The sequence below is a fragment of the Pseudopipra pipra genome, chromosome 1, assembly GCF_036250125.1.
Source record: "Pseudopipra pipra isolate bDixPip1 chromosome 1, bDixPip1.hap1, whole genome shotgun sequence".
Classification (NCBI taxonomy): domain Eukaryota; kingdom Metazoa; phylum Chordata; class Aves; order Passeriformes; family Pipridae; genus Pseudopipra; species Pseudopipra pipra.
The window spans coordinates 19700342-19844520 of record NC_087549.1 but is presented as its reverse complement, the minus strand read 5'-3'; the positions used below and the strand labels follow the sequence as shown (position 1 = coordinate 19844520).

Genomic DNA, 144179 nt, shown 5'->3' with positions numbered 1-144179 from the left:
TAGCTTGGGTTCACTTTAAGCTGAAAATTATCTGGAACCCACTTCTGGGAAATGCGCCTTGTGAATATCCCCAGGTGTTCCCCTCACCTGCTGTGAGTGTACACAGCATCTTCAGCCTGAGAACTTGCTGTGCTCTTCCCGGTCCATTCCCATAGTTGTGGCTCAGCAGAGAATATTTCCCCTCTCAGTTTTTCTGGAATAGCCTCTTGTACAATCTCTAGCCAGTCTAAGAGTGTCAAAGTGATACCACATATCTCAGGGGGTTTTAATAGTACATTTTTTCTAAGCAGCATGATTTTGAAATGAGTTAGAGCAGGAATAGATGAGCAGCTGGAGGGTGGGAATGCTCAAATCAGGGACTAACATCAGTCCAAAACAAGGTACATGACTGCACCAGGCAAAACTCCAGCCCAAAAATATGTGTCCATGAATCTGCTCCTCAGTTCAGGCTGTGGAGTGAAGAGCAGGAATCCCACAGGCAGCCATGAGCCCACAAGCATTTATTTCCAAATAAGGTTGTTGTTACAGATCTCTTAATTCAGGATCTCACAGAGGCTGCATCCTGCTTTTTAGAAGAGCTAGTTGGGCAGGTGCAGCTCCTCATTATAATGGCGAAACTGCTACCAGTGCTTTTTTAAACTTTGATTTTATGTTCCTTTTGAAATGCCTATTCTCTGTGCATTTGGAGGTAGCAGCTGTAGCTGGCTGCATAATTTGTTGGAAGTGGCATCTCCTACATGGAAGAGGTTATGAAACATAAACAAAGTAAAGTACCTTATAATAGTGAAGAGAGGCATTTCCAGCTTCCACTGAAAGAAGGATGTGATAAATCTGTGCCTTGGGTAGTCACTTCTTGATATCTGTTAGGCACTCAATCAAGACTCCATAGAGAGATATAAAGATCTCATTTTCTTGGGACCAAGTCAGAAGCATTTATGTAGCCATCAATGGAAATCATTCAGCTGAAAATTCCTCTCTAAACTGCTTTCCTGGAGACTTTTAGGAACCTTCCCCAGCTCAACTTACAGGAATAGTTCTCTAAAGCAAACATCCCGTAAGTGTTTTCATAAAACTCAAACAAAACCTTTGTATCATATAAAGATTAGTTTCAGCTGCCAGCACTACATAAAACCTTTACCCAAGCTCAGCAGTGTTTGGATTGGGTTTTTCACTGAGGCCCCTCAGAACCGAGGTTCTGCAACCCTGATTCAGTATGAGAACCTTTTACTCATAGCTGCTGTGTTGCTGGCTCCAGACATACTGCCCATCCAGTGGAGCTCTGCTCACTGGGAGTAACAACCCACTGTCATTATTTCATTTCCTCAGATACTTAGAAAATAAAATGCAATTGTCTTATTTTAATCTAAATTTCTGCTGTAGCAGTAAACCAGAAACAATAATTAAAGCCATGACTCAAAAACAAGGGCAAAAATATTTACAAATGCTGATCTTTGTTTCTTTCCTGCCTCTCTGGAAGCCAGCCACAAGGAAGGACTATTAGTTGTTAGCAGGTCTTCCTTAGGCAGGAGCAGGCAAAGCAGAATACAGAGTGATTTCAATGCGACACGGGGCTCAGAGCTATGAACTTGCTTTGTTCTTGCCACTCACAGATGCCACAAAAGGAAGCAACTTTCAGCATCCTAAAGAAAAACCCAAAGAAACATGCATCCAGCGTGCATGTTACAGTAGTTGAAGCACAGTGTTATGCAAACTGCATTAATCTCAGCATCATTATATGTTGAAATGCATTAAGGAACTAACAGAACAGTAGGATCTCAAGCAGTGACATTTTTAATACTTTTTATGTGCAAGCAAGTTTTGCTAGTCATTCTGTAGGGATTAAGGAAAATGGGAAGAGAGGTCAGAAATGCACTAATTTTGAAACCATCCTTACTTTTTCAGTGCAGGCGGAGGCATCTGTACAGCACTGGCAGACAGCAGAAGAAAGAAACAATAGCCATTACTGTACTGTTGTTCAAATATGTAAACTGTCAGTTCCTCCCATTTCACAGTGGCCAGTAGATGACAACAACAGCAGGGAAATCCAGGAACTAGGCAGCCCCAGCAGCTGATATTAGCTAGAGGTAATATTCCCCCAACAGAGGCTTGTGCTATAGTTTGTGGCCCTGTGGCCTCGGCCACCATCAGCCAGCAGGCATCCACCTTGGTCTCAGAAAATGTGGTTGAACAGTTGTACTGACACAACAGTTTAAGAGAGTGTGCTATGAGGGGGTCACTAAAATATTCTGCTCTAAAAGAACTGCCCCAAACCCCCCATTGACACCAGCACAAGTGGTTGCAGATACAGTCTGACTGTATACAGATGGGGACAGGAAAGCCAAAGCTCACTTGGAGCTGAATCAGGTGAGGCAGGTGAAAACCAGCACAAAGATCTGTCAACAGCAAAAGAAAGACATGGGGAAATGTAGGTCCACTGTGAATGGCAGAAGGGGTCCTGGTGGTGACAAAGGACACAGAAAAGCCCAAAAAACTAAATATCTTCAGTTCTGCCTTTACTTGGAAGACTAGTCTTCAGGAATCCCAAGCCTTTGAGACAAGAACAAGTCTGGAGCAAAGAAGACTTACCCTTGGTGGAGATGGATCAGGTTAGGGAACATTTAACCAAGTAAGTCCGTGGGATGTGATGGGAGGCACACAGGGGTGCTGAGGGTGCTGGCTGATGTCACTGTGAAACCACTCTTGATTGTCCTTGAAATGTCATGGGGCCTGGGAAAGGTTCCTGAAGAGTGGAAGAAAGCAAATGTTATTCCCATCTTCAACAAAACTAAGGAGGAGGATCCAGGGAACTGGTCAGCCTCACTTTGATCCCTGGGAAGGTGACAAAGAAACCAATCCTATAAACCATTTGCATTGAGTATTCAGCATGTATTTACAAAGGGAAATTCATTCTTACTCAACGTGACAGCCTACAATGAGGTGACTAGCTTGACAGATGAGGGGAGAACAGTGGATGCTGTTTACCTCGCCTTCAGAAAGGCTTTCCACTCTGTCCCTGGTAATATTCTCATAGACAAGCTGACAAACTGTGGGGTAGATATATGGACAAGGAGGTAGATTGGAAACTGGATGGACTACTGGGCCCGGGGATCAGCAACACAAAGTTCAGCTATACAGAGTTCACTAGTGGTGTGTCCCAGGGATTGCTACTGGGGTCAATCCTGTATAACATCTTCATTAATGACCTGTGTACCCTCAGGAGCTTTGCAGATGACAGTAACCTAGGAGGAGTGTCTGATACTCCACATAGTTGGGCTGCCATTCAGATTGGCCTCAGAGGCTGGAGAAATGAAAATAGGAATCTCAACTGTCACAGAATGGTTGAGGTCAGAAGGGACCTCTGGAGGTCATCTGCTCTGGAGGCTTGGTCTAACTTAATATGCGCTTACCTGCATCCCTTTACAGAAATTTCCCTTAGTTAATAAGATGAAGGATATGTTCTGCTAAAAAATCATTTCATCCATTCCTCCTATACTAGTCAGAGACTTTTTCCCGTTATTGATGGTTCACTGTATCTAATTATACCCTTACATTATGCATAATTTAGATGCTATGAACTTTGTGCTATGTTCATCTTTCTGTCTGCCAGCTTTCTGAATTTGTTCAGTAGCTGCTTTTGAAAGAGCAGGATTATGGCTGCTCTGTGGAAGCAAAACCTGGTGTTAGCAGTGAGTCAGTGAGACCTGCTACTTCAGTGCTATCAGTACCTGCTGGAAAACCAGCTCTCTGGAAAATTTACATGCAGGGACATTTCAACCAAGGGCAAATAATGTGTGTGCCAGCACTCCGGTAGTTGCTGATTGGACTCTACAAATGTAGAGTCCAAGGGCAGAACTGAGACTGGTGTACAGCTCTGGATCTTCGAAATCAGAGTCTAAATGAAAGTCAGTCTCCAATTTAGAATTTCTTAGGAGTAGTAGGTAGCATCTCTGCAATGGACCCTACCACCTATGACATTTCTGAGAAAAGCAATAGATACATTTTAGTCAAAAAATGGATCTGGAAGGTTAAACATAAACAGTAAAACCATAATTGCGAGTTAGTTCTGAAAGTGCATGAAAAGAGGCAGTTTTTCATGAAGGATATTATTGAAAAGGTATCATAGGTGTGTAACACTCCTCATACTCTTTTTGTTGCTGTTGTCCCTGTGAAGCTGTGTATCAGCATTTAATTCCCTTTGAGTCTGTTGTCCTCTTTATCGGATGATCCTGATGACAACTGAATAAAAGGACTGACTGCTTCAATGGGTCAATCCAATAATTGGCAGGATGTATGTGACCCATTTCAAGTAGGGAGTATGGGTTTCCAAAATTATCTTTCTCCTCTGTACACAAAAATATGCATGCAAACTGTACTCTCTGCAGAAACAAAGAGTTGATTAAAAATAAAACTTTTAAGTGCCAAAGTTAAAGCAAAAGGTCTTCCACATAACAGTTCTACCCTCCTGTATATCAGTTATTTTTATTGTACATAATTTGAGTGTCTTTGTTGTATATTTAAGGTAGGTCTTATTCTAAGGGCCATATTCTGACAGATTGTTTAAAAAATATTTTTACAGATCTCAGTAGGAACATTTGATAGGGTAAAAATGATTAAAGCTTTAAATTTATTTGGGTACTGAATTGCTGCTAGTTTGAATGGGAAGTACCAAAATAGCTAAAATGTTCTAGACCTAAGGCATTATTCAAAATAAAATTAAATCTTTGAAATTTGGGTCCTGAACTCATTTGCTGATATCTATTACTCTGCCAGAAAAAAAGGTGGAAAGTGGCACTTGCAAATTATATACTATTTTGGTCTTGTGCATAAGTTACTTCCTCATGAATCTTTGTCAAACCCAGAACAATTTCAAAATTGTAGTGTGACTGACTCACTGAGGGAGGGTATGGGAAACAAATTACTCATGTGAATTTTTTTACTAGTGCCCATCTTGGTTCCTCACCAAAGTCAAGAGACACACAGCGCTGTAAAGAACCTTCAAATGCTTTACAAGAGTGCCTGTAAGTAACACTTTAAGGTTAATATCAAGGAACTTGGGATAGTAATCATGTACTAAGTTAGCTGTTCTAAGGTAAAAGGACTTGCTTTATGTTAATTATTGTCACCTGGAGGGTGTATTCTTAAAGTTCATGAAACAATTTAGTCCTAAGCTCTTCCAAAACTATGACTATGCAACGTTATTCTGTGTAGGAAAAGGGACTGTGTAGTCTCTCATGTTTCTGTCCATCCCTCACACTGGAATTTTATATGTTTTGTAGAGTTGTTTTTGGCAGTAGGGGAACTACCATTCGGGTTTCCCAAACTGTGCCTCCATTCCTGCTGGTGCTTTAAGGGAAGAATATGCCTGTGAGTTTGTTGCATCACAGCTTTCTAACACAGCCCATAGTGATATGAGAAAATTTGATATCTTGTTCTATGTCCCTTCCATAACTATCCATTTTCTACAGCTGCCCATAACACATTTTCTGTTTCTTGCTCTGAGTGCCCAGCTTAGACAAATATAACCTGCTAGCAACGAAGAAACAAAGGAATAGCTTCATCTCACATGGCTTTGGATAGCTTTGTCTGAGTAATCCAGACACTTTTCATAGTTGAGCTAGAGAAAAAGGTCTTCTAGAATGCAATCCATCCATTTTGGGGGTGGACTTCTAAAACAGGTCTGAAATATGATTCTGGGGGACTGCCCTTTTCTCCTCATTGACATATAGACAGCTCAGATGTGGACATCACAGACTGGCTTGGGTTGGAAGAGCCTTTTAAAGATCATCTTGTCCAACCTCCAGTGCTATAGACATCTGATATTAGATGACATCTAATCAATTTGTAGCATCCTAAAGACTTGTTAATATATTACAGTGTTCACAATTTTCCTGAGCCATCTATTTTCAATACATGAAGAAAAAGAGGTCTCAATCTGTTGCTATTTTTCCTTGTTTGGTTGGTTTTTCCCGTGTATAAATTGTTGTTTTGTTTGCGTTGTTGTGTTATTTAGTATTTCAAGTCCCTATGGATACATATATGATTAGACATTTTAGCCATTGCTTCTGTTTAATGTGTTTAGTACCATTTACTTTTCTTCATCCTGCAGTTAAAAGCAAATAATGTGAACATGAGAAATGATGAGGGGACAGTTACAGTAACATTGATGGATTTTTGGTTGGGCTTTTATTTCTCTGTTGAATGTCCTGCATTGACCAAAGGAAACAATGTAAGACTCCCTCCTGTATTTTTTCCTCTTACTAAACTGTAGTTCAGCATTGGATTTTTTGACGGTATCCAAAAAAGGGAAGTAATTCTCTTACATTTCAATGTAACAGATCCAGGCTAGAAAAGAAGACTGCTGAAACTGCCAAAAAAGGAAATACTTGTTTTTGTATTCTTATTGTGTGCTTTCGCTTCTTTAATTCCTGTATAAAATCCCAGCAGGATTTATGAGGCAAAGATCATTGAAGCTTTAGCATCAATGGCATATAAGTTTCCAATTTAACCTAAAGTCTCTCTTAATAAGACTTTATTTTTATATATAAGAATCCTGCACAACATGGAGGGCCAAGGGCCTGCCAAACTGCCATACTCCTCCTGAGATCATCTGTGCAGAGAAAAGTTGTGTCAGACTTTGTGCAAGGGCACAAAAACTGGATGGTACTACTCAGTCCTAATTCAATGGCTTGTAGTCCTACAGCTTTGTCTGAGTCAGGTCTGTATCAAAATAGAAAGTAGACTTAGGTATCTGACTCTGTTTATCATGCTTTGTGAAATCAGCTGTGCCTCTATTAAAAAGAAGTTAACTATTTAGTAAATCCCATTCTTTTACTCACTATACACTTTTAGGACACACCTGCTTCTTCCATTAATATTAATAATTGGCGAGGTGTTGGCATGGGTGACTAATTCATACACTAGAAATGTAGGCCTGCTGATCATGTCTAAGCAAGCAGTAGCCTGGGTAGAGAATGTTTCACAGATGCTTCCCACAAATGTTAGGCCTTTTGATCTATGGCAGTTGGACTAGATGATCGCTGTTGGCCCCTTCCAACTCAATTTATTCTATTCTATTCTATTCTATTCTATTCTATTCTATTCTATTCTATTCTATTCTATTCTATTCTATTCTATTCTATTCTATTCTAATGTAGCAAGCCATCAGCAGCTGCACAGTGAGCAAGGGACTAGGACAGGATCAAACTGGCAGTAAGGACAGCCACAACTTTTTGGACGATGAATACAGAGGAGTATCCATAGAAGGCAGGGAAGAAATCATACATGGTATGTACATATACTGTATAAAAATTACATAGCTCTAGCACAGAGCTCATGGCTGAGCTGGAAAGACATTATCTAGGGACTCCTGATCTTATACACTTATATTCTGCTTACTCAAATCTATAGCCACATCTGACATATCACAAGCAGGATCATAAAAGTGCTTTTAAATTGTTCTCTTTTATTTCAAAATGAAAATAGAAAAATACCTCTTAATTATGTTACTTTACCTTCAGTACATCACAAGCCTTAAGAATTATGGCCCAATCTCCTTGCTGAAGAGGCTCTTTTTGAGAATTTGTTTTTATAATTACTGCTGCCAGCATGCCATATGGTAGATTAATACCATGCTTCCAGAGTGGCGTAAGTATTTCCTAGAGAGGGAAACTAAGGCATAGAGAGGTTCTCCTTGGACCTTACAAAAAATCAGATTCGGAAGCAGAACTAGAGCAAAGAGTTCCCAGCTCCCCTCTGTGGGAGTTTCTCATCATGAGAAACTATGGTGGAAAGAAAGTGGTACTTGAGAGCAAGAAACTGCTTTCCAAGAATAATTCTTTCCTTATGCTACATAAATAATGGTAACAGCCCCCACATTAGTTCATGTTGCAGGACAGAAGAAAATGTACCTTGCTTCAGACTGCAATTGAAATGAAGGTTTTGTTCTTGTCAACCTCCTGTTAGAATTTATAACTGCACCTAACAGCTTCAGGAGAGCTTTTGTGATTTATGTTTTTAAGAAGGATCATTCCAGAAAGCTCTCAAGGTTTACTATTTCTTTGAGCACTGAATTAGCCTCCTTAGTGGAGCCAAAGATTTATTTCTACCTTTGAGCCACAGTGTCATTTTCCTTTCCCAAGCATTCGCAGCTGTTTAAGTGCCTGCTAATACAAGAAATTTCAGCCTCTACATTTTTTGTATGTTTAGAGTTTTCATCCTTTGAGTGATTCTCCTTTGCTGAATGCTGAATATCTATGCCTGTTGCTGATGTCTTATGTGGGAAAACCTGGGCGTCAGACAAGCCACCGAGATGCACACTTTTACCTGGGAAAGTCTGAGCTCAGAGATGGGCTCTGGAGGGGATGGGAATACTTCCTTCCCAATCTTCAGTGAACATACAGAGACACCTGAGTATCCATGCCACAGGCTTGGAAGTCCACTGGGTCCTTACAATGCCTTTTCTGCTTTAAAGCTCTGGATTAGTGCCGGTTAGGGACAAACCTGCCATGTATGTTCTGAGTACTGCAGAGATCTCGTGTAACAGCATTGAGTCTGCCCAGTAAATGACACTTTTTGATTCTTTTCAAGTTTTGTCCATATTTTGCAAGTCTCCAGCCTCCCAGTCCGGAAGTATGGCTTTTGTTAATTTTAAGGCTTTGTTCTTGACTCTCTCCAATTCTTAGATTCAGTCATGCCAAACTCCCAGTCACATATTGCAGCCATTTACTGAATGCTTATAAGCATTAACCCCAATACACTATACCAACACATAGAAATGCAAAACCTCTGCTTGATAACAACTGCGAAATCGGTGCTGATCAAGAAAACTCAAAATGTGTTATTTTCCCACATGGATGTTTTTGCATAGTATTACAGAAATGCTACCCTTTCTGCATTTTACTCTTCTATGGCTTAAATCAAGAACAGAATGCCAGACATATTCACTGTACAAAGCAATTTTTCTTAGATCTAGAAAGAAGTTGTGGTGGCACATGCTGTTTAGCGACCCAATCTAGGAACTACAAGCTTTGCTGACAGGGTTTGCTGGCTGTTAGATCTGGTTCTGCTTGACTCCAGGATCATGAATATCTCCTTTTTGATTATGTTTCCTAAAAATGTCTTTTACTAGAAAGAGGACAAAGCAGACCATCCACATAAGCAGAGGATATCTCATGGCAAAGCCACCAATGACAAAACTAGTAGCTAATTACAATGAGTAGAAGGGGAAAATGGTGCTGTGAATGCTAGCAGAATTCATAAAGTTAGTAAAATACAATGTATGTACAAAATCATAGTTTAGTTTCTGGCTATGTGCTGTGTTCAAGCTAAGCAAAATTCAAAGTAATATCTTCAGGAGGTATCTTGTGAAGACAACTGTTCTGTATTGAAGATAAACTTACAACTGTTTATTTTATTTAATTAACATCTTATTTGTTCTACTATGTTAAAAGGCTGATATGCATATAAATTGAATCTTTGGATAAATAGCACTATTAATATTATATTGTAAAAGAAGAAGGAAAGATGTGAGCACTGGACTGTCTTCAATCAAACTGAATTGAATCACAGAAATATCCTGTAATTTACATAACGGGCATGTTGGTAGTCAGATGAGATGGTGACAAACATAAGCTATTAGGGTTAAAAAGTGTTAAAAGTGTATAAAACATAAAATTACAGAATGTGTAAAATTGGAAGGAACCATAGTGAGTCATCATGTGGTCCAACCTCTCTGTTGAAGCAGGGTCATCCTAGAGCACATTGCACAGGATTGCATCCAGATGGTTCTTGAGTATCTCCAGTGAGGGAGACCCCACAGCCTCTCTGGGCAATCTGTTCCAGCGCATGGGCACCCGTAAAGAAGGAATGATTCCTGAGGCACACTTTCTTCCCTCTGTATTAACCTACCTCCGTCTGAAAAAGCAGAGCTTCACTCCCCATCCCCGGGCAGTGTGCACAGGCTGCTTCACCCATTCTTTCCTCCCTGGCAGCTGCTCTGGCTGCTCCCCATGAATCAAGCCATGTTCTCCTTCATTGGGGTACCAATGGGAAGATTCCATGCTTCCCTCTGTCCCTTCCTGGTGCCCCTACAAGGCAGGGAGCACTGGGTGCTACAGGAGACTTGCATCCCTCTCATACACGCTCACGCGCACACGTAAATATGAACCATTATGTCTATATAGCTAATCGAAGTGTGCAAAATACAAAAGAAAAAAGAAAACCATTTAGAGTCATCTCTTTAGTGTTTGTATGTGTAATATCAAGGACAAATATTTGGATTTCACGTGTGGAGGTTCGGCCCCACATAAGTCAGACCTGCATTTTTTGCAGTGTGGAGAAGTACAGTTAAAACTGTGAAGCCAGTTAAAAGCAAATTATTGTCAATAGCATGATCCTGTAACTAACAGTATTTTTCTTCTTTCCTTTTAGTTTGAGCTATCACAGTGTCAGCAACAACCAGGAGAAAATGCGAACATTTGTCTCAATAGCCCAGAACACATGGGAAATTTTTATATCTGAAAGGAAGCCTGGCTGGAAGTCTTGGATGAAGCTTTTTGGAGTTTGCTTTGCAGTTGGCTTCCTCTCCAGCTTTCTTTTTTTCCTTGGCATGCACTTCTCCCTGGCACACCACTCTTTGGGTCCCTTACTGATTTCTGGATTCATCTGGATCTTGTTTTCTATCATGCTCTTCTGTTTCAAGCACCTGCGCTGTTTTAGTGTCCTGTTCCTTTTTTCCTGTGGACTGAAAAATGGCAGGAACGCTCTTATTACTGCTGGCACAGGTGTCATGGTGGCCAACAACATCCAAAATATTTTTCACAACCTAAAGGTTCTGGCAGACACCATAACCTGTCATTTGAAGCATGAGCAATTTGCCTTGATAAAATATTATGTTGAGGCAGTGAAATGGATTTACGAGTCAGCCAAGCTTTCCACTGTACTACCTAAAGATATAGTGATCTTAAAGCATGAATTCACATCATCTTATTCGATTTCAGATGATGCATTAAAAAAAGAGCTAAATGACACAAAGCAAGAAATCCAGAGAGTTGCTAACCAGATATATTTTATGCTGACTATACTGCCCTACATAGGCCAGAAAGTGTTGCCTGTCACTGGGATTTTTCTAGTTTCTTTTGGAACTGGCCTCTTTATCAAAAAATTTTTGGGTTCTCACAGTACCAAATTTAAAAATACTTATATCACAAAAGAGTTCATTGCATTTGATGAGCACCAAAAGCAACAGCAAAAACCATGTCTTTTGCCACTTAACAGAAAAGAAAGAAAAGATTATGTGACAATCCCATCTTTCTGCTTCACAAGAAAAGACAGGAAAAAAATGCTGTATTTTTTTCTCCCTGTAATTATTAATCTTTGCATATGGCTTCTGTTTGCTGCAGTAGACTATTTGTTTTACTGGTTAATTATTTCTGTGAATAAATATCTCCAAGAAGTACCGGATCTAGAGATTCAACTCAGCCTCTCTCAGAATGTAAGTACTTATCAGTACTGTACATTTCTTAGTTTAGTGTTGAAAAATTTCCCTTCATCTTCAGCAGCTGCAAGAGCAGACATATAGCCAATGAGCCATCAGTTCTTTCATGGAATATCATTCATTTCAAAAAGGGACATTGCCGTTACAGATACATATGTTGGATGGAACCAGACAGTTTTCTGCACTTTCCAGAGCACTATCAATTTTCTAGAGAATGGTAAATATTAGAAGGACTTTCCTTCTTCCATTTATATATATGAAGAAAACCAGAAGCTTAAAATGGGACACTCGCAATGCTGATATTTGTGAAGCACCACTTTTATAGTCAAAAGTCACTGTGACACTGATGCAATAGATGCCTACCTTTCTTTAGCTGAGTAGTGTGAGGAACTAGTCAGTTGTATGCGTGGTGCATGCACACAAAATAATAGCACATTACTGAAATCTCAAGGTTCTTCTAGCAGGAGCAGCAGTGGCATAGAGAATCATAGAGTAATTAGGTTGTAAGGTAAGTCTGGAGGCCATCTAGACCAACCTCTTGCTCAAAACAAGGACAATTTCAGAGGCAGATCAGGTTGCTCAGGGTCTTGTCTGAATACTCCTAAAGGTGGAGATTCCGCCACTGGAATGTGTGACCCATGTGGTGCTTTTAGTGCAAAGGAAAGCTGTCCAGTTCGATAGCTTGCAAGATCAGGCTTAAAACACTTTCTGAAAGTATATAACCCTTTGATACTTTCAAGATAAAAAGGTTTCAAGGAAATGCTTGACTGTTAGTACAATATGGTATATGCTCTTTCTTCTATAATTTTTTCTCAGCATTTTCTGTTACCTCTTAGATCTCATAATAATGAGTATTCATTCCCATTTTTCTCCATCCCCTAAAAATTAATCAGTTTCACAGAGTAAGATTATTAAGGTGAACAATGCAATAAGTGCATTGCTTGAAATCACAAGCATACATAACAGGACGTACAATATTTGGCAGAGAGATTCTTTGTCACTTTTCCATATGTAACATATTGAACCTCTGAGCTTCTTCAGCCAGGCCACATTTTCTATGACACACTGCTAAACCACTGCAGGTTCAGCTTAGACAGTGTTGTGGCAGATTGGTTGCCCCAGTGTGTCATGGGATGTTCATCTGGTTGGGACTGTGTCATGAAGGGGAGAGGGGATATAGTGCACAGCATCCTTGAGGAAGGAGAGCACTTCCAGCAAATGTGAGCTACAAATGAAACCAGCTGGAATGAAGTCAAGCTGCTGGTGAAATTCTGTCAATATTTTGTATTGTATATCAAAATATCAAACTCTTCCATGGAATAAAAATTAAATTATTGACTAGTTTTACCTTAGCAAAGAACAGAAAAATTTGGTATCTGTATGGCAGTCATAAGCCAAATGTTCACAGACTGTTTCAGTGAAAAAACATCTTTCCTAGGGGATGGAGGCCACGAACTTCTAATTATTACCTTTCTAATTGTTACCTGAACCTTCTTTAAGGAAGGTAGATGTAAAAGCCATTGGATTAACTGTAACTGTGCAATCCACACACATATAACAAATCAGATCCATCCTGCAGATTTCAGATTCTTGTGCAAAAGCAAAGAGGATTTAATCATCTGGTCAGTCTGTCTAATGTGAAATATGTTGAGGAGACTGATTGTTACATGTGCTAAGGGAGTTTTATACTTCATGTGAACCCTACTGCTGCACAGCAGCTGTGATCTAACATCAGCAGCCCAGCTTGTGATATGGTTCTGGTCCCCTGGGGGTCCTTGAGAGAGTAAGGGTTCAGAAGAGCTAGCTGATATTAAAAAATCACCTACTCCAATCTCAAGAGTTATTCATCCCAACTAAATCAAGCAAAGGCAGTGGGATGCCAGCATGGGTGAGCAAGGAGCTCCTGAAAAAAGCTCAAACATTAAAAAAGAAGCATAGAGGAGGTGAAAGAAGGGACAGCTGTTCCAGGAGGAATATAGATACACTTTCTATTGCAGAAGGATGGGGGCAGGAGAGCCAAAGCTCACCTGGAGCTGAATCAGGTGAGGCAGGTGAAAGGCAGCACAGAGGGCTTCTACAGGTCCATTAGCAGCAAAAGAAAGACATGGGGAAATGTAGGTCCACTGTGAGTAGCAGGAGGAGTCCTGATGGCAATAAAAGACACAGAAAAGCCTAAGGTACTGAATGTCATCTTCTGTTCTTCCTTTACTTGAAATCCCAGGCCTTTGAGATAAAAGCAAATCTGGAGCAAGGAAGACTTACCCTTGGCTGAGAAGGATCAGGTTAGGGAACATTTAACCAAGTAAATTCATGGGACGTGATGGGAAACACCCATGGGTGCTGAGGATGCTGGATGATATCACTGTGAGACCACTCTTGATTGTCTTTGAAATGTCATGGGGCCTGAGAAAGGTTCCTGAAAAGTGGAAGAAAGCAAATGTTATTCCCATCTTCAGCAAGAGTAAGAAGGAGGATTCAGGAAACTAAAATTGGGTCAGCCTCACCTTGATACCTGGGAAGGTAACAGAGAATATAATCATGGAGGCCATTTGCATACACGTGAAGGTTAGGGAACATATTAAGAGTATTAAGAATGGATTTATAAAGGCTAAATCTTCTTGACCAATCTAACAACCTATGATACAAACACTGGGTTGCTGGATGAAGGGAGAACAGTGGATGCTGATTGTGCATTTATGAAGTTTTCCTGTGCTGGAACACTGGAAGACAACATCCTTTTGACAAACTGATGAAGTGTGGGATAGGTAAATGGAGAGTGACGTGAACTGAAAATTGGCTGACCTGTTGGACTCAAAAGGTTCTGGCTAGTGGTACAAAGTCACTTCTGATGTCCTCCAGGAGTAGACACGGGATCCTGCGTTGTTTAACCTCTTCATTAAAGGTCTGCACAAAGGAACAGATTGTAGTCACACAAGCCTGCAGACAATATAAAACAGGGAAGAGTGTCTGAAACACCAGTGGATTGTGCTGTCATTCAGGGCGACTTGAAAAGGCTATAGAACTGGGCCAAGAGGAACCTCACAACGTTCAGCAAAGCAACATGCCATGTCTTACAGTCCTTAGAGAGAAATAACTCCATGCACTATACATATTGGGAACTAACTGGCAGGAGGCGGCCTTGCAGAAAAAGGCCCTGAAAGTTCTGATGGACACCAAGTTGACCACAAGTCTGCAATGTGCCCTTATGGCAAAGAAAGTACTGCCTTGGGCTGCAAGATTGAGCATTGCCAGCATTGCCAGCAAGCTCTGGGAGGTGATCCTTCCCTGCTGCTTAGCACTGGTGAGACCCAGTAAAAGAGGGGCATATACTGGAGTGAGAAGTCAAAGAAAGGGTCAAAAAGATGATTAAAGGACTGAAGTATCTGTCACATGAGTTGAGGCTGGGGCTGCTCAGTCTGAAGGAGAGGTGGCTCAGGGAGGTCTCAGTGTACAAAAATATCTGATGGGGGGTTGGGTGTAAGAAAGAGGAGTCAGACTATGGAAGAATTTCCTCACTGAAAGAGTTGTCAAGAACCGGACCAGGCTGCCCAGGGAAGTAATGGAGTCACCATCCATTCAAGAAACAACTTGATGTGACATTTAGTGCTATGGTCTAGTTGATATTCTGGTGTTTGGTCACGTTGGACTCAGTGATCTTGGAGGTCTTTTCCAACCTTAATGATTCTATGATTCTGTGACCCTTCTCATGTGCTGGGAGAAGAGGAAATTGGCAGAAAATAAAGGAAATAATTTTTTTATTTACTCTTCAGGTGATCAAACAATAGAACAAGTTTCTGAGACAGGGTGTGAAGGCTCTATCCCTGGAGATATTAAAAACCCAATTGAGCACAACCCTAAGCAACCAGTTGTAACCTCACTATTCACTGTGTACTGCTGTGTGTGGTTTTGCCTGTGTTTCTATCCTTCGTACCTTGAGGGCAGCCTCTTATCATGGCCTGCCTTGGGTCTGACCCCAGACAGGGCAAAGAAGGAGCTTAGTCCCACTACCCATGGACAGAAGGCCTGAGCCTGACCATGTCATGGGTCTTGTACTATGAATTTGCTCTCTTTGTGTTCACTGTTCACTCCTGTGGAAAGCTGGTTGACTCCCCAAAAACAGAAAATGATGCTATCATCAGACTTTTTCTAGTTCCCCAAGGAAGGCTAGTTACATTAAAATGTAAAATTCAATCTCAACAGATTTGTCATAACAAGCCTCAGGGCTACTGATCTCAGGGAGTCAAGGAAGCTGGGTCAGCAGGACAGACTGAACAACTTCCTGAGATGTTTATTAATTAGCATGAACAACGTTCTTTGTGCACTGGTACCCCTCTTTCATATTGAGTCCCTAATGCAGTTGGTTCAGTTTAGGAATAAAAGGTACTGAGATAGATTCAAACAGGGTAATGTTCAGGAAAGTCTAACAGGCTGAAAATGGGTAGCATGCTTTGGGAACCTTATTTTTCCAATGAGCATCTAGCAGACGTGCCTGGCCTCTGTAGAGTGATTAGAAGAGCTACAAGGCAGACCTACACATCTCCCTGACGTGGTCAGAAAAGAGGGCTGGGTGACTCAGTGTCCCAGCAGTGTTCCTACAGGCAGAGCAGAATGTTGCCTGCTGGTATGAAATACTGATCCCAGCAGCATATCTAATTTACTCTCTCTCATTCAGCATTTCAGTCCACAAGCAGTGAAAGTCATCAGGTCTTCTAAGCAAAGGTGCCTACTGGAGGAAGAGAGGTGGTTTTGTTTGCCTGATAACCTTGTGGTCAGAGCACCTGCCTGGGTTGGTGTGGAAACACTGCTGATCACATGCTGAGACACAACCAAAGGGATGGTAACACTCTGCTCTGCAGTTTTACCCTGGAGGAAGGACCCTCCAGCAGAGGATCTGACCAGAGTCGTGAGAGTCGGAAAATAGTAAACCATTATAACCAGATTAGTTAAATATTTCTCTATCAGAGCCACTGAGAAGATAAGTTCTTAACAGTCCAAAATATGAATATGTGACAGTCTCCCAAGAGAAATGGTGAAAATACAGTCTGAAACATTTCTAAATAGCTAATAAATATACTGTTATGAGCACACCATATACAGATGCTAGATGGACTAGATGACTTATGTTCCTTTGTAAATCTGAATGTCCAGTAGCAGAAATATTAAGAAAGGAGGCAATCAGTACCATAATCAACTTTTTTTCCCCCTTTTCTTGTGCAGAGGAATGAGATTATTATTCATATCGCAAAGCATATTGCAAAGACTGATTCTTTCAAGATCCCTTTGTTTAAGCGTGACTGCATCCCTCATCCAGAGCTTGCTCTCTCCACGGCATGGATCCACCTCGGGGTCATCATCTTCTTCTTAATAACTTTTGGATTATTCTCTGGCCTCCTGACCCAGCTTAAAATACTCGTGTCAACTTCCTTTTATCCTGATGCTGCGATGAAACGGATACATCATTTGCATGCAAAATTACTCAAGAAAAGAGCAAAGGTACAAGAGAAAACTGTGAAGAACATGTTTGCTAGAAGGGTAAGTCATCAGCTCTAGGGAGAAAAATAAATCTTTCTCTTACAGGGCGGTAGCCAGATCCAGGAAATACTTAATAACTTGTTAACTTCAATTATTTATTAGCACATAATTGACTTTCCCCAGTGGTGTCCTGCTCAGGGGGCAGAGACAAGTTACCTAATACTGAGATTAGATCATCTAATTGTTTTGTTCTGTCCTTCAACACACATACCTCAGACATGACATCAGTACATGCAAATGACTGTGTGCTGGTAAGAAAATACTTCTCAGATTCAGAGTTCTCCAGAGGAGAAACTTCATTTTCATGAACATATGAAAAGCACAAAGAGTATTCCTGTGACACAGATAGCAAGTGTTAGGCAGCAAGAGCAGCCTCTAAATGTTGAGAAAGATGTTCACTTAATGCTTAGAAAAACAGAAGGTGATATGTTTCTTTTTAAAACACAGTATGATTGCAAATACCATTAGAAAACAGAACTTTTCTGCCTGCAAGAACATTTATCTTGTATCTATATGTATATATAGACTAATGGAAATAGCAAACACACATTTACCTATGGCAAGTCCAGATAGATAGCTGCAGATACATATAGTTTGTTTAGGTTTCATTTTTTTACAGCCTTCAATAGTGACTATACAAGATATTAGTGTTTGGGTGATCTCTAACTCAGTAACACTATGATCATATTTCTTTCTTTTCAGGTCAGTTTTTGGTTTCCAATACTCAAGGCAACAGAGGCAGTGAGGAAGAAAGAAAGGAGTGTGGCAAAATGACAACATGGTGTGAAAAAGACCGAGTGAATCTTTGGATATGGCTGAAATGCTTTAGCTCCACAGGGACCTGCATTTTGCACCATCTTTCCTATGGAATGTCAATTTTAAAATGTAAAAATATCAAACTCAAAGCCTGAGAATGAGTATTTTTGAAAAGTGTTAAAAAGAAGCCATTGTAGATACTGTGCAGTTCATCACAGATTGCTCTGGATTGCATTAACACTCGTTTTTCAACCTTGGGTCTGCATTATCTGGTACTTTACGAATTCATGGAGAATCTGTTCTTCTATCTAAAAGCAATCAAACAGTTTGGACCTTTTAGAACTACAGCACAAACCTCTTTGGGTTGAGCTAACAGAAGATGTAATGACAGCAGCAGGTTTGTCTTCTTTATTTTGCCAGAGACTGAAGACAGAAGACACAGCAGAGGCTGTCTATTTCCTTCTGCATGGACAAGAACCAGGCCTTAGGTGTTTCTAGTAATTTCTATCTATTTCCCAACTCTCAACTGCCACAAATCCTTCAGCCTGGTTCTTTGCCATCCCTAGCTCCCAGTCTCCTACCTAGTCTCCTACCCAGAATTCCTCGCTTGGTCTTAGTCTCCTACTTCCACATATCCATAGACTGTATCACTAATTCAGATTGTACCATATCTTTGATGATCATGAGAGAGGTGATGTAACATAGAAGCGAGAATGCTCACTCACGAGAGCTAGAATACAGAGGAATCAGGTGGTGTGGGTGCAGGTGAGATGGCTTTGAAGTGTAGGAGATATAAGTAAAGGTGAATGTTTCGAATCTTGAAATCTGAGGAAGCTTGCATAAGTGGCAAAAATGGGCTTAATTACATTGCCTAATTCACCATTGCCTTCAGTGAAATAAAACTGAGCCAATACTGAAGTGCAATACTCAGTGCTTCACCTGTTCAACTGACATTGGTGATGTGACCTTCATATGACACAGGAGCAAATATAAAAACCCTAAAGACACAGGAACGACTGACAAAGTACTAGAGATTTAATGTAGAGCTAAATTTAATGTAGAGCTAAAAATCTATCCAGCAGGCAGTGTACTCTTGATTTTCAGCCACAGCCAGCTCCTTTTTTTAGGTTACATAACAGGAAATTCTACTCTGTTCCTCTATAATACATGCGTGGTGGCAGGACAGCCATTGATCAATGTCTCTGTTATCTGAATGAATAAAGAATGACTTAAAACTGTCTAGCAAGCGTCAGAAGTTATTTTCCACCTAAAAAACTGAAAAACACCAAGTCTGTTTTTCTTTGGGCCTTCCAAAGCTTCACTCTTCCATGGATACAGGTGGTTCAGATTGCTGGTGTGACAACAGTTTGTCTCTAGAAAATGGTGCTCAATCAAAGCATTACTGAGGGTTGTGCTGAATGCCTCCAAGAGGCTTGAGTATATCCTTTTTTGCTGAAGTGGGACAGCTCTGGATAGTAGAAGGGTGTCTGTTTGTATCTCAGGTACTACTGTCAAGGACCAGTAGCAAGAAGCATTCTGGTGAAAGAAAAGCAATTAGAAGGTTGCCCTAAATTTGGATTTACAGACTAGCTATCCAGGTACTATTGACAAGAGGATACACTCTTGTCATTGCAGATTAAAGGGGAAGAGTTAAATGTCAGCAAGAACTGAGCATTTTAGTCAGAGTTCTGGCAAGTTCATTGCTGGCAGGAGTTAGATGTGCTCCTTTCAGTCCCAAAGGACAGGCTGGTGAGAAGCCCAAATCTCCTACTGAACACTATGCCCAAAGGTTGGGGCAAGTCTGAATAAAAGTACTACTACAAAACACCACCTGCTTCACATGGCATCAGGAGGGAAAATTTGTTTTGGAGTCTCTTGCCTTTCCTGTTTGATGGTGTTGCCACCCAGCATACCTTTTCTCTCTATTGTTCTGCAAGGAGCAATCAAAAGCCTTACAGCCCATGAGAATGGTTTATCAAAATGACTCAGATAACGGTCAATAGTTGGGAGAGATGCCTAAATCTGTCAGGACTTTGAGTCTTGGAGAATACTCTCAGGACAATGCCATGTCTGCACTTTTTGTTTACTTAAGGAAATTCAGCCTAGTATGAAAAAGAGCCTTGCAGGATCACAGAACAATGTTGTGTGAATTCTGTGGCTCCCACCACTACCTGACAGGGCAGTTAACTAAGTACTGCTTAGTTTGCCCTTCAAATTGGCAAGACTCATGACAGTGACAAAAGACAATCCTTGGTAAGCTAATCGTAATTCTGTACAATATGTTAGGTTCTGGTAAACATTTTACCTAGATGATTGATCACACTACAAGTGATAGAAGACATGGAAAAACCCAAGGTTTTTCGTGGTCTTAGTCTTTACAGGTAGTACTGGTTTTTAGCCATACCAGGCCTCTCAGACCAGAGGGAAAGGCTGGAGCAAGGAAGACTTACTCCTCATGAAGGATGATATGGCTAGAGAGCAATTAAACAAACAGCTCATACTTAAATCCATACAACATGATTGGAGGTACCCATGGGTGTTGAGAGTGCTGGATGATGTCACTGTGAGGCAACTCTCGATTATCTGTTAAAGGTCATGGTGATCAGGAGAGGTTACTGAGGACTGGAAGAAAGCAAATGACCCTCCCACCTTCTAGCTGGGCAAGAAGGAGGATCTTCTAACTAACAGGTTTGTCAGCCTCATCTCAGTCTGTGGGAAGGTGATGGAGCAATTTCCCCTGGAAGCTATTTCCAAACATAAGGGCCAGTAAATTGACAGGTATATCATTGAAACACAAGAAAAACATTTTACTGTGAGGGTGGTCAAACGGAGGAACAGGATGCCCAGAGAGGTAATGGAATCTCCATCCTTGGAGATACTCAAAGACATGGCTTTGAGTAACTCAGAGGAGCAGGGCTGGAGCAAATACCTCTAGAGGTGTCTGACAGCTGCAGCCATTCTGTGATTTAGTAACTTTTACGCAAAGCTTTGCAGATAAAATATTGGACATTCACAGCAAAACCTTGTTTTAATTTGTGAATATGCTGTGCCAGCAGCAAGGTGCCACCGGACAAATATTGTTACCATTACACTCATACTAGAGTCACATACTTGAGTGGACTAATGCACTCTGTTTGTGTGACCATGCATGTGCATACCTGTGTGCCGGAGATGAGCTGAATGGCAGACAAAGGAGATAAATTTGCTCTTCCCCATCTTCCTCAACCTGGATTATTGGGGAAAGTGGCATATTCTGCACTTTTTTTTTTTAAGTTCTAAATCAAATTCACCTCCTATGTCTCAAAGACATTGAGTTTTATCTCAGTGGTAGGAATATTCTTACCCTTACCTACAGTACTAGTCCTATTTCTTCAGCTGCCCAGTGGTCCTCTTTAGTTGTACAGATGAAAAGGTAGGTCTGTCTCTCCCTTGGCATTACACAGAGACATACTTTTCATTCTCTGCAGATCTTATTGGCTTTTTGTTTTCTCCCATATTTTTCTGTCTTATGAGCAGGGGAAGTCTGGGGATTTGTTTATCTTCAGCTGTCTCCTCTGCAAGTTGTTCAGCTATTTCTTTGGCCTCTCTGTTTACCATAACCCTCAACCTCAGGATTACATTGTTCCTTTTTCTTTAAAAAAAAAAAAAAAAAAATTCTACCAGTTACAAAAAACCCCCAGCATTCCATTCACAATTATTTCTGTTCCTCTTCTTGCCTACCATGTCCTCAGATTTCTTACATTTTATTTTGGCTCTTTTCCTCTGTCTTTGTCATTTATGGTCTTCTTTCCTCTTTTAGTATGTTTTCTTCAGGTCCAATAGAAAATTATTCTCCATACATAAAAGCATGTATTTCTTTTCTTTCTGCTGAACTAAAGGTGAAGTTGAAATTAGGGACTTTATTTATTCATTTGTTTGTATAATAGAATTTTTTAATATCTTTCATGTTACTGGACATTTTCTCTAAATGCCTCTGTAGAAGCTGTCAAAAATGCACTCTGCACTCAGAAGAGTCTGAGGAGAAGTCTGACTCCGGGTTTTGACTCATTCCTCCCTCTCCTTCCCTCAGTTCACAGCAGAGCTCAACTTCCTTTTTAAATGTCCTTCACTAGTGTAGAAGCTGTTTGATTTACTGTGAAAAATCCTCCAATTGGATCAAATCTAGTTTGTAAAATTAATGAAAGGCTGACCTAATTGTCTTGTGAAGATAATTCAGAGAGACATGCTAGTGCTCCTGACCCTTCTGGAGCACAATACGAACAAGGACATTTCCTTTCAGCAACCTTGTTTATGGAACTCTCCTTATCACCACTGCATACCCCCAAACCTGGCTGGCTTCACAGCCAAGCTAAAGGCTTCTTTTCCTTTGTGCTAGTTTTGTTGCAGCATTTTGTGAGAGCAGCTGGGTGTGCAAAGTCAGAGGATGCTGGATTTACAACTGCTTTCTCCCTGACTCCTGCTCTGTCAATATTATCACACTGACTCACTCTGTTTTCATCACAGTTTAAATAGCTCAGAGGTGCAATTAAAGAAGAAATGAATAAGCAAAGCCTTTCCTCTGTTCAGCTTTACATTGCAAAAGTGGAAAGTAAGGATGAAAGGATCACTCTCTGATGATCATGAAATAAACCCTGAAAATAGGGATGTTATTGTCGACTTTAGGGGCACAGATTCCAAAACACGTAAACATGCTTCACGGGTGCTGCTGTGCATGAGAGCATCTCCTTCTGTTTCATGAGATGCTGTGCATGAGAGCATCTCCTTCTGTTTCATGAGAGCATCTCCTTCAATGTTTCATACCTGATACATTGTACCTGCCCTGCCCTCCAGTGGCTCAGTACTGCCACATGTCCCAGTACCGCTGCTCTGCAGAGATCCATCCCCGTACTTTAGGCTGAGGAGAGAAGCACTGCAGATGTAGCTGCACCGCAGCCATGAGCTTTCACAGGCAGTGAACTGAGAGCTAACAACTGGGCAATAAATACATGCTGTCTATATGACGCTTTCTCTGGTAAATGATGAGGATGAAAGCAGTATTATGTGTGTAGGGATCAGATCTCCCAAATTCCTTTTCTGCTCCTTCCCCTGGAATCCACATCACCAGGGAGAATGGAGTACTAAAGATCCCAAATTTCTGTCTGGCAGCTGTAGAGAGTGATAAAAATAGAGTTAACAGAGTTTTTTCCTTACTTTAACAATGCATCTGAATTCTCAACCTTTCCAAACAAGAAATAGGAGGAAACCAGTAGGATCCCAAAGGGAAGACTAAGCAAGGAAAGGTTGTTCTGTGTTTTATGCTTGACAAAACAGGTCCTTGGCTCCTCTATATGGACATGTATTGCTCCAGAGAAAAAGAGGTTTAATGCACCAGTGTCACCTCTCAAAGCAATCAGAGATAGTCTACTCCAGCTGAGCGACCAATAGATTAAAAGAACAATCAAAGAAAGCAAACATTTTTCTCAGTAGGCAGTGGAGAAGCCTGAGGATAATGGCTAAATGAGATAATATTCAAACATCTGAGAAACAGTTACTATCTTACTTCCCCATGAAAGGCTCTAGACAACTGTGTGGGTTGCAGAAGTCATCCCTAAACCACTTTTTCAACCTAGTATGTGGCATCAGTTGTTTTAGCACAACAGTTATAGCACAGACCCAGCAAGAACTTGAGAATGTAATGAGCAATGTAATGATAGCTGGGATGAGGCTGCAGGATGAATTCAGAAGTCTTGTCAGGTTCTAGAGACTGAGGTAGGACTGAAAGACCACTCGTGCTCCTTCCAGTGCTCCAGTTCAGGACCTGTGCTGATACGACTGCAATCCCATTGCATCCCAAACTATATGCCTGCTAAAATAAACCATTCTACTGTATTTGGCTCTGCTGTCATTCACTACTGGTGTTTTGGAATAGGGACCCAGGCAGCCCCAACATTACATCCCTGTGAAGATCCCATCATTACAGCATACCCCACATAAGTGCAAAAAGAACAAGGACAACAGAGATTTGCAGTCTAACAGTCTCAACTTTAGTAGGAGTCCCTGAATAGCACCACTGAAATGTTTTTGATGTCACACCATTCCTCAAGGGCTGTTACTTGGCACGGTGTGGCTAAAGGCAGGATTCAGGTACTAGGGCCAGCATGTGTCGAGGCAAAGCGAATATTCATGAATATCACAAACCTGATAGGCTCAATAAATTGTTGCACTAAGGATGTAAAAATACCACAAATGATTTTGTGCAAATCCCAGTTCACAATATACAGGTGATTTCATGACATCTGCACAATAGTTAAAGAGACATTGGAATTAAAAACATTGGTATTTGTTAAGAACAAAACCAAAGGATAACTCCTACTGGGAGAACTGTCCGTAATACAGAGCAGTAAGTACCAAGATAGGGATCAGAAATCCTTTGTTAATTATACAGAAAGATGCTTACTCATTTCTAATCCAATAAAAATCAGTAGGAAACCTAAAGACATCATACATTTTTCCATAGACAACACACATTCATACTTTGGAGATTTCAATTTACAAAATGGGTGTTTATATAACTGATAAAACTACTTGCTGCTAGCACACTGTGAAAACACCTGTTTGTAGAAAAATCACTTTGTTCCTTTCATTATCTGGAATCTTTTGTATCATTTTGATCTTAGTAGGTATCACAAGAGCCCAAAGGACATTTGAAAGGCTCAGGCATACCCACGGTATCCAAAGGACTGTCATCCTTTACTCTAGGGTATCATTGTCATAACTGAGTCATTTTGGCCAGAGCAACTGACTTAAGCCAACACTGGATGTTGAACATAAGGCAACAACATATATTCAACTACTTGAGTGATTTCAGGTCCTTGAGTATCCATAATTCTCACAACTGTAAACTTCTACTAATTATATTTACTTGTCTCACAGGTATATGATGCACTTGCAAGGTTCTAATAATTGTTAAAACCTGAAGTCTCAGATGAAAGACTCCACACAAATATAAATTATTGTTAAAGGTAGAAATGTATCCTTTCTTCTACCCATTTTCCCCCTTACTCTTACCAGATTTCTCCTCTGCTTCCAAGGTGGCAAAAGATTAATTAGAAAGAATGGATTCCTGGTTGACTTGCACTCTTGATGAGACAAAACATTAAAAAGACAGGCATCCTTCACACAAGAAAGTTACAGTCCTGAGAGGCAAAGGTGGGCTAGGTGGAAGGCAGCTGCAAAGGAGACATCTGCACCATTGGTAGATATGCTATGCAGTTTTTATAGTCAAAGGAGACAAAGTCACATTGCAAGAAAACTACCCATCTCATCCCAAAGGAGAACAACTCCAGATAGATTCATCTAACCTGTGTTAGATCTTGATGCAGAGATAAATAAAATTCCAGAAGCACCTCTTTCTCTGTTGATTGCAGAGGGACACTGGAGAATAAACTGAGATGCAGAACATAGCAGTACAGAAGTCTATACTGAACAGTGAACTGCTTCCTTATAATAGTCATTGTAATAGCACTGGATTCCTGGTTCTGCTGTTCTGCAGCCCCAAAGACAACCTGAGAAACAGGAACCTGTGCTAGATCTTCTGACCATCCCCATGACTATCTTCAATCATCTTAGAGAGAAAATCCTCCTTTGTTATTTAGAGACACAAGAACTACTGACCTAGTAGGAGTTTGTTTCTCATACAAACTCATACATCACTGGATGCCTATGAATATAGTAGGAACCTCAAGTGTGCTTTCCACTATCAAATTAAAAGTTATAGTAATTAGCATATGTTTAATGTGTCTGTCTTAAAATATGCAACACTTTCTGTGTCTGTTTGGTCTGTGAGTTGCACAGTACAGGTTATACTTTTTCCACACATAAGACAATAAACTCACTGTATAGGTGATTTTGTGTTGCCCTCATTTCTTTTTGTGCTGGTTTTGGCTGGGGTAATTTTCTACATGGTGGCTGGTATGATTTGGATTTGTGCTGGAAACAGTGTTGATAATTCAAGGATACTTTTGTTATTGCTGAGCAGTGCTTAGGCTGCTTCAAGGCCTTTTCTGCGTCTTATACTGCCCCATTAGAGAAGGGGTTGGGGATGCACAAAAAGTTGGGAGGGTACACAGCTGGGATAGCTGATCCCAACTGACCCCAGGGATAATCCACACCATACTCAGGACATAAAGCTGGGGGAAGAAGGGAGGGGGGACATTCAGAGTGCTTTCCTGGGGATGGCTAAACACCTGCCTGCCAGTGGGCAGTGGAGAATGAATTCCTTTTTTGCTTTACTTGTGTGCACAGCTTTTGCTTTACCTATTAAACCAGTTTTGTCTCAAATCACGAGTTGTCTCTCTTTTACTCTTCCAATGTTTTTCCCCATCTCACTGAGGGGGATTGAGCAATTGGCTGTGTGGTACTTAGTTGTCAGCTGGGATTAAACCATGACACTCTCTTAAATATTCTCCAGTGCCAGTTGCTTAAAAAGAACAGCTATTACATATGAAAATGCAACTTTAAACAACATTCAAGTTCTCCAAGACAAAACTTGTCTAGGCATGGTAACAGAATCATGCTTCTAAAAACACAATTACACCTCAAAAGGGAAATCAAATAAACTGAGCAAATGAGATTTTTTTTTTCATCAGGAATTCTATCCTACAAACACCCAAAGTATGAGTTACATTGGGAAAAAACTCGCATTTTCAACAAAAAAAAAAGGTTTTTGACATTAATGCATTATGTTTTTGCTCTGGTGATCCCACTTCATAAGCCTTCAAGTGATGGGTGCATGTCTCTCCATAGAGCCAGAACACAAAACAGTATTGTAGGTTTATGAGTATGGTTAGCATAGGTTTGCCTAGGGTGCAACAAAGGGAATACTTGAACACACCAAGAAATGCTTTGTGGTGTAGTTGGCAGGGAAAAAATATATAAAGTTCTTTAAAGACAGTGACATGGAGATGTGGTACCAGCTCTAAAATAATGAGCATTCTCCTGAATCAGCATTTCTCTGTACCTGACCCCTTCCAGGAAGGGAAAATTAAAAACTAAAATTCAGCATCTGCTAACAGAATTTACCACATTGCCAAGCACAACAGAGATCTTCCTAATACATGAAAGTAGAGAATTAGGATTCATGTCCTGTGACCCAACAGAGCAATAATTTAGAAAATGCTTAAAGACCATTGTTCATTGCTTTTACTTTACTGGGTAGCTGATACCTTCTAAAGATAAACAGTAAGAAATATCATCCCCAAACTTACTTACTTTTAAGAATGTACAGAGCTGTTGCCGCACTATAATTGTAGTTATTATTTTATTATTACTCCATTTTCTAAAAAGAATTTTCCAGTTCTTATAACAAAATTACTTTTACAGAGAAATTGCAATGACAACTTTTATGTAGGAAGCCAAGCATAATGCTTATTGGTTACTGTTGTTTCATCTTGGCTCTTGAGAAGTTGATTGTAGATTGACTGTTGGACCCAGAAGGCACTGCTTTGTTGAGGACAGCAGGGTCATTTTCATTTGCTTTTATCTACAGAGAAAAAAATACAATATGATATAATCTTTCGAAAGAAAATCTCTTCTTTGCAATTTGTCACTCAGAGAGGTAATAATGGAGAAACAGTGCTAGGAGCTAGAAAAAATGATTATTGCTCCCTCACTCTATTGAAGCTTTAGCCTTTAGTCCTCTCTATTAGAAAACCTTTCTCCCTTATGACAGAGAAAACAAATGGGATGCTGCACTCTGTTGCTGCTACTGATGCCCTGGATGAGTTTTAAAGGAATGATACAATGAAATGTGGAAAAGCTAACTTTACTCTCCCACTATAGCAGATTTGTTCCTGTGCCCATATTAATTAACACTAAGAACAGGCCCATTTTATGTGAGGTGCAAGCTGGGGCTTTATATTTGTCTGTTGGGAAATCATCCCTCAAACTAGCTGGTGTCATTGCTGGTACACACATGCACCCAAAACCTCAGCCTGGATTTTGTCATGCTTACTGCCACCCACTGTTCCCCCAAAACATATTAATCAACTCCTCTGCTGTAGCAGAAAACATTAAAGCTGCAGTTGGCGTACAGCAACATCATGGCTCAACTGTGCTTGCTGAAGGTCTTACCTAGTTCTTTTACCTCTTCCTGAAGCATTTCCTCTGCTTGTTGAACTGTTAAAGAGTTAAGTGTTGTCACCTCCTCTTTGTCCCCAGCTGCCTTATCCCATCCATATGCTGCACTGTGCTGATCTCTGCTAGGTTCTTCTAGGAGACACTTCAACTCATCAAGGCAACCAAAAACTAACCCAGAAAAAAGAAGCTAGTTGGTTTCTGCTCGCTTAGCAAGGAAGTCAGCTCAAAGGTCTGCCGAGCACCAGGGCATATACAGGTGAGAGACTGTCATTAACCAAGCTACACGCTGTGAACACTGGAGAGGAAGGAAGGGGAGATGCCAGGTGTTATTGCCTTGTTAGCAGAGATGAGCTTACACTAACTCAGCCAGCCATCAGACCACTGCTGTCATTGACTGCAGCACCGCTGTTCATGGAATCGTAGAACAGCTTGGCTTGGAAGGAACCTAAAAGATCATCTGGTTCCAACCCACCTGACATGGGAATGGACACCTTCCACTAGACCAGGTTGCTCAGAGCCCCATCTAACTTAGCCTTAAACACTTCCAGGGAATGGAACATCCACAATTTCTCTGGGCAACGTGTGCCAGGGCCTCACCAACCTCATGGTAAAGAATTTCTTCCTAATATCTAACCTAAACCTACTCTCTATGTAAAGCCATTCCCTCTTGTCCTACTACTACATACCATTGTAAAAAAAAATCCCTCTCCAGCTCTCTCATAGGCTCCCTTTAGGTACCGAAAGGCTGTTCTAAGGTCTCTCTGGAGCCCTCTCTTTTCATGAAGATAGCTTTTGTCCTTGCAAAACAAATCTATCAGTTTAACCCAAACAGCACATTTGTTGGAGGGTTATTGTCTGTAACACGGGGACACCAACAAATTTAATTTTTTACATCAAGTTGTTTTTGTTGGTGGTTCTGGTTTTTTTCTGTAAATTTGCACCCAAACATTCATGTTTTATTTGTACTCCTGTTCATAACTGAACTCAGGTTTTCTATGGGCCTTTATACCCACGGCTCAGTGTAGCAGTTAGACTCCATCTGTTTCTTTCAGCTTAACTTTTTAAATGATGCTCCAGTCAGAAAGATGCTCTCCATACCTGGACTGCCACACTTTTTCATCAAATTTACAGATACCAGGACAACTCAGCTTCTGAGAGGGCTTATTTCAGACAAGCCTGTCACTGCCTAGGCAGCCTGCTACACTTTTGATTTCTGGAAGTTTCAGAGTAGCATTAAATAAAGTAGTTTTCACTAACCAAAAGAGATAGTTACCTGCAAGAGCCAGAACTGGTGAATGAGCACATTATTTTTGCATGATGGATATTCCTGAGACCACGCCTGTATATGGTGCTCTCTTGACAGGAGCAGGCTGACAGACCTGCAATAAAATGTTTTAAATTTTTTGTTACTTTGTCTTCCCCTTGAAATTGCTAATTGGACACAATTAAAATAGCAGTCCTATGATGACCCAGCTTTTTATGTAATGCATCCCAATACTTTCACCAAACTTCTCTCTGAAAAAGATCTCTTGCACTGGGATTAAACTGTTCAATTCTCAGCTTTCATCAAGAGCTGGGTGGCTAGATCTGTTTGACATTGTAACAATGCAATTCTAAATCCATTTTTTTAAAGAAGCAAATGACTGTGTTCTACCTCATTTTATGGATGCTTCTCTTTGTTAAAGTATTCACATTTTCCAGTGATGCTTTTAATACAGGTAAGAGATGTTAATAAATATCAATGAAACAAAGCAAATTCTGCCTTGTGTGGATATTTATCATCCACTATTCCAGCTGCTGGCTACAGGAGGCCAAGCTAGTTGAAAAATCACTTCTGAAGACATGCTGCAATTGATGTTTGGGTCGAGGAAAAATTCTCCTACCTTTGATGGGAAATGGAAACCATTCTGTTCATGGAATTCTTACAAATTGTGTAATTATCAAATTTCTTATAAATTTTAGTTTAGTTTTGATACTAGTTATCTACTAATTATGTGTATGAACTTGTAGGCAGCTCATTACCTCCTGAGAAATTGAGGTCTTTAGAGGAAAGCCTCATTCAGCCACTTTTGCATGCTCTTCTCAGTCCATAAAGACAATAGCAGAAAGAAATATACAGAATTATCTTGGAAGCTTTTCACTGGGCCATATCTCACATGGATGTTAATCTGATTAAACTTTTAGATCCTGCAGTGAATTCCACTGATTAGGTACATTTTAAAATTTACTTACTCTGGGTGCTTTTGAAAATCCTATTCACAGTAAGTAACGCTAAGGACACAAAAGCATCATGAATGCTTGCACAGTAAATAGGCACTAAAAATTCAACCTTCAGGTATTTGCAATATTTCTCTTAAAAAAAATAAATAACAAGAGTTTGAACACAGCTATCTTGCTTGGTCCATCAGTGTGCTTTGTACGTGTTCAGCTTTTAACACACTCTTGCTCTAACACAGCAAAGTGTTTAATATTCTACAGGGTTTAGCTCCAAAGATCCGATCCATGAAAGAGTTAGAAAATTATTGATTTCTTCCTTGATGCAAGACTTCTTGCCACAGATTTTAAGGTTCTCTGATTTTCAGTGAAATCAGTGATGAAATGCAGCAGCTGGTCAGATTACTCAGGAGCAAAACTTTGTCCACTTTTATTGCAAGTGGGACATGTCTATTTTAGAAAGTACTGAGGCTTATTTCACAAGTTGTACAGACTACTGTAAGAGCAGGAACTAGTCTATGATATTTTTGTGTAGATAAAGAGCAATAAACATTGAGTTCTCTAGTTTCATTTCCTCCCACCTTGGCATATTTTGATTAGTAAGGAAAATTACCATTGAATCCCCAAACCTCTCTTCCCAAGAGCTAGTTATCCTCATGTTGTACAAGGTATTACAGAGATTTATTAGTTTAATTAACCTGCTCCCGCTGCCTGACTCGTTTGTAGACATATGGAGGGAACGGTGGACGGGAGACATATTTGCCTTCTCCTGCTGTGACATTGAAAACTCCACCTTCATAAACCACTTTGCCTCTAGAAACTGTCGCAACTGGGACTCCATGGCAGACCATTCCTTCAAATATATTGAAGTTATTTGCCTGGTGGTGCGTCTTTGCAGATATTGTCCTGCGTTTAGAAAACAACACTCAAAATTACTATGATCCTTGCATTTCACTTCATTATAAGCTTTTGATAAATTTATACAGGAAGAAAATTTAGCAACATTATTAAACCATGACACTGCGCAGTACATCATGAAACAGCTTTAAAAATAGGATAGAGAAATAACATTTCATTGAACAGTAATTGGATTTCAAAAGAATAAAGAAGGAGTCAAAAAGACAGAACTTTGCAGCCTTGAAATGCAAAATTTTCTAATAGAAAAGAGATTAGTGGAAAAAAAATCAGGCTGCAATATTTTCTTTGGATAACATGATTTCATTTTGCCTTGTCAAGCAAATATCTATGCACAATTCAGTCAATCTGACCTTTTAGCTGGAATGACTTGCAATTTCAAATTTGAAAAGCATGGCTGCAGTATTTCATGTGTTGAGAGTCACAAATAGCACAAAGTACATTCCACTGGAAAGTCAGCAGATGATAATGATTTTTTGGTAACTCTTAGTGTGAGTTGGATTGACTTGATGATTGACAGCTCAAATATTTCAATGCTGCTAAATAATAATGACAACATCACACTTCTACATACCTTTCCTTCAAGGGTATTAAGCAAATTATAGTTTCAGACCTCAACAGTACTCATTTGAATGATGATATTATTGCTTTTGTACATACAGACCTCATTCTATATGATTACCATTTTTCTATACAACTTCTCCAACCCTAAGTGGCTACATTAAAGGCAGAGTCAGTGCTAGAGCTGACATTAGCATCTGGAAGTGCAGGCTGTGTATACTTCCTTTATTATCTATTCTCCTTACTGAGCTAATGACTGTGTACTGTATCTACAACAGGTCAAACAATTTTGAATTTTAGTTAATTATTTCATTAACTTCCTGTATCCAGTCTACAGAGTTTTTATATATGTATAGTTTGGAGAGTTTATATTTTTATTATTTGTAATTTCTGAAAAGAAGAAAGCTTCATGCTTTTGGCTACCAGTCAGACTTTTTCCAGTATAGGCGCTCACACAATCAAAAACTTATCATGCCTATATTATAATACATATATATGGATTCATATTATTCCAGAGACTACATCTTTTGCAAAGGAATTATCAAAGTCAAAAGCAATATGAAATATTAATAGATTAAAATATTTATCTATTTGGAGAAGAATTTTCTAAAACTTTATTTTGCTTATCAAAATGAGAAAACCACAAAAAATTCTACATCTTACTTGAATTATAGCCATTTTCAAAAGTTATCACATATTAAATATTTCAAATTATTATTTATACAGAGGAAAAAAAGAATTTGTGGAAGGATACTTAGTTTTCCTTTCATATCATTCTGTTGAACTAAGAGAAATTGGTTTGCTAAACGTTACATTTAAATCTTATGGCAACTGACTTTTCAAAGGCTCTGTGTGTAGAAATACTCTCTATGACCAATCTGCCCATAGGAATAAAAACTTTTCCTTATTCAGCACACCTTGAACAGAAAGCTTATGCATGCCTGCTCACCAGTATCAGCATCACCTTGTAGATTCTTAGTGGAAAGAGTTAAACATCTCATTTTCAATTTCAGTCCTATAAATACTGTCAAACATTATCCATGGGTGTTATAATAGCCCTACAAGGCTATTATATGTGAACATATGTGAATATGTTCCCATATTCCTCCAGCTTATTGCATTACCCTTATGGGTCCAATTGCTAGAACAGTAAATAAGAACAACTGTAGTATAATTATCTTTATAATTCTCTAGGTATACATCATCTATTTGCATAATAGCACTGGGACACGAAAAGAAAGATCCAAAAGGTAATTTCAGCAAACAAACATAAAAATAAGTGAGACCCTTCAACTCAACATGTGAGCTGTTTAAATGTTCTAGGGCAGGATCACTAGAGATAAACAGACCTCAGAGATAAGTACATCCTTCATTTAAGGATACAAAATGAATGGAAGTTGGCACATTTAAAGGTAATATCCATTTATACAGCTAAACCTTACAATATTAAAAGATACATTTCCAGAGCTTGTCTCAACAACAAACCTGGATAGAACTCATTTTTAACTCTTCTGTTGAAACAAGCCTTAGGTCAAGTTGCCTTTTCTGGAGATCAAGTTGCCTGCTGGAGATCACCAAAATCTATCTGTGATTTAACCCTTTGACATTATCAATGGGAGGGAAAGTTTCAGGTAGCAAGTGGACAACCAAATAGAACTAGACGGTGTGCTTGGGTTTGAAGCCTACAACTCAGCAACCTTATGCAACAAACTGTTTACTGCTGTGTCACCAATTTCAGTAGCAGGCAGCTTAGCAACATGCTAAAGTTTGCTCTCAGCTAATGGCAAGAACAGTTGTAACCTATTAATAATCCAAAAAAAATCAAGACTGCCACCATAGTGGAGTATAATTTAACAGCTGTCTCCAGCATCCTAAATGATGTCTGACATAAAGGATTACTCAGTGTGAGAGAGCAGATTCTGACCCCAGGCTTAAAAATATGTATTTTATTTTTTTAAATAAAATTTGTAAAAATCTCTATTTCTGGTTCTAATTTACAGTGGCTCTTGTTTCAAACAACTCTCAAATTGAGACTGAGAACAGAATGATTATTTCATAATTTAAAAGAATATTCTCCTCTAGAAAGAGGATAATAATGGCCAGTCTTCGCAAGCGAAGATTTGGGAAAGGTCATAAACCCTTCGAGCCTGCGCAATGGATTTTTTTTAGGTGAGACACAGCGTGCGCTGAACTGAGCCCACCCTTTAATCCTGAGGTTCATCTGCCGGGGCCGAGCAAAGCTTGGACAGTGGCAGTGAGGTCCCCAGGACGTAGCTGGATTGCCATACAAGGCTGACGAGCTCCAGCTGCCCGGGGGGCCGGGAATTGAACCCGGGTCGCAGCGGTGCGAGTCCTGCACTCTATCTAGAAAGAGGATACTGCAAAGACATCAGGTCCTTTATTGTTCCTACTCACATCAGTGTTTCTGTGCAATTCACTTCAGCAGCTTTTGATATAGCTGGCTTGCAAAGATATTTGAAGCTATTAATATAAATGTTGACATTCCTCTAGTACCAAAGAGGAAGACATGCTTCTGAAGTTTTCTTTTCCTCAACAAAGTGCTTCTGTCAAACTAATTTAGAGTCAAAGAGTAATTTAGTCTAAGAGTAATTACCAGATTTTCTCTGTGGCTAGTAATACTGTCCTTATTTATACTTTAAGTAATAAAGGGCTTTACAGACACTCCTAGAATATTATAACTAAATAAACTACAAACTGCAGCTTGAAAATTTGGAAAAGAGCAGCAGATTAGACTAATGCAGCAATATGTAGAATGAAATTCAAGACTCTACAGGTAGTAAGCTCAAAAGTTATGACCTAAAGCTTTGTTAAGGAGTTAGAGGTACCAGTTTTCATCTCAACAAACATCAATGTCTAATGATTTCCCTTCATCCAGGTCCCCCTCCTGCCCAATTGTAACTCACTATTTAGCATTTCGGTCTCTGACTGAGACATAGAAGTGACCTTCTACCTTTCATAATGCATAGATGATGTAGGAAGCTACATCATCTCTAGAACCTAAACTTTGACTGCCATGAGGATTATCCCTTTATTTTTCAAGATGACACAAGCAAATGAAGAATTTCATTACTTTCAATAGAAACTAAATACATACCTCACCCAGTTTTCTTTAAAATTTCAGGTACTGGAATATGAAGGAAAGCTGTAGATGACAGCCCTTAAGGAAGAATAGCGGCTCAATGCCTCAGTAAAGGGAGGACACCTATTTTATAATTAATTAAATAATTCATTTAAAACATAGTAATAAAGTCAGCTAAAATTACATGAGTCCATTATTGAAAACAACTGCTTTGTTGACAGCTGCCTTAGAAAACCAGCTTATGTAAGAGTGACTATTTGAGCTGTAAGCAACTTCTCTCAGTGCTTACAGTGCAATAACTCTAAGCTTTTCAGAGCTGGGTGTAGGTGAGAAATGCCAGTTTGCTAAGGGTAGTACCAGCCTTTGCGAGTTGCCTTTTCACACCACTTTCAAATGCCTTTGAACTCTCTCTCCTGTTAACCTGCTTTTCTAAAATCTAGAAAAAAATAAATAGATCTTTCATTTTCTGTGCTTTCTGAGTCATCAGTTATTTATAATGATAATTAAGACTAAGTTTTATTAAAAAGAAAGGCATAGAACAGGGAAAAAAAAAAGAGAAAAATAAGAAAGTCTTAAAATCTGCGCGCAAAACCACTGGCTATAAGCCTATATGAGGATTAAAAACTCATTTTCTACTTTATATTAAAGAATTGCAATAACTGCACATGCAAATATATTCAGGCAACTATTTGCAAAGTTGTATTCTCAGCCTCTTAAAAAATATCTTCAATAAACATTGCTTTTGAGTAATCAAATGAATTAAGAATTGTGGATAAAACAACAGATGCAAGAAAATGCAGGAAGTTAATTTTAGGAGCTTCAAGTCAAAGGGATTTATCTGAGGAATAAGATCTTTATTTCACGTGAGCATATCTTCTAAAATTTGTTATTTTAAGGGAGGTAGAGAATGATAACAATTTTATTTTTTTTTAATTATGGTAAGTAACTCATTTGTCAAGAAAATTATCAGTCTGGTCCTACCAATCACTCCAAGCTGATATCAAACTGTGGGCAGAAGAAAAACAGCATTGAGAAATTAAGCTTGTAGAAAATCATACAAAGAGAGGAAAACACAGATTAGTCTGTTCAATGACTAAAGAAGATCTTGAAGACCAGGGAGAAAAAATCAAAATTATATAAGAGAAATATAAGAAAGATTTAATTTTTTTTCATAATATTTCTCAGATTCAGTTCCCTAAAGAGAACAACTGACATTTTGGAGACAGCAAGTTACTAGGGAGACGTACATCATGTGTTCTCAGAGAGGCTTATCTTGTTACAATTCACAGAACCAGAGAGTCACTGAGGTTAGAAAGCATCTCTGGAGATCATCTATTCCGAACCCTCTGCTCTGATCAGGGTCAGCCAAAGTAGGTTTTTCAGGGCCATGTTAAATCGAGGTCTAAGTACCTTCAAAGATGGAGATCCACAATCACTTTGGGCAACCTGTGCCAGTGTTTGATCACCCCCACAGCAAAAAAAATATTTCTTATGTTTAAATGGAATTTTCTACATTTTAATTTCTGCCTATTGTTTCTTTCTCTGTGTTTTCTTAGTTTGAGATAGAGGCCTTTGGCAGGAACTCTAATTCTAGTGAATTAGTGTACATTCACACATACACGAAGTTTCACTTGTGCAAAACAATATGGGACTACTGAAAATGCCAGAACATACTTGAGCTATGCATAGATATTTGTATGCCACAGTATTTCATTTTGCCTCATTGTGACTAGATGCAGTTATCCATACACTCAGTATTCAAAATTATGCTCATTCATCAAAAGAGTAAGACAGTTGCAGAATTATTTATTCTAATCTTTTGCTAATGTCTTGGTTTCTTCCTCTCTCATGTTACTAAAAATTACAGGCAGTTGGTTGGTAGAGTGCTTAAATGTTGTAACTTGTCCCTACCTAAGCCTCTGAGGCTGAAGACTCGACTACAAATGAGGCAGACATAGGCTGCAGATTTTGGTTCTGATAAATGCAGAAGATTTATCCATGAACATATCTACATATAAACAAAGGCACTGAGGAAACATATGCCAGCAGAGTGGGGAACTCTGACTTCTCACTGATTCACATCCAGTCTCTATTTCCCCCAAAATGCATAAACACTGGAATCAGGGTAGAAAACACAGCTTCCTATCATTTCATAGCAGGTAGATTACAGAGTAACCTGTCCTTTTCCTTCCTCCTATCCTTACCTCAGGACTCCTGTATCCCTGCTGACCAGGGACCCTGCTCCAGCAGCTGTTTAGTTGGGGTGCAGCCACCACTGCTGTGCTCAGGGCCTGAGCCCATCTCCACCAGCACACGTGAGGCACACACTGGGCCTGCCAAAGAGGGACACTCCAGCAAAGTTGAAAGAGGATGGTGCTACCTGCACAACCAGCTCAGCTTCCTCAGTCAGAAGTATCTAACTTTTCAGCTATATTTAATAGGGGGGAAAAAAACTGGTGAGTGAGGCTTCCCAAACTGCATATTGTTATAATGAAGTGGCTGGACTTAGAAAGTTAAACTCTGTTTGAGACAAGATTTTTATCTTCCCATTTGATCTTGCCTTTGGGGCTTGATCCAGAATTTATTTGCAAGGCTTCAACAGGCTACAGTGAATTTATTGAGCCCTAATATCTGCTGGGGGCTGAACGTCTCTTATGAGATTTTTGGGATCTTCTGCCCCTACTTTACAAGGGATGCTCAGCTCTTTTCACTGCCTGAATTGGGTACTGCAGTATTCAGATTCCTTGCTGAGCATTTCTGAAACAAGCCCTGGAGATTCTGTACTCTTGTTTGCTTTCAAATAGCTAAAGGCATCAGCTATAGAGGACATTGACTTGCTGACAGGTGATATTCCCTTTTCCTTGCTTACTCTGCTCTCTCCTCCTGGAAAAACCTTTAGAGTTGCTTTTGTTTCACAGACATGGGGCTGTTACATTATTTGTGTGCAGCTGAAAGAAGCCAATGAACAATTCTTGATCAAAGCACAGATTAAAATAAGATGGTACAGTGAGTACACATTTGCTGCCTACATGCATTTTTCCAAGGAGTTTTCACAGAACAATCCTGTGTGCACAGGCTGTACTTTGGATGCTGAGGGTGTTGAGGTCTGCAAGATGATGTTTGGTGGGACATGGCTTGCAATAAGCCAACAGGTCCATTTGGTATTTGTGTGATCTTTTATGAATGCAATGAGTATAAGGAAAGTAAGAAATAGACCTCATCTGGCAGGATCCACAACCTGTCTTTTGAAATGCAGTTTCTAACCAACTTGTACATTTAATGTTTCTTACCAGTAATGCTAGCTGTCATGTAGACCTGCTAAAACCATTATTTAGATGCTTTTAAATAGAGTAATGAATGTCATAATTGTTCATGCAGTCTTTTCTCTAGAAATTACCAGAAACTGCTACAGAAACAGACCAGTCAGTGAAGCTGACCCTTAAAAGGAAAGCCTCAGCTGAAGTGGCAGAGTGCTGGAAGCAGAACCTTGAATTGCAATTGCTCCCAGCTTGTGTAGCTGTCACATTGAATTCACTAGGTTTTTGCAACCTAGAAAGAGAAAATTCTGAATACCCAAATAGCACCCAACATGCTGTTATTGTGCAATGATGTGGGAGGCGAAATGCAGCCAATTTTGTAGGGATACAAGTGTTTATATTTTGAAGAGATTCACTACCTTTCTGAATTACTCTAGAATTTTCCCTATAGAATTCCTCTGATTGTGATAATATCAGTTCCTCACAGAAATACTCCAGTAATTATCTAATTATTTAGGCTAGTATCAGTCAGTATTTTAAGACTATAGCAGCACAACATCAAAACAGAACTGGAAAATTACATTTTTCTCTTACAAGATTTAGATTTGCAAACAAGAAAAAAAGGCATGCACAAAAGAGGAAGGACTAAGCAAGAAAGAGGAACAAGTCTATTGTGAAACTGAAAACCACTCCCCAGAGTCAACAAAGCACATGAAGCTGCACCTTGTGTAACATCTTAAATGGCTGAAGTCCATTAGTGAGATCTCTTTTTTTTCTGCTGGGCTGTTTATGCCCTCTTCAGGATTTGTGGTGAAATGAGTAGACAAGCACCAGTGAGATTTATTTATACTTACTCATGTAGTTCACACAATTGTACAAAGCCAAATGGATAAACGATGGGAATAGCACCAGATTAGGGGAAAAAAAAACCCTGTCTGAACTTAAAACCAGCTTGCTCAGTAAGAAAATACAGTTTAATGTTAAAAAAATTACTTGAATTAAAACTGCACCTTCACAGCTGCTGTGGGCAAAAAGGCAATTAGAGTACTCAGGAGAGAGTGAAGAGAAGCAGAAGGAATGTTTGAGAGGCAAAAAAGATAACTACAGGAGCTGACAAAGCACCTTGAGAACATTGTCAGAACTCTGCTATCCTTCTAGATTTATTTGTCCCCAGGCAGAGCAGAAGTGAGGTCAGAAAACAATCCTTCAGGGGTTTTTTTAGTTAGAGTTCATAGCTCCAGTCTCCTGAAATATCTCATTGCTGGTATCTCAAAATATGCTTGCTCAACATGCCAGAGGGCATAATGCACACGAAAATCTCCCTGACCCAGCACTGGGCAGGCCTCTATGTTTATTTGGGTTGAGACTCCTGCAACTTCTTTTGCTGGTGCTGCCAGTTTTTTGTGGGACTTCTGAATAGCAACCTCCATGTCTTCCAACATTGCAGCTTAAGGCAAAGAACACTTTTCTTCACATTCTCACATGTTTTTGGTACTCATTAGTATACTGACATGAGAATTGCTTTATCAAAAATTAAACAATTAGGAGATTGGTCAAGAAGTTTTTGTAAGGTAAATCTAGGATTAGGGGGTTTTTTTTAATCTATTTGGCCACCAAAATCAGATGTGCCCAGGTATGTTTCAAAACTTTCCTCAACCATGAGCAGAGTCTTCAACTTTTTTTTCAAAAAATATGGCTGGAAAGCACCATTGGATGCTCACACTGCTTCCTGAAGTTGACCCCATGACAAAAGCACCAGCCCAGCACATCTCCTGACCTGCTGCTGCTGCTCTGTGCATGAGTGGTCAGAGGTAAGAGTCAGTTGTTAAAGTGCCTGCAGGTTTAAGTTATCCTGCTCAGCACTGGAACAGTGGAGATGCACTCACACAGCCCACAGGCACCTCAGCTAAGAGGGACAACTCCCCAGGTGCTCTGGCTCTGTGACATCCAGCTGCCAGACCATGTCCAGGCAGTTTAAACAAGACCAGAACGGGCACAAGAGCCAGAGCAAAACTCAAGACATATAATTCCTGAAATACTTATAGTGTCCTGAGCAAGGAGCTGGCTGATTCTGTGAATGTACCTTAAGACAGGAATCAGCTGTAATGCACAGTACACTGTGTGAATTAAGGCTCTTAGAAAGACACTGCTCTTTCTAGCAAAAATGTGCCATGGCATCAAGTTATGCAGGGTGAGACAAAAGGACACCTTTTGTGCATCTGTTCTTGGTGTGACAAACTCTATTTTAGCAGAATTACTGTGCACACAATCAGAAAATTTAAATAAAAGCATAAGCATGCACAAACTGAGCTTCAGAAATGTTTCCCAGATTTAAATATGTCTGAAGTAGTTGTAAATTCAAACCACAAGCTTTTAATGGGTCATCCTGCAGCAACACAAGCTCTTCTTCCTGCTCTTTGTAGTGGGAGGAAGACAAACATACTTCAGGACTGAACAGAGTTACTCTAAAATCTCAAAATGATTATTTTTGCTCTGAGGATATCAAGCCCTGGTTGCATAATGTACAGACTTTTTAATTTTTGCACTTAGTCAGCAATCTAGGAGAATACTTTTTAATCCATCTGGGGATTAAAGATCTCTCCTTACATACACTATTGTAGGAGACAAAAAACTTATAATTAATTCCTGTGAGGTGCTGTTGAAAGACATCATAACCTCACCGAAAGGCTTGTTGTTTTACAAAGGCTTTGAGATATTTTTTTCCTACAGAAAGGCTGGATAGGGGGAAAATAATTTCCCATACATACCTTGTAGCTTTAGGATCCCAAATTACAATGTCAGCATCAGAACCTACAGCAATTCTCCCCTTTCTTGGGTAAAGGTTAAAGATTTTTGCTGCATTTGTGCTGGTAACAGCTACAAATCTGTTTTCATCCATTTTTCCACTGTACTACAAAAGAGTACACAAAAACAAACTCATTACTTTTTTAAACAAGGAATGAAAAAACTGTTCCTCTTATTGAAAAAGCTAGAATGAGTGACATCACATCAATTTTTTTTGATGTCATACTGAAGATTTTAAAAGAAGTAAAAATAACAATTTGTCTCAGATGCCCATACTGCAATGTACTTTCACTGAATACCATAACTTTATCTTACTTTATCCCACAGCAAAGAGAAAAAAAAAAAAGACAACTTTAAAGCCAAATGCTCTGTGGATCCAGTCATACGTCAGCTGAAATCAAATGTTTTAGCTGGCTTTAAATCCATACTCCTGTTCAGTAGTTTCCTCAGGAAACATGTCCCAGGTATCTAGGTTTTGGAAAATAGTGAGACAGGATAAAGAGAGTCTAGAAGATGATGAAGAAGAGGCGAGGTACAATGTGTAATATAGGAAAACTGATTTGCAAATTTCTTCAGCAATAACAGAGAGGATAGTACTGTTCAGTAAATGTTGAAATCAAGCAGTATAAGAAACAGATTTGCTGATGTGACACATCAGTAAAATGGAAAATCATAACGGATATATATATGTCTTGGGACTGTCCAGTGCTATGTAATTAATTTAATCCAGTCTCCATGACTGTTGTTTGCTTGGAAAGCCAGCTACACTGGCAGTAATACTGTGCATAGTCAGAATGTCTAGGAATCAGAATGTCACAAAAACATGTTTGTATGTCTGTGAGCAGTCATCTGAGAAGAAAAGCATAATGAAAATGCTGAACACTACTCTTCTAAATAATGGTGTGTGGGAAGGGAGGAAGCTCTCAGACAAACATTACACAGCTGTGTAATATTTTACCAGTGAAAAAAGGGAGGATAATACCAATTGAAGAACTTCTTTAAAAATTGTCTTGCCCAACAGGATACACTGTTCAAAAGCCACACTGATGTACATATTCATGTCTCACTTTCCTACGAAGCTAAATTTCAGTTTACGTCATAAAAAATCACACTAGAGCTATGCCACACCTGAACATAGGCATAAATGTGTGTCCTTTGTATAAAACATCCCAAAAACAATAAACAAGAGAGATCATGGAGCAAATGTTTACCGATGTGTGGGGTAGATAATTCTGCTGTGACCAGTGTAATATGCTTCACAGTGCATTATCAACATGACTTCATTTCCACAAGAGAACTTAATATTGAATAGAACTAGAGCCTCCAGAACTGAACAGGTTTTTATTAGCCAGAACAATCATAACACCCAATATGCAGCAGATCCCTCAATAGATTGCCTCACGTCCCCCAAATCAAACATGGTCCTGAAAAGCACTGAGCATTCTTGTGTTGATGTTGAGAATCTGAAATCAGTGAGATCTGAAAGTGCTCATTTCATCATATCACACAGCTGAGGCACACATTAAAGAAGCATTTCTTAAAACCCAAATTAGAAGTTGAGAGGCACATACCCAGTGAAGAAACTCCTCCAACAGCTAAGTTTGAGAGAGATCAAAGAGGAAAAAATACAGAGCTGATCAAATTGAAACTGTGGGCATCTCTTTCTTTTTATTTTCATTTCATCAGCTGAAAAAAATGCTGCAAGGAATTGTACTGTGCACTACCACTGAAACAATAGCAATGCCTTACTGCTGGAATGATAGAAATGATTCTTTAGTGATATATTTTAAGCACCAAGAATCTTCTTCCATCTTCCAGGACCATAAAATGAGAGTTAGTAATGACTCTGTTACAGTCTTCAATAAAATGAGTTAACCTATGGTAAACAAACTTGATAAAAACGGACAGATAAAAACTGCTGAGAGATTATATTTTTTTGGAGAAATCGGCTACCTCCATGTTCTGACATTTTGATATACTTACAACGCCTTTTTCCCATATGACTGACATTCTGTCTTCCACACCATTCACTCCATTAGGGATTTTTGTGAAGTCATCTTTTCCCAGAGCTTTCTGGCACGTGTCAAAGGTGCAATTGTCAGTCCCTGTCGCAGATAGGTCATCACTACAGAGAAACAAAGTTAATTATGAATCAAAGCATGTACCAGACAGTGGCATATAGGAAAATATCCTTCAAGGAAAAAACAATATGCCCTGCCAGCCTGTCTTCAGTTCCATCTTCCAAGAGCAGCTCCACAGTAACAGAGAGTTCCCCTATGAAGTTTCCTCTTCAGAAACCCCTTGGAAGAAACCAAGCACCAACACTAACATTTTTACTCCGGGTATGTCAAAGGTGTCCCACAAGTGGAGTACTGTTCCACTTTGCCCAGAGCAAGCAGCTTAGTTTCATCCTCGTTTTGGGCAATTTTAGTCTGTGCCACTCCATATGCCCTGTGAAATTACTACAGATCCACACAACAATCACTGAGTGTTCAGGCACACCTTCACAGGCTCTTTGGTCAAATTCAACCCTTTTGTGGAGTTAACCTTAATTGTTAATGAAATACCAGCAAACCAGACATCTTATTAACTGCAGGTGTCTGAAAGATATTTCTTTTTTTACTTCCTTCTGACAGAGATGTTATAAAGTGCATAACTTATATGTACTTTCAGAAGTTAGCAGGCTTATTTTTTGTGCAACATTCAAATTTCAAGTGAAAAGGGCAGCTGACAACAAAACCCAGAAAACTTAGATGTGACCTCACTTTTTACACATTTCCCACTGACTGGGCATGTTGCAATTTTTGCTGCAGTATTAGCAAGACAAGGCTTATTGAATACAATCACATGGGGACAGAAGGCCACAAGAGTTCAGAGAAACAAAATCTGGAAACTGAAATGTTTTTCTTCTATGGTTTCACCTTCTATTTCTCCTTCCTGATAATGTAACATTCTGTACTTAGAAAATCTCCAGAGCATCAACCAGCTATTATATAATCCAGATAGAATTTGCTGTGCACTTGGGTATCAGCTGTCACTGTTCATCTGCTTACTTGGCCAGTAAGTTCATGAGGAAACCAGGAGTAGATGGATCAGGTCTCAGTGGAGGTCCCATCACATATGCTGCAGCATGAGCCCAGTCTTTATTCCAGTAGTTGGTGCCATCAGTGCCAAGACTAGCAGCAATAGGCTCACCATAAACCACCTTTCCTGAAAAATGTAAAGCAATGGTGTCATCATCAAACAACATAAAAATGCACACCTTGTATTTTTTCTGTTGAGGATCTCTTTGGTGGCAATGAATTTAAATTTGAATGAGTGTTTCAAATTAAACACCATCATATGGAAGGACATAATAAGCTAAGCTATAACATAGAATCTTTGTTCTGAATATTCTGCTGGTGATCTTACAATATATTTCCTTATAAGAACATTGCTTGGGCAAGTTTTTTAATTAAATTGTTGACATATATATTACAATGGGTTCTACACATTGTTTACAAGACATGTGATTGAGATTTGAAAAGGAACACCGTCCTCAGTTGCATTAATTATGTTCAAGTTTCATATACTTGGTAGCACCTATTTGGTGCTCTGAAATTACTGACAATATAACAATGTAAGTTAATACATACAACATATAGACTTTGCAAGGTGTTACTTTTAATCGTCAGGCTGCAATTGTGCCAGGAAGAACAATATGGCACCAGACATAAACTGAAAAGTATAAAAGCATTTCCCAAATCAAAAATCATAAATAATTTAATTTTAAAAGTTATGTCCCAAATTTTAATCTTTAATCCTTTTCTGCACAGTATTTTAGTTTCCTAGGAAGAGGACACCAACCCAGACTGGCTGTTAGCCCTTGGACAGAGCTAACATATTTTAACTATTTTTTCCTCCTGGGTAAAATGGGTTTGAAACTCGTCAGAACAAGATGTTTCACTCCCTGAGGAAGTTGTCCAGCCACTTTGCCGTTCTGTAGCTGGCAGGTGGCAATGCCCCCAACTGCAATGGTCACTACAGAACCAGAGTGAGCTGGGACCTTCCGCACCCACTCATAGGCTGCTTGGTTCTGGTTAAAGGCAGCCTGTGCTGGATCCCCACAAGAGTCTTCTCCCTCCCTTGTTCCCTGCAGACTGTGGGCATTTTGCTATGGATCCCAGATTTCACTCCAGGCTCAGTTTTTATTAAAACTACCACTGCATTACCCCAGCAAGGCCTCAGCTGGTAATTGCTTGGTAATACAAGACAGTGACCTTTCTCTATCTTTCTGTGCCTAAGTCACACATTCATGGTACTGTTGGAAAGCGACAAAGCAAACCTTTGCAGATTGTACATTGGACTCTCTTTTAGACTTGAAATCATGATTTAGGCAGTGATTTACTGGTTTTTGCATCTTATGTTCAGGTCTTAAAGCACTGACTACGAAGCCAGGTGTGGAAGTGATATGACCACTCATTCAATGAGGAGGTTTGAGTCAGATCAGTGTTTTCCTAATGCAGAGCTCCTGCAGGAGATCTTGGCCTTCCCTGGGCAACTCCAAGCACTGTATTTGAGGGCAGGCTGCCACAAATGGAGGTATAGAGAGAAAAATTCTGGTATATGTAATTAATCTATCATATTTACATATTAGGCTTTTGGCAGATTTTTTATGATCAAAGCCAGGAGAAAGAGAAGGGGGGGGAAGTGTGTGTGTCTCTCCTACTGCATCTAAACAAGCTGAAGAAACTTCTATTCAAAGTAAACCTGTACTATGAATCATTAGGATATATCTATAAATGATTAAAGTTGAAATGGCAGTAAAAGACTGAGTTTTTAGCTTCCATAAATAATTTTCTTATCTCAGTTTCACAACATCAAAGTGAAAGGAAGTTTCCAATCTCCCGGTTGGATATGCTTAGTTGATTCTAACTCATGTACCACAGCTGATTTCTGCAGTCAGAATTTGACTTGACCAGATTCCTTTGTTCCCATGAGTGGGAAGAGTAGAGTTTTTTTCCACAAGTGATTTTGAGTCTGAACATTGTAGTTTCAATAGACTACCTCTGGACAGTTCTGCTGACTGAGAAATTTCTCGCATTTAATTTGGACCGTGACTAGCCAGACTGAAGGATAAAATAATATCAAGACTCTGCTTTAATCCAAATAACAAGGAAATTCCGCACTGAGACTCTTTTAGCTCGATTGGCAACAAGGATATTCTGCATTAAGGTTATTCAAGCTTGACTGACTTCTGCCTATAGGCATAAAAGTAGAGTAATGCAGTAATAAATCGGGTCTTTCCACTTGTTATGTTTTCCTGCATTCAAAAAAAAACCCAAAAAACTGGAAAGTGTTCTGCTGTTTGGTCTTGCTGACATTTCTGAGATGCTGAGAAATAGCTCTGGATGTGGCAACTTCTTCATCAGATGCCCAAACTGGCTAGCAAGATTTATTTTCACATAGATTACTATATAAAAGAGAAGAACATTCAACTGCAATTTATTTTACCACCTATCAGAACTCACAAAGAGCTACAATATTGATAAACACCAAAAAACATTTAAAAGCTTGAAAATCTGGTCTGTATGTTCTTAGTCCAGTAGAAATTTTAGAAGCACTTAAAGTCATATGGGGCAAGGATACTCACTTACAAGCTATGCTCCGAAAGGCGCAGCACTGCAAGGCAGGGTTTATTAAATCAGGCACAGCATTGCACCAGTTAGGCTTTATACAGTCTGGACCTGAGATGTCCTGCATGAGACAGCTAAAAAGTTGGCATTTTCAGTTGCACTCCTGTGCTCAGAATCAGCTTCAGAGTCTGTATACCCTCAAGTATGGAGATGCCCTTCCTCTCACTAAGAGGAGACCTAATCTGTGACTGATGGTAGGAACCGACCTTGTAAATCTAAGCAAACTTCTTGGAATCTGGCCAAGTACATATTTTTGTATGTGGTTTTTAGAAAAGGAAAAACATTTTTAAAGGTCGACTTTTTTAGCAAGATTTTGCTCTCTACTTCTGATCTTCACTAGAAATTCTCACTTCCCTGGCTGTAACAGCACAGCTAAATGAGCAAAGGGATATAATCTTTAACCATTATACTAGATGATCTTTAAGGTCCCTTCCAACACAAACCATTCTGTGATTCTATGGTCTCCAGCCTTTCATGCACTTAAGACTGAAAGCATTTTTTAGGGGGAGACAGTATAAATCATCTATCCCTAAATCATATTTGATTAGCCTTGCTTTCTGCATAGGCAGTTCTGGTGGAAGGAACGGGTGACAGGGCCCCATTAAGTTTACCTCACCTAGTCCAAAGAAGAGAAGGAGCTGCACTGCCTGACAAGTGCTCTACAGCCCTCTCTTCTCATTGTAGCGAAGATTTTATACAATAGCAGGATGATGATCCTTTTTGTTTTCCACTTAAGAGAATAAGACTGTCATGCATACAGATACATCACACTGCCCTTCTGTAAAAGAATACAGTTCCTCTACCTATTCTATCAAGATTCAAGAACATGTTTCACACATGGATGAAGAAACAGCCCACTGACACAAGCAAGGACAGTTCTCCCTCTCAGTGGAGAACTGATGAACCATTGCTTTTACAAACAGTCTGGTAGGGTACCCAAGAAAGAACAGGATGGGGTCAGGAGTTAGCCTGTCCCTCTCCAGCATAGTCACAATGTGGGAATTTTGGATTTCCAGTTGAATATTCAGCAGCTACTACTGATGTACATGAAAAACTTGCTGCTACAGTCTGGAGGTTTCCTTCAGTGAGTGGTGTTGCTGGAGATCAGAGCAGACATAGATAGTGAAGTTTGGCATGGAGGGGAGAAGGAAAGACTTTCACTCATCTGATTCTCTTAAAGTTTGCTTAATCTAGAATAAGAACTACTATCCCTTTACAGTCTATATAACTGATTTTAGCCTTTAAGATCTGAACTATAGATCATAGAAGACAACAGAACTATGCCTACTGTGTTCAGCAAGCTGTATCAGGTCTTTGGTCTCTAAAATTGTTTCTCACCTTGTGTGTCTAAATGAGAGACAAAGAATTGGGCTCTGACTTACATTTTTGACTAGGAGAATCACCACCCATAGAACTTGAGAAGCAATGCTTCAGTTCTGGTATCACCCTGTCACTCAGAAAATAGATTTCACTGACTGAAGTCCCTCCTTCTGAGGTCAGTGACGGAATTGGAAAGGGATAGCAATCTTCCTCCAGCAAGGGCGGGGGTGAATATGCACGCACATATTGTTCTTCATGCTAAGTGCTTGGAAAGGACCAAGAAAAATGTCACAATCGTAAATAGCAGGAAGCTAGTATCAAGACAGGGAGAAATAATCTTGGAAAGATGAATAAACTCTATTAGAGTTATTTTTTTCAAATGCTTGAGAGCCTTCCAGTATTTTAAGAGTTTACACAGTTTTCACATTCCTGTAGTTTTTAATCTGTCCCAGTTGAATGTCTTTCATCAAAATATTTGAGTTTTATTTATGTCATTCATATAATAGTCTGAGAATTTTTTTTTTTTGGTCTGGAACTCGTTGTTTTCTACTATCACTTTTCACCAAAGAACGGAAAATAACTTCTATTAAAACCAACAATAATGAAATTCTAATTGCCAAAATTTATACAGATCAGTCTCATTAAAAACTATCATTCTTGTAACTACCCTTATTTACCTTTTGAAATTTCTGTTTTTGAGATTTCTGTTTTCTAAACAATACACTTCTATGCAAATAGATATTAACTATGAAGAAATGTTATATGTTGCTGTGCACAAAGGTAAGCATTAATGATTCTGACTGCATCAGCCCAGGAAGCTACAAAATACAATTTGCACCACAATAAGCATAAGTTGTCCCAATTTCATCTTCTTACATATCAAAGAATCATATATCTATCATCAGTTATCAAACTGGCACTGCAGGCTATTCTTATAACACATCCTTAACAGTATTTTACAGTATTTTACAGTATTTACTGTCAGCATAAAATTCTGTACTTGAATAATGTATTATAAAACACCATTTTCTATCTTATCCCTTTTGTGTTCACAGCCAGTGTTTCATCTTTAAGCTGGGTATTTTTACTGTTGTAACAGCTTCTTGTAGTTAATGTTCACACCATGCCTGTGAACATACAAATAACCATGCACTGATGGATATAATCCACATTCCCAGCCGCACTGTCATCTAGTGGAGGAATCTAATATAGCACAGTACTAAAAAATGTGCTTGTAAAATACATTCTGACGAGTTCTTTTATAAACTTGAATTACTTCTAAGTCTTACTAGAAGTCACAGTTAACACATATTCTGCATAAACATATCCATCTATATTAACACAATGACATCACACTGGCTTTGATTCGCCAAGCTCTCATACTCTACATTTTAATATTAATAATCTATGCCCCCTGTGAAGGCACTATCTAAAGTCAAGAAATAAGGAAAATGAGGTCTGTATGCAATTCATGCTAGGTCAGGTGAAAACAAGCTGTAAATGCAAAAGATGTAAAAATGAAGCAAAAAAGACGTAAAAAAAATAATGAGGACAGATATTCCATAAAGTTTTAGGTTTTCCAAATCACGGGCTTTTTTCCTGTTCCTTCCACCTAGATAATGTCTCCTCATAGTGCTGTAGTTCCACAGGCTGCTCTGGATGAACTTATAGATAAGGAGATAAAACATCCTAAACATTTACAGCCTTCAAGCTGCTTCTGCTCTGTCCAACAGATGGTCAAAAAGGTCAGGTTCCCTTGGCTGACCAGACCTATTTATGAATGCTGCAATGCAAACCTGAGAAACCCTGCACTACAGGCAATTGAGGCTTTCAGGCATTGTCATCATCACCATAACTTCTAAATGACCAGTGAATAGGAGTTGTAGTCATGTCATAGCACTGTCTGTAAAAATATGGTGTGGTCTCTGTTGTAGAATGTCTCAACTAAATAGTGGATAAAGTCTTGCAGACTCAATGGGGGGCAATAGCAGAGCATTTATTGCCTTGGACTGGTGACATAATTTCTAATGCAATAATGCTGTCCTGGCCCTCACTTTGACCTGGGAGGTACAGTATGAAGAGAAAACAGTTTGCTCTGGAGAGAAAGCAAAGTCTTAATTCCAGTTGCTGTTATTCCACACTGCTCCCCTTGAGCCCAAGAACACACACAGTTTTGACATCCCACTCCGAGAAATTCACCCATGTTCTGAGGCTTATGGCACTCATGATAAGTAGGACACCAATGCTGTGTTTGGTTTTCCATGGCCCCTTCTCCAGTGTCACTGTCCAAGCATAAAAGGATTAGGACTTTTACCTTCTCTTCGTGCATTACTTATCACCCTTGCTGAAGATTTACTCATTACATGGACTACATAAAGGGGGCAGTTTACAGCATTTGCTATGGTAATTGCTCTTTGTGTAGCTTCAGCCTCCACCTCTTCAGGACGACACAGCTCGTGACCCTCAGGGCCAGTTATTCCCATTGCCAGCATCTTCTTTGCACCCTGAACACCACACAAAAACATGTAAGAGTCAAATAAAGTGTAGCCATGGATTCATGAATGTGCTGCCAGTCAAATGGATTCTAAACCACCCATTGCAGCCAGTTCAAGGAAAAAAAACCAACAAGGCAGTTACAATTTTTTCCTAGATAAATTATTGTTGTTTTATCTGAAATCCAATATATCTCAATAAACGCAGGTCTCAGAATAGCTAAGTAAATTCAGAGAACACACTTCACTAGCTTGCAGGGGTAAATCACCACTTTTGAAAACCCTACTCCTCTCTCACTATGTGCTCTTCAATGATCACAGCCAGTAACTGTGTTACAGTACTAACCCCCACAGGTAAAAAAGAAAAAAAAAAAAAGGAAAAGGAAAAGTCCTTACTAAACACAAAGATACATATTCAGAGCCTCTGAAAACTCCTAGGTTTTAAGAGGCATAAGATTTTGTCCCTACTATATTTCAGTAGCCCAAGATTTGCTGATTTGAGATTATTTAGCAATAACTTAATTTTCATTTTGGGGCCTGGGGCAGAGTCAAAGCACTGTTGACAAGAATAGTTCAAGTAACTATTCCATTATAGCCACTATAGTTATAACTGGTATCTAGTATAACCAGGACAGTTATACTCTCAGTGTCTCCACATAGCACTGACAGTGGCAAGTGAGGCTAATTACACATAGAGAGATGTTGAGACTTTCATGCCCTGTCAGTGAAACTTTGTCCTTACTTCTGGATTTGTTCCTGTTAGATAAGCCAACTATGTTTGGAGAGACCTAGAGTTGGGACCATCTATGTTCCTGACTTTGAGGAAAAAAATGTCATATGTGCACCTGTGCAATTAGCTCCCCATTCTCGGCATGGACTTGAGCAACTGCTCCAAGCTCCTTGCAGCAGGAAAAGGCTGCAAATAACTCCTCATCATTGACCATGTATATGTCTTTATAGGCCATAAACATCTTGAAGGAGTTGACTCCTTTGTTTTGAACAAGATGTTTCATTTCTTCCTTCACCTGAAAAACAGTCAGCAATTTTCAGAATACAGCAATTATCTTTTACATGTTAGTAACCTTGTATGAAGAAATTGTAAGTGTGAAGGGTGAGCCTTCACTCACTCATCAAACATATGTTCAGTATAAGCAGCCCAAGTCACATATGTAAAGACTGACTTCTACTATTCTTCTTGTAATAAATTAATTCTCAAAGTATATAAATGAGTAGCATGGCAGTGCAGATATTGGAGGCGCAAGCGAATAGCATGAAGGGAATGCTTTTTGCAAAAGATACTGAAGCAGAATTTTATTCCAAATAAACCTCCTGATGTTGAAAACACCCAGTCCGATATTACAGTCAATGTATCCAACTCACACAACATATACATTTGTGCAAAACTGATTTTGAAAATTGGATTGTAGTAGGCTTCAGCTTCTGGCAAACAACAGAATGACAGAAAAGATCTCATCTCTTAGAGCTTTGTCCTAACTCGAAACAACACACAGCCTTTTGAAATATTTTGTTGTCAAACAAAATGGTTCCAAAATACTAAATGCAAGTCTGTTTTGTGTGTTTGTTTTGTTTTTCCTGGAGAGTATGTGTGTGTGTGTGTGTGTTTGTTTGTTTGTGGGTTTTGGTTTTTGTTTTTTGTTTTTTTTTTCTTGTATGCAGTCCTTGATAATATGCCCTGCTTCTGCTAGGGTCTATGAAGCCCAGCAAAACATTATGTCCCAAAGAAAGGAAGACACAGATTTTAGTCCAAAGGCTTCTTGCTCAGCTGGTTAGCTGTAACATACATTATGTAACTTTGGCTCTCCCTTCCCAGTAAAATGATGGTGACAGTAATTGACATGAATCTGTAATGCTATTACAATTTCCATGGGATTAATTACTTTCAAAAAGTATTTTGTTTTTTTTTTTTACTTTTCATCTGCTCTTTAATAATCTGGTTGGATCTGCCCAAGAAAGGAGAGATTTATATAAAACTCAAGGAATTTTTTTTAATTTATCCAGAGAAGGAATGAGAGCATATTTTAAGTGGGAATTATCAAATAAAGGCCCTGCTCTGGCTCAAATAAAGAGGCATGTCATTTGTTCTCTTCTTCCCTATTTACTATAAAAAAGGGAAGGCATTGTAAAGAATGTATGCTTTTAATCAATACTTTAAATCCTCAGGAGATGAGAGCTAATCAGAAGGGCATGAAATATTAGTCTTCTTCACCCAGGTCCTTTACAGCTACAAAATATTAGACCTTTCTATTTCTTTCAATCATGGCCTTTAAAAACATTTAAATTCTTAATATAGACCAGAACATTTAATTGATTTACACTTCTCTAGTTTTATTGGATTTTTCAGTACTTCACTGTTCTCTACCAAGGCTGTTTCAAATGCACATTACTCAGACTTCACTGGAGAATTTATTTTATGTCTTTGCTTTAAGCTAGAAGTTGTGGTCAGCCTATTTTAGCGCTCAGCATACAGAATATCAAAGATGTGTTGTTTGCAGAGTGAAGACTTCGGTACTCTTATTTAAAAATGGAAATGACTTAATATATCTGTGTACTGATGCATAGTTCTCTGAGAATCCAAAGTGGTCTTGTAAAACATGGGGCACATTCAGATAGATATCAAGCACCTGAAAAATTAATTAATTCAGTAAAGCTTCCAGGTTATTAGCAAACATTCACTCAACAGGGATGATTCTCCCATACATAAATTCCAAAAAGGTTTTTTAGATAATTTTACATTCAATTTACTATTTTCTCCAGTCCTACTTTACTTTAAGGGGATGTTACTGCAGTTACCCAGGAATAGAAATCTTCCTTTACAAATGAAGTAAAGTACCATGTTTTTCAGATATACCTTATTAAAAAAACCCCAAATACAAACTACCAAGACTCAACAGGAACATAAAATTTCAAGTGTTCAAGTGAAAAAAGGCAAAATTATTGCAGAAACCTCTTTTCCCCTCTGGTCTGCCTAGTCTTGGTCTTTCACAACTGCTACCTTTACCTTTGCGCAGTATTATCCAAAAATACAGACTATCTGCAGACTTTCTTTAGTTTTTTAAATATGTGTACTTTTAGAATGGTGTGGGCTATTTCAAATGCTGTTTCTACTCACAAAAATGCTAACCATTACACTGCCAGCAAGCTATATTTAGCACGTGAGGACTAATTCAAAGCAGGTGTGATACCAATTCATGGAATTGATAATCAGCTCTAGTTTCTACCTTGTTGCTCCACCATGTAACCGCCACGTGCAGCGAATAATCACAGCAGACTTTAGGGTCTGCCCAGCTTTTCCATGTATCAAAGGCCTCAGTAAGAGAACAGCCTTTCTGAGGGATGGCAAAGTCGATGATCATAGTGGTCCCTCCTGCTATAGCAGCCTGAAAAGAAGAAAGTCAATATTTAGCAACCAAGAGAATGCAAATTTCCTCCCACCCTCTCCAACTCCCTGTGCAGCAATTAATCTTGATACATTGGAAAGCCAAAAGCCACTGAAGAGTTTCCCTGAGTGAAGTCTGAACTTGCAAAATGATTGTGGAGATTAATTTCATCTGCTTTGAGAAAGATGTTCTCAAAAGGTATTCAGGAGAATCACAGTGAAATTCTCAGACTGAAAGGAAAAGCTTTCGCACATGTACAAAAACTTATCCTAGATTTGGAGATGAGCCTGTAGCATTCATGCATCACTGAATTTCCTTAAGTGTGTGGAATCCCAGAGAAAGAAGAGCACCAGAAGACCGAGGTCAACTTGAGAAATGCTTCCTCAGAACCTATATAGGCCATAAAGCAAGCCTGTGTGACAGGGAAGTATTAAAGGGCAGATACACAATCAATAAACCAAAACCAGTTCCGTTTGAACATACACTGTAAAAATTCCCAAACTCTTGTCTAACACCAACAGGATTGTAAAAGTGTTTTACAGTTATTTTTATTAGTGGCAGGATATCATTTAGTGAAACTGTATAGCAGATTTTTAAATAGAATGAGGTAGTTACATATTTCATATAAATATTTTCAAGTAATTAAATAAATAACCCCCCCTTACTTTATGAATGCATGAGAATCAAAAATTGCTTTTAACTAATAATTTTTTACTCTCCTTAATGGAAAATTGAATTATTACTTTTTTTTTACTTTGAAGGATTTTTATCAATTACTCAGAGAAATCAGATTCTTGAATAACAGAAATTGATTCAATATAGAAATTACTTTTCTGAAATTTTTGCTCTCTTCCAAATTAGCAAGGGAAGTCCTCTCTATTGCTCTGAACAATATTCCTTTGCACAACCACTTCAGATCAAAATATACATAGTTCAAATTCATGCTATATAACTCTTTCTAGATCAATCAGTCTCTTCCCTCCTGCAGTTCACTTAGCACTCAGAAGCAAAATTGTAAATATGTCAGCATATTTTGCAAAATGAGAGGTTGGGAGAGTGACATAAGTATTTGAAAATCTGTGATGAATTCACTAAAACATTTTCTCCAAGAAAAGTTCTTCAAACTGTCAAATATTTTTCAACAAGACCGTCTAATTTGTTAAACAGGATTTAGAATTAAAGAATATTTATAGACTTCAAGAAAAAAAGATGTCATGGGTTCCACAACTCCACTAAAAATCTCTTTTTATCCCTGATATCTTTTCTCCTCTCTTTGTAAAGAGAGGTGCCTTTACTTATTTAACTGAATGAGTAAATCTTAGCTAATCATTGTAGCATATTTTGCAATAGTTTTAACACAACTCTGTCTCCCTGAATTTCTTGCCAAAATATTTGCCAGATAATGACCTTCAGTGAATGGCTCTGAATGCTTTCCACACTTTGACCTGGATTAAGAAGGTCCACAATATCTAACTAGATATCTGATTACTAAGCTGGATCTAGAATCTTCTTCTTGTAGGCACCAAAGAGACTATCTGGACACTCTGTTTTGTATATGTAATCTCTTTTTCACAGCTTCCCTGTCCAGTATCTCAAAAAGTTATTCAAAAAACAATTACTTTCTGCTTTTTAGCAAACCCCAGTTCTGCTGTGAGAGGAACAGGATATAAAAGCCCTCTAAAGGTGCTGGCTACCAGACAAGCCAAGCAGGGCAATGTGATCCCTTCTGTGAACAAAGATTTCAACCTTCACAGTAAAGCTTTTAGAAAAGTGCCTTAAAAATTTTGGGGAGCTCTGTATTTTGACTGTATGGAGATGACGCATAGTACTGTTAATGTGAGGAATTGATACTCTATTCACATGCAGGGAATATAAAGAGATCTGCTAAAAAGCTAAAAAATCCCCCAACATGCCAAGGGTAAAACTGAGAGAAATTAGGTAACTCCAGAAAGTTTATTTGAACTGGACTTGCACTGAGAGACACACTAAGCTCCGAAGAGAATGACAGAAGAAAAGCGTGCATTCCCCTATGCTAACAGAGGAGAAACAACAGATTACCAGAGAAGTACTCCAATGATGGTGGGGAATTAAAACTGTTGCTTCAGTTAATCTTTGCTCAGAAAAGTATAAAGCTTGATGCATGTACCAATGCATGTTGAGGGTAAATGCCTGCCTTTAACACTTGTCACCTTCATCCAGATTAGTTTCTAAAGGAACCTAAGTAACATACTAGTTGAAGGTGGACCTCTGAGTACTCCAGCTTCTTATGACAATATCCTGGTCGAGGGACAGTAACAATTGCCTGTGCTTGATTCACACTCTCCTTTCTCATTTAGAAGTAATACCAAATAACCAACAGACAGATCTGAGAAAGCCCAAATGCATGCACAGACACACATATGTGCACCCACCTTGGTTCCAGTATAGAAGTCATCTTTTGACCTGCTACCCATAAAAGGGAACTCCATGTGTGTGTGAGTATCGATGCCCCCAGGGATCACCAGCTTGGTGGTTGCATCCAGCACAATGAGTCCAGTCGAGGGCTCTGGGTTTAAGTTTGGTCCCACCTGCTGCACCACTCCATCTTCCACATACACATCAGCCACCACAGAGAGGTCATCATTCACGACTTTTCCCCCCTTGATCAAAAGTTTCTGCTGAGCCTGTTTTTGGGGTGGCATGCCAGCTTAGAAGGTGAGAGTGAGGCCTCAACGCAGAAAGTTGCTCTTGCCTGAGAGTATTTCCCTGCCCCCCCTGCTTCCAGAGCACCAGTTATCTCCAAATGGCCCTAAACACACACCACAATGTGCTCTTTAAACGGACACTGGAACTGCCCTCAGTGCCCCTGGCTGCTCCACCTCCCACCTCTCCTGTGGCTCAGTGAGCTGGATGGGGGCAGAGCACTGGCATCAGGCCCTTTCTGCTCTGGACTCTGCCCAGGGAAAGCGAAGCCAGGCTTACAGGGGGGTCTGGCGGGGTTCTCATGGCACTTGCTCCAGCCTGGCCTATGCACCTGGGGGTTTGCAACATGCTGGGATGCTTTGAAAATGTGGCTCTTCATTGCCTTGTGATACCCAAAGGTAACCCAAGCTCTTTGCACCTGCATTTGAGGAAACCAAGTGTGACCTGAGCTCTCCACAGAAGAGGCTGGGGAGCCCAAGGGTGACCTGAGCTCCCTACAGCCATGTCCAGGGAGCCTGAGAGTCCTGCCTGTGCAGAGTGGCTGTCAGAGTGCAGCACTGTGGTGGTTCAAGTGTCACACTTTCCTCAGTCAAAACAGCAGAGTCAACTCCGGGGCCATGGGACTGAGTCACCACTGGAGGACACTGTCCATCAGGAACTGTGCCCGAGCTGTTTCTCAGAATACGATTTTGACACACAGCCCTTAGGATTGAAACAGAGCTCCCCCCACCCCAACACCACCACTTGGAGAGCACTCTAGCCTGAGGAGGAAGCCATGGGTGTGTGTCAAGGTCCATGTGAAGATTTCGGTAGCAGATGCCTTGTTCCATCTGCCCCACTAGGCCTGTGCTCCCACACCTCCGGTACCACTGCCTGCACAACTGCCTTTGGCCCCATCCAGCCCTGGCAGCAGTCCCCAGGCTGTGCTGGCCCCTTGTGCCTCCCTACCCCATAGGGGCCCTCCTGAGGGCCAGGAGAAAGGGAAAATAGGGCCTTCTGCAGTGGGTTTCACACGCAGGGCTGGCGTGACCTCAGCAAGGAGATGCGCCTTGTGTGTTTCAGGATATAGACCCGGAAAGAGAGGTGGGAAAGTAAAATGAAGATAACTGGAAAATTAGCTAAAAGCTTGGTGCAGAGGAAAAGACCTGCTCTGTACTATCTCAGAGACACGGTTTCTATGGAATTTTCCCACTTCCCCCATAACCCTATGTGTGCATACTCAGCAGTGACATTGCTCAAGCGTGTCCCTAAATCTGCTGAGCACCTGCAACTTCATTCCCTCACTTCTTCCAGTTCAGTGGCAACGGCATCAGCAGGCAGAACATTGTCTCAGGGCTGTGAGAGAGTGCACATATATGCTACCAAAAAGCCACTTTGACAAATAACATGAGATTTGGAAAAAATTCACCTTCCCATCAGTGTGTCACCTTTGTTCCTTGCCTCATGATGGGTAGGAAAGCAGTACCATATATTTGCCTTTCTATCTGCTCATCCCAAAGTATCTTGTCTTATACCTCACCTCTGTGTGGTGGGACAAAGACCCACTAGGACTCATCACACCACACAGCAACAGAAAAGGTCAAAACTCATTTGGAAAAGCAGAGGAGACAATGAGCAAAATGCCTCAATGCTACCGAGGTAGCTGTGCAGTGCTGAACAGGCAGGAAATGGCAACGTGCACCTACCATGTCTGCTGCATTTAAAACTGTTAAACAGGTCAAGGTACTGTGATGGGAATTCAGGCAGGAACTCTGGCTTGCTAATTACAATGGCATTGATGAGCCAGGAACAGCTGAGTTTCAACAATATGATTACTCAGATGAAGAGCTGAGGAATAAAGATGCAAGAGGGAAGTCAAAGTAAGAGAGCAATTGCAAACATTAGAGAGTGAGGACAGAAGAGGTCCAGGTGGGCACCAGAATGGGGTTATAATCTGAATCTCTGCTGCTGCTAAGGCAGTGAACCCACTTTTCCCAACATGCAGATAGGCACCTGAATAGCTGGGCTGCCAGGGATCTGAACATGTCTCAGGTGCAAAAGTTTCACTTTGTATAAATGAAGTGACCTTTGTTAAGTGAGGAAAGCGGGTAGTGAAGTCAGAGGTTCATTCGATCGTGTGCAGTCATGGGGGGTAGAGCAGTCAAGTTCACATGCCTACTTCAATGGATATTTAATGATTTGATGTGGAACAGCCTCAATAAAATTTTCAGTATATGTTGACAAAGAGACTTCACTCTGAAGCTGAAGTTCCGGCACCACCTCACTGCCTAAACTGCCAACCTAAAATAGTCACTTTCCTACCGTTTCTCCCTGGTCAATGAATACTTAGTATTTTCTGTGAAAAGAGTTTCTACATGACAGACTTAGTCACCTCCGAGTATGCTCTTGGGCCAGTGGCAGCAGTAAACTGTTCCTGATCAAATCCTTCTGCCAAATTGGGCAGAGGGAGATTTGAAGGCAAGCCAGCCACATCACAGCAGATCATGGTACGTACATACCAGGATATTAATTTCCTTTTTGTGTATGTTGCACAGGAAAAGCTGACATGACTTTGATACTTAAATGCATGAAGACTAGCACAGCTCAAAAACCTTCCTATCTGAAACTTCATGCCCAACTCAGATCTGCAGAGCTGCCAACAAACGGGCAATGTAACTGAGTGTCAGGTCTTACAATACTGTGCCTAGAAAAACTAAATTTATCCCACAGGTGGTTTTGAACACCTGTATTAGCACATAACATTCTGTCTAAGCAGTCCATTTATTTAATCTATTGGCACCAGCAAGATAATCTCACATCAGTTGTATTTACATATATTTGGTAAATATTTAATATTTCGCAGCTCAGCTATCCCTTGAAAAAATGGCCTGAAATACCACAGGTGGGACAGAAACAATTCTTTTAACACTGTGAGAAGACAACTGGCCCCGTATTCTTAATGCTCACTGAATATGTATTGCTGCTGCAACAAGGCTTCTGGCTCCTAATTCACTCCATTTCCAGTGAGATAAAACTAACATAAAGGATACCAACAATTTTCACTAATGCTGAATGGATAAAGCACTTGGTTTGGAGAATTGGTGCAAAGATGTGTCAGCTTGAGGTGAACTCTGGATTTGCAGATGGGAAAGAATAGTTATCTTTTCCCATATTCAGAAAGTCAAAAGGACTGTGAATACTCAAGTAGGCATTTCTCTGCAACTTCTATAAAGAATCCATAATGCCATCTCACCTGGGATTTACTTTCACACTCCTTAGTGTGCATTTAATACTCATTCAATAAAACCAGATGGTCTACACATAATTGCACCTGCAAAGTCTTCATAATTGTGAGACCAGTCAAGGTGCCCCTTGTCAAAACCTCTCAACTATTTTTCGGAACAATCTGGTGCTGACTACTTTCATGATTGATTTGCAGACACAAATGAGTGGTGATTTTTAAAATCTAATCTCTAAAGCCTTCTTCAGCTGTAAATGTTTTCCAAAACTAGAAAGTAAACTCTATTTTTTTTCTATTAAAAAACAAGGCTAAAAAAATGTTATGAAAGGAATTCAATCCTGTAGTTTCACATAAGTGGTACAATTATAAATATGCTCCCCTTAGTACAAGTACTGGGCCGCATCCAAGATCCTAATGCCAGTCTTTCCTCAAATACATTGGAAGTGATGGTGCAGCCCATTAGCACTCAGTCTCAGGCTCCACATGTGTGACACAAAGGAAGGCAGCCAAAGCTGTGCATGTGCTGAAGACCATCCTACTTTCTAAAGCAATTGTAGGTAGTAACTGTTCGCTCTCATTTTCATAAGGCCAAGTGCCTCTTCCTCCTTGAACTTACTCAACACAAATGATGGACCACAGACAGCAAAACCAACAAAGAGAAAAGAATGACCAGGAACCCAGGAGAGGAACATCTAAGGAACCCTAGTATTGTGCTCTTTGTTCTTTTTACTAATCCTTGGCTCAACAAGCGTCAATAAAATGTCCACTTTCTAAATATCTGTGAGGCAGTTCAACTCAGGCATTTAAGTTCTAAGTTTCAGGATGTTCTGTGAAAAAAACAGACTCATCATATCTGTCAGTTACTTACTGGTGGACAATATCAAAGAAAGAGTTCATAGGTGGGATTTTTCCAACTCCAAGAAAAATAACGACAAAAGCGGAAATTAGCTATGTTTGGAAACAGAACTATAACTGCTGGCCAACATACTAGGCAAAATAAAGCAAAACCGAACATCTCTGTTCCTTGCCATACCACTGCAGAAAAAAAATGTCTGTTTATGACAGTCCTCACTATCCTGTATATTGCTCCAGACTGTTTTTCCTCTGGTGCACCAGAACCACTTCCTCCAACTGTGGCTGTCAAAGGTGGTTGTTAAATAACCACAGGAAAGATGACAAGTTTTAAAAAAATAAATATTACCAATTGTTTTTCCTCAGTTTTATACACCTGGAGAGGTGCTAAAATGTTTTCTTAATTTCTGTTGGCATACCTTTAGATGCACAACTATTTGATTGCAAAGGTATGAATGCAATTCTACTAAACCACAAGTCAACAATGCTTAGACAAAATCTGAGATTTCTGCTCTGAATTCAGACACCTGCCTCTGGTAGGTAATATCTACAATGTATGCTTATTTCGGGGTCAGTTTCTTGTTCCTTAAAATAATTTTATTCCTTTGTCCTTTACATTTTCCATAAGAAATTATTATTTGTTAGAAAGTGCACAGTGAACCAGAACTCCTTTCTTTCTCCAATACATTCCTGATTTGACATGCCCTACATTCTTGGGATGCCATCCTACAATTGCTTACCTAAAAAAAAATAAAAATAATCCTTTGTGCAATGTAACAGATTATAATTATATTCCTTTAGAGTTTCCAGTCCGTCTTATTACAACCCTTTCATCAGACAAGTTCAAAATTCAGTGACTCATCCTTTCATCTTAGTTGGTTTTGCCTCCTGTGTTCCATCCCTTTCTTTCCTGCACAAGCAGCATACAAGGTAACTGTAATCTGAAAAAAAAAAATCTTCCAAATTGAATGCAAGAAAAAAAAATCTTCCAAATTGAATGCAAGTATTTCAGATTGTATCTTTTCTTTTGTTCTTTGATAGTATGATGCCACTTGCTCACAAGGAGGAATTAATGCTGAAAGCTTAATTCTTCTGCTAGATTTCAGTGCGTGTCTGTGGAAATACCACAAACATTAATTTGTACCTGGATATTCACAACGATAGCTAAGTTTTGTTAATGCCAAATGCCTTTTCACAAAGCGTGACTAGGAATCAGTAACCAAGACTGCTTATAGGGCGACATCTCCCATTAACTCCATCACCGATGTTGGAGTCTTGTCGTTCTGAATTCTCAGATGATAATTCAGTTTAGTGAATACTACATTCTCTTCCCTCAAGTTACTATTCACCAGATAGACCACAGTGAGGTACTGCGTGTGAGCGGATGCCTGAACCAGACACACTGACTTGAATGTTCTGCTATAAAACCTCTCTATTTCAAGTCCAGTAATTATGGACTTTAATTTACTTTGATGAAGGAAAGCTAACTACAGTCGTGAAATCCCAACAGAGGATAGAAGGGAAAGAGTTGTAACCATCAGTTTGCTTACCTCTCCATACTTTTGGTGAGTTGGCAAAGGGACAAGACAGACTCCTCCCTTGTCCTTTCAGAACATATCCCATTTTGGGCAACTGAGCTGTAGCTGATGTCCTGCAGGAGTTCAGTTATCAATTGCTTATTTTCAGAAACCCACAAGGGAAGAAGGAAAGAGATACAGTCAAAAAACCCCTGCAAACCAACAGAACACACTCCACAAAAAGGTTCATCCCAATTACAGGAAGATTAAAGCTGTTGACTTAAGATTTATGGGAAATGTGCAGCACTTTCTCAGGACAACTGTCACAGTCAAACAGCTGCAGGAGAATGAAACATTCACTTTTCAGAAAGGAAGCAAAAACTCACCTCAAAAGTAAAAGTTGTGATTTGATCTGCTGCGAGTCTTTAAAATAAAGACTCACTGACAAAGTATTTGTGTCCTAACTTGAACTGTGACTTTTTCAGACTGAATGCAAGTTTTGACACAAGTTCTTGCTTTGGCATTTGGATGGGAAGTGGAACACATGATACTGTAACTAATTCCAGCATCCTCTCCAGGAACCTGTTTTGAAAGAAGAGTTATCAGCAATACTTGCTGAACTTGTACTGAAAATGGACTTTACTTTGGAAAAAAAACAAACCCTCAGAAACTTAGCCCTAAATGTTTCAGTGCAAATCAAATGACAAAAGAAGTGTGATATGTGAAAAGGAGCAATGACAAACTCTTTCCACGCTTAAAAAGCTTTACATGAGGAGAAAACTTGCCTCACAATAACCTGCATTCTTCAAAGCTTTCAGATGAAAGTGATTTATTACAGAAAACAAGGTAATTCCACAGTAAATAATTCTGACTTTTGTTCAAAATGCTCTAGCATTGTAGCACAGCTAAATCAAGAATCAATTAAACAAAACACTAATTCAAGCTCTCCAGAATGAAAAGAAATGGGGTAATAATGACCTATTAGAAGCCTTCATAAAAGCAAACTAAACAAATACAACTCCAACCACTAATACATTAGTCAAAGGAAAAAATGATCACTCCTTTTAATATCACCAAGAAAAAAATCACTGCAACAAATTTGCCTCATACAAATATGAATTTTATTTACAATTTTCCAAATTCTCAATCAAATCCAACTTCTCAGTTAAATGTGTAGCATTTCTCCTTTAAAACAAATTAAACATTGTGTTCTTTTTACATCTGCAATATGGAGTCCATAGGTACATGCTATTTGGGGCATCTAATGGAACAAATTTAGATCACTATGTTTGTTTAACGCCAAAGGTATTCTGTGAAGACTTTCTTCAAAATTTATCTGCCTCAGGGACAAGCATTTCTGTAACCAGTTTCTAATGACAACTAGTTAGGAAGGTTTAAAAACCCAGTATTTTATACCAGGACATACCGTTCACATATATTTCAGGGTGCGTTACCATGTTCCTATTGCAAAGTTGCCTGCTCTAAAAGCAATGCTACTGAAATCAGACTAAAGATTGCCCACAGATTTAGATATTATTCAATGTGAATAAAAATGGCCATTGATGACTTTTACTCGAGTATGTGTAATTATGGGCCAACCTGTACCTGATCTGGTACCAGTGTGATGTGATCTGTTCTGAAACTTGAAACCGCATGGGTCATTATAATAATAAAATTTTTTACAACTGTATTGCACATAACATTCCTCAAAAGCACAAATCTACATAATTGTGTCCTGAACTCAGAATTTACCTGCTAACTGTCATGAAAAAATCAACCAGATGTTAAAATCGCTTATTTTTCTCATCCCAGTGTCTGTGAATGAAGAGAAGAGGGAGAAGATATGTACACTTTGGAATCCGTTCAATTGTTTGTTTCTTCTGCATGTGATTTGTACTTCAGAGATGAGGATTTAAAAAAATAAAAAGCCAGACAGACCTTGGATTTATCTTTAAAAGTACCTCAGAAACATAACAAAAATTCAATTTAATTTTGATACATATTAAAATTTTAGTCAGTTCTGCCCGACAGCATAACACGACAGAAATGCACAAGACTTTAAACATGCTTTAAAATGACATTCAACAAAGTATTTAAAATTTAATAAATAGCATACAATCACACACAAATACATTTCATACTGGATCTTTAAGCCTACTGAAAACAGACTGGCAAAGAATAAATAAAACAGTAGTTGACATTTTTGTTTTTAAAAGTGTAGTTTCTTGTTGTCACACTAGTAGCCACATATTAACCTGCTTATCACAAAATTGGAAGTTATGAGCTTTTTTTCTCACTGATCTGTTTTGCTCCAACATGTAACATCATAAAAAAATACACTAAAAGGGGTTTATTTTTTTTTAAACAACCAGTCTGCAACCAAGTAAACCAGTTTTTAAATACAACGAATAAATAGGGAATTAGTAAAGCAAATTCAATTGCAACAAAAATGCAACACCCCAAGAAAAGAGCCATGGAAATATATAGCCATTGCAATATTAGACAATAATAGTACTTAAAGTGATAGTGCTTGTGCACTAAGCTCATTAGAGACCTTAATATGATTTTAGTGCAAATCCCTTGAGTCCAAACAAGCTTTATACCCTACAGTATTAGGGAAAGATCTATTACCAGTTGGAACTTATTCTGTAGTGTATTTGTACATATCAGATGTTTAAAGAACTAACACATATTGTAATATCTTCGGCCCTTTTTTACTTCAAATCGAAAAGACTAATGACTGGGGATTTTACATACAATTTGGCTGTACCATATTAGACTGCAGTTTAGGAAAGTCAGTGCTATAAAAGCTTTTGCCATCAGTTTATCTATTATGTCTAAATTTCATATATCATTGCATTTTGTACTTCTGAAAGAAAAAGAATGCTCCTGGAGAAAGTTTCTCCTCCCTTTAAATAAGTTCACATTATGATGAAATTTAAGAATATTTAGACAAAGTGTTGTATAAACTTAAAGAAAAGTACATATTTTACATTAACAATCCTTACCAGTACTTAGTATATTAAGTTACAAGTATGTTGGCAATAATACAACAGAGTCAATTCCTAAATGAAAAGAATTCTGTACAAATTCACCTGTTAATATGGGGTTAAACAGGCAGCCAAATGAGTCTTGAGCAGCCGTGTTTCTGGTTTGAACTACAGTACCAGGATAAACTAAATTTGAAACTAACTGGGAAAACTTCGGTTTAAGGAGTACTCTGATTATACTGGATACACACTGTGTATTCAGAGCCATTAAAATGTTCACTCTAATAGTTCCATAATGTCATCCAGTATAAGAAAAGTTTAATCAACCACACAGGCTAAAGTAGTTTTAACATACTGTTGTCCTGGATTTTTTAAAACTAAAAACTAGTTTTAACTGTGAAGTACAAAACAATGACAGATATTGCTCCAACTTGTACACAATCTTTCCTAAACAATCCGTACCTAGCAGAGTAATAATGCCTCATCGTCACTAGTTTCATTTTTCACTGTTGCCTCTAAGCAAGTGTCAGGTATCTGGGCAGTGTGTACGATGCCACAGCTCTCACAGGGGCCATCTCGACTGCATGACCTTACACTGTGATGCGTCGCACTGTAAGGCTGTCTAAGCCCTGGTCCTTGATCTGAGCTGAGATCAAGTAGAGGTCTTGAACAGTCATTCATGTCAAAGTCTGATGCTACATCAGAGACCGGAATTAACATTTCAACATCATCATCCTCTTCTCTTCCACTTACCCCATTATCAAGCTGTCTCAAAGGACTTTGGTTCTGATTCACTGAGCTTGATCTCCCTAAAGTGAAGCGCACCCAGCGCAAGCCTTGAGTCATACGACTGAGTGCGCTCGTGAGCTGGTGACGTGCAGGACTTGTGCTCGGGGGCTCTACACTCGTCACTTCTCTTCCACCATCAGTGTTACTGCCATTGCCACTCTGAGCAGAGGAACTCCCACACGCTCCCACTGTTGCTTCTATTGCTGTTGCAGGAGGGACTTTTTGAGGCAAGGTGGCAGCAACACCACCAACTGCTCCTGCTGTGTCTCTTCTTTCATTTTCTGTGTCTGTATCATCAGATTCAACTGAAAATAAACTTCTGTGAGTATTATTTCTTTCAGTTTCTCTACTAGTACTTTGGTTGGCAACATCATCTCCATCTGCTGAGACCAATGCCAACGATCCAGAATGGCGTGACCTTGCAAAATTAAAAATTCGATTCCAAATATTACTTGATCTGCCAGCAATAGGAAGTCTGATTGAGGTAAATCCAAGCTGAGATCGTACTGCCAGCCTCAGGTTTTCCAGAACTGAAGCCTAAAAGGGAAGACAAGCAACAAGCGTTAATAGTATGTTGGTACTGTTCTAACAAAGAAAGAATGATAATGATTGTGCAAAACAGCCTATAACCACGAAGTAAAATGTAGAGCCTTAAATATTAAAACATGTTGCATCTTTAATAATAAGGATCTGGTAAACGTAGCAATATGCTAGTTGAAAAACAAAGTTGGCATGACAAAAGTCTAGATTTTCTAGAGAAAAAAATATTATGAACAAGGAAATTAAGTGGAAATACATATGGAAGGGGAATAAAAAAGCAATGAGGTATATATAAGGTACATTTCTGCCTAAAACAAGGATCTTTAAATAACAGCAAAGTGAAAAGCAAGGCACTATAATCAGGATATGGTACAACCACAGACCCAATACAGCAGGCATACAAGATCTGTTACAAATAGTCTTACAAGGAAGGTAAAGTAGTCACTGTAAATTTTAAAGAAAAGCACATAAAAACATGACTCAAAAAGTTTAGGATTTGAAAACAAAATCTTTCAGAAAGATTTAACAGAGGTGACCACCTTTCCTTAGCCACTACTATAGGGCTGCCTCAAAGGGACTAAATTAAATATCTTCTCCAGTAGAGTCTTGTAGTTTGATTTTTTTCCCATGTTGGCATAATCAGTTAATTCTGGTTTCAAAATGTTTTAATGCCTCTGTTTAAATAAAGTTATCTTATGTGTTCTAAATCATACATTTTCCAAATTCAGTACGTATTTTCCAGCCATTCAGTTATAGAGGAATGCATGCCTGAATTTTCCTCTTTAAAACTTTGTATAACTTTTCAACTGTAAAGTAACACAAACACATTAACACCTTTGACTTGCAGATCCCTTAGTCAAACTTACACAGAAAACACTGCCTCAGCTAAGTAGCTCAATTCTCAAATAGGGTAGAAGATCTGCCATATGCCCACGATTCTAAAGATATTCATGAATGTGTTTAATTACAGGATAATATTCACAACTTTTAATGAAGATTACAGCAAAAATAAAGAATATTCTTCAGAACAGCCATTTTTCCCCAATTAAACCCTTAACATATATGCACATATTTCCCTTTGTTTACAAACACTTCAGTTGTCTCATGCTGTCACCATCAGCTGCCTACCACCACCCTTCAGACAATACAACACAGTATCCAAACAATACCTCATGCACAACCTACCTCTTCCCTTCCAATAGTTCACAAGATGGCATTTGAATTCAAGCATATAAATACATGTGTTCAGCAGCCTTACTTTCAAAAGCTACTGAAGAGATTGCTACTCATCCTCAAAAATCCAGCTCTGAAGGCATGTATCAGTTTTAGACAGAAAGCATTACATACAGTTTAGAGCACTCAAGATTCCTCTAGATTGAGACTTTGAGAAAACTTGAACTATCTTCACTCCTACTGAGATTTGCAATCTTAAATGTATATATTGCTCAAAACAAAGTTGAACACGACTTAACATTGACTCCCCCAACACTTAACTGTATTAAAAACTAGCGTTTTACAATTTATAGAATTCCATTTACATTGCCTTGAGCTTTTACTTTTACTGATGTTCTCAGCTCTGAAAAACAAAGTTTTTAAATTGTGCAACTTCATTGGTTAAGTAGAAGTTTTTATCATGGAAGCATCAATGACTCCAGAATGACTTTTTATTACTTTTGAAGATGATGGCATGCTCACTACTATTCCTTATTTTTATGCTAGTTAATTGCCCAGTATAGCTACTTCAGTTTTCAAGGCCACAAGTCTTATCTGAAACACTGGTCTTCATAGTGAGAGTTCAGTAACACTCTTTCATTGTTGAAAACTATTGTATGTGCATCAATATTTTTATGGAGTGTTAAATCATAGTTACTGAGAAAGACAATGAATCTTTTGTTGTGTTTAATTACAAAAGATTGCCATATGATTCCATTATACTGTAATTCTGAAAAATAATTTAAAATATATCCAAAGCAACAGTGGTTAATTCAATTAAAGTCAAACTAAAGATAAAAGAAAATTTTAATAATTGCACAGCTTTTTAATAGATCCAGTACCAAACTCTGACTGCCACTACATGTCTGGATTTTCCAGAAAAATTCTATGAGGAGATTTCATCTTAGTAAAAAACAAGATCTTAGGTCACCTTTGTGAGGTTTCATGATGAAAAATGGGTCTGAGCTAGCCAGGTTTTTCCTGCAAATCTTAATTACTACACATGTTCATGTACATCAAACCTGAAGTGTCCCACACAGGGTAGGGATCTGCAGGAGTTTGTTCCAAGTTACCTGTACTAAAGGACTTGCACATCTGGGCATGACAACTGCACTGTCTTAATAGACTTCCTTCAGCTAACCCTGCCTAAAGAGACTTGTGAGCACAGATCCGTCTCAAACTGGTGAAGTCTAATTTTGGAGAAGAGGACAGCAAGCCAAATTTGAAAAGTACAGAACCATTTTGAAACATAAACTTATTGATCTTTATTATAACCACAACTACTCATCCAACAAGAATGAGGGATTCTACGGTTTTCATTTTAGGCATTTATTACTAAGTTTGTGAATGAAGTTTAGTGCTAATTTAGCTCCTGAAAAATCTTTACAGTATATTCTTTCTGACACATTTGCAAAGCCTCTCATGCAAACTTTTCCTCTCCCGAATCCTTTGCGGCCCATCACAGCTGCTTGTGAACATGTATGCATGAAAGAACATGTAATGGTCTTGTAACTATTTTTCTTACATGTTCAGCAATATCTGCTAACAGTAAACTTTGCTGTATTAATTGCAACACATAATACAAGTTAATCCCAACTCTAATACTGCAACAGCAGGATTCTCAGACTAGGACTTTTCTTCTATTTCTCAGAGGAGCTTTGTAACTTTAGTTAATTGAAAATGTCTTTCAAAGTTGTTATGATAGAAACCTCATTCATTAACCAAGTTAAGAATTGTGCTAATCATATATATGAGGATCTGGATGACTAGACACTATTAGTTGCTATTTACTGGCTTTTACTTTGTTACTCGTTCATGTTAATTTTATATATTACAGCCTTGCCTTTTCCATCATCTTTTCTATGGGCATGGTTGTACCCAAGCACATGTGGATATCAACTAGCATTCTGCATTAGAAGTTTTAATTCTTCTTTCACAAATTTCCAAGTGCTATCCTGCAGTCTTAACTTACACAACGTTAATAGAGAACATACAATTAGATCTACTAATCTATTACTTTTCATGCAAGAGGGGTTCTATAGTGTGCATTACTGGCATTCATTATCAGCAGAAAGGCCTGCAAAAAAACCTGAGTGGTGTTACTGTATTGTGATTTTGTCCAATGGCTAATCATTAGTGTAATGTTATTGACTTGAAAGGAAGAAAAGGAAATGCTGTAGAACAAAAGAATGCATATGAAAGTTTAAAAATCTTTATTTCAGTCTCCTTAAAATTTAAGTCGTCTGCCTGCTATTTTGAAAGCTTACCTGATTTGGTGAACAAACAGGAAAATCTTCAACCGGTGGAATTAAACCCTGGGCAATTAATTGTCCATAGGATGGAGGAGCTTCTCTTCTTAACAGCTCAGCCTCGACCCTTGACAAATGAGTTTCAAATGATCTTTCGAAGAGAAAAGAAATTTCAGAATATATAAGACACTGATTTATACATATTTTAAAGATTAAAAGTACATCAGACTATTATAATCTGAAATAATAAATTTCAGCAGCAGAAGTTTTGCTAATTTAATTGAAATTTAATTGACAAAGAATACACAATATGTCCTTTCAGTCCTATGGGTCTGTCCATGGGTCCCATGTCCCATTGCTATGGGTCTGTCCAGCTGAAATAAGAACAAAAAAAATCAACCCAAAAATAAATTCCTTAAAAAACAAACAAAAAAACCAGCCCAAAAATACGGGCTAAATATAAAAAGCACCATGAGAGATGCTCACATTATTTTATAAAAACTGAAGAATGCATAATCCTGGTATGAGCTAGTCTACAACAGAAGAAAAGAAACATGCTGTCAAATACAGAACTGAAACATTAATTGCAATTTAATTAATTGCAGTTTGTCCCACACTTTCTTTTTGGTAACAACATCTGAAAGCTTAACCCTCAATAGATCAGAATATATCCTCTTTTCTTCACTGAGAGAGTGGTCAGTCACTGGAACAAGCTCCCCAGGGAACTGGGTCATGGCACCAAGCTCGTCAGGGTTCAACAAGCATCTGGATGATGCTGAGCCACAGGTCTCAGCAAGGTTTAGTTTTAGATGTCCTGCCAGGAACAGGCAGTCAGATTCTAGGTTCCAACTTGAGATACTCTTATGATTAACTGACCTCTTTTTACTCTCAAAGAAAAATGAACAATGTCTCTAGAAATCACGCACAACAATGTCTGTAGGGTAATAAAACTGCTTCAAGTACAAACAAAAAAGACACAAAACCATTTAATACATTTGAACTCTCAAGACCATCTGTTCTACTTACCTTCGCTCAAACATCCTGAGTGAGTACAATTTACAAGTACATCCCAGTGCAATGACAAGCAGCAATCCACAAATAAGACTCCCAATGACAGCTGCAGTTATCACTCTAGTGGGCACAATGACTGGGCAATTCTCTTCATCGCTGCCATCGCCACAGTCATCTTGAGAATCACAAACCCAGCTCTCAAACACACAGCGGTTATTTTTGCAGTGAAAATTTCCTGGCTGACAGAAGAAACAATTCTTTTCATCTGAACCATTAGGGCAATGGTTCTGGTAGTTGCAGCGATCTGAACGAGGGTAGCAAACACCATTTCGAGAGCAGGGAAACTCATCTCTTTGGCACATGGTGCAGTTGGTTTCATCTCTTCCATTTGGACAGTGCCAGTAGCCATCACAGCGTTGCTGCTCTGTGTAGCAACCCCAATTTCCACCGCATGGGATTTCCCAGGGCAAACAGAAGCCATCTACTTGATAAGTTGCATTGAATCCTCTTGCAGCATTCACTTTGTCAGCACAAAAATGCACTCTTATCTGTCCTGAGGATGAAACGACTGTGAGGGGAGCATGAGAGTCAAATGCTGTTAGTACACGCAACAGCCTCCGTGGATTCTCCTCTAATCCATCATATATTTTAACATAGTCTCCATAACCTGTACCATCAAGTTTAAAATCAGTGAATCGCAAGATTACTTTGCGATGATCACCAGTGTCTATCAGCCAGGTGCAGTTGCTGCCAGGTGGGTAGAAGTCAGGATAGTTGGGAGAACTGAAAGTACCATAAAAGTATTTTAACCACTGCCCACATGTTGGCACAGCACAGTCTATTTCATCTCCTAGGTCAAGACAATCAATGTTACCATCACATTTTAAAGACTCTGGAAGGCAAGTGTAAAGCTTGGTGAAGCGGGAAAGACACTGGAACTGATTGGAAGCACAAGATTGAAAGGAAGTAGCTGTCGGAGGATTAGCTTTGGCACAGATTTCTTCGTCCGAGTTGTCTCCACATTCATCCATATTATTACATTTCCAGCTTTCTGGAATACACTTCCCATTAGCACAATGAAACTGGTCACAATCACAACTTGGTTCATCAGATTTCCCTGAAAGAAAAAAAAAATATCTTAAGAGTTTAGCACTTCCATGGTTTGTGTTGCATACGCATTTGCTGCAGCAGGTACTCCAGAGTGGCAAACCAGCTACTTGAAGTCTCTGTAAAAAACAGCAACTTTCAGTAAATTTCAGGATAGAACAGTTTTTTCAAGTCGAATTTCCATCAGCAAATCTGCATGAACCTTACCCTTAGCTGTTTCCAGTCAATTAACTTTAACCCAATCAAGAAAACAATGCTCATTTATAGCTATTGAGAAATCTGACTTCTAAAGTACTAAAAATAAGTTCGAAAAATACTGTTTCTCTTCTCTATCACTCAAAATACAGAAACATTTTGTGCTGCAGTACTGGTAACCTCCTCAAATTCCTTTCCATTAAAAGCTTTCTTCTGCTTTCATAGGTTTCTATTTGGTACCAAAGAATCTATGGCAAGAGAAAAGCTGACAGCTGAAGATTACATATTACTGCAACCAAAGAGGAACCTCTGTCCTTAAGTCCTCCCACTGTTTGCTCCTGCCTCTCCTCCGGTAACTGAGAGCGCAGCAAATGCAGATGCATGCTTGCCTGAACAAAAACCGGTACTTTAAAAGAATCCAGTAACGGTCCAGAAAATGTGGAGGTGAGGGTTTTGTGGAGTTTTCTGGTCTGGTCTCTTTTTTTATTTTTTTTAAATTATTACAGGGAGAAGAAAATGTCAAGAGACACCTTTATTGAAGAAAATGTGGTCTACTGGCTACTACCGCACTTATAACATCAAGGATATTTTTCAGGCCTTCACTTATTAAAGTTCCAACCATGTGAAACACAGAAACATACCTGAGAACCAAGCTAATTCAGTTCTCCAACATTTAAGCTGAGTCAAATACCACGGTATCATTTTAAATCACTATTATTGCTAAAAACCACAGTACAGACTGTAAAATTTGCTACAAAACACTGTCATGGTCAATCCCCCCAAAAATTTAAAAAACCATCTGCAATGCACATGGTCCTACACAGCAGTAATTCGGAAAATAAATTAGACAAATATATACCCATTCTAAGTAACACTATACTTAAGGCTTTAAAAAGGAAACAGGAAAGACAGCATGATGAACTCACTAAAATCCAGATGTTTTCAGGAGAAGCATGTTCTCTCTTTTTTTACAAGAGAACAATTCAGATTTGAATGAATGTTATGTAATCAAATCACCTGCTCAAAGCAAGGCTAACTGAAGTTATTAGGCTCTTAAGGGCCTTCTCCAATCAAGTATTTTTAAAGTTCCAGTGCTTAAATATTCAACATGATAAAAGTCTTCATAGTGAGCCTGAATTTTCCTTGTTGCAACTAATCTGCTCTGATAGGTCAAGTCATATCATACCTCTGTTCCCCTTTTTTCTACTTTAGTGTATATTAGAAGGCATTAACAATAAATACTGTTTCTTAAAATAATGGTTTTTTAAATGTGCACCGCATTTTTAAAATTTCACAAATGCTAAGGTTTTTAAAAAGTGAATGCAGGAAAACAGGAGTGATAAACATTATAAGCACACTGAAGAGTGTTTAAGTCAACAAATGTGGTGACAAAGAGTGAAAGGAGAGTAAAATGTATGTGCTGGCAGTGATCAATTTACAGAAAATGTTCATTTAACTAACAAACGCGAAGAATAGATGTAGTATAAATGATACCATCTTCTTGTTCTGTTACACATATATACATATTTTTATATATATAGTACACTCACACACAGTTTATAAAATTAGGATGTCAATAGAACCTTGGCCTTGACTTCAAAACTTGTAAAACTGAACTACTAGACTTGTCCTATCTGAATTAAATGACTATGCTCCATAGGTGGAAGTAATACTAGTAGAATATGTGTCATTAGACCTGTTCAGGTACTGATTACATTCTAACTCAATCCTTCTGCATTGCAAAACCTGGAAGAGGTTGAGAAGAAAGTTATAACATGAAGTTATAAATATTGATGGGAATATTGCAGTATCAAAACATGATTTTTTCCCTCTCTTGCCATATTTATCATACTCAGAAGTCTACCTAACTAATTTAATCAACTAATTTTAGTCCGATGAAAACATTTCAAATCTCAAACTCTGTTAAAAAAAACCTTCCAGGTGCCTAGTATTAACAGCTAAATTTTTTCTTCCCCAAATCATTCACTCTGCTTACTGCTATCATTGATTCCCACTTTGAATATTCAAGTTGTGCATGGGATCAAAATACCTTAACTAACATATATTTTCCCTAATTTCAATAAACCTTGAAGTGACTACAGGTATTTCCTGTAAAGGGAATTATCCTCCTACATGGAAATACTTCTTGAAAGATGAAACAAAAAGTGAAACCATAAAATTATACTAGGTATCATTTGAAACATACCAGCAAAGTAGGCTAATCTGAAGCCTTTTCTGGAGATGCTATCATCTGAATGAAACCTGATCCAAACATGATCCTGTGAAGAGATGTATGGTGAGGGAATGGAAGAGCCACACGCTCTGTAGCCTTCAACGTTCTTGTAGCTTCCAATTGTTAACCAATCTGAGCTGCACCGCCGAGATCCCTGAACATCAAAATCTTGAAAGCTGAAAAACAGAAAAGGTCAAAATTGCTACTGAACTGGATGTTACACAACCAAGCTGATGAATTACTACACATAAAAATGGAAATTAGTTGTACGTTTTTTTAACACGAAATAAAAGAGCAGCTTCTCTATCCCTGTAAGAATAGGACTTAACCTTGTGGTGATACTTTTATATTATGAGGACAACAAGAATCCATTTAGTTAAACAAAATATTGCATCCACTACTTAAAGAAGCACAGTTTTTCTACAAAAAACATTAAGTCTTCATATAAAAATAAATTCTGTTATTGAAATTGCTCTTCTGTGTCTCCTTTAATGACTTTTATATATTAGTAAGTGGTTCTGTTTAACCCAAATTCCATCAGAATTTTAGCTAATTCTACACTTATGACAACGATATAATTTGACATTAAAAATACAGCTAAATTGGTCAAAATTATATTTTCAGGTAAGACTTTCTCCCAGTTGCACTACTCAGCTACCCAAACACTGTATTATGGAATGTCATGGTATGGCTACTATACTGTCATGGTAATGAAGTGTGAAGGGGAGACAATCTGGGCAAAACAGGTCTGTACAGACAACAGAGAAGTTTATCAGAACCGAAATGTGATATGAGTGGAAGAAAACAACGTGAAAGGGAAAAGATTAGTTTTATTAAAAATAAACAGTATGAAAAAGTTTAAAAAGTGTTCTAGTAGCTAAATAGTTGTACCCACTTTACATTGCATTTATGCCAGTTGAATATTTAGTAGAAAGATGGTTTAAATTAAGAAGCAATACTTCAAATGAATAACTGATGTCACAGCAAGTCTGTACTGGAAATCGAAGTAAATCTGCAGGTAATGCAGTTTCAAGATCAAGTCTATGAAACGGTATTAACTTGTACCTTGATGCTCAAATAAACCAGTAATGGCGAATGAATCGATAAGAACTTCAATCTACGATACAAATTTTTGACATTACTACTTTAGAAAAGTGACAAGATTTGTGAGGAGCTATGAGGAGCTCCCTGCATCAAAACTCAGCCTTTCCAAAACTGCAGTCATAGCTACTGACTCACTATTTGTCCCTGACATTTTTAAGCACACCATGAGACTTCATAGCAATGAAGCATTACAGAACTTCCTCTATACATTTTTAATGCAAAATTCTTATATTTCAGACACATTAAAAAGAATTCAAATAAATGAGCACATTGAACTTCTTGCTAGGCACCAATTCTCCAGCTGAAAACAAAGGCTACATGGCTGTGTGAGAGCAAATCAGATAACAGGAAAGGCAGAAAACAGACAAAACTGAAATCATTCACTTACAGGAAGGAAGAGAAAAACAGTATACACAGTTGGCAGCTAAAAATATCTAGTTAGTACTTCTTTGATCCATGTGGATAAAACAGGAGCACTGTTACCTTATAGTAATGATCTCCCCTGGGTTGGCATGGATGTACCAGCTACAATTAATTCGGGCAGGATACTCAGAGGGCCACCCTGGACTTGTGATTGTTCCACTTGGTGATCGAATTTGTTCTGGAATATCTCCACAAGCTGAAAAATACATATATATTGAAAGAAATTTTATTAATTCCATTTTTTTTAAAGCCAATAGGACAGAAAAAACCTCCAACCAATCAGCACTAATTAGATTATATACCGATTAAAAAAACCCAGCTTCTAAAGGAGTTTGTAATGGAACATGTGAGCCAAAACATGCTTTTCAACATTGCCAGTGCAGCAGTTCTTACTTATATCAATTATTATTACAGATTAAAAAAACCATTATTCTATACAGACTTTGACAAGTTTAATATAAAGTGAAAGATTCTGTATTTCATAATTTTATTTTTGGCCTTCACAAAGATTCAGTTCAATTTAACCATGAACTTAACACCTTAAACTGACAAGTGCATTGAAGGTACAAAATAACTTAAAGCTAAGTTATCAAGTAGCTGAAATTTCCTGTCTTAGGTAGACCCAGTGTTTGACCACCATTTAAATACCTGCCTCCCAGTTCTTGACATGGAAATGATCTTCACACACAATTCCAAATGCTTGAAAGGCAAAGAGCACTTACTGCAGCACACTTCATTTATAAGTATGAAAAGTTAGGTTCATAAGAGATTACTCTTAAGAGAGAGACTTGTGTTACTACTTTTCTGATTAAGGACTAGAAAGCTTATATTTATAGGTCTAATTATATGCAACTGAAGTAACTCAGCCATTTGTATTCTTTATTATAGAGTAGCTTTCTGCATTGGCCTTAACTCAGCTGCTATTCCTCTTACAGGAGTGTTCTCAGCTCTGTTGATTTTATTTCAAGTAATGTATTTACTGAGTTTGTGGTTTTGTTTTCCTAGTTTTATTCCCCTTAGCAGTCTTATATACAACACCTGTCATATATCTGATTCACAACCTTCACTGTAGACCTTCAAATTATGAGGAAGTTTCAGTGGTCAGAAAACACATTAAAAACAATTGCCCTCTGTGTTTTTATTTTTCAATTTTCTTACTGCTAGTCCAAAACCTGCAAGCTCTTAAAGTTTACTGGTAGCACAATCAGTTTACACACAATAGTTTAAAAACAAGAACTGTAACAAATGAGGAAGCATTTTCATTATTGTCTAATCATCAAAAGCTTCTGGAATTTCTATTTGATTAAAATAAATCAGAACTGATACAGTAAGCAAACATGATGAAAAATGAACTGCATTTAGAACAGTGCGAAAGTTGTAAGAAAGTAATTTGTAAAGAGGATTTTTTTTTCTATTTTTACAATCAAGCTTTCAAAATAATTTTGCAATACTATAAAGACCTGAAATTATTGTCTGGCTCTAATACAATAAGAAGTTATACTCTTAAATTATTATTATTATTATTACTTTAAAATATTTCTGCATGGTATTACAAATACATTTCTAAAAATATGTTTAGAAGTATTAAAAGACAAAAGTGCTGGCAAAATGTCAGAATTTTCTGTGTTAGCTTAACTACAGTAGCAAAAATAAACTCAGTAAGTTTATTGCTTTCCTGTACAGCTGTAAGAGAACATTGCTTTAAATGGTTTTTCACATGCTTCTTTTTAGAGCTTTATTCATGCTGCAAAGTATTAACATTAACTACAGAACATAGGACCTGCCCTTATATCTAGGGACAAAAAAGTCACAAAATACAGAAAGATTGCACTTGAACATGCATCGTTCACTTTCTTTTTAAATTTTGAGCAAACCCTATAGGTGGTGCTCTAAGACCATGATATTTTCCAACACAGCTCCTGTGTAAATGATCTTGTGATACTTTACATTTGTTCAGGCAAGAAACAGAAGGTCAGGAAAGAAAAACTGGTTATTCACTTGTTGAAGTAAAATAGCAGTGTTAACTGTTTCAGAACAAAAATATGCAAAAAACTAGAAGAAGGTATAAAACATTTTGTGCCAAGCCTGCAAATATTGGCAAACATTTCCACATACTACTTGGTTACTACTGAAATAGCGCTCAGCTTAAAATAAGTTACCTGCAGGTGAAATTTATACTACTACAACAATCACCTGATATTAGATATTTACAAACTGATAGACATGATTTTGTTACTGAGAACCTCTAAAGAAGCTTTTAAGTTTGCCTGACAAAGGAAACTTTGCACTAAAATACACGAAAATGATCCATCCAATATATATTCATTCAATTTTAGAGAGTTCACCCCCAAAAAACTTAAACATGCTAAAAATGTAAGTACAGCATGTGTCTGTTGAATAGGAACCTCCAAACACTGCTAGCAACCGTAAACTACAATGCAACTGGCTGGGCAAGTTCCTGTGCTGGCACAGCACTCCCAACAACTCTCATCTGCTCAATCCGACCCCTGCAGCAGCACAAACAGTAACTTTAACGCAAGTTTGAATGGAAGAAATCCTGCACTAAAATCCTGTATAACCAAGGTGATACTTCGAGAACACCATGAAAATTCCCAGTTTTACTCAAATTCAGGATTTTTGTTATCCTTTGTTTGCAGAGCCAGCCATATCCCTATAGTTTTATATTCTTTTAATAAGATGGCTTTTTCTCTCTTTCCACTAAAGCTCACATTAAAGAGCTGAGGGCAAAATATGACCAGTTGCAGCACCACCCAATATGGGAAGAGAGAAGCAGACTATGGAGGGCATGAAGAAGCAAGAATGATCGCAGGCACAAAACAGGGGAACAACACTGTGCTAATGCTGTAGAAGAGAGGAAAAAAATATGCATATGACAAAGTGTGGGTTGAAAAAAAAAAAAAAAGAATGGACTTGAAAAGGGAATTATAGCTTCCTTAACTTCAGGTTAGCTACATATGCTAAATGCACTTGCATACTTGGCATATATTAATGTAATAAACATCTCTTACTTATAACTCAGGAGACAACAGAAATCTCCCCTTTGCTTAAAAAAATGTTAAAAGGTCAAGATGAACTGTGCAAAAGCCACACTTCAGAAGTGCCGTCATTTTGAGAGAGAATAATTTCTCAGCAAGATTTTTTAAATCAAGGATAACCTTTTGAAATAGAACAGTATTAAAGAGAATATACTTGATAAAGATAATAGTGAGCCTTTAAAATCAGTTGCTGTCTCTCTGCCTAACCAGGATGTTTCTCCTAGATCTTTTGGAACTATAATTTAAGATACATTTTATTCATGTGTTTGAAAACATGCAGAATGTGAGCAACATCAAGGACATGGGATTGCAACCAAGGCAGAAGCAGAAGTGAAAGTGAGAAGGTTGCATTGTAGAAAGCAAAGACACCCAGTGATGCGTGTCTCAGATGTTCTCAAGTCTCATGCTGGTGGCTGTAAGATTTGGAGGAAGAACCTTCTACATGGGTGTTGCCTCTGCCTACATTCCTTTCAATGCCCTTTTATTCTTGAGTACAATTCTGCTCATCCATCTCCTACCTGTTTTAAATTCTTTCCTTTGAGAACCTTTATTTTGCTAACAATCTATTTGCAAATTTGTTTGTTACTTTGCTATTACTCTTCAGTACATTACAATACTGCAATTAGGACTGAAGATGTTTCACATACTATAGTGCAAAATAATGGTCAAAAGAGCTGTGCACATCATTTTCTGGTATATGTGGATTTTCCTGTAGATTTTTAAAAATAGGTACAACAGTTTTTCTTATTTCCTTCTTCCTAAAATTTGTTTACCACCCCACATTACAGAACATTACCATAAACTACCTATGGGATGTTAACTGGTAAACAGAAGAGAGCCAATGAAAACTTTACCAAATTCAATTAGCAAGTTATAACACGCAAATAATTAAGAAACCTAAGCAGAAATTCTGTAACAAGATCTAGAGAAGTAAAGTACCTGTAGTAAGTAAGAGTGAACAACATGTCAAGGAAAAAAGTCACTTCAGAAAAGCAGGGAGAGGGAGATTAGGGATTTATCTTCACAGTAATGCCAGAAGATTAGTTGAAAAGATAAAAGAATTAGCTTTCAATGTGAACCACATGATGATAAGGTATGCATTATATTGGACATGGTAAGGACATGAATGCAGCTGGATAAATGATCTGAAGGTGTTTAAAACAGCTTAGAGTAAAAAGAGAATAATATTGTGATAAAGTCTAAACCATGAATAGGGAGGGTAATTATTGCATTGTAACTCTCAGGAGCCACTGAAAGTCTTATTTGCAGAACTACGGGAAAAAGGCATAGGAATCTTTGCCTCCAGGGCAAGCCAAAAAGCATTATAAATCAAAGCCCTTTGCTCAGCAATACAGAGACACACTCAGCAAAAAGAAATAGTTTATATATATATATATATATATAAACAATTGTTAATGAACAACTGTTTACACCAGTGCTGAAATTCTTCAAAATGGAGAGTGAGAGGGGAGACTGGGGAGATGGAGGAATTGGTTTCGCAGTTGGGACAATTATGGCTCGACACACCTCAAAGGCAGACCTGAAAATATTTCTGAATTTTTCAGATTTTAAAAGCATAAACACTTTTCTCTACACAAGAGACAACATTTCACTATTGCTGCTGGTAGAAAAAGCATGCTCATATATTAGAGTACCTGTAACTTGGAAGATATAATATACAGCAGAAGCATAAATACCAAAGACCACAGAGGTCTGTGCTATTAAAACATAATTTAGGAAGGTATGTCACGTAGTCTTACAGCAGCAGCATGACAGAAAATCTACCATTGAGACAATAATTTCATTTTAAATCCTGTCTCAGTAGTAACTGTCCAAGAAAATCACTTGCTTGGTTTCAACACCAAGTGAAAGTTGGATTTAGAAAGATTAAAGGCCAGACGTATTTGGTTCTATTTTACAGAAACTCTGCTTGAAACTGGTCTGCTAAATATAAAGCTGTCCAGGTATGCTTGAAAAACACATCATTTACAAGTTCAAAAATATGTTTGGGGCAATGAATTTATTTAAAAGGAACTAAAAAAATCATGTAATTCATCCCCATCTTTTATACTTGGGCCATGCACTTAACATTTAAGATGTACACACAAATAGCAGTAAGGAAAATGCCACTGGGTCGGGCTACATGCTTTCTTTGGATTGTCATTAACAGACCATCCCCAGATCCATTATCTGAAAATTCCCCAGCGAAGAATTTGCACTTTATATTCAGACAGAAACTTTAGAGTGTGATATTTATTTTTTCCCATCTGGAAAGCTATTTTGGAACGCAGGAACATCAGAGCTACTTTTATATATATTTTCTTTTTTTTTTAAATTTTCTTCTTTATTTATTTTTAAATGGATCTTTCCTCTCAGTAGTTAAAGGTCTATCTACCAGCTGCTGTTATCTTGCGTAGAAAGTACGTTGTGTTCTGCTCTCCTTGGCACTGCCTATTCAAGCATGCTGGCCAAAGTACTGGAAGCAGAGTCAAAAATTCCATTCACCTCTTGCCCAGCAGATGCTTTTCTGCCTGTATTGTGACCTGTGACATGACTGTTGCAGTAAACAAAGGGGTGTGAGGTTGTTAAAACATACCCTGAAAGCTGCATAGCTAGATTTTAGGCTGTGTATCTCATACATTCCAATTCCAGCAACAATTGTTGCAGCAGGGGCAAGTAACTATGCTGATATTTATTATTTACAGTGTGCCATAAATGTACTATATATGATACTTGACGCATTACTACTGTTAAAAAGCAACAACATTTTTCACGATGCAGCACAAGAAAGGATATGAAAGGTCTTCTATAATTAGACTTTTAACAGTGTTTGAGTGGCAAACAATGAAAGGGAAATAGAAAGCAGTAGGGTGTAACAGAGACCATCCACTGACTGTACATTTATCCAAAAACTTAACTGTGAGCACAAGCAGAAATATAATGTTTGAAGCAATACTGCAAGCATAACTACAGTGAGATGTGCAAGCTGTTTTCAAAAAGGACAAGTTTGCATTTTGACTCATTTTAGAAGAAGGGTGTGTGAAAATCAGTTTGATTTCTAGGGATTAGTGCCAGCTTTCTTATGGAAAGAATCAGGCTTGTATTCTTCTACCTGCTGAGGAGTGTTTATCTCCCCATTTGCACATATCCTGAGTATCTGTATCATAAAACACGCCCAGCAGCTTGGCCGATGCTGCAAAACATCTGAAGAACAAAGACTGTACAATGGCCACACAGTCACATCACTAACACAGAGTAGTCCCGACCGTGGCTGCTGCCTGGAAGAGGCCTCAGACTGACTGGAAGAGAACACAGCAACCTTGGAGCAATGTGTGCTGCTTTTATACCACATTCTCCCAGCATCTCAGTCTCTCAGTTTCATGAGTTCTAAAATTCTTTTTTTTTCTTGTATTAAGGAAACTGTGCAGTCAAGTGTACAGTAGTTTCAGTTACTGCTTCAATCTAATCAGGTGAAATGCATAACTCTTGGATTTATATTATTTGACAGTAGCAATGTCCAAAATTACATTTCAGTAAATTTCATTTCACAAAAACTTTACTGTGGAAAGAAAATATCAATTCAACTTAAACCAACTTTTCTCTTAGTTCAATGTTTGTATGGAAAAATAATTAAGCAGTCCACTTAGAAAGGCATAATCTGTTCATGAGCATGCAGGTATCAGTTTTATCTTATGAGAATTTTTCCATGTTCCAGTTGCTTCATTCCTTATTACATGCTGCAAAAGGCAGTAATAATTTTTATAGCCAAATATCTCTTCATAAGATACCAGGTGGCTTTCAATATTTACTATTTAAGTCATGCATGAAATTTAAACATTACAAAAAATGACTTACCCGTTGACACTCCTGAAATATGCACATTTTCAGAATGTTCTGCAAGAGCACCATTTCCTAAAATTAAACATAATGAATAAGCTAATTTCCAAGATAAAATTTGTAGAAATTCTTCAGATACCTTTTTACAGAACAGAACGAACAAAAATGAAGTTATTTTAATTAATATTAAACATTAAAGGTCTTACATTAATTTATGATAAAATTTAAAAGAGAAAACGTAGAGAAAAGTTACTATACAATAAAGAAACCTCAAGTATTGCTAGTTTACTAGGAACAATTAAATATACTAGAAAGTTAAGGAACAAGAGACTTGACAGTGGTAGAGTTTTGCAAAACTATGCATTTTAGATAGTAGACTTGTATGACTGTGCATCAAATGCTATTATATTTTCATGAAGGATTTATTTCAATGCATCTTCCTCATCTTCTCCTGGATCAAGATTTGTAAGTTAATGCTACGCAAATACAGACATCCAGGGGACTACAACCACCTATTTCACAATGAATTGCAGTCTATACCCTTTATCCAGAAAGAGGGCTCAAACACAGCAGGGAACTAGTGACCTTCACCAGTTAACTCCCAGGAGAGTTCAGTAAAACTGCGGACACTTGTGAAGATGAACAAGACCCATGTGGTCATCAAGAGTTACAGACAGAAAAGTTACCCCTCCGAATCCAATACTTTGCACTTCTCCAGAGTAAAAGCAGCCTGCTAAAGCAAGTACCTTTGCTGATAGGTGGTAGCCCTGGTACATGCGACAGATCAAGTTGTATTTGTGCACATTTCTCCCACTGAACAGATTTGTCCTCTCCTTTATTCACCACCCTTTCTTTTAACCTTTACAATAAATTTTTAATAAAATCTTTCAGGCATTTCGGGAGGAGAGAGCCACTTTGATAAATAAGCTCCTCCTTTGAATATAGGCAGTGAATCTAAAATATAAAATACATCACTAAGCAAATCTTAAAACCACAACTCTTAATCCCTCAAAGTTTTGTAATATTGAAGATTTGCCATGTCACACAGATTTTCATGCACGTGAAATCAGTTGTTGCACCAGCATTGCAAAGTAAGTGTGGTATGTCTGGGTGACAAAAACCTTAAGTACACAAAGAAAACACAAATTCCTTTTATACCAATTTAAAGACTGTTACGAGTTGACCTAGAACATAATACACCTAAGCAACCACAGCTCAGTGCTCCTCCACTGCAGTGGTTAAAAATAAAATGTTTCAGAAATTGCTCCCAGGGTTGACACCAAATGCACAAAGACATAATTTTTTATTTCTTAAAGACACTATACAGTTAAAAACCTGATGATCAGAATTTGTAGAATACAGCAACTGTAATTTATTTATTTTTAAAAAAAATAAATTCCTTGGCTCCTGAAAGTGACATGTTTCCCACCCCTTTTTCAATGTACAAATTTCACTGCAGATATTTACTTATCAGGTTGCTTTGTCTCAATTTTTAAAAAAAAATCCACACTGTAACAACTCTCCTCAATGTTCAAAAGCCTTAAGTATTTTAAAACAAGAACTATTTCAAATACTGTATTAGTGAGCAACTATTTTCCAATTAAATTATTTTCTAAGTAAAATATACTTCTAAGTTTTAAAAACCTGTTCTCCAAATAATCCCTCCATTTTGCATATCACTGACATGCCAAGGAGTGCTGCCACTCTGATTTCATGCCTACAGTAAACTCAGCTCCCAATTTACAAAATAAGCATCTTTGCTGCAAAGTGATTTTAATTGTAACTGATTCCATAGAAGCACATTTCTGATTGTTTTCTATTATTTCCATCAGCATAAAAAAACATTAACAGATTTCAAGACCTTTTGTTTTAACCTAAAAATAGCTTACTGATATTTCATCTTTCAAATACATTAGGGATTATTAACCTTTTTTTTATTTGCATGTTTAAGTATATCTATAGTTGTTGTTGAACATTGAAAATTAACACCATGACAAAAAAGAAGGAACTCACAAACATTTAGAAATATGAAAAAAACCCCAAAACCTCAAGTAACTATGCTGAAGACAGTCAATACCTGGGCACTCCACTGATGCTCCCAGAATCTGAATTCCTGACAAGCTCCCTATGCATAACAACCAGGAAAACAAAAACCTCAGAATACTAATGAAATTAGTTCTGATAAAAATATAGTAAGAAAACATGAAAAATACTGACATAACAATGAAGTGATGGAAATCAAAGCAAAGGGGAGAGAGAGAAAGAGAAAGAGAAAGAGAGAGAGAGAGAGAGAGAGAGAGAGAGAGAGAGAGAGAGAGAGAGAGAGAGAGAGAGAGAGAGAAACTATAAATCAGTAATAATGAGAAGCATACTAAAAAGGGAACTCACATCTAAATCTGGTACACACTGACCCAGAATTAGGGGGTTAAGAAAACTTAAGCCAATAATCAAAGATAGAGCACTTGATTATTTTCCATCTAAATATGCCTTACAGTCTAGCAATTAATCTCGAGATAAAGTGATGTCACATTTATTGTCAACCTAACTTCAGTGATTAGTCAGAAGCAGCACTAACATGATGAAGCCTGATTTCAGATCCAATACTATAGTATCAAAATAAGGTGGGTTTTTTTCAAAATTCTTTCCTTCCCAATAATCTTCCATTACATGAAAAATTAATCTGAGAAATCTGTCAGATTATTACTTCCTTTTTTTATTGGAAACTGTCACTGAAACAGAGTGTGTTCAGATGCCATTTAAGTGTTACTAACTGCTGACAGACACCTTTAGGAATTTTTTAGGCAATGATCCTTATATGATCTCTACAATTATGTCACATATAAAGTGAGACTATTAGAATATCAATATATCAGATAACAGATCAGTAATTTCCATTAAGATATGGGAACATAATTATCTTTGAAATTCCTGTTAGGCTATTTAACACAGCAGAGGATGAGTACGTAAAAAAAATTTCTTAGGTCACCAACAACATTTAAAGAAATATTTGCTATTGATTTCCATTTCAACACAGTGCTGGAAGACACACAGAGAAGCTCCTGCCTTCCATTCAGCCTGTGAGAAATCAAGATTGTTTTTCTAAAACCAACATCTTCATTCCTTTTTTTCTGCTGACTTCTTAGAAGAGACCACTTGTGTAGCCAGGACTACACCCATCTTCTTCACATCCTTTTATAAATATTTAGCAGAATTAGGTCACTTACTTTAAGTTGTATTAAACCAAGAAATGTTTGTCAACTTTAGCCCTGCAGCTTAAGATATGGTCAGCAACTGCATGTAAGTTAAATTCAAATGGAAAAGCTCAAGATAAAAACAAGTACTTAATATGCTTTTTCTAAAGAACAAAAAAAACTCCAAATAATGTTTCCTAAATAGAATACAAGATATATTAAACTACTGATAATCTATAGATTAAACAAAAGCATGGAAAGTACTTTTAATGGATTTCTATTGATGTGCACATGAGTTTGTTGCCACCACTCATAGTAATACCCCTAAAGGTTCCTTGACTGCAATATAAAAACCCCAGTCAACTGGTTACTAAAAGAGTTAAGACTCTTGATAGAGTGTTTTACAGCATAGAATGACCTTCCAATTTCTGCCTTTCTGTCTTTGATAACTTTAACAATCTCTCAAATGGTCAAAGAATGGTTATGGTCAAAGTTGTTCGTTGATTCTGACAGATGCATCTGTAAAATTTTATTTTACCTTCACAGCACAAAGCTAGTCCTTTTGACCTTCTTTAGTTTTTTCTATTCCACTCAAATCCCCTGGGTTGCAATGCCACCTCACCTTATGATCAGGCAGAAACAGACAAGTAGTTCCACAGACACTTGAATTAATTCCTTTTGATTCATGCCTCACAACTGGCTGACTACAGAAGAAAACAAGACAACATTAGGTTTGCCTTCAGGTTTTCCAGCAGTTGGGGCATTTCTCCTCTGCAAGTCTATATGAAACAATAGTAAATTCCCCACACCCCACCCTGAAAAGCGAGACACCCTCACATCATCAATTCCCAGCAACTTTGTCCAAAGTCCTACACAGAGTCTGCAGAGGCAAACAGAATTACACAGAAGGTAAAACCCATAGCCTTGGAAGGTATTTGACTCAGTAACTACTTCTGAGTTTCATCACAGGCAGGAAATTAAACACAGGCCAAGGGAGTGGGGCTGGCCACAATGAAAAATGTGGCACCAGCAAACACTCCAAACAAACAGCAGAGTAAAACACCTAGAAAACATGACATATTTGGAAAAAGCGGCCACCAGGTTCTATGTATTTGAAACCCAGCCAGCAGCAGTGATGCTCAGCCTCAGTGTAGAGGCTACTACAATGCAGTTGCCTTCATTTTAGGATGTGATCCCCTACATCTGTCCTTCCCCACAGCCTATACACCACAGCTCTCTCAAAAATGGAATGAGTATCAGACTCAAAGGATTATCTGCATATAACTTTGGAGCACCAAACTACGCCTACAGTCCTGAGACAAGCTTCTCCTTTGAGCTCTACTCAAATTCATGCAGTTTTCAAAAAGGCAAACAGACCCCCAGGCTCCCATAATGAAGTGTCCCTCTTAGTCAAAATATTCAGATTAAGAAAGGGAAATTCTGCACTCCAGATATATATATATATCTGAACTTGAATGCTTCAGACAAAGAACAAGTTTACCTAAATACTGATATCTGAGATAGCAAATAATAACTCTCAAATGAAGCCTCATTTTGATTTTGACTTGACTAAAATTAGTAATACTAATTTAGTACAGTGAAGTGATGAATATTGCAAAAATACACACAAAAATGTGGTACATGCAACTTTGTCCACTGTGATTGTAAAATCAAATTTTATAACTTCGGTTTGACAAAACATCATATATCTTGGGACTAAGCTAAATCCAGATTGTGTTTTACAGAAAAATTAATTTAAGTGTTAAAATGAAAAATTAAAAGAAAAAATTCACAGTGGCAAAGGCCAATTTAAGTTACCTTTATTTCTGCTGTTGCACCAAGTAGTTACTGTCCACAAAAAAAACCCCAAAGCAAACCAACATGCACACCTATCTCCATTGAAGCTAAATTCTTCTTTATCAAGATTAAGCCTCTGCCATTATCTTTAACAGCTAAATTACAATCCCCCTATAAATAGAACTGTATAAATTGAAGAACTGCTGTAACTGAATGGCTGTGAAGAGAGAGCTTTTTCTACACTACCTTGAGTTAAAAGGTACTGTGGTGCATAATGAATGCTACATAAGCAGACTGGACAGGATATTTTTCTTGCACCACAATTATCAGGGACAAGAGATCAACAACACTTCCTGTATATAATGTGTTTCTAAACACCCTTTATCGCGGTACGTGTTCAACTTGCTTTACTTTAGACAATGTATTTCATGACCAAACTTCCTTTCTTCATCCTACTCCCAAAATTCCTTTGCACTCTGTACCTTATGAAGGGTAAACTTAACTTGTTTACTCTGCCTCTTGTCAGCTGAAGTTACTTTGTAATAATCTTCACCAAATTTTGCTTCTAACTGACCAAATGTGGATGATGACACCAAATAAAGGTTACTATATGCTTTCATGAACAATTTGGTGCTGCCTTCCATATTCCCTCACTAAAAAGTGATGGCCTAGTTCAAAAATAACAATATCCTTCTTCATCTACAGAAATGGCAGCTGGAAAGATACATGATGCCTCTGCAACATTCCAGGCTTTTTTGGGAATGACTTCTTTTGTTACCACATTTTGTCACAGTCCCAGCCCACTTCCTGCAAAACCTAAGCACAGCTGTGCAGAAACAAGCTCCCCCTGAAGATGCCACTTTGTCACACAGAACCAGTCTGTGGGAGAAAAGTGGGCTACTGCCCACCCATCATACCTACCTTCAGTTCATAGTTGTGATGTTACATGTAGCTCAGAGCAGGGCATGCAGAAGAACAACAGAAAAACAAGTACTACCACCGTTCCTTCAGATAAACTAAAGGATCTTTAAGGTTCCCCCCAACACAAACCATTCTATGGCAAAACCTTTTGTTCGGTGTGTAACCAAAAATACTGTATTGAATTTACATGTAGGTCACATGCAGTTAATGAGCTAAAAAAATTAGGTAGGAGCCTCGTCCGATTTTTTGGCTCATCAATTACAACTTCATCTCCTGAACACTTATATTTGTTAAATTACTGTACATTTAGAATTAAATGCATTAGCTGTAGGAATTTAATGCTGTAACAACTGCACAGCTACACATCCATAGGTACATGGCCACACTGCAGCCAAGCTCTCCTGTTCTGCAGAAGGAGCAGTATACTGCGAGTATGCGACTGAGAGAAACCACTTTCTGTAATCTCAGATGAACATGAGGTTACAAAAGGGACTAGACTTGTTTTTTCCTCATTTATAACCCAGAAGACTCTCAGAGAATACGGTTTTTCCTGTACTTTCTTTTCCATCTGTGCAATGTGTTCTCCAACCACTGCTAAACCGTATGACAGAAATTCAGATTTTGCCCTCCTCAGAAGACAGGAAGAGCTGCAGGTGCACTTCAAATTACAAGAGAAAAGGAACTGAAAGTGGAGCAAACAGTGGAGAAAAAAACCAAACCAACCGCAGTCTAATCATTTGAAACTTACCTTCCCAGAACAGCCTGTGAAATAAAGAGAATTATTGCTACAGGGAATGCTTCAAATTAAGGTGCAGCAGAGCTGCACACAGTCCACTGAAGCCAGGCAAACATTTGCTACATCTCTATATCCAGTAAAAAGGCAAAGCAGCAATATCATTCCCAGATTTCTACAGAAACCAGTCACAGCCTTTACAAGTACCATCATTTTATTATTTTCTGCCTTCTGATGGCTTAGTTTGCCATCACTACATCCCTTCAATTAGAGATATGCACAAAATAAACTTAGTTTATGCACCAATACATATTTAGATCAAGTTCTCAGGATAAGATTCACAATTCACAGGAATCTCATATTTTCCTGTCTTTTTTTATATAGTGTATTGCACTTTGACCACAAGTTTTTGTCCAATACGCAACTACTGCTACCTCCTTGACAAAAGGTCACACATAATTTGTGCAAAAGACAATAAAAAAAGCACCATGAGAAGGGACAGTACTGACTTTTAGGCATTAACTGATCAATAATCTCCAGTTTAGCTGTAGAATCTTCCCAAGAGTTATTGACAAATTTTGCATTATTTATTTTTAAATCAACAGTTTGGCCTTACTAGTTAAGTGCAGCTTTTTTTTTTTTCCCTTATTTCCTTAGAGTTAGGTACTGGAGTCATAGGAATTTCAGGTGCTCACTTGTAAATCATCATTACATTGTACAGCAAGATGCAAATTCTCATTTACATAATAGATGGATTAAATAACCATTTCTTTTAACACATACAATACACAGAAACATTGAGAGAACGCCTTACTGCTGTGCAGACATCAATCAGAATTCTCTACTAAAGGCAAGCAGAGCAACATAGTGACAAGATTTATTCCAAATCCCTAACAGAAGAACATATGCTACAAAAAAAATACAGTAAATATATTTAAAATTTCAAACAGTGAAAGCAAGTGTTCACAGGAAATGAGAAAGTGTTGTATACTCCAATACTACAATGGCATCATTAATTTCTTTAATTAAGAAAAGAATAAAAATGACTAACAGATGAAATTATAGTGAAATAGTGGCTTATTTAAATGTTTAATGATACAAAAGCAAGTAATAACCACAAAATTTAACTGTAAAGGCAGATAAAGCACAGAACTTGTTTACAATACCCAATGCTGTTATTTTATGTGGTACCATTTTTCTTTTGGACCAACTGTGATGTAGCTTTATTTAGTAAACTAAGACAAGAACTAGAGAATCAATTCTGCAATGGAATCATTTTATGTAGGTTTTAGATTTTTATTTTTACCTTTTACGACAACCAGTACCTACCATTTTGTGCTTAGACAATTATTTCTTGGGTATAAAATAAAGGGTATGATACTGCTAAAAGTCTGCACTGTATACTTAGAACATGTTGTCCAGCACTGTTTTCTTTAAATCACTCTCTTGTTCTTATAGAGTCCTTTCCTCCTCATGTAGGGACTTTAAATGACATGCAGCTGTATGACACTTTCCAAAAACAGGTCTTTATTCAGTCTTGGTGAATAAAACTGTCATGAAACTTCCAAATCTGCATGCGCTGCATAGAGCCTAAACTCAAAGTTAATCACTACTTGAATGAACAACACACTTTCACATTATTAAAAATAGAAATAGGGCCACAAAGATGATCAGAAGGCTGAAACACCTGCCCTATGAGGAAAGGCTGAGAGAGCTGGGGTTATTCAGCCTAGAGAAGGGAAAGATCTGGTGTGACCTTATTGCAGCCTTTCATTGCCTAAAGGGGCTTAGATAAGAGAGCTGGAGAGGGACTTTAGACAAAGGCCTGGAGTGACAGGACAAGGGGTAATAGCTTTAAACCAAGAGAGCAAGTTTAGTTTGGATATCAGGAGGAAACTCTTTACTGTGAGGAACAAGCTTCATAGAGAAGTTGTGGATGCCCCATCCCTGGAAATGTTCGAGGTCAGGTTGGATGGGGCTTGGAACAACTTAGTCTAGTGGAAGGTTCCCTGCTCATGTCAGGGGGGTTGGAATTATATGATTTTTCAGGTCCTTTCCAACGCAAACCATTCTATGATTTTATAATCCTGGTAACACTGAATTAAAAATCCCCAAAGAAAAATATCCTACTACTCTTACATTGTTTAGTATTGCAACATTACCCCCACACCAAAAAAGTCTGCATTCTTTCTTCAAAAATTAACTATTAAAATGCATGCTCTTAAAAAAATCTAAGTTCACTCCGTCAGTGAATTTGAATATTCAGTGATCAGGTCATTACAGATCTATTAGCTTCTCTAACAAAACATAATACATCCTTTACTCCTGATAACTTTATGGTGTTAACTTAGGACTTGTCCACGTTAGTCATTTACTTTGGGTAAGGGGCATGGTTTCTGAATCTCCTGATGCTCTCCACTTCCTGTGCTTTGGTTCACATTACACTGTGGCCTTGAAACCATCAAACTGGATTTCTTTTAGATGATATACTCCTACTTGTAACAGGTACTCAGTTTTTTGGGCCACACGAGAGCTAGTCCAAGGAAAACCCCTTAGAAACACACACAGCACAAACATACATCTTCAGGGTAACTTGTTTTGCACCACAAATCTGCTCCTGCCAGGCTGTTGGACGTGCCAACGCAGACACCCCAAGCATGCTCTCTGCTCCCCACAGCTCCAGTGCTGCAAGGGAGGATCCACCTCAACCTCAGGCGTAAGCTCAGCCTCCACAGTCACTCAGTGGGAGCAAGACCAGCTCTCATTCTGGATTCATTAAGCACTGCACATGTTACTCAGTAATAGTACACCAATGGTCAACGCTGTCACAACACACAAAAGAAAATTTCCAAAATTCCCTATCACCTGAGATGTTAGCATGATGCAAATTTGGCACAGATGCTGCCAGACAGATGATGCTGAACTATTGAAATAGAGCCCACAGCACCATCGGGACACATCAAGCAAACATCTGGAAGATGCTGCAGTCTACAACAGAGTCACATTTCTACTCTGTAGCTGTGGCTTCCCGGTCACTTTCCACTCTTCCTTGCCCCTGGAGAATGTTGTCATTAAAATACACCATTTTAAAGTAATAACTAAACTAATTTGACTTCAGAAAAGGATTTTTGTGTGAAAGTAAAAACAATTAAAGCTCTTCAGTTGTAGTTTTAAAAGGCAGGGACAGGAAAGAACCTGACATTAGTTTTTATTCTCAATCAAAAATTCCACAAACTATTTATAGACAGTTCTAATATACTTGGCAGCAAGCAGTGGAAATTGGAAATCGAGCAGAGACACTGGCTCAGCTTCAACAAGATGCCTGAATTTAAGCACATAAGTAGTTCTATTCATGTCAAATCCTACACTTCTGCCTAGCCAGGTACAAAGGAGGTTACCTTACTGACCACTGCCTGCAAGTTGTACATGTTCTCAGGTGGTAATCTAATAGAGCATTTCAGAATAGACAGAGTAGAAAAACCCAGATTACTAAACCAAATTAGACAGTTCAAACAGTAAATACAGTCTCCTAAATTGCAGCAAAATCTCAAGTAACTAAAAAAAAAAAAAAAAAAAAAGATTAAGGGAAATGAGAAGAAAAATAAGTAGATCAGAAACTAGTGGGGGAAGCCATAGAGACTATACTGCCTATCCATCCTTAAATGTGCTATGTCCTTAATAAGGCTTAGGTGCTTATTCTTAACTGATTAGACTCTATCATTAATTCAAACCTAACAATTTGCCCTCCTATCTGGAAACTTCCACTGCTATATAACTTGAAAAACCCTAAGTTTCTAGTTATTTTAAACAGCTGTGTTTAAAATATTAAAATTCAATACATTTAACAAAAGACTGTTCCAAGCATTTGTACAGGGTTCAGCTGCAGTAACTATTCTTTTCTTCTGAAATTCCATTTCGGAATTTCAAACTACGTCACATTTCAGAAGTGCCAGACTAGGGGAAAATTTCCATGTGTGGGCTGCACCGTGCTTATACAGTAGGGGGAAGAGCATTGCAGATTTGATTAATACTCTTCATGCTTTGTACTTTTACCTACCAGTTTCTTTAAATCACTGCTGAGTTAAAAAACTGGTTTTGATTTTGCTCCATGCAGGTTTAAATTAATCTTAATTCCTTATAATTATAGGAACAAATGTCATTTCACAACAGTCTACACAGAGCTGGTATATTATATTAAAAAAATAAAATCAAACCCCCTAACATCTACAAACAACCAGAAGATTTCATGCCTCTATCACAAGTTAGATGGTAACAGCAGAGCTTCAGGTCATATATTTTTAAAACATAATACTGCTGATTATCCTATCTAGTGATTTGATTCCATACCATCTTGAAAAAGTGCTAACAGAAAAAACAAAATCATTATTAATAAATAATAACTGCAACCATCATGAATCTATTATAAGCTTGCAGAAATGAAAATATTATCTGCTCTTACCCCATGAATCCCCACCAGGAACCCTCAAAACATCCAAGCTTCTAGTTCCTGATGACAGTATGACTCAGACTTACAACTGACTTTTTTTCCAAAACAGACTGAAGTAGTGTAGGAGTACTTGATAGTTGAGGGAGAATCACGAGGGTTTTTGAAAAGAAGAAAAACATTGCTCCATTGCTGCACCTTTATTATTGAAACTATATCTCATGTGACCAACAACTCAAAACAGAAGACAAAAACAGTAGTCATGTTAGAAAGAAATAAAGAAGAAAAAAAAATGCCAGAGATACGTCCAGAGAATGGTTTCAAAATGGAGGAAGCTCACTGGATTAATAAAATAAAGTTACAAAATCTATTTAAGTCTTTATTCAGCAGAAGGACCAAGATGTTACAGTCCAGACAGGGATCAGGGAAGGAGTTTCATACTTCTGATTAAACTAGGGGATTGAGAAATCAAACCATAATTTCCAGATCTGCTATAGTCTTTCTGGAACATTGGCCTGAGCAAACCAGGCAATACTGGAGTCAACAGAATATACCTGCTGAGTTTCAACTCCACCTTTATGAAGGTAACAACAATAAATTAGAATTAAACTGCAACCCATCCCAGCTGCATTCACTGTAGTGACATAACTGAATTGAATGCAAGCAGTTTACTGGGAAAGGCAGTGAATCAACAGTATATTTACAGCACATTTTGCACATACATCAAATATAAAAATCATAAAAGCACTGTATGTTTATTGCATCTAGGAAAAATATTCCCATTTGAAAGATAAAACTGTCTTCTTTCCTTCTTACCACTTATTACTAGAAATAAAACTTTGATTTTGACAACTTTTTATACTCTTTAATGTGTTTTGCTTTCTTTCTGATAGAATTAAAAAGCACTGTAGAGTTCCCAAGAAAGCTTGTTTTCTTTAATGCACAAAAAAAGTTCACAGAAACCACAGACCTTGCAAAGACTTATGCAGACTTGTTTATGCAAAGTCTGGCAGCTGGAGTTTTTAGACCCTATGCACCTTCTGACACTGAAACTGAACTTACAGAAAATGTCATGGTGACTGCCCAGCTAACTTCCAGTTATGCAAGACATAGTCTGAGTCCCTTATTTATGCTCTACTGAACTAAGGTGTAAAAGTAAGCTTGCATAGGGTAACTCGGCACACCATCATTCACAAGGACTGGAATAACACACTGAAAAGCACTGCCAAAGGAGGGGAGAGCAATGCACTTTTTTGTCTGTTCCTTCAACATCTGTAAAACAATGCTTTTTGTTAATCTCACACAAACAACCTTGTGCTAAATAATTTCATTATTTATTATTAATTACTTGATCAAGTTACAGCAGACAGAAGCAGAGATATCACTGAGTTTCAAGGGAGTCAAAACGTGTAGATGCTTCCATTCTCACTACTAAAAAGACATTGAATTGTCAGTTTTTGGCCTACTGTTATTTGTCAGCTTCAAATTTTCAATTGCTATGATAGTAAAGGCTATTAATCAGCTACACAAATTTTCTAGACTTGCCTAAACTATGCTGTTTATTAAATATCCTCAGGACTTAGGAAGAATAAGAGACGAACTTGCTATAACTTGCTGGTCATAATGTATTGCATTCCTCAAAATGCACTGCGAATTGCTTTTAGTAGAAAAAGACAGACATTAAAAGAAGACAGATTGCCTGCAAGATTTGAAATCGATTTTACTCAGATTAATAACTTCTTTAAATAAGAAGCAGATCATAAAATTGCTAAAGCATACTCCTGCTTTGAACATGTGTACACACATACCTGCATGGCTATACTCAGCACCCATGAATTCTGTGTGTGACAGCCTTGATACTTTCAGGTTCTTTTGTTCAAACAGATTTGTTTCATCAAAGCAAAGAAATGAGAAGGGAAATATTCAATAAAATTTATAATTTAGTGAAACTTATTTTCTCTCCCGTGTTTTATGCAAGACCTATGTACACTTTGAGAAACCTCCGCTACAGCTACTGCATTGTTTTGAGTCATTGATGCTAGACAGGAAATTTCAGAGAGCCCCATAGATATTTTAAAGAAGTCTAGAAGAAGTCTATATGTGTTTATATAATTTAAAAAACAATAGACAAAGAGGTGCATATTTTTAAGACCCAAACCCTCTCCCTCTCTTTGGAAAGGAGGTCTTTTTTTTTCCCCTTCTCTTCCATGTTATCTGCTGTCAATCTTGTGATTCTTGTCTCACAAAAATAATGCTGGTGCTGTATCTCATGTTAGCATGAGTACACCTGTTTCACTTCAAACATTATGCAGTGTCTTGGAAATAAATTTTCAAAATAAAGTTGTGAAAAATTCGGTCTTCTTTACTTGGCTCATGACACTCAAAATACTACTGCATTGCCTTTTTATTTTTTCATAACAGCTCAAACTAAGCTTTTCTCATGATTAGAGCTGTATTGGATCAGGAATTGTACAAACAAAAAAACTCTTATTCCTACTCACTACTTTGTAAAAACTGTATATGATACATTTTTATCAGGTAAAGGACCATAAAAAAACCCCCATGATACATAAACCAACTGGAAATCCCAGCCCACCACGTGCCAAAACATAATCAACTGGCAGTGCTTTATATGAACCACAGCAGAGTCAGAAAGCAAATATGATGGCTTCATGTTTCCCATGGACAGAACTACCCAGGTGGCGGGAAGCACAAAAGAAAGAAAGGCTAAACTGGAGTAACGTTAATAAGTGATAAAACTATCAGTACTAAAGAAACACTGAAGATCAACAGGATAGTAACATCAAGTGAGACAGAACTTTGACTTACAGCTATCCTATGATAACCCATTGTTCCTCACCTTCCCCCTCTCTCCTCCAAATCATTGAGGACAAAGTTCAAAAATCTGAACACGAAGGGGAAAGGTTTTTCTATTTCCCAAAGTGGGAACTTTGTGAAGCATTTGGAAAAGCCTGAATTACATTGATTGTGTTGGAGATAGTTACAGAGACTGGAGAGCTCATGTGAAATCAGTTTTAATACAGTAATTGCAACATAAAGACAGTAAAGACTGCTGCCATCTTTATACGCACTGGAAACAAGTGCACTTCTGGCAGCCAGAATCCTACTTCCCACAGTACTGCAGGGTACTGCAGCCTCTTGCCATAGGGCTTCCCAGTAGTTAGAAAAGATAAACACAATCTTCTATGCTCAGAAACTACAAACATGAGTGTTGGATAGTACTGTGATTCCACAACTGCAAAATACTGCAAAAAAAATTAATCCTTTCTGTAGAGCTGAATAAGCATTTGACTTGATAGCCAGTTTAGGCAGCTGCAATTCAGCAGAGTACAGCACAACCTCAAGACAGCCATAGTATATATAACATTGGTCAAAGAGAATACAACAAAGTTTGCTTCAAAACACATAACTGTGTAATTTCCCTGCTATCAAACTAAATCCCTGAGACACATATACTAACCCTGGAAAAACTTTAAATGTGTTAAAGTAGACACACAACTAATTTGCTGTATGGATTACAGTTTTGGCTTTTTACAAGGCAAGTATTAGTCACAGAAACTAAGGATCACAATTACTTGAAGATGCCAGTGTACAAAGGCCGTTTGTGTGACCCTAAATACACTTTCTGTGCCTACTCTCAGGAGTCAATAAGAAAAAGTCTCACATTGTATGGACCACAAAATCCCAAGTTTTATTACATTACTGTAGCTCTAAGCATGCAAGAAGAGACATCATGCAATCCTTCAGCTTTATCTCATTCTTTTATGTAACACAAAATTTGAACTACATCCAGCTTTCCTTCTTAAACGTGCACAGATATTCCTATCTGACCCTCTGTCAACCACATCCATGTAGTCCTGTATAGCAGAACCATCATTTCAATCAAAGTATTTTGCAAGGAATGGGAAATGTCTATAAAATTCATGATATGTGCTTCATTTGTTTATCTCAGGGTCAAATAAACACGAATTTGGTGTCTCATTGCACTCTGAACCTTCATGTTTTCGATGTACTTTCACTGCAATTCAAAAGAGCAAACAGATTTCCAAGTTAGGTAGTTGAAATGGGCAAATTTACAGAGGTGTGAACTGGCCCACTCACTACCCCTTAATGTTACCAACTTAAAGAAAAAGCCCTATGGAGATGAATGACAAAGAAATAAGCTTCCTCCTTTTACTGAAACAGCCATACCTGGAACCATACCCTCTCCCTCAGCCTCAACACAGCCAGCATGAGCCTGCTGATTTCCAACACCCCTGTCCTCAGGCTTACCCACCTGCCAGTCCAACCAGCAGAACTAAGAAAGGAGGTTCACAGACACGTGTTCCACAGACCCTGGGATGTGCACCAAGAAAACACAGAGAGCTTCACACTGCAGTACTTAAACACCTTACCTAACCACCAGGTCCCCCAGGGAGGGAAAAGCTGATAGCTATTAGTTAATGTGTACACAAATACATGCGCATTCACTCCAGGACAGGCTTCCTATGACAAAAGCACAAACAGGAAGAGAGGTTTAAACATAGTTAAGAGGAATGAACACCTTGGACAAGAGAATGTCATCTAACAGGTATTACCAAAATCCTTATCACCATTTACTCTGACATTCATATTTATAATTACCTTCCAGCATGCTATCCCTAAACCTACACCTTATCTCCACTCTTGCCTTGACACAAGCTCTTCTCATCTATGCCTTTCTTGACCAAAAAAACATTCTCACTGCATATTTACATGAGTCATAAACTTCCTTCCTGAGAATAGTTTTAAACAACTTTTTTTTCTTCACTCCACCTTCCTAAAAAAACATATTAAATATATGGGATAACATACAAAAACATGTTTTGACTCTTTCTCTGAGGAAATCCCTGCCAAGAGTCATTCAGACAAAAACCAGATGAATGAGGGTCAAGTTACAGAATAACTGCCAACTCCTTTGTCCACCCAGTTGGCAACCCCATACTACAAAAGCCACTTCAGTTGTTTAGTTTGAGCGTATTCACTGTTAACTGGAGATGTGACCACCAATTCAAGCCCTGTTTTTCATGGATTACTCAGTATATGAGCAGTTGTGCACAGCTGTATATTCCCCACAACTTCCAAACACTTTGGACTATTTCTACATTTGGCAAAAGAGTAACAGTCCCAGAAATCCAGTTAATAAGAATTTCAAGAAAAAAAAAATTCTACTTGTGTTCCAACATAAAGGTTTGATTGTAAATTTCTTATTACTAAATGTAAGAGATTCCACGCAGAATACAGTAGTCCATGATAAAAATGTTCTACCTCTGCTTCCAATAAAAAGGTAGCTTGTCTGAAGGAGGTCTTTAAGTGGCAGCAGTCGATCATCACTAAACCTTTCAAAGCACTCTGCATCCATTCACTTACACAACAGCTCAAATACACAACAGACCGTGTTTCTAAAGAGCAGAAGAGGACTGGCATTTTGGGGATGAGAGGAAATCAGCTGGTAGTAGCATTTGTAAAAACAGACAAGGATAGGAGCTGGAGTTTTAAATAAAGTAGAACAGACACAGTGCTCTGAAAGTAGCCTACTTCCAGTTCCACAACAAAAACTCAGTAACTGCGTATTTCCCAGAAGGGTGCTGTTCGCATTTAAATAATTTAGGACCTCTCTTCATTCTCTGTCTTCCCTCCAAGGGCCAGACTAATCTGCCTACACTGAGAATTGAGACTTCTCTGAAGAGCAGTTTAGATCAGTAAGTCACACTCCTGTTGCCTCACTTCCCTTTAATAAGCCTCTTTTCCCACACTGACTCTGCCTTAAATTAAGCCCAACCAAGACTCCCCACTTCACACTCACACAGAAACAGCATAGGATCAGAAATGTGTAGTAACAAACTCTACTCATGCACAACCATGAAACAGTTATTTATTTTCTGTGCTTCGGCACTGTCAATGTGAGGGTTTATTAATATATCTTAATAATTAAACCTCAGATAAAGAGCTTTTAGGTGACTACACAAAGAATATTTTAAAACAAAAATATTCATTGAAGGTTTGTTTCCAAGTATGTCACATCAGTAGAGCAAAGTGAATTCAGACACAAGTTAGGTTTATAGTGTTCTTTTGGGATAAGCCTATTTTTAAGAAGAAAGCTCAGCACCAGCCTGGTACACAAGTGCTCTTTTACAAAGATGTCACATGTGAAGTAACAGCCAGCTAGGAAAAGAAACCCAAACAGCAGCTATTTGTTGGGATGGTCAGATTCAACCTGTACACGACTGGGGAAAAAATGGTTCTTTGAAGAAAGGGAGGAAGAATGCTTTAGAAAAATAGCTAAGTGAAAAATATATTATTTTTTATGTTAATACCATTTACCAAACTTGGCAGGCAGTTGTATTCTTTTGGATCTAGCCTCTTTTCAACAAGCATGAAAAGCATTGTTACACTTGTGCATTGATGAAAGCAGATTACATCCCTTACAATTCCTTACTGGCAACTCTGTCTAATGAATAATAATAAGTCACAGTTTAAGGGCATTGGCTTCGCTGTGTGTTGGCTATTTGAGAGAGGAATAGGGTATCACTAGAAGAGGCACAGTCCTAGGAAAGAAGTATAATGGAAGTCTGGAATATTTCATGGTACCAGAGTTTTCCATTCCCCATCTTTTATTAATGGTAGATACCTAAATGACTTTTTAAAATTAGGGAGTACTTTCAAGATGACATACAAAACTGAAGAGCAAGGCTTATTTGTGATAAAGAAGATATTGTGGAGACAATATACTTGCAAATTTTTTTTCTGTTTATACTTCACCACTGATTGTTATGCACTTGACTATTTTCTTGCTCTTCCTTTCTGGATCATCTGCAGAAGTTACTCAGAGGCTCAGCGCTGACATTACAAGACATACATGGATTCAGTCACTATCAGTGTTGGGGCACAAAAACAATGTGATTTCTCAAGAGATCTGTGTATTCATTCTTGAAGTATTTTAGCCAGTTCAATTCCCAGAGGGCAACTGTTAGGCTTGCTGTGGCTAAAAGCAACAGTACAGGTGGGATTCCTGTCAGACTTTGTCCTCTCAAAGCAAAACAAACTGTAAAGGTGTTGCAAATAAGTGGTTTCTTTTAAAAAAATAATCATAATCATGCTACAACAGGTAATACACTTCACCTTATACTGCTTCAGAAAGGTTCTAAAGCTCAAATAGGTATGGGTTTCCTTTTTGAAGAGGAAAACGAGCACATTAGGCTTCAATGCACTAATTCAGCTGTAAAATAAAGGGGGAAAAGTACTGATACAGCAGACATTTCACTCTTAAAAGCCAACCTGGTAACAAAATTCAGCACTTGCTCCTACAGCCTTTTTAAAGGGAGGCAGTGAATTTTAAAATAGCAAAAAATGTGACACAGGCATGGTGACAAGTACAAGATCAATGTCAGACATATTGCCTACATGTTCGAATTCCTATTTATCTGCTTTTATATAATGAAGTATATCACTAATTTAAGCACAAATCCTTCCTGTTAAAAGAGCAGATTTCCAGATATAAGGAGAAAAGCAGACCCAGGACAATGGAATCCCATAACCTGCAAAATAAATTCTGATTACATGTCTAAATAAATTAAAATATCATCAGACACTTCAAAAATACATCAAAGTACACAATATTTCAGTAGAGGCATGAAGAAGTTGCTTAATAAGAATCTGATGCCATGATCCTTACATTCATAGCAATAATTTATAAACCATATTCAAGAACTCGCAAGTTTAAAGCTAGTTCAGACCTCCTTCCCATCAGAGAAACTCTTAAAAAACCCCTGTTTGATGTGATCATTTTAGCTGAATACCACACACGCCTGAGAAACTGTGCATGTTTATTTCAAATTAGGTGCTTTGAGCACTTTATTGGCTCCCAAATGTGCAGTACGGTCAGCAAGCAAGATCTCAGATTAAAAATTTAAATTCAACTTTATTTTCATCATCAATCCTTTCTGAAAGCTTTTTCATTTTATGCTGAATTCCTTCATGCCCAACACTTTAAGCAGCTCTATCTAGACTTCATTTCCATCTCCTTTGTAAAGCCACAAGATAGAGACAGTTTGAGAAAACTGATGAAAGAAAGTCAAACGTAGACCTGTTCACTTGATTCTCACACACATCTTCCTGGCTTCCATGCTTTTAATTAACATTTTAAGACAGATGTACAGCTGAATATTTTAAGATATTCATTCAAAAAACCACATTTAGAACACAGGATCTCTTATTCCAGCAAAACTCCTCAGGGACCACAAAGGCATCACATAAAAGCTCTGCAGTTCCAACTGATAGTGGGGAAAGCAGACTGTGCTCCTCACTCAGGGCGAGAAAATAAAGGTATAGTTCTCCCAAGCCTTACTGATCTTACAGTGTAAAGGCAAAAGGCCTGTACAGGCAGTACTGTCCCACATTTCCACAGTGGATGAAGAAAACCAGAAAGCTACCATTGTGGACTTTAAACAAGATAGTAACATTATCACTCAGCTGTGGTATGGATTGTCATTTACATGAGAACTGTGATATCACTGAAGCTTTGTTACAGGGTGCACAGATGACAGACACAACAGATATTTTGAAATAAGGAATTGAAGTGAGACAAACTAGGGAACAGGCACTGGAGACAGCATTAGCTGGATCACCAACAACAGTAACTGGGCTCTATAAACATGCACCTCCCAGGCACATCCTGCAATAAAGCTGCTAGAGTGCACAAATGCCAGTATCAGCCAGAAGAGGGATCACAAAAAAGGATGTTTTTGATAAAGCCATATACTGAATCAAAAAGTGTTCTAAGTTCTCCGTTTATCCACTTACTTTGTAAAGCACAGGTAAAATGCAAGACTAATGTTTCTGTAACATCCCTCTGCCTGAGAAGGGGGCCAGAGAGCAAGACCTCAAGCAATTTCCAAGCTCTTCCTGCACTCAAACTCCTTTTCTTGCTTACCTGTAAGAGTAACCTCTTAGACTTTAATATTAGATGCTCACTCAGCCACCATAGCACCTTTAAAATAAAAGGCTGGTTCCCTTCCTCCCTTCTACGTGCACAGCCTCTCAAACAACAACTCCTCTTGAAGACATCCTGGCCTCCTCTTCCACTCTGAAGAACAGTTCTGCCAGCTTTAGCTGTGAACATGCCTTAACAAGATGTCTCCATCTTTCCTGCCCTGGCCACCCCAGCTCTCCAGTCTTCATGACTATCTCTAAGCATAGACAACAGCTGTACTTTAGCCATGGAACCATGACCAGTGGGAGGTGCTCTGACAAGGGAAGCCATTTCTACTAATTACACAATCACCCCAATCCATCCCAGTCAGTACTTCCAAATGCATGTTGCTATGATCAAGAGTCATGTGTCCGATGATTCTGTCATTCATCTTCCTGACCTATCAATAGGCATCTCTCTCACATTATTTAAACTGATGTTTAGATCATGGACAGGGCATATATTCTTTTGCCATACTTTTAAAAAAACTAACTGGGAAAAAATGAAATATGTACTCTTCCAAGACCAGTTAAAAATATTTCCATATGGTTTAGACATACATGTTGAGTTAAATCCCTATGCACTCTCCCTGAGCACTTCTTAAGAGCAAATGGAAAATTGTAATTGCTTAGGAATATGAAGAGCAGGCTGAAGCAAATACAACAATATTATGAATAAAACAGCACATTAACTAGGACTCTAGAATCAATCTCTCTTTGGAAATTACTCTGTTGAGCTCTATGTGCAGGAAAAAAAGGAGGGGAGGGTTAAAGTCTCCACTTAAAACCATGTGATAAGAGGAACCTATATAAGGATTTGTTTACTGCATGTGGCCTATTCACTATCTCAGTCCCAGTAACTGCAATATCCCTAACTGAAGCTTTTATTTGAGATACTCAAAATACAATTTCATAGAAGGAAAACACCCTACCAAGGTATACTAATTCATTGGATTCTAATACACTTTGTTAAGTGTAGGAAAAAAAGTAATTAACCGGTGTCTTATGAAAATTCATATACAGTTAAAATCTAGAAGTCAGAGTACATGAATATAAGTGTGTGCCTTCCTGCTACAAGACGCATCAACAAGACTTCCATTTCCTGTTCTAAATTGCTCACCTTCAATTAGTAAAGAGTTCTTTCTAAAGGAGTAGCTCCTTGAATGAGTAGGATCAGTAAATTTTTAAGAGACATTGACTACTAGAACAAACTTATTTCTTAGTAACACTGTAAAAACTAGAGGAAAAAGAAAATTCTATTTTTTCCATGGAAGAACTATTATCACTATTACTCTGTACTTTCAGAGGGACCTATATGTGTCTCCCGATAGGTGCATACAAAGATGGAGTAATAAACCCAAGTTACAGGACCCTCTAGAAGAGTAATTTTTTTCTTAACTTTTAAACACAAGCAACTTCATTATAGATTTCCTCTACATGTCAAAGTGTGCTCACACCGCTTGTTAGAGGACCACTCTACTGTTTTCTGGGTCCAACACGCTTTGAAAGTCTGCTCTGGTTGCCCACAGTCAGACCCAGGGGCTTCCCCTTAGCAGAGGAAATATCTCAGAGGTCCAGAGGTAGTCATGAATTACACACAATCAGATAGGTCAAACATGCAGTTCACATCCCACTATATAGTTCAAGTGTACTTTCCACTTACAGAGAAACACAACCAGTTCACTTCCATTGCTTTGCGGAATTTATATTTTACTAAGGGTGGGCAAGTTCAGCTTTCTTGCACAACAAAAATTTCCATAACCAACTGAAGGTATCTGGGAAAGTACTGAAAACTCACAAGATGCTTAAGTGAAAAGAAAGACCATCTTATGACAACTCAAGGTACTAAACTAAATGGTTTTGTGTGACTCCCTTCCCCCCACTTCTAAATATGGTCTACTTGTAAGCTTTCTTAATTTTGGGGAGGCTCCTACTTTTGCTTGCTAACTTCCTGACTAGTTCCAGAAAGTTGTTCCTCACAAAACAGTTGAGAAAGCTATACATAAATTCCCTCATAACCTAAAATTCAGAGTATCAAATAGAACAGAAGTGAAAAAAAAATCTAACAGATAGCTACTAACTAAGCTAGCCTTGACAAAAAGTCACCATCAAAGTGTTAACAATGTAGCAAAAGTTATAGTACATCCAAATTTAAAGTATCCGTCCAGAGAAATAAGTCTGACCCGCAATTGAGATTACTGCTTTTTAAGTATGTGCACTGATCTGTCAATTATGCAGAATTTAGTTGTTTTAACTTAGATACAAGAATCAACACTATATATTTCAATGCAAATGTAAAGCTTCCCGTACTGAAGCATCGGTGAAGTAACAACTGCAGCAAAAAAATCAAGTGTAGGAAACAAAAAAGATCATAGTCAGCACAACACAATTCTTCAGACTATGGTATCATACAGCTGGCTATAAATCACTTTGAGCATTTATTTCTAGTGAGGGGATAAACACAAGGAATCAGATCTACAACCAATTTCCATAGTATCAAATGCACTGGTACCCAGCATTTTCTTACAGCCATGTAAACTACAGAGGTTGAATTTTGCTGACCAAAGGACACCTCAGTAACAACCAGTACTGCAAAATGTTACAGCTAGTAATTTTGAAATACATACAAGCCAAAATCATCCCAGGCTGTCAACAAATCCCACTCTTTCAATTACTGCCTAGCTAGATGTCTCAGCTGTTCCAGCATTTAACATAATTATTAACTATCTGGGACAGTATAAATGGAACACTAAAACTAGAAAATGCAGAGACATCTAAGAAAGCAAAACCACACTTTACACTGTACAAATAAAACTCATGAATTTTTAAAAAACTGTAAGGAAATTAGTGAATTATACTTAATGAGCATGGAAATAATGTCTACAACTTGGGAAACTGAGGTATATGGTAAAAGATAAATGATGTGAGAAGGAATGTACCAAAGACATTAAGTTTAAAATTCTGAGATCTGTTAACAAACTATAAGAATGACCATAATTAAAGTTTTAGCCAGGCCAAGTATAAAATGATAATATTTAGGGCTTACTTGAAAATAATACCCATATAGTTTACATCTATTTGAGACTGAAACTGGAGTGACTAAAGTAAACAGATTCACCTGTAGAGCCTTTCCAACACTAACAGAACAGAGCTCTTCCTCTCCTAGCAATGACAGAAACAGATGAAAAAGCCATGCTAATTACACGCTTTGCTCTGATGACAGGAATGGAGTCAGATGGCTTTTGTCCTGATTCTAGTTACAAGTAGGTCTTTGCTCTTCCTATGGATGACAAAGTTCTCATTTAGTGCATAATAACAATCACACCAACTACCTTAGACTCAATTTTCAAATTCTTTTTGCTACAAGGTTGTCTTGGATGTGGGTTTTCTTCTTCTCCCCTCAAAGGAACATTGCTTTGCATATTGTCCACATGAGCTCACAGATACTTTGACTACAGACCTAATTGTGGCTCTGAACAGCCAGTTGAATATGCATGTACTTGTACGAGTTGACATATGACCAACTTACATACAGTACAAATTTCTATGGCATTAAAATTAGGACATTTTCACTTCAAGGACTACAAAACTGTTCTAATAAATTAAATGCAGTGGTTTTGCCGACAATATTATTTACAGCTTAGCAAAATAAATCTGTTCACAAAAGTGGCACTAAAGACTGGCATTCAGGAGCTTAAAATACAATAATTTATTAAGCCAAGCCATTCCATTAGGACAGTCTGTTCTGGCTTCAGAGTTCAACTTCTTTAGAAAATTAAATAAACTGTCTGGCAGACCTTATTTGCTTACATGATTCAGGCTATTATTTCAAACAAGGTGAATGGATCCAAAGAACTATTTATTGTTCCTCATCTCATACAATCATTAGCAAACTGACATGCAAGTAAAATTCAGGTCCTGACCAGTGAACTTTTATGACAATTTTACCCGTCTTACCTAAAACTAAATGAACAATGAATTATATATATATGTTCCTGTTATAATCTCAAATAACATCCGTTCTACGGAAACGTGGAATGATTCTAATCCATAACCAAGTCTTTTAAAGCTTATATAAATGTAGTATTTTTTTTAAAAAGGACGAAATAATGACCGTAGCACTGCTGTCTCAGTAGTCCAACATACAATATAGTTTCCACCACAATTTTTGTGAATAATAATTTTCTGACCTCCCCCGATGTTTCTCAGCCATTAGTCCTTCAAAGGGTACTCACTAAAGCCAAAACAACACCGGAGATAAGGACAATTAACACTGATCTCTATCTGCCCCCACTTCTACCCTTGAACTCTTTTAGTCTCCCTGTCCTACTACTGTAAGTATTTCTCTTTGATGCACCTTTACATCTGGTGAAGCCGGAAGCAGGGAGATTTACCTACTGTACCACTGCACTGACTACTGCCAACTGTACAGAACTCTGTTAAAGTTTCCTGTAGTCTTCTGTTCAGTGGGAAAGAAATTCAAATTAATTATCAGGGCAACAAGTGTAGTTAAGACTATAAAAAATTTGAATTGCCATTAACCTGAAGAAGCCAAATGCCCATGCTTCTAGACTCCATTCCAAAGGAAGGCAAGTCCCAGTTTTTGCAGTGTGCCACCTCAGAGACTTTTCATAGCTCAACGTGTGCTCTGGAACACCAATCCCTCCCAAGCCGGTCCTGAAAATGCTGCATTACAGTACCAGTAAGATATAAACTATTATTCTGCCACGAGTGAAATAAAAATCAAACAAAAGGGTAACATTAGAAATTCAGTTCTCTAATCTAAACTCATGTTTTAACAAGAAAACAAGTAAGATAACCATCCTTGAAGTATTTAAAAGATGTGTAGATATGTTGTTTAGGGACATGGTTTAGTGATAGACTTAGTAGTGCTAGGATTACAGTTGGACTCAATGATCTTTAAGGTCTTTTCTAACCTACATGATTCTATGATTCCAAGATTCACTTGATTTCCAATTTTTCAATCATGGAACTTTGGTTTGAAAAACACTGCCCTCAAGAACAGGACTAATTTCTCAAATTACATTTTTCCCCCTAAAAAATTACTTTGCAGCACATATGATTCTGTTTTGAACTCAGATAACTGTTAGAGCCTTTGAGATAAGAACAAATATCTTCATATTTGTACCAGTACAAGCTATGCCGGGATTATGTAGAGAAATATACAATCAATTATTTCTTGGATATAAAACTCTCAAGCCAACACGAAAGCCAGAAATATAAAACAAAAAATACCATTACCCAATGCTCTACCAAGCTATAATTCTTGTTAGTCAGTGCTATTCCAATATTTCACTCATCAGTATTCCTCCTTCTCAAATTTTTATAATTATAGTCATCATCATCAGGAAGGTTTGAAAAATTCACTAACCACAGGGAAACAGAGGAACATTCTCTGGAGAGCTCAATGCCCACATAACAACCTTGGTGAATTTAGTATTTTAATTAGTGGAAAATTCTAGATATTTCAGCTGTGCAACTGCATAATGGAAGGCAACCAGACTGATGCACCATTGCTTTTCCAAGCATGCATTTACCTTGGGCATTGTCTACAGCATTCAAAGCCTTATCATAATGATATCTGCAAGGCTCTGCTCAGGATCAGCATCACAGTCCAGAGCTCTGCTGACAGTAATGTCTTGTTCAGACTCATGCCAATAGTAAATTAGTTTAGTTTCAAGAGCTAAAAGCAGTTGTACAGGAAGGTAAAATGTTTTAATGAGGCATAGTTCCCAGTCCCACTTCCTTCTCCCAAAAGAAATAAACAGGAGAAATCAAAATGAAAACTAGGGAAAGGGCAGTACTACACGGTGAATGCTTTTGATGCTCTGGCCTGGGGAGGAGGAGAAAGTTCCTTTCCTTTGAGCAGTGAAACTGGTCAGAACTTCAGACATTTGTAACAAAAAGTGTTAGGAGAAACTAATCCAACTAATCCCTCATGAGGATGAGGCGGTATAGCATGCTGATCAAAATCAAAAGCAGCTTGTCTTTCCTGGCAATGGCAATAAAGGATGGCGATGCATTTCTCTGCAAGGCAAAAGAAAATTATAGAGCCTTCTTGGCTGAACTTTGGAAAGTCTTGATTAAAAGTCTATCAAAAATGTTATTCAGCAAGAATTTTATTTGGTTGTTTTTTCTCTAACTAAAGATTGTGCTTATGATTTAAATTTTTATAAGGGAAATACTGGCAATAACACCTAAGTTACAGCATCACAATTTGAAACTATCTACTTAGGTCAGGCTGATGAGGGATATCACAATTATCATTTTGACTTTTTACTTTGATTCAGCAACAAGTATAATAAAGTTAGCACACAGAGTTTGTTAAAAAAAAGTTTGCACAGAAATTAAATTTCTCAAGTACATAAAGTATGCAAACACAAGAACAGCTTAATATATCCAAATGAGATTTCTGCTACCACTTTTTGCTCTACCATTAGCCAATTCCTTTATAGCTGTGCTTGCAATGTAGCTTTTCACACGAAACTCTTTTGCTTCACTTTGTATGCATTTAAAAGACTGGTCAGTACCTTCTGTTGTTCGTGCAAGTAGGCCCCCCAAAAATTAAACTTTCCCAGAGTAGCTATTCAGTTGCAGGTACTGGCATATCTGTAGCTCTGTTTGAAGAAGCCTACCTTACTTTTCTACTCACGTAAATATAAAATGGGAAATGCTCTTACAAATTTCTGTGGTATGTCTACACTTTGGATTGATTGAGTTTGGACTGATTGTTGCAGCACAGGCATGTGCTGGACAAAGCACTTGGCACAGACAAATCTGAAATATCTTGATGTTCCAGACTCAAGTTTGTTTTCCTAAAGAGTAAAAGAGATTCCAATTTCAGATGCTCAATCACGTGTTAAAGGCAAAGGCATCTACTTCAGCAACTGAAGCAGGGCCCAGGTCACTGTCCTGCTCAGGGCAAGGCACGTACCCAGTGCTGTACCAAAGGCTACTTCTCCCGCCGGAGGCCCATGGACACAACCCACGCTCGACTTCATAAAACAAACACAACTCCCTGAGAAAACATGAAACGACACTCCTTGTCAAGTATCTGCGTTTTGATCTATCATGTGTTACTGGGCCACCAGCATATTGCAAAAACCAACCTCAGTACGTTGCCTAACACATTTGCACAAACATTTTTCATTAGTAGCTCTGTTTAAAGACGTGTTTATACTCAGGGATGAAATGCCATTCCGGTATGAGCTGCAGACAGGCTGAGCCGAAGCAAAGGTCCCCGGAAGGGCTTCCAGGCCTGTGCTGATGTGTCACAAACTCATCACCCAGCGCCGGCCCCCGGCCCAGACGGGCCGCCCTGCCCCCGACACCAGGCCGGACGTGGAACATCTCCCAAGCATCCAACCCCATTATCCACAGGCAGCGACTACTCGTGACTCAGAGGATTTGGGGCTGGTTTGTTTGCGCGGCCCGGCGCCAACTCCGGAGTTCCCGGCAGCGCACATCTGCGGGAGAGCTGGGCCAAGCCCCGGAACCCCGGCCCCAGTTTTGAGGACTTCCCTGAGGAGATTTCCGCCCGCCCCCACAGCTAATAAATAAATAGATAGATAGATAGGTAGGTAGATAACACACAAAAACCTCTAAACCAAACAAAACAAAGCAAAAAAACCTCGAGCGAGTTCTGGAGCAGTTAAGCTCGGAGGGGGAAACGGGGCTGTGCGCGGAGAAGGGGAAGTCTGGCGGACCCCAGCGGGGCCCGGCGGCGGTGCCGGGCGGTCCCAGGCCCCCCGCCGAGCCCGGCCGGGAGAAAGGCCGCTTTGTTCCCCCTCCCCGCGGCCGCCTCCCGGCCCACGACACGGAGGCGGGCGGGCGGCGTCACTGCCCGGTACCTACCACAGCAGGAGGCGACGAGGAGCAGGAGCTGCGCTGACCTCCAAGCCGGGGACCCCTCTGCGCTCCCCCAAGGGGCCATAACACCCGCCCGCAGCGAGGCGGCGCGGAGCCGGACCCGCCACCGCCGCGCCCGCGACACGGAGCCGGAGCTGCTGCCACAGGAGGGGCCGGCGGCGCCTCGCCCCTTCACCCGCCGGAGCGGCCTCCTCGGGGAGCGCTAACGGCGCGCACGGCCCGGCCGCCCGGCTGCCCACGGAGCCATGAGCCGCCCCCGCCGCCGGCCTCGGCCGCCCGCCCCCCGCGCCGCTTCCGCCGCCCGGCTGCGCCCGCCGCGCCTGCGCACTGCCCGCACGAGCGCGTGGGGCCGCTCCCGGCAGCCGCGGGCCGGGGCGGAGCGGGGCCCCCAGACGGCAGGGGCGGCCCCGGGGGCGGGCCCGGCTCCGCTCCGCCCCAGTGCCGCCACAGCACCGCCCTGGCACCGCCACAGCACCGCCCTGGTACCGTCACGGCACCGTCCCGCAGGTGCCTCCTCCTCCTCCGCCGGCACCGCCTCCGTCTCGTTTCTCTCCGTCGCCGCCAGGTTTCGGCACGGCCCGCCCCGTCCCGGCAGCCGCCACCACCAGCCGGAGCTGGGGACACGTCCAGAGCAGGGAGGGTGGATCTCCCGGCGGAGCAGCCGGAATTTCGGGCTCGCACAGGATAACCGAGTGGGTGTTTCAGTGCCCTGGCTCTCCGCCCCGAGTAGAACTGCCTGAAACCAAACCCAGTCTGTAAAGCACAGAGACACGCTGGCAGCTGGCGGCTGTTGTGCTTCTGATCTCCAAATCTGCGTTTCTGCAGTGAGACTGAACAATTACCGTGGGAGCGCAAAAGCGTAACTCCTGTAGATGGAAAATTATGGACCCCATAGAAATTCCTTGTGACACTTCCTGTTCAATTACGATGGCTCGTCTTTCACCCTTTAATGGCACCGTTTTCCGGTTGCACAATTATCTATTGTCAAAAGCAAGTGGGATTCACAGCACAACTTCTATATTTAGCTTTAATTTTGCAGTGCCTGTTGCAGACTGTGAGAAGTGTTTATTGCCCCTGTTGTGCTAGAACCATTTGTTTGGAAAAACAGAAGTATTACAGTTCCCTAGAAAAGCAAAAGTTACATTGGTAGGGCACTGTAGCTGCGCCCTGAAAACAGATGTGTTGAATTGGACCAGAGTTCTTGCTCCACAAATGCTGATTGCTATGGGGAGCGCTCTATGCTATTTCTCCTCACTCCTCTCATTTTTTTCATAGAATCATAAAATCATTTAGGTTAGAAAAGACCCTTAAAATCGTTGAGTTCAACCATAAACATAACAATACCAAGTCCACTAAACCATGTCCACAAGAGCCACATCTGTACCTCTTGTAAATACCTCCAGGAATGGTGACTCAACCACTTCCCTGGGCAGCCTGTTCCAGTGGTTGACAATCCTTTCTGTGAGGAAATGTTTCCTAATATCCAATAACCTCCCCTGTCACAACTTGAGGGCATTTCCTTTCATTTGTTGTTCTCTGATTTATCCCACAGTTATTTCCGATTGCCCATCTATTTGGGAAGAAAGATAAGTATATTGGGAGGATGTCTCTTTTGGAAGGGAGTAGAGGTTTATTTAAGGATAAGCATCTGGATGAAGATTCAGCATTTATAATAGTCAGAAAAGAAGGACTGTAAACCAGACAAGCATGAATGCTTTCCAGCTCTGGGGAGTTGTAGTCCAGAAACACCCTGTACTAGAGTCACTATCATTAAGTTTAACAATATTCAATGGTTAGTCTTCAGTAAATTTGTCCAATCACAGTTTGAACCTATGAGGGGTGTGACTGTTCACCTCTCCAAAGCCATGAGTATGCACACAAAATCAACACTTCAAGGAAGAAGAAAACACAACCTTCATTTATATGTTTGTCATAGGTTGAGATTGGCCCCCCTCTGAGAGTCGGGGGGGGCTCAGAGGTGATTGGGTGCCAGGGCAGTGTTCCCTGGAGAGCCAATCACCATTCATATTGTTTGCTTCTGCTCAAAATCATATATATACAGCACTGGAAGCTGTTGGCAGTCTTGGTGTTGTGCTGTTGGTGTCTGCTGCGTGTAGTGGAGAAGGCCAGAGGGTGGCTGGGCTCCCTCTGCCTTCCCTCCGGGGCGGGGGAGAGGGGAGCCCTGCGGCCCCCCCAAATCTGCCTGGGCTGGAGTTGGAGGCAGCATTTGGAGTGTGTGCTGGGAAGGAAGAGATTCACAGCACCTGAGGTAAGAGGGAGGAGGCTAAGCCCTCTTTCCCCCCCTCCCCCCACACCTGCAGTACGCTTGGGACAGTGTATAACTGGACCGAACTCTGCCTGTGGCCAAGGCTAGGGGGCTTTTTCCCCCCTCACTGCATTAAGACTGGTGGGAGGTGGATTTTAAGGCTCAGCATTTAAGCAGACCCAATGGGATGGGCTGCTGACGAAACAGCTCGGAGCTAGGGAAAGGAATCCCAGGCAAAATTGGAGATGGACCGAAGAGAGGCTCGGAGGATGTCTCTACCGTGATCTAAACGGAGGACAGCCGAAAACCCGAGGAGGAATCAACATTCCAGGACACGGACGCTTGATAAGCTAAACTACACTGCAGCAGCCTATGAACCGAGGTATGAGACTGGGAGAGAGAGATCACACAGCAGAAATGACACAGAACCGAGGAGAAAGGACTTAAAGCTATCTTCTTGGACTTCGTGAGGAGGAAAAACTGCAATAAACAGCTGGAACTTAGTGAGAGGGGAGCGTTTGGGCCCAGAACACTCCCATGAGAGAGACTGCGTTACATATCAGCCTTGAAAGGCTGCTCCTGGACTAAAGTTAAAGGGAGGAGCTTAAAAGGACTGATAGAAATGTAATATATATATATAGCTGCTTTTAGTTTGTACAGTATATTTATTTGGGTAAATAAATGTATATACTTCCCCCTTCGCCTGTAGAAGCTTCCGGCCTGAAAGTTTCTCTCTGGTGTTAGGATAAATTGTGGGAAGGGGTGGGGAAGCCTGGAAATTGAATTTTGGATTTCTAATGTGGCTCAAACTGCCACAACGTTTATACAAATAATTAAAGCTTTCACAACAGCTTAGCCAACAACTTTTTTTCATTTGTTTCTGCTTGCAAGACTAACCAACTTCTTCAGTGAAACCTCAGGTGCCCTTTTTTTCACGCACTGGATCCCATTCCTCTTTTTGTTTTTAATTATTAACAATGGGATACTGGATGAATGCTCAGGAAGTCTTGTCTGTAGCTACTGAGAGAAGCATTACTGGTTATATGAAGACACCACATAGAGCCTATGAACACACAGGGACTTCTAACCCTCCCACAGTAATTACAGCTGTAATGGAGAGACGTAAAATGATTCTCTTTCCATAGATTTTTGTTGCAATGCAAAGAAGACAACACTAATTATAATTTCAGATTAAATGCTATTCCAAACAACCCAAATATTTCTATTGGCGAAACTACTTTCAATCACTTGCACAAACAAGTGGTCACCCTTTACCATGTACCCAGGTTGAGTGTTCATGGCAGAGAGCAAAGCATCAACTCCTGGCATCACAGGCTTAATTTCAACATTCTTCTCAAAGACGACGAGTGAAGGATGATATGCAAAAGAGTCCTGTTTCAGTACTAAATGAGCTTGGCAAGCAAAAGGTGAGATACTGAAGTGATGATCCAAAGAAAAAAACCTCTGCAGGAGCAGTTTTTCTGCATATGAGATGAGCTGGATCTTGTAAGTCCAGGGAAGAGAATATGTTAGTAGTCTGGATAAGACACTCAGGATGTCAAGCACCATCTTCTCATGTAACACCCTTAGAAACTTCACCAGATATAGCAAAGTTTCCTGAGTAAAAAGTTGTGGGGTTTTTGTGGTTTTTTTCTTTTTTTTTTTGGGTTGTTGTTTATTTGGTTGGGTTTTTTGGTTGATTTTTTTTTTTGTTTTCTTTTTTTTTGCTGCTACTGTTGGTCTTTGCTGAGAGTTTTCTTAATCTCTTTAGTGTTTGGGGAGGAGAATATTGTTACTACTATGCCTGAATAGTACATTGTAAATCATATACATAATTTTACATACATGAAATTCTAATCATGACTGCATTTTTTGTTTGGTGGTTTTTCTTTACTCTTATCTGAAGATGACTAATAAAACTTTATTAGTGGGAATCATTTTAAAAAGACACAGAAGTTGATGGCGTCTTTCTTTTGTATTTGAAGGCAGATGAAGATAAAACATCCTGACAATGCACACATGCTTCACCTCGAACCAAACCAAGATTGTTGTAACAGTTTGTCGCTCCTCTGTCTGATGCTCAAGGTTGGCACATGAAGTTACTGAAGCAGCTTCAGCAAGAATTACCAGGCACTCAGTGACAATATCAGCATATGATTTTTTTCCTCCTGTGATATTCCTTTCAGCATTGTTTTCTTTTTAATGATCGGTTGATTATTATCACTTCAGCTTTACTTCACTGCCTGCTGCACACATTTTCTTCTTGTCATCCTTGCTCTTCTTTTTTTTCTCTTTCTCATCAGTTCTCCCTTTCATCACTTCAGAGTATGCTGTTAGCAAATGCCACCCACAGATTTAACAACAATTTTATGGCCCATTGTAAAACTAGTCCACATTTCATTCTTTTCTCATTATTTGTGCTCTGACCATGTGTAAAAGGGGAGACAATCTTACAGTGTCTCTCTGATGCCACGTCCTGGATGGAACCTCTGAGAATCATTTTAATACACAATGAGGATAATTTAAGATGTTGACTAGATCTCAACTAAATAAAGTAACAGCATTTTTCCTTTACCAATCTCATTGTTTTCTGTCCCATAACTTCCTTTCACATGAGGTCATAAGAAATGTTACTATATTCAGTACCAGTATTTAATTTTTGGTGAGACCTCTACCACATCTGAATTTACTTGACCTGTTTTTTTGCAGAAGCCAAGTACTTACTTTATCATAAGAAGGCCATCAGTGGAATTCTAAATTTTCTTATTTTGTTATATTAGTTTTCAAAATCAATTATTTATAAACATAAAGCATAAATATAGGCAGCAGAGGAGGTAAATTTCTCTTCTAGACTTGTATTTATTTTGCAGCACAACCTATGAAGACTGGGACAAAAATTACTTGTGCCACCTATTGAGTGATTTATTTTTTTTAATAAACAGTTGTTTGCTCAGCAGTTGTCTAAAGGGTGCTAGTAAACTAGATTTTTGTTCTACAGTAATTTTAATACTAGACCCCAGTTACTTCAAATCTAGAGTACCCTACATAATTTTACTTCAAAATGATGAAAGACAGTAGAAGATGTTGTCAGAAATGTCTGGATCAAGGCCATTGTGCTAAAAATACATAGCATACATCAGAATCTGCTTACATTGTGCTGCTGTACGTATTAGTATTGCTTTTGCATGCTGGAGGAAATATATCAAATGTGGTAAGTCATCATTTATTTCCTTGGTGTTTATTATTAGTATTTTTGTGCGGTCTAGAGGTCAGTCAAGAGTAGGGTCCCATTTCGCTAAGGAGTGTGCAAACATAGGACATGCTGTGCATTGTGCAGTGGAAAACAGTCCAAATATAGCTCAGTTAACTGCAAATGGAATATGCCTGGAGACAGTGGCAGTGTAGCTGCATCCTTGTAGCTTGCACCTCCAAACTAATTTTGTAGGGCATATTAGTTTAAGCACCATGCTCCACCAGCTGCTTCTGGGATTCACGTTAGTTTCTTCAAACTGCTGCAGAGCCCTTCCAGTAAGTCACTGCTTTTTTTCCATGCTTTGTCCCCTGAGGACCTATTTGTAGGCAATTTGTAAGCTCTTTGCCTAAATCTAAACAGAATAACTGGTTCCCCAGGAGGAGAAAGGGATTTGTGTGCAAACAAGTTTTAAGAAGTGCCTACAAAGTTTGTTACCTCAATTAAAAGTAATTCATATTCAAATGTAATAGTAGTAATTTTTTTAGTCATCCAAATCTGGACTGTCTCAACTCATTTATGTTCATCTGACTGTTCATATTAAATCATGAGTTGTAGTCACAGGCTCAGTAGTTTATCTGACAATAATAGCACTTCTGTCATATGGTACATGAATTGCTATTGCCTAACTTTGTAGTTTTAGACATTTCTGGAAATGCTGCCCAAGATTGTTCATTTATTAAAGTACAATGCTGCTCTTCCAAGGGCAGTCAAACAGAAGTAACTTCAATTTGGAATAACCAGGTAACAAAAGCGTGCCCTAATTCAGTCTACAATTACACTGTGTAACATGTGGCTTACATAAGTTCCTACAACAGGATAACACCACTGGTATTAAAACTGCTTTTGTTCTTTCCTTACTGTTAACTAAAACTGCTTAACCCTTACTGTGGTGATGGGGTCCCAGACGGCAGGCAAAAATCAACAAGTATGGTGATATATTCATTCCTCTGCTTCCTTCCTGAATAACAGCCCCAGAAGTGGCTTAAGAACCGTTATATTAGCAAAATAACCGTTATTTTCCTACAAGATTTACACTGCACTTGATAAACATCAGTGGTTATCTAAAGTGGTTGAACAGTATAAGAGGATAGAAGAGAATCTAAGTCTATAGTCACACTGCATCTCAGAAGAAAATTTAGTCTTTCACTCCAATCATTAGAGACCTATGGCTGCTTTTAGCAGCTGTTCTCTTCCTTTTGGATTTATCTTCTCAGAATTAAAGAACAGCATCTTCTTGTTGATACCTGGAAGAAACTTCTATCACTGAAATTCCTATTTGATTTTTACATATTACTATATAAAACATAATAAACCCATAGGAAAAGCCTGAGTCTGTAAAAACAATGTATTTATATGTGAAGATATTTGTATAAAGCTTTCAAATATTTTTTTACTAATTATCCAATCACAGAAAGAACACAACTGTTCAGGTGATTCATGGATAGAATTAAGAACTAAACTATTATTATATTAATTTTAGAGCAAACCCAAAGACCAAAGAAAAGAGAAAGGCAAAAACCCCTCAATATGCCAAAAGAAAGAAAAAGCCAAGACAAAAGACTTCCTGATTGCAAAGAAAACAAAAAAATTTCTTCAATACTAATAGAACATTTCATGAGCAGTTTTCTAAACCTAAGAGGCTAATTAGTTAGTGTGGAAGGAGCTATTAAAAAGCCTATAGGGTTTTCTTTTGTGGATTTTTTTCATTTTTAAAATTAAATTTATTTTTTCTTACACACAATTTTTGAAGCAATTATCTTTTCAAGCTCCATACTGACACTAGTAATATTCTTGATTTTTAATTAGGTTAAATTAGAACCTCCTTTATCTGGCCTGCACATGCACATTATGTCCCCACTGGTCATTAAGGCAGAAACAGCACAAAGTCTGAAGTAGTGAACTAATTCCAAAGTACAGCAGTTGGGAGTTTACTGGAGTTACTAAAGTTTGAAGCAGCAGAATGTACTTTTATAGCAGTAATTATGTTCTGCATGTCGACAGGTCTGGAGGAAAAGGCAACCGATGTAATGTGTTAATATTTTGCCCAAATAGATTTTTTAATCTTGTTGAGTGCAGCTAATCTTTAATCACAATTCCAGATCATCTATTTGTACTATGCACCCATAACCTCCAAGGGGAAGACTTTGAGTCAGAGAGAAGGATTCCAGTCACATGAGTCCTCACCAAAGAAAGCTGCTAGAGTGAGTCCAGGGAAGGAGGATGAAGATGATCAGAGGGCTGGAGCAACTCTCCTATGAAGACAAGCTGAGAGAGTTGAGGTTGTTTAGTCTGGAGAAGAGAAAGCTCCAGGGTGACCTTAGAGCAGCCTTCCAGTACCCAAATCACAAGAATCATCAAGTGAAACTCTTAAGTGAATGGCCCATACAAGGATGGAACCTGTAACCTTGGTGTTATTAACACCGTGCTCTAACCACCTCCTTCCTTAATGGATGCTAAAACTGATGCAAACAATTCTCCAGGACCAAGAATGAATGCTTTGTTTTTCTTACATGATAGAAATTAGAATATTGCTGTTTTTAAAATTCTTAACAGATTTGTTTGGCTTAGCAATACCTAATGCCATTTCATAGATGTGATTTACGATTTGAAGAAAACTATGGGGTCTAAACTCATAGAGGTGATCATGAGTACTCTGTAGGAAAGCCAATAGCTTTAAAGGGAGGAACCCCTAGAGGAGCTGGATGTTCAAAGTGGGATTATATTACTTCAGTCTTACTCATCCTTTCCATTGTTCCAACCAGTGGAAACTATCCTTCAAATTCATAATTTGGCTCTTAATGCACAACTGAACTGGATTTGGCAAGAACTCCAGTCTTAAATCCAAAAGCAGTAATGTCTCATAGGTAAAGGTTCATGAGAACTGTGAGTCAGATAATCTAACTAACTATAGTAAAACCTTAACATAAGCCACAGAATAGTCAGGGTTACAAGAGAGGGCTTCTAAGAACTCTCAAGCTGTTAAATGCAGACACAGCAACTGACAGCTACTGGCTTGAGCAAAAGCATTCCAAGGCATACTTCACTTTTCTACCTAAACTTTTGAACATGACAGTTCCTCTGTCAAAGGTCCAAATTTATCGTAGACACATACACACTTGTGTGTGTATATATATATACACGCATATATATTAAAAAAAGACACTCAATAAGACTTTGTATATGACTCAACTCATAAAACTTGGCAATACAGTCATATGCTCACCTATGAAAGCTAAGACATAAATCATGTGGTAATATGTCAAGAGTGCCAGGGATTTACAAAGCTCTGGAAGTCCCCAAGATGAACACAAACTTTTTAGTTCTGAAGTACGTGTAAAATATGCATGTAAATTAGAACTCAAAGCAAATTTAATTTTTTAGTTTGTTTCCATTTACAAAGGTATTTCATAGACCATTCTAGTCTACTCCAACAAAACTACCTTTATTTGAAATCTAATATACAAACTTTCCCTTATTTGTAGAAGCAAACCTGTATTAAACTGCACAAAAGACAGAGTAAGTGCATTTCAAGACTTTGTGCATACTCCTGAATGTGTACATTAGTAGACTCAAGTAATATAAATTAAAATAAACTTTCCTGAGTTTAATAATTCAGTATTTTAATTGGACTTTGTGTCAGGGTGATATCCTGTAGTGAAGAAAGATGTCTTACATTTTTATTTTAGCATTTGTCCATCTTTTAATAAAATTGCAAGAAAATGTGAAAGGAAGATTAAGATTATGACATTCACATTCTGTCACCTATTCTTCAGAGAACATACCAGCAGTACATTTTACATCTAGTCATTAGAGCTACAGGAGTAAATTAAAGCCTGAATGTCTCAATCCCATTTGCATCTTTCAGTGCATCTGCCGTGAGTGACAGTGGGAGATCCACAGCAAAAGAGACATCCTCATATTCCCTGTTCCCCTGTATGTATAGAGATCAGTGGGTTACAATTAGCATGATCATTTGGAGAAGCATTTCAATTTACCAAAAATACATGAGACTGGACTCAGTTGTTTTACATTTTAGTTCTTCACTATGCTGGGCTGTTTTGCACTTCATTTTTCCCTTTCAAGCTTTAGTCCTACTGTGTTATGCTGCTTATTTATTGAAATGAAGTTTTCAATATATTCCTGTCAGCCTTGTAGAAGGCTTTGGCACACTCCAAGCGAACAGTAGCACAATAAAACTGAAATATTTTTGTGGCAATATTCAGAGACTTTTGAGCTACAGGCTGTATCATGAACTGCAGGAATTAGCATTGTTTCACAAAGCGAATGAAGCTCCACTAATATCAGATTTTTCTCACTCTTGCATCAAGCTTCAAATTTTCTGTTTCTGAAAAGTTCAAGCATTTGATGAAGTTTCACTTGTCTGCAAACAGACATCTGGCTTTTTCTCCCCACTGGAAAAAAGTGATAGCAGCTAATAGACAAAGGCTTTTGTTTGTTTACTACAGAACAGCTGCTCCTAATCTACCTTGGACTTGCACTGGTATTGCAGTATCAAGGAGGATGTAAGCAAACAAACATGAGGACAATGAGATCCTGAAGGGCAGATTTCCAGCACCAGAAAACCCAGTAGTAGTGGATTCAGATGCAATCTGATGCAATAGCAATGTACTTCACTGCAGTCATTTATTATATTGTCCTTTAGCTCCAAATGTGCAGAATAGTTTTCTACTGAGTCTGCATAATTGCATTGCAGGAGATATCTGGGACTCCTGGAAATGCTGGCAGCTGGGATCATTTTCATCTGAACTAGCATGTGAGGCTCTTAAAATTCAGAAAGACATTTTGTTATTTTTCACAGTTACTTGTTTATTCATGACTGTCCAGGGCCAAAAGGTAAAGACACAGGCTCTGCCAGTAATAAACCCTCCATCACTATCTGCAATCCTGTTCCTGATGACTGACCTGTGTCACAGAAAGCCAGCTAGCTGACACTGCAGCACCTGTCTCTCATTTTAGTCCACTGTGTGCCCTCCCCCACCTCCTTATTCATCACAGATCTAGAGCTGGATGGATAAAAATTGAGGGAAAGCCAATATTTCCTTACACTTAATCTGTGTGTCCAGAGACAGTATAGTCTGTGGCCATGCTGTTAATCTCTAAATCCCCTATACAGATAAAGCTTTCTAGAGAAGCTGCTGCAGACACCAAGGAGAAGATAAAACTCACTTGGTTGCTTCCTTGGAAGACTTCAACTTCCTAGCCTGAATGTGGACATAAAGTGCAGGAACAAATCCCTGTCTTGGTTGAGTAATTTCTTCCTGTAGGAGGAGATAAAACCTGCTGAAAATAGGGACAGAACTATAAAACTTCATTCTAGCAATCTGAGGCATCAAGAAACCTATCAAGACAAGCTCCAACGCGGCTGCTCTTTGGCTGTTTGCAGCAAACATGCTGGTTTTCCTGGCCAGGCTCAGTACAGACATGGCACTTGTTGCTCTAAAGATTAAAGAGTCCTTGACAAAGGAAAGGTCACTGAAAGCTTCACATATTGCTGCAAATTTTCTGTGGACTCTAAAGCTCTGCTCTTTAGTTACTCATTTCTTGCTCTTCTAACTAGTGGCGCAGAGAAGCGGAATGTATCACATTTATTTCACTTTGCTGACTACTTCAACTACCCATTAAACAGACCTAGACTAAAGTATCACTTTCAGTACAGACAATTCTGCATAGGATAATCCAGCCTAGCTGTAAGATCTGCTTAGGCCTGTGACAATTTGTGACATTTAGGCTTTGCCAGGAAAGAAAAAAAGGAAGGTCAAAAGTAATAGAAGATTGGAGTGCTGCTGACAGGACTTCCATGAGAGCTGGCACAAACTGGCATTAAATCAACAGATAACTTTAACTCTGCTCCAGTTATCCTCACTGACCTTGTGAAAAAACAAGGCCTTTCTGAGTTTCAAAGGTAAAAATGAGGTAATACTCCTTTGCCCACCATTTCCTTTAAAGTGGGAAGATTTTGATGGTGGATGTCTCATTGCATAAATGTACAGTGCCCATAGTTCAAGGATTCTGATCTGAGTATGCTACGATGTGTTTAGTAAACTATATTAAAAAACTGTGTTTGTAAAAGACAATTATAATTCATGAAATGTACGTTTGGAAATTCAGCAGGCCCTTACTGTAACTCAGCCTATTCATCTGCCTTCTTTTAAAAACACAAGGACAGTGCAAAAGCAAAAGGTGGATCCATGAAGTAGAAATTCACAGAGTAGAGATGTAGAGATAAGGCCTCTGATTGATTTTACTGCAGCCATTAAGTTTCACCAAACATGTGCACCAAACACCTGGAAATCTTTCGAGTGAAATTTATAGCTGCAAATTGCTTGCAAATTAGATTTCATTGGAATATCAAGTCCCTCCATCCCTCCTCTGGCTTTATTTTCCTCCTCCAAAAAATGCCCCAAGCCACATAAGGAATGGACAAACATTTTTTATATGCTTATATATACACGCATAATTAATATGTTGAGAGAAAAAGTACTTTAAAGTGCAGTGCATTCACAAGTGAATCAATTTTAGCAATGGATGCACGTACAGCCTATGTTCTGTCTTTGTTCTTGTTCATTACATAGCACTCTCCAAAGAGTAAATGGGTATTTATTCTCCTAGTGTTCTTCTTAGGTGTCTAGCAGACAATATTTCCAGCATCAAATGGTTTATTTTTTAAACCTGTTGCTAATCTGTTCAACAGACTGCTCAAAAGCCATATGTGTGGGGTAGAAACCCCTTGACTAATAATTATAATTAAGTAATGAAGATTATGTCACTATATCTGGTGATCTGGCAGGTAAGGGAATACATGAAGAAACAGAATATATAAAGATGAGCCAGTCTAGAAGATGTGCATCCTTGTAGTCTTCAGGGTATTCACTAATAAAATTACTGTATGACTTGTAATTATATTTTGTAAGTTAAGGGAGAGCCAGAATCGTGTCTAAGGGATTGGAAATGAAAAGATGGATTAATTTTTTTGTTATATATAAAGAAATGGTAGTAATTACAATTTGCTAAACATATCTCGAACAATAGTAAATTTAATTAAGGTAATAAATAAGAAAATCTATAAGTATCCACATCAGTGAGGACTAATAACAAGTCAAAGAATGCAGATGCAAAGGCATATGACACAATATTTTAGGTCAGAATTTGATCAGATAGCTATTAGAGGCATCTATAAAATCTTGTGAGACTTTAGGAGTCATGGAGAGAGGAGCAATTCCATAATAAAGAGCAACATGAGTTTGAGATTCCTCTCTAGTGAAACACTACAATGACAAACAGTAAAATCCAGTTTAATCTAGTTAAATATAGAGCCTTCATTATAAAAAAGAAAAAATACTTTATTCCAAATTTACAGTACTTTTCTAGAAAACTTTCTAATTAGCTTGAAATAGTATGGGTGGAATTCTACATGAATTTGAAGTAAACAACAAAAGACCCATGAGCTCCTGTGGGAGCAGACAGTGTTTAGTACTGTTTTATTCAGCATAACATTTTTACACTGCATTTATTGTTGTACTCTGAGTATCTTGGGAGGGACTGTCACCCATGGTTGCTCTGCTGCTCCCTTGGGGCAGAAGTGAATGTGTGCAGGGTGGTGCACTCTTCTCCAGGGGTGAAATGGAAAGATCCTGCCAGATAACTCCAGTGCTTCCTTTTTTCCTATGAAAAAAACTGCAGTGGATGTGTATGCAGGAGGTGAAGTATATCTGGAATCAAGCATGTATGCTGTGGCATACACAGGGATTTGGCTACTGAAAGGAACTCTAATGATGCCAATGTACAGAGGCTGCCAAGGAAAAAGGTCTAAGCCCATACCCCTACATCTCCAGCTTGACTGTACATGCTCTTTTACCAAGGTCTGAGCAGTGCTAGCAATGAGCAGCTGCAGGGCTAAGGGAATTTGCAGTCACATTTCACTTTCACACCATTACACTGCCAGTCATTCATCTGTTGGCTTATCTGACCCATATTTCATCCTCTCCAAAGTAGCTTAACTTCTAGGAATCTTCCTCTGTCCACTTTTAATTCAGAAGAGTAGCTTGTACTGATTATCCTACGGGACCTCTGAGTTTTTCCACAGGTGCAATGACTATCTGTATTTATTTAGCTTGCTCAGCAAACGGTCCTTTAAAGAGTAATTATTGACAAATCAAAAAAAGTCAAGTCAACTGTTGCAGAAATACAAAGTGATCATACAGTGTCTTAATGAGGAAAATACTGTTTGAAACAAGACATCATCAAAGACCAGTAAATTGAAAAAAAATGTAAAAAATCTGTTTGATAAGCCATTTACCTTTTTATCTACTGTCATAATTCTTAAAAAAAACCCAACCAAAACAACAAACCCAAAATGCTGCTGTAGCTGCTCACTGGTGGAATACAGAAGATAGTACAGTAATCAGGTGATACAAAATTGTGGAAATAAATAATTGCCCATTTCTTAATTTCAGTAGACTCTAATGGTATCCAAATGAAAACTTTTGAAACTATGTCTTTCTAGTAAATATTCAGTTTACATAGTGTACTTAGCGATTATATTGCTAGCTCTACAGAGCACCTAAATAGCAGATCAGTCATCCTCTATTTTATACATTTGAAGAGTACTGATAATATATCTGATGTAGCATTTCCTCAAATGCTGTTCTTCATTGATCCGAGTACAAAGAAAGCAGATGTGATTTTTTTTCCAGTGTAACAGGCAACATTTTATAAAAGAATTCAAGGCTAAACAATCAACAAAGTCTCATTACAAATGGAAGAAAATTAAACACCATCATATTTTGTTGTTACAGTTATGAAAACGTTCAGCTTGTGTGTCATGCACTCCCTGCAGGAAAAAGTTGACGTTTTCCATAATACTGACAAGCAGAAGTCTCTTTGCTCCCCTAGGGAAATTTCACATTCACACTTCCTTTAAACTTTTCAGTATTTTCTTTTAAATGATCCAATTATGCTTTTTATAAATCTGGATGTATAAGTCTTTTGCATAAAATTAAATAGCCCTCACTTTTATTTTGTATATTTTGTATGCTGGGGAATTCAGAGCTGTTAGCAGTGATGGTCCATAACAAAACTTCAGCTCTGACACTGGAACATGCACATTTCTTCCCAAACTTGGTATTCATATTCCTTTCTAAATCCACATATGCCAAGGGTCTCCCTTTTCATTTTGAGGGGATATCTTGTGTAATGTGAGCATAAACATATATGAAGAAATTCAATAAACACATCAACTAGAACATGCAGTATCAAACTTTTCTTTTACTTTCTGCAGGTGCTAGCCATAATATGCACAAAAAGAAAAAAATATTCCCAAGACCAGATGGCAGGATGGCAGGGCCAGAGCATGGCTAAACCACATGGCTAAACCACATGGACCAGCAGACAGACTGACAGCAGGTATATACATCAGTGATCCAAGGCCAAAGGGAAGAAGGACAGGAGAGCAGAGCCATCATCCCAAAGACCCATGTTGGCAGCCAAGGAGCATACTGACCTCCCGAAGTGAAACTCACTGGAAAGGACAGCTTGGAAAATGTGAGGAAATAAACTGGATGCAGCTATTTGGTCTTAGTATGTCCACAGAGGCAGGACGCTGTGTAGATTTCTTTGTAAATAAACTGAATTTCTCTAAAGAAAGACCTTATTGTAAAAATCAATTTCCCTTACCAGGAGACTAATTGAGTGCAGCTCTGAATACTGGCTAAGCACTTGAGTGAAAAACCAACAAGATAAAGCTTTGAGCATGGTAGAAAAGTTACTGAAAGAATCTTTTCAAGCCTATTCTGGAACATTACACAACTTATTTCTTCTTCAGCCTTATCCCCAGTGCTCACTGCCACCATTCTCAGAGGTTCCTTTCTTACTGCCAGCATGTGAAAAGCATAAACACAAGAGGTAGTCTCCCTTTCTACAGCAAATTTTTTTCATGCCTCTTCAGGTTACAAAGCAAAGTCCAAATAGAGATGATGTGGGAAAATCACTCCTAAGAAACAGGAAATTGGCAAATAAATAGGTGGAGGCATAAAGGGAATGCTTATCTCTTACTAAACTTTATTTATCTTTGCATCACTGCGGAAGGCATATACAGGTCCTGACTGTTTTTAAAGGGGAGGTATTCGAAAGCCTGTGTTGGCAGAGAAGAGTGAAGAATTAGGAGACATTCCAGTTGAGCAGTGGCTGGCTAGGCTCATTATCAGCTTACTTCCTCCAGCTCACAAACCACGAATTGTCCCTCCATAGCTAAATGTCATTATGCAAAAGGATAAGACTTGTCTTTTGTAACACCTCAATACACAATTAGCCTGGGGAACTTAGAAGATGCTATGTATATATATGTGTATATGCTTTTATGATAAAGTCCTAAACTCAGAATACATCATTAAGGAAAGATTATTATTCAATAAGCTCCCACGTCATTGTGCTTTGTGCCAAGATTAAGCAAACTATCGTACAACAGTCAAAAGAGTACAATATCACCTGAATCCACGGAGATTTAATAGGAACACAAGATCTCCCTCATACAGATGTGAACACTGAGTAACTTCACCAGCTGCAGGGAAATTACTCCCTGTAACTTCAGCAGTTTATGCTTTTAGTGTTTAAATCCATGGATGTGCCTTCAATCTTGAGCCAAGTGTTCAGTAATATAAAACTTCATTTGTGATGTGTATTGTTCTTTTGATTACATGTAAGTACATTTTGTTAATGAAAAAATTCCTTTTGTTTAGAATCACATTTTTTCTGTTTTGGGTCATAGGTAAATAAATAACAGTGTATGAAAACTCAATAAAAGTAACATTTGCACTGTGAATTATTTTCTTTTTCCTCTTGTTGAAAACATTCCCTCCCTCCCCGCTAGTAACCATAAATCTTTTTCTGTAATGCTCTGTTAGTTTTAATAAGAAGTACAGCACAGTAGCCAGCACTGGCTTTCACTTACTGTAGCTGAATGTTAAGCAGCATTGCAAAATGTTAAGTTGCAAGGAAAAGGAATAGTTTTTTTAAGACTTTGTATTGGGTTTCCATGGCAAGGTTTTGAAAAAGGGAGGGCTACAGGGTAGTCTTCTGCAAGAAGTTGCTAGAAGCTTCCCCCACGTCCAATGGAGCCAATGCCAAGCAGCTCCAAGATGGACCTGCCTTGGCCAAGGCCAAGCTTATCAGTGACAGTGGCAGTGCCTCTGAGGTATCGTATTTAAAAAGGGGAAAAAAACTGTGCAACTACAGACGGAGCCAGAAGGAGCCTGTGACCCTGTGAGACACTCATGTTGGAGCAGGTTTCTGACCAGACCTGTGGCCTCGTGGAAAGAGGAGCCCACACTGGGGAAGGTTTTCTGGCAGGATTTGTGACCCCATGGGGGACCCACACTGGAGCAGTCTGTTCCTGAAGAAATGCAGCCTATGGAAGGGACCCATGTTGGAGCAGTTTGCAAAGAACTGCAGCTTGTGAGAAGGATCCAGTTTGGAGAAGTTCATGGAGGACTGTTTCCCATGGAAGGGATCCCACACTGGTGCAGGGAAAGAGTGTAAGGAGACCTCCCCCTGAGGAGGAAACATGGGCAGAGACAATGTGTGGTGAACTGACCACAGCTCCCATTCCCTGTGGGAGATTGAGAATTAACAAAGCTTCTCACCTCCTTCTTCACACGCCAGTAGGAAAATGCTAATTTACTAATAACCTCACCATAGCTGTCTCACATTCCATTTTCTCTGTTTCACAATTCAGACAGGAACATATGCACTGACACCATGTGTCATTGATGGAAAAATACTTGAGGCTCCTTTCGGCAAAGATTCTGCTCACAAAACTTCATCCGAGAGAGGAAGAAAACTTGCAATATTTAGGCATGAAACCCATATATCAGAATTGCAATCCTTTCTCATATGATCTTGTTGATAATGTTCTGATGCTTTGTGGCTAAGGTTCCTAACTACAGATATCTATAACCTGACTCTTAAAAAACAAAAATTACTTTAGTTCTCTTAACACTGTCAGTGGCAATATGTACTGAGAGGATGTGTTCATACTGTTGGACTGAATTTCCCACAGGAGTTCTAGTCCACAGTCATCCACACTGCCTACGTCTTGATCTGTCTGCAAGGAAAAGTCTGGAGGCAGGCAGATAGTTTTGCAGCAACTGCAGGTGTTCACAGCTGATAGGATTCCAGCTTGGATTCCGGTTTGCCTGCCTGCTGCCCCCTGACATACCCTGCCCCCATCCTTGCTCTGTGCCACCAGGCACAAGGCACCATGTGCCCGATGCTGTGTCAGGCACTGCTGCAGTGAGCAGCTCTCACCTTCTCACTTCTGCTGTAACAGCAGCAAAGGTGGTGAGGATCACCACTGATTTCCCACAAGCGATGGTTCTATTGCAGTGAATCTGTCTCAGGCCTGGTACACACAGATTAGGAAACCATTTCACTTAGAAATAAAACTCCAATGTGGAACATCCTTATTCCCCTAAAACAAATCTTCAGTCTGGAGCAGCTCACCAGATTTACCCTTGTGTCACATGAAAAGGGGAAATGTCCTCAACCCTTAGTGTGGGGAGTTTTCCTCGACTCTTAATTTTTTATTTGTCTGCCAGCACCCCAGGAAAGCCGAGACCCTTGTACCCAACCAGTCCATCCTGTTATGGGGATCCCTTACTGAACAGTCCTGTTGGATTGGAGGGTGGTTTGACTGATTTATTTAGGGAAATATGCCAACAGCATAAGAGAGACCCCTCAGAGGGTCTTCCCACTTTATTCAAGTACGCTCCCCACTGCTGGCAACCGTTAGCACCCCTGAAGGACTCACACTAATAGTTAACAGAATAACACTCTTTATTAATAGAAAATTGTGACAGCTTAAGGTTTGAGGGTTGCCAGTGATAGTATCTGGCTGCAAAAACATATTCAAAGCAGTATACAAACAAGCTCTAATTCCCAATAAAAGTGTTCAGTGCACATAGAGTCTAGTTCTTACCTAAATAGGCGCCCCTATGGGGGAGAAGACAGGTTCAGCCTGTCAACTGATCCCAGCAGTTACAATGGAGTCTTCCCTAACTTTTCATCCATTCTCAACTTATTTTTATACTGTTCCTTTATGTTTAGTTGGAGCTTGGGTGACTTTAGTCATAAATACCTTTGTTACTATAAAATTCTCTTGATGCACTTTTAAAGATACAGTCAAAAAAAATATAGAGTGCATGGCCAGTGGGGGGTGGTCGTACCTTGGAGGCAGGTAACTTTGGGATGGAGGTGTGTGTTAATATTACAACTAGGCTATAATGAACCAATTTCATCTGAGGAGAGAGATTTCGCCACAGCTGTCTCAGTGGCAGACACCTCCCATCTCCCTCGGGTGACACGTGCTACGCGGTTTTATCAGCTGTAAAGTACCATCAAGTTCCCCTCTCTTAAAGGATTTCTACAGAGCCTGGCCATGGTGTCTCTACTCTGTTCCACCCTCCATTCCATCCCTCTTAGCAGATGCTTACTGTTGTATGGGGAATTTGTGGACCTGCCAACCTCATTCCATCCAGGACGTACCAGTTGCATTTTAACCTGTAATTTCCATACCTTCTGTTAGGAATATAACTTCTCAGTTTCCTTTAACTTTTCCCCCAGCCGTCTTTCCATGGTGTTCGGAGACGTCTTTCCACACCTTGCTACCACAAGCCAGTCATGATCATTTACAAAGCAGCTATGACAAAAATAGATCACCCATCCAGTCTATAGTAATTCCCAAGACATAGAGTATTTCTTCCCAAGCCCAGCCTGTGGACAAGACAGTGATACTTTTCCTCACCTCCAGGGTAAGTCAAAGCTAAGTTGGCTAACCCAGCCAGCATTGTGGCATTGCTCTGCAAGCATGCTGGTGCAGGTACGCATGCTGTTGGTGAGGGGAGCGAGGCTGAAGGGCAGACAGTGCTGTCTATAGAGAGGGGACGTGCTCTGTACACCCTTGCTTATGGAGGTATACTGGCAGCCAATGGCCAGACCTGAGTGACTGGGGCTAGGAAGACTCCAAAGGACTGCTCCCTCTCACAGTCTCTTCCACATTTTTGCTGTTCTCCCTTCATACACTCAGCAGTAAAGCAGGCACAGTGAAGGGGTTATACACTCTACCAGTTGCAGCTGCAGCTCCTCAGACCTCTACTGCAAATCTAGTCCTCATCTATCAGCTGTGTAAATAGGCAGATTTCAAGCCCTGGTAGTTGCAGGCTGTGGTCAACACTCCAGGCTAGACCACATTTTTCTCTGGTGTGGGTCAATGTGGCATTGAGCAGAGGTACTGTAACCAGAACACACCACTGCTTCACTAGTCTTGAATGCCCATTTTGCTCTCCAAGGACAAATTGAAGGAGCCATGGGTTCTCTGGCCACATAGTTGCAGGTCAAACATGTCAGACAGACAGACATACAGACTGACAGCAGGGTAGTACCATTACTATGGTGCCTTCAAAGAGACAGCTGTATCTGCCAGGCACCCCGGTGTTGCACCTGTGGCCAGGAATCTTCTCTAGGCAATTCTCCTGGGACAAGGCCTGCAGAGAAATGAGCCCAGCCTTGACAAAGGACTGTGAGTAGTGATCTGGCAGGACCCTGACTTCTAATGTAGAGTCTGTCCTCTTCTCTTTTCCAACCTATTGGGAGAAAGAGGAATGAAGATTTGCTTCTGGGAGACTTCTTCATGGCTCTAAGTACAGGCTCAAACTGGCAGGAGAGGGCAATGAAAAATGGGACATGAACATCAGCGCCACTTCTGAGCCTGATCTTTGCCCATTCCTGTAAACTGCCCATTAGAGAAGATGTGTTACAGCTGCCGTGGCCATGCAGCAGCCTCTGTAGGGGAGAGAACGCAAACCCAGAGGATGGGGAGTAACACAGCATTTGGACTTCTTAAGATGTGAAAGAGGAACAGGACACACTAAGCATACATTTTCAGGCCAAGATGGAGAGAGAAGGATAATGAGATTTTTGCCTTTTGGGTACAGGTACCTCAAAAAGGACAGTAAAAAGCACATGTCTCTGTGGATAGAACTATTCTAAGAGGGACAGATACGTCTTTGCTGTGATATAAAAGACAGAGGTTTTTCTTTTGCTACTCTTTGGCAGAGTTGCCCTGTTTTGCTGAATTGAAAGTATCTGCTCTTTGGTTTTATATGGGAGTCATCTCCTGGCAGGAGGAGAGAATGGTTTCCTCCTCTGAGGTTTTGTGCCCACACTGGACTGTGTTGGATGTGGCAGGGCAAGTGGTCACACTAGTGCATTTTGTTTTCCCTATCTTAAAACTGCAAAGAGCAGATGGGTCCATCCTTGATTGGAAGTTTTGGCCAAATATTTCTTAAACTGTAAGTGCTTACAGAACTGTAAAATACCTTAGGACTGTTCTAAAATCAAATAACTTCAGTGCCTGCCCACTCATTGCCTGAGCTAAGTGGCCAATAAAGTTGTGGCAATAGCTAAAGAAAAAGATACAGATGCTGATGTTTATATGCAGAGAGGAAAACATTCTTTATGCATCTAATGGTATGCATTTGGCTCTGCTGTCTGTGCACTCAGAAACAAACAAAACAAAAAGGCTAATATATAATGATGGTTGTTCCTGATGTAGAAGTTGAGTACATGGTCCTATCAGCACTGGCAATGTCTCATTACCCAGTGGCAGTTCTACCCAGGGATGGCTCTCCAGAGCTGTAGAGAAGGCAGAAGCAGGTTCTTAGGTGGCATAACCTTCATTAATTCCCTTTGATATTGAGGAAAAGGCAAGTGTTGGGGACTGGGAGTAGGCATCATATGGCCTTCCAGTCCCAGGTCTCATATGATTTGTGGTCAGCATGGGAGCATTAGGTAGCGTGGTCATGCAATTGCTTAACAGTCTGGTGAAGGCTAAAATGATATATTAATCATATTTCCCATGTTATCATTTTTATCTGATTATTATTTTTAAAATGCCTACTTTAAATATCTTGGACTGCTGGATCACTGAAGCCAAACAATAACTTTTAAGCAAAGAATGGAATAATTTTATGCAATGAGAAAAAATTATATTACACCAGGGCTTCTGCTGTGACTGTAATTCAATTTTTCACTGAGCATGATCAGCTCTTCCTTTCTTGGTGAGGAGTGTGATGGACAGGACCTGCCCTTTGCTTTGTGAACAGATGTAGGACTGGTGGCACAAATTGTGTCTGATGTCAACTGCTTTGGCTCACCAAAGATATTAGGACACAGAAATCTGCTAATTACAGAAGTGGTGAATTGTTGCACTGGCAGTCTTTCTTCCAACGTTAGATAGCATGTATCAGTGTCACTACCTCTTGCTAGTTCCCTGCATTATACAGTACTTGTAGATGAAGGCAGCAAAGTTTCCTTTGCCTCAAGCTATGAAATCATTAAATGTGCAAAAATTTAAACCCCTTGGTGCTGGAGTTTGAGAGGTAAAGGCAGCGGAAGGGCCAAAGGTGGGCAGGAGGTGGCTAAGAGGTGGGCAGTCAAGCTGTCTCTTCTCAGTCTCAAAACTCATTCAGCTGTAAATCAGATGACCTGTGTGCTACTTTTCCATTTACTTTTCATGGATAGATTGAGAAAACCCAGTAGCCTAAAGCAAAAGCTTAGCAAGCCAGGCTCTAAGTCAAGGCTTGCTTATCATGACCATTACTCATGATGACTTCCAGCACTTTCTGAAATGGTTTTCTTGTACCCATGTGGTAGGCATTTTCCAAACAGTGGAGAAACTGAAAAACTTGTCCTAAAAAGCATAAAATTCATGAACAGTAATTGAAAGGAAGCAGTTTACAATAGGCTGCATCTTGATGCCTGAGATTGGCAGGAAACCATATAAAATGTGAGAGGCATTGTACATGTAAGCCTTCCTTGTAAACACCATCAATGGGATGATGCAAAAAAAATGTAAGGTAAACAAATAAACTGTTTGAAAGGTTCTAGAAGGGAAATCTCAAACTGATAGGATGAAAAGGGAAGCAGCTGCAGATGGATGCAGAGGTGGCTGCATTTAGTCTGTGCCGGAGGGAAGACATTTAAGGCTCAAGGAGGCCAAGCTGTAGCAAAGCCACCATAGTCAGGATGAGAGATTATGAGTACCTATAAATAAGCTATGATCTAAGAACTGCCTAATAGGATGTGAAGGATGAAGCAACAGCTTGATTCCAATTCAGTTGGAAAACTTTAAGATTCAAGTAATAATTCCAAAATCCACTTTAGAACTGAAGTGCAATGGAGCAATACATTATTAATTTCCCTCTTTTTCTCCATATCTTCTTTCCCCATTGTGCTGCTGCTGTCTGTGAGTTCACTTTCAATGCACCCATCTCTTCCAGAAATGATTCTTCTGTTTCCTCATCTCAGGCTCTTCTTTTCCTTCTGCTTTTTCCTAGTTCCTTGCCATTAATTTCTATCTAGTTTCCTCTCTTCCCTGGCTTAGTCCCATGTCTCTCTTTACCAACTCAGTCCTAGTAATTGTTTGCAGTTAAAAACCATATGTTAGATTCATCACAGACTACTCTTGGTTTTAAACGAAAATCCTGATTTCAGCAGCCTTTTATTGGCTGAAAAATGACATTAGAAAAATGACACAGGTGGGGAAGGGAATTGGATTCCCATATTTACAGTTGTTAAAACTACATAATCAGTGTTACGACCCGCCCCTGAAGGGTAACTGAGATTCTTGTTAATGGATCCCTTGCGGTGGATTAGAATGAAAAAAACACTGAATGACTGGTGTTTTTATATATATATATATATATACACACACATATATCTATGTGTAGGGTTTATTTTAGAACAATTTGGCTGAAATGGAAAGGAGGTGTGTAGCTGTTTTTATTATTATTATCTATAGTAATATAACTATATAAAAGTATAAAGATATCCCACAAGAGGATACATAAAGAAAAGAAAGAAAAATAAAGGGTAAGTGCACATAGTGCAAAGATACCACCACCCATGGATCCAGCAATGAGACAATTGTTGCAATTTCAATGTCTGCTGGTTGAAGGGATGGTTGTAGTCTTGATCTGTCAGGTGGGGGGGAAGCCCGTGAAACATAGATTTCAATAGGTTAATACACATTCAGGTGTATGTGGGAACACCCAGGTACCTCCCCTGCTGAGGGGAGAGTCTTACACTGATGCAATGCTGTGGATCTGTTGCAACACTGTGGATCATGGGCAGTCTTCTGGTGGAAGGCTCCAGAAATGAGTATGGGGACACTTTGAGAGTCTTTGATGGTTTTTGACAATTTCTAAGACATGACAGCTGCCCCTCACATTAGCACAGTTTAGCCAGTTATGCCCCATCAGAAGGGATGAATACCTTCAGGCCTACATGGGAATGTCCTGATACTTCCCTGGAGGGTGGGGAGTTTTACAACTGAGCCTGTTGTGTGAGAGAGGAAATTGGCATGATAAGAAGCATTATCCCACCTCGCAGGATTGCTTCTTATTGGCCTTCTGCCCTATCTGGCTCAAAACCCAGCTTGTTGCTAAATAAATCTTGGTTTGCCGTGGTCATGCTCTGGTGATGAGTGCTCACCCGCTCTGTCTTGTGTGGATCAGAGGTTTCACCACCACACACAGAAACATCTTCTCCTCCCCTTAAGTTGTAGGGTGCAAACCTGGCCTCAGCAAAGCACTCCCTTGCTTTTGCAAATGGCCGATTGTCTGAGTCATTAACCACTAACATTTCAATGTCTCACACTGAGTAAAGTTCAAAAGAAGTTGAAGCTCTGCAGTTAGTTCTGCATCATGCCCTTATATGTGCAGAGTTGTTTCCTCTCTCAGCTACACATCCAGCACTTGGGGTTAAGGTGCTAGAGGACACTGCAGCTCAAAGTGGGGAGGACATTTATGACACCAAGAGACATCTCTTTTAGAGTGACTTTGCCTCCCACAGCACACGGCAAGCTGCAGCACTGCAGTAGAATTTGAGGGTAAATCAGGACACGCTTGACTGTGAGCAAGGCTACCAAATGTCTGGGGTTTGCATAGACTTGACTTCCAGCTCCCAAAATCTTTCTGGGTGATCATCTGACATATGAAAGCCCTTTGACGATGAAATTTTTGTTCCTATCATGTTTTGTTGTCACAAAGTTACATTGGGGTGATGCTTCTCTTAGTGCTGATACACAGCAAAACCATCATATCCTCTGCATTTGGCAGCATAGATCCTAATCCTGATCCTAAAGACTATAAAAATATTCCCTTGGCCAAAAGACCAAGAGTTGAATGCAGTGGTTAACAAAGAGGAAAACAACAACAGTCCAGTTGTAAACAGTAAATAGGTGTTCCAGTGGCTCAAGGATGACCACAATCTAGTATTTGGATTATCCAATAGCATCAGGCATTGGCACAGCTAATGGCCCTGGTGCAGGGACAACCCTCGAACTCTTCTTAAACTAAATACAGATTGGTAGTCAAAGACTGGTCACTCTGATGACCAGTCACATTTTCATGGATGGTGCAAGTGATAAAAGCATAAAATCCACTGTGCATGCTCCGCACAGTCACAGAACCCCTATGAACATCAAGGAAGGATGAGACAGCCACCCCAGTCTGCCTATGATACAGTGACTACCTGTTTCCGGCACAAGGGGTCACACAGTGACAAGGGGCTGCTACATAGCTGAAGACTATACCATGCCTTAATGTGGAGGGGAAACCCTTGTAAATCTAAAATACAGACAGCCAAATGTGTTGGTTTATTTGGTTTGGTTTGGAAGTTTATTGTTTGGGTTGTTGGGGGTTTTTTGGAGGTTTGTTTGTTGTGTTTTTTGTTTTCTTTTTTTTGTTTTGTTTTGGTTTTTGTTTTGGTCTGTTTTAGTTTTCGTGGTGGGTTGACCTTGGCTGCGTGACATGTACCCACCCAGCCTCTCTATCTCTCCCTCTCCCAGCTGGACAGGGGAGAGAGTAAGATGGAAAACAACTCGTGGACTGGGATAAGGCAGTTTATTAAAAGCAGAAGAAAAGCAAAAGCTTGCATGGGCAAAAGTGGAGCAAAAGATAACACGGTTTATTCTCTACTTCCCATCAGCAACGATGGTCAGCCACTCCCGAGCAGCAGGGCTTCAGCACATGTAATGGTTCCCTAGCAGGCAGCCATTGAATGCCTGCCTTCCAGCTCCTTGCCTTGGCTTGTATATCTGAGCTGACATCATACGGTATGGAATATCCCTTTGGCCAGTTTGGGTCAGCTGTCCTAGTTGTGTCCCCTCCCAGTAGGAATGTTAAAGTGCTGATATTGTGCTCAGTAGTAGCCAAAACACTGATGTGTTATCAACACCCTGCTAGCTACCAATGCAAAGCACAGCACTGTGAGGGCTACTGTGGGCAAATGAACTCCAGCTCAGCCAGACCCAATACAGTTTTCAACATATTTTTTTTTCAATTTGCATTGCAAGCTGGTTTCTTGGAATTTTTTAGTACCATGACTGTAAGACAACATGTGCCAATGCATGTCCTTACACAGTAAGTACTGCTGATAATATAATTCCTACATAAATGCTTCCTCTGGAAAAAGGGGTGATTTTTTCCTCTTCCTTTGTTATGGTCACTTGTGCCGATTGTTAACATTTTTTCAAAACATCTATCTTCTGAGCAATACCTTGTCCTAAACATGACACTGCCAAAAAAGTATGCTTAAATTAGGTACACTATTTTCAAACCTAGCTATTTAAACTTGTATATTTGTAATTGTATAAATAAAACTGTGGTCAGTGAAACTTCTCCCTCGTTCATCAGTTAGCATCAGTAATACTAAGTATCAGTTCTCTAGAAAATTAAGGCTCCATTAAAATCATCTGTCACTAATTAAAAATGCCAATGGTTGTTTTAATGATTTATTTTGATATCTGAATGTTAAAAGCAATGTAAATGAGACATTTGCAGAGCTAATACTTCGTACATAATGAACACTCAACTGGTGTCCATCAGTTTACTTATAATTACCACATGCGTAGTTAGAGTTAAAAATTTAGATTTGCATCTTTATCTTTGCTTTGATAAACTGATTTATAAAAGGCCTGTAGCATAGTATCAGTGTAAAAACATCCTTTGCCCTGAGCTCAGAAAGATTTTTTTTAAACTCTCAAGAGCTTTTGTTGGTGAGCTGTTAGAGCATGTGGGAGGACAGGACCAAATGTACAATTTTGGAGAATACAGCTGCCATTAGTTAAGCACAGAGCATGAATTAAAGTGTCTGTATTGCTGAAAGTGTTCAGAGCCTTAAAAAAAAAAAAAAGCCTCCATTTTATGTCAGTCAATTTAAATACATTAGTTCTGAGGGTATTTTTGCAATTTATCATCACAAGAAGTCAAGATTTTTTATGCTCTTTCATATAGAAAAAACGTTGGATTATGTTAAATATTATACATATACATATATATATATGCCATATAAAAGCTATCTTCATGATACATAGAGACTGCGAAACCAGTCAAAGTTAATGTGCCTGCACAACCTCTTGCATATTCATTACATGCAGGCTTTTTGAACATATCCTTTCACAGTACTGTCTAGGGAATACTTTAAACCTGTTTTCCCTAGAAAAACATTCCTGTTCTATAGGAACCATAGGAGCATACCATCCTAAAATAAGCTTTTGGCATTTTTACACAGCAGCCCTACAGACTGAGTGCTCTATCGCATTTCTGGCTCTTTGTTGCCTACTCTTTGCTGTGAGCTGTTGCCATCCCCATTTTGCAGGGGGACACTTCCCTTCTTCACTTGCTGTCAGCATGGCCAGTGGATTCAGTCCACTCAGGGCTCTGGTTTCAATTCATCCAGATGACTCAGAAGTAGTGGCATGATTATTTTAATTTAAAAAGCTGTGGATGGGGACAGTCAAACAATGAGCAGCTTGGGTAAAATAATATCTCCAGTCAGTACAGCCAGCTTGGAAAAGGGTGGATGTCCACAGCCTCGCTTACACCAGCAAAATAGTATTTTTGCTGGTATGGCTGCTACCAGTTCCCAGGAGAGAATTAAGAACTTGTTCATCTGCTTTCTTTTTTCCCCTTTTTAATCTCTCTCAGTGGAGTCTGGATAAACCAAAAAATGACAGTGAAATACCAAGAGATTTTTAGATCTAGACCTGACATTAGACCTTCTGCCTTGAACATCGTCCAAAATTTTGAAAGTGATTACCATATGGATCACAGGTCTTCATGTAATAATCAATCTTTCAAAGAAGCAGTGATTAAGATGTGGATCACTCTTCTGCCTAGGAAATCCTTTTAAAAACCAGAAATCAGCTCTTGAGGCAAAGCTAATTATTTACCTCTGGTACTTGCTTAATTGAAGTTCCAGCTTTGATGTGGTTGTTCAGTTCCCTCTCGTATTGACTCCTGCACACGTCTCCCATGATTACCTCTGTAAAGATATGGTCTGCATAGGCCTTCGTTTAAGCAGCATCCCAGAAACACTAATGTTCCCATGATTGAAGTTCTCTTAGAAAAATTCTTGGGTCCTGGTTAATATTAGAATCAAAAATCACAAACTTGGAATCACTTTTGTGCTTCAATGACTTGAGCGATTAGCGTTCATAAGAGGAAGGCACACCACAGATCTTTTAATACTTCTAATATTAGTGTTCTTTACAGTCAGTAAGTTCACCTTTCACAATTCTCAGTCATTATATTCACCTCTTCACAAAGAATTATTGAAATTACATAGTATGGTTCTGTAGTTTGATACTTACATTGAGAAGGTAGACAACTCCTGTTCTTCCTTCATAACAATTTTTTATTTCAGACGTGCATTAAGTACTTGGAATAAATCTTCAGTTCTTCTCTTCTGACCTTGATTGTAAGACAAAAAAAATTATAACAAGCTACTCCTCAGCGACCCATCATAATAATTTTCAGCTTGGCTGATGTTGGTTGCTCACCTTGAGTGTGTATTTTCACTGTTCTAATAGACACCATATCCACTGGGAATAAAAACTCTTCTTCAAATAAGACAAAAAAGTCTCATTCAGATTTTCTACAAATTCCCTGACTACTGCAAGAAGTCCTTTCCTCTTGGAAAGCAAATTAGGAGAGCCAGGTCTCCTGCTCCATTCAGTCATTTCTGTGAGAGACAGAGAAATTTGATCTCTACAATTTATTAACTTTTTGTTCCTTCTTTGGACTTGGCCAGTAAACTGGGTCAATTAACATAAATGGCAAAAGAGGCTGGACATCTGGGTAATGACACCAAATTCATTTTCCGTAAACTTTGAAGTAACCAGATGGCAAATGATTCAAAGTCCTATCTTCAAGAACCAGCTGTATAGTCCATTTACCAGAACAGTGTTAGAAGTCAGCCTTTACAGTAAGAAATTACACCTACAACTTTGCCAATGACCTTGCATAAAAAAATAGAAGTTAAAATAAGAATTGTCACACTACAGGAAATTTATAAGGAGCTTATCTGTAAATTAGGCATAGGCTATCAACAGTTAATTATATAAAGATAGTACTTAACAAGAAACAGGGTACACATCTTACCTATGCAGGCTGTATATTCAAAACAGATTAATGTTAATTAAATGGTCCATCAAGCTAGAGTGTGCAAAATCGATGAGCACTGACAGCAGTATAATAGAGATAAATCTAAGACACTGTCAACTATAGAAGGAAAAGTTTAGACATTACAAATAAGCCACGACATCCAAATTTTGATTGGGACCTCCTCATAGATTTAGTGTTTATTTTGGGTGGGTTTTAGGGTCATTTCACATTATAGATGGGGGCCAACTTTCAATGTTAGTGGCTTTCTGACTAAGGACAAATCATCTCTACCAATCTCACATATTTAGGTTGAATTTCCCTCCCTCCACAGAAGCTAGATGAAACATGACTTTTAGAAAGAGAACTAAATCTCATGCAAAAGCTTTTCATTGAACATTTACACTAAAGTCAAAGTGACATTTGACTAAGCAACATCCATCACTTGGTAATTTATTTCAGCTCTCTTCGTAGAATATGCAAATTTAATTAGGACAGTTTTTATAGCATAACATTGTTCCTAAAGAAGGGATTTTGGTCCTTCTGGAACTCCCTCCCCCTGATCTTTGTATTAGAAATACACTAAAATGACTTCCAGTTCTGAAACAAAGCAAGGTTTTAAATCAAAATGTCATGGAATATTAACTCCATACTTCATGAAGTGCAAGTATTTTACTTGTTTCTATTTAATACCAGTCTGACCTAGAAATCTTATCTAACAATCTCATCTCTTTTTCCTCAGAAGACCTTCTTGATAGCAGGATGTCAAAACAAAAAGGGAACAAAGTACAGTTGATAAGCCTCTTCCTATCCAACATCAACTCTTCTCTTCATGTCAACCCTGTGCCAAGCATAGCACTGTGGCATAAACAGAGACCAGAGCACCCCTTGATCATATATTGATATAGCTACATGACAGAGTGGAGAGAAATAGATTAGCTATACTTAACATGTATTTTTAGTTTCTTTTCTTCCCTTGACACTTTCCAATCAGGACTCACTTTGGAAAACTGCAGGAACACACACATCTCACTGAAAGACTTTTTGCTGTCAGCTGTCCAATTCAGGTTCAGAAACCTTCCACTTTGAATAAATGATCACCATGGGAGCATCAGGCAGAGAGGAAGAGAAACCTTCTCTTCAAACATTACAAGCACTAAAATGAATGATGCCTGGTTTCTACAGCTTGTAAGTGACTTCTGTTTTACTTTTCTAGAAAGGTGCAAGCTCATCTGAAACTTCTAAGGCCAGCTCATTTGTATATCATCCCTCTGCTGTTGATTACCTAGAGGATGAGCTCACTTGACATCTTTTCCTGAGGGCATGTATGGTATCTCCTTCCTCCAATCAATCATCTGTTTTCACAGAGTGCAATTATCTCTGAAGGCTGATTTCTACAAGGGCGGTGAGCTCAAAAGTGATTAAGAAGAGTACCCACATCTGTATATGCTTGCACAAAGGCAGCTTTATTTCATTTCCATAATAAGCCAAAACCCAAAGCGCTTTTTAGATATTGGTCATTCTATGGAGTTTGCCCCAGTCAAAATTTGTGAGAAACATTAGCTAGCTACTTTCAATTGACTGCTTTGGTCACCAAATAAAATAATTAAAAAAAAACAAACCTCAAGGAACTCAACTAAATAAAATAATAGCATAGTACAGGAATCAAAGGAGGATTTATGGAGGTACAGCCATACAGAGGAAAAGGAAAAAACTAGTAGCACATTGTAGACAAAAGGCTAAGAAAAGAGCATTTGAGTGACTCAGCTTTGCCATCTCATCCTGCTCTACTTTGTGCTGGTGCAGCTTCTCCTTTAGTCCCGTGTGCAGATATAAAGCTATTAGGGAGTGTCCAAAGGACAGCTATGGAGATGGTGAAGGATCTAGAGGGGAAGCTGTTTGGGGAGTGGTCACTTGTTTTGTTCAGTCTAGAGAATAGAAGACTAAGGGAAGACCTCACCGTGGTCTACAGTTTCTCGCGAGGTGGAGTGGAGGGGCTTCTTCTATTTGGTGACCAGCAGTAGGACCTCGGGTAATGGCAAGAAGTTCTGTCAGGGGAGGTTTTGATTGGGTATTAAGAAAAGTTTCTTCACCCAAGGATGGTCAGACACTGGAACAGGTTCCCCAGGGAAGTGGTCATGGTGCCAAGCCTGGCAGAGTTTAAGAAGAATTTGAACAATGCTCTTGGGCACATGGTATGATTCTTGGGGTCCTTTGAAGGACCAGGAGTTGGACTTCAATGATACATGTGTATCCCTTCCAACTCAGGATATTCTATGATTCTATGAACTCCACCATGCATAACAAGTAGTTCCCACATAAAAGCCTGATCTATTTAATGTACCCAACATTTCATGGTGCCACTACTGTCTTTTGGGAACTCCTCTTTCTTTATTTGTCTTCCACAGCATCTTTTCTTCCTTTTTGGGATCAATCGAGACACCAATAAACATTCATTCAAATGTTTTCTAAGCGGAAATATTTTGATATTACTTTTGTTCCATGAACAGACTGAATACCAAAATATTCTGAGAAATTATTTGAGTTGTTTTGGAAAAAAACCAAAATATACTTTTACCCAAATCTAAAAGAAACATTTCAATATTTTCATATCAGCACATTTAATTTTCTTGCATTAAAACTAGCCAAAGAAAAGTTTACTGAAGGCCATATGAAGATGTGACAGCCTCTGAGGTTAAAGTGCTTCATGGGACCTGTCATTCTGGAGTCCTCCCTCCTGTTAAAGAGTTAGGCAGCCTTTTCTGCAGTGCATGATTGCCATGACAGTATGCCATAATGCATCATGAAACAGGTGTATAGATAATAAAAAGCTCAGGCCATGGAGTAAGGGAAAGCCAGAAAACATTTGCACAAAGCCATGAAACCATCCGTAGCACATAAAGGTTGAACTGAATTCAGAGAAAAAGTTTTAGTGATGTTCAAAATATTTTAATTTAGATCAAATGAATTCAAGACAAGCTCTTTTCTTTAGTTTTCTCCTTAAAATAAAAACTAATAATAATTTTAAAAAGTAGTGCATTAAAAAAGTTATAATCATAACTTCATTGTTTTGAGCAGAAATTTTTGAGTGAGAAATGGCTTTGAGTGAGTCCAAAGGAGGGTCACAAAGATGATCAGTGGGTTGGAGCACCTCTCCTATGAAGACAGGCACAGGGAGTTGTAGTTGTTCAGTCCAAAGAAGAGAAGGCTTGGCCTTTGAACAGCCTTCCAGTGCCTAAAGGGGGCTACAAGAGAGCTGGAGAGGGACTTTTTACAAGCGCATATGATTTATCACCGTTTGACTCATATGAAAGTAAATGTAAAGCAAATTTCTATAGGAAGAGTTTCAGTTAGTTATAATTACCAGGCAAAATGCTGGGAACCTAAACCCATTCTGGGGTGATTTACAAAGACACTGATCCCACACAAAACTCTTAGTTTTCTTTGGAGGTAAGTTTTGTTCTCAGAAATGTTGGGTGTCGTCTGGTAGGGTATAACTTTCTAATCTCTTTCCAAACCAGTTTGAAAGTGTTAATAATGCCCCATAATTTTAAGAATTAATTTCTCTTCCTAAAAGGTAAGAAGATTCAGGTGTCATCCTTTAGGGACCTTTGAAAACATTATTATATTCAGGAAAACTATCCATAATCTTGCACACAGAGAAGAAGCCTTAAAAGGGATTAGAAAAAAAACAGTGTTCTTTGTCAGTAAGTACATAATTCACTCAATTTAGTTACTGCTAATCTTTTTTCTTTGCTTTTTTAGAACTGACCTGATGTGTCAAATTTACATACATTTCAATAGAAACACATTTTCTACTCACACAGAAAAGATTAGCTACATATAGCATGGTCCTTAAGAGTTCCAAACTGCTTTTAAATCCTACAAAAAAATCCTACAAAGCAATAGTTTAAAAGATCACTGTGCTAAGTGATCTTTTTATATAATTGCTAATAACAACATTAGCACTTTTGCCACAGTATCAATTAATATCATATATTAAAGATAATTTAGAGTTAATGTATCATTAGATCAACAATGTTGATTTCAGAAAGTATATATTATGTATATACATTTTAGAAAGATCATACTATAATAAAATTTGGTTTATAAGTGTCCTTTTCCCTATGCTTATCATTATTAAGCTTTTTAAATGACCCATTCCCCAGTCATAACAGGGGAATGATAGTAAACCAACTAATCACATTGAAGGAAGTGTAATCTGTTACATTCTCTGCAGCAACCACTGTACAAAATATTTCTCTAAAAATTAAAAAGAATATAATAAAGAAAAGGCTTTCTCTTAATGAAAGAACAAATAGAAGAGAGATTGGCTGGATTGCCATGTGATTAAAGGCTTGGGATTACAATTATAAAATCTCGAGTCAATTTTTATATTTACCAATTCACTTCATGTTTCTGTTTCATAAGTCTGCATTTAAGGTCGCAGGATGAGGTACAAAGGAGTTTTGGAATCAATGTGCAGGTACCACTTTGAAGCTAGTCA

The 144179-nt window shown here is 38.8% G+C and overlaps 3 protein-coding genes and 1 long non-coding RNA gene across 6 annotated transcripts; 2 read left to right on the top strand and 2 right to left on the bottom strand.

Annotated features, from left to right (window-relative positions):
• The first annotated feature begins 10383 nt into the window (after positions 1–10383).
• On the top strand, positions 10384–19005 carry DCSTAMP (dendrocyte expressed seven transmembrane protein). Its single transcript, XM_064646970.1, has 3 exons — positions 10384–11491; positions 16712–17026; positions 17729–19005. Exons 1-3 carry the CDS (start codon positions 10466–10468, stop codon positions 17798–17800), a joined length of 1413 nt encoding a protein of 470 aa, XP_064503040.1. The 5' UTR covers positions 10384–10465; the 3' UTR covers positions 17801–19005.
• An 8061-nt stretch (positions 19006–27066) lies between these two features.
• Positions 27067–56518, bottom strand: DPYS (dihydropyrimidinase). 2 transcript variants are annotated; one of them, XM_064646946.1, is made up of 10 exons: positions 56047–56516; positions 53477–53635; positions 51083–51262; positions 50060–50249; positions 43804–43960; positions 42734–42875; positions 40714–40856; positions 30811–31018; positions 29172–29277; positions 27067–27302 (listed from the first exon to the last, which is right to left on the bottom strand). In XM_064646946.1, exons 1-9 carry the CDS (start codon positions 56314–56316, stop codon positions 29203–29205), a joined length of 1524 nt encoding a protein of 507 aa, XP_064503016.1. In that variant the 5' UTR covers positions 56317–56516; the 3' UTR covers positions 27067–27302; positions 29172–29202. The 2 variants fall into 2 exon arrangements, with proteins under 2 accessions (XP_064503016.1, XP_064503019.1); XM_064646949.1 differs by lacking the exon at positions 51083–51262 and having other exon boundaries at positions 56047–56518.
• A 6486-nt stretch (positions 56519–63004) lies between these two features.
• LRP12 (LDL receptor related protein 12) lies at positions 63005–110878 on the bottom strand. 2 transcript variants are annotated; one of them, XM_064646921.1, is made up of 7 exons: positions 110623–110878; positions 82671–82727; positions 75820–75955; positions 74206–74408; positions 70713–71814; positions 69705–69837; positions 63005–66222 (listed from the first exon to the last, which is right to left on the bottom strand). In XM_064646921.1, exons 1-7 carry the CDS (start codon positions 110699–110701, stop codon positions 65359–65361), a joined length of 2574 nt encoding a protein of 857 aa, XP_064502991.1. In that variant the 5' UTR covers positions 110702–110878; the 3' UTR covers positions 63005–65358. The 2 variants fall into 2 exon arrangements, with proteins under 2 accessions (XP_064502991.1, XP_064503000.1); XM_064646930.1 differs by lacking the exon at positions 82671–82727.
• A 2034-nt stretch (positions 110879–112912) lies between these two features.
• Positions 112913–115477, top strand: LOC135410334 (uncharacterized). Its single transcript, XR_010428632.1, has 2 exons — positions 112913–113285; positions 114889–115477. It is a non-coding gene; the product is annotated as an uncharacterized LOC135410334 (long non-coding RNA).
• Positions 115478–144179: the final 28702 nt, after the last annotated feature.

Coding starts and splice junctions, on each gene's coding strand:
- DCSTAMP (XM_064646970.1), top strand. CDS start 10,466: ATGCGAACATTTGTCTCAATAGCCCAGAACACATGGGAAATTTTTATA. Junction 11,492..16,711: donor AACTCAGCCTCTCTCAGAAT/GTAAGTACTTAT, acceptor TTTCTTGTGCAG/AGGAATGAGATTATTATTCA. Junction 17,027..17,728: donor AGAACATGTTTGCTAGAAGG/GTAAGTCATCAG, acceptor CTTTCTTTTCAG/GTCAGTTTTTGGTTTCCAAT.
- DPYS (XM_064646946.1), bottom strand. CDS start 56,316: ATGCCACCCCAAAAACAGGCTCAGCAGAAACTTTTGATCAAGGGGGGA. Junction 50,250..51,082: donor ATGGGGAGCTAATTGCACAG/GTGCACATATGA, acceptor TGTGGTGTTCAG/GGTGCAAAGAAGATGCTGGC. Junction 43,961..50,059: donor AAGTAATGCACGAAGAGAAG/GTAAAAGTCCTA, acceptor TACATTTTTCAG/GAAAGGTGGTTTATGGTGAG.
- LRP12 (XM_064646921.1), bottom strand. CDS start 110,701: ATGGCCCCTTGGGGGAGCGCAGAGGGGTCCCCGGCTTGGAGGTCAGCG. Junction 82,728..110,622: donor CCTCGTCGCCTCCTGCTGTG/GTAGGTACCGGG, acceptor GTTTAATTTTAG/GAAATGGTGCTCTTGCAGAA. Junction 71,815..74,205: donor CAGATTAGCCTACTTTGCTG/GTATGTTTCAAA, acceptor TTTTTCTTTCAG/GGAAATCTGATGAACCAAGT.